General features: G+C 38.6%; 11 protein-coding genes across 13 annotated transcripts in view; 6 read left to right on the top strand and 5 right to left on the bottom strand.

Annotated features, from left to right (window-relative positions):
• The window catches only part of LOC116291052 (uncharacterized), a 10,516-nt gene extending 6,513 nt beyond the window's left edge, over window positions 1-4,003 (top strand). For both annotated transcript variants that reach the window (XM_031698183.2, XM_031698178.2), the window contains exons 7-9: window positions 566-634; window positions 971-1,078; window positions 2,119-4,003. In XM_031698183.2, the coding sequence (XP_031554043.2) occupies window positions 566-634; window positions 971-1,078; window positions 2,119-2,327 (386 nt within the window). In that variant the 3' untranslated portion in view covers window positions 2,328-4,003. The remainder of the gene's footprint in view (window positions 1-565; window positions 635-970; window positions 1,079-2,118) is intronic.
• Window positions 4,004-4,093: 90 nt separating this feature from the next.
• On the bottom strand, window positions 4,094-17,713 carry LOC116291041 (cholesterol 24-hydroxylase). The gene is made up of 15 exons (XM_031698167.2): window positions 17,248-17,713; window positions 16,537-16,614; window positions 16,235-16,316; window positions 16,053-16,126; window positions 15,028-15,114; window positions 14,369-14,507; window positions 13,327-13,440; window positions 12,527-12,683; window positions 11,685-11,747; window positions 10,332-10,404; window positions 9,811-9,895; window positions 9,358-9,468; window positions 8,526-8,620; window positions 7,390-7,456; window positions 4,094-6,041 (listed from the first exon to the last, which is right to left on the bottom strand). Exons 1-15 carry the CDS (start codon window positions 17,370-17,372, stop codon window positions 5,895-5,897), a joined length of 1,497 nt encoding a protein of 498 aa, XP_031554027.1. The 5' UTR covers window positions 17,373-17,713; the 3' UTR covers window positions 4,094-5,894.
• A 22-nt stretch (window positions 17,714-17,735) lies between these two features.
• LOC116291068 (uncharacterized) lies at window positions 17,736-21,677 on the top strand. Its single transcript, XM_031698190.2, has 2 exons — window positions 17,736-18,565; window positions 20,530-21,677. The coding sequence occupies exon 1, from the start codon at window positions 17,756-17,758 to the stop codon at window positions 18,557-18,559; it is 804 nt and encodes a 267-aa protein (XP_031554050.1). The 5' UTR covers window positions 17,736-17,755; the 3' UTR covers window positions 18,560-18,565; window positions 20,530-21,677.
• A 3,292-nt stretch (window positions 21,678-24,969) lies between these two features.
• On the top strand, window positions 24,970-71,294 carry LOC116289948 (eukaryotic translation initiation factor 4 gamma 3). 2 transcript variants are annotated; one of them, XM_089030009.1, is made up of 30 exons: window positions 24,970-25,281; window positions 25,432-25,463; window positions 25,634-25,680; window positions 29,995-30,228; window positions 30,711-30,894; window positions 31,764-32,855; window positions 39,403-39,527; window positions 40,759-40,858; window positions 41,543-41,729; window positions 42,025-42,091; window positions 42,789-42,872; window positions 56,114-56,191; window positions 56,771-56,908; window positions 57,736-57,795; window positions 58,402-58,557; window positions 59,377-59,484; window positions 60,152-60,280; window positions 61,792-62,041; window positions 62,139-62,242; window positions 63,232-63,368; window positions 63,760-63,807; window positions 64,434-64,548; window positions 65,459-65,647; window positions 66,260-66,432; window positions 67,232-67,439; window positions 67,935-68,033; window positions 68,849-68,989; window positions 69,199-69,274; window positions 69,557-69,691; window positions 70,567-71,294. In XM_089030009.1, exons 1-30 carry the CDS (start codon window positions 25,220-25,222, stop codon window positions 70,749-70,751), a joined length of 4,743 nt encoding a protein of 1,580 aa, XP_088886135.1. In that variant the 5' UTR covers window positions 24,970-25,219; the 3' UTR covers window positions 70,752-71,294. The 2 variants fall into 2 exon arrangements, with proteins under 2 accessions (XP_088886135.1, XP_088886133.1); XM_089030007.1 differs by having other exon boundaries at window positions 42,786-42,872.
• On the bottom strand, window positions 44,000-49,642 carry LOC148911277 (uncharacterized). The gene is made up of 3 exons (XM_089029877.1): window positions 48,526-49,642; window positions 44,769-48,473; window positions 44,000-44,698 (listed from the first exon to the last, which is right to left on the bottom strand). The coding sequence occupies exons 1-3, from the start codon at window positions 49,640-49,642 to the stop codon at window positions 44,004-44,006; spliced, it is 5,517 nt and encodes a 1,838-aa protein (XP_088886003.1). The 3' UTR covers window positions 44,000-44,003.
• On the top strand, window positions 50,356-53,300 carry LOC148911276 (uncharacterized). The gene is made up of 4 exons (XM_089029876.1): window positions 50,356-50,840; window positions 51,233-51,320; window positions 51,565-53,218; window positions 53,277-53,300. Exons 1-4 carry the CDS (start codon window positions 50,789-50,791, stop codon window positions 53,298-53,300), a joined length of 1,818 nt encoding a protein of 605 aa, XP_088886002.1. The 5' UTR covers window positions 50,356-50,788.
• Window positions 53,210-54,574, top strand: LOC116287200 (uncharacterized). The gene has a single exon (XM_089030010.1). It carries the CDS (start codon window positions 53,375-53,377, stop codon window positions 54,563-54,565), a length of 1,191 nt encoding a protein of 396 aa, XP_088886136.1. The 5' UTR covers window positions 53,210-53,374; the 3' UTR covers window positions 54,566-54,574.
• A 629-nt stretch (window positions 71,295-71,923) lies between the features above and the next one.
• On the bottom strand, window positions 71,924-93,860 carry LOC116289946 (uncharacterized). The gene is given in 8 exon segments (XM_089029310.1): window positions 71,924-72,673; window positions 72,987-73,149; window positions 73,299-73,429; window positions 73,560-73,724; window positions 74,556-75,197; window positions 75,199-75,866; window positions 76,180-76,402; window positions 93,686-93,860. Coding segments are annotated over 8 exon segments (2,247 nt in total). The 5' UTR covers window positions 93,798-93,860; the 3' UTR covers window positions 71,924-72,530.
• Window positions 93,861-98,820: 4,960 nt separating this feature from the next.
• LOC116298292 (translation initiation factor IF-2, mitochondrial) lies at window positions 98,821-114,185 on the bottom strand. Its single transcript, XM_089030005.1, has 18 exons — window positions 113,981-114,185; window positions 113,123-113,245; window positions 111,859-111,981; window positions 109,993-110,065; window positions 109,500-109,556; window positions 108,619-108,697; window positions 108,102-108,241; window positions 107,245-107,421; window positions 106,587-106,636; window positions 106,259-106,348; window positions 104,750-104,874; window positions 104,592-104,670; window positions 104,063-104,188; window positions 103,147-103,321; window positions 102,691-102,828; window positions 101,406-101,521; window positions 100,581-100,767; window positions 98,821-99,489 (listed from the first exon to the last, which is right to left on the bottom strand). The coding sequence occupies exons 1-18, from the start codon at window positions 114,014-114,016 to the stop codon at window positions 99,320-99,322; spliced, it is 2,064 nt and encodes a 687-aa protein (XP_088886131.1). The 5' UTR covers window positions 114,017-114,185; the 3' UTR covers window positions 98,821-99,319.
• Window positions 114,186-114,481: 296 nt separating this feature from the next.
• Window positions 114,482-123,864, bottom strand: LOC116298280 (uncharacterized). Its single transcript, XM_031706668.2, has 5 exons — window positions 123,520-123,864; window positions 119,355-119,623; window positions 118,660-118,765; window positions 117,902-118,157; window positions 114,482-116,712 (listed from the first exon to the last, which is right to left on the bottom strand). Exons 1-5 carry the CDS (start codon window positions 123,557-123,559, stop codon window positions 116,433-116,435), a joined length of 951 nt encoding a protein of 316 aa, XP_031562528.2. The 5' UTR covers window positions 123,560-123,864; the 3' UTR covers window positions 114,482-116,432.
• A 2,181-nt stretch (window positions 123,865-126,045) lies between these two features.
• Window positions 126,046-142,260, top strand: LOC116298284 (endothelin-converting enzyme 1). Its single transcript, XM_089029311.1, has 19 exons — window positions 126,046-126,907; window positions 130,727-130,917; window positions 131,348-131,605; window positions 131,996-132,064; window positions 132,415-132,528; window positions 133,170-133,259; window positions 133,545-133,678; window positions 133,812-134,034; window positions 134,320-134,418; window positions 135,060-135,137; window positions 135,877-135,980; window positions 136,690-136,748; window positions 137,335-137,386; window positions 137,540-137,607; window positions 137,816-137,940; window positions 138,927-138,992; window positions 139,471-139,566; window positions 140,088-140,164; window positions 140,747-142,260. Exons 1-19 carry the CDS (start codon window positions 126,553-126,555, stop codon window positions 140,844-140,846), a joined length of 2,358 nt encoding a protein of 785 aa, XP_088885437.1. The 5' UTR covers window positions 126,046-126,552; the 3' UTR covers window positions 140,847-142,260.
• Window positions 142,261-143,790: the final 1,530 nt, after the last annotated feature.

The raw sequence follows: 143,790 nt of genomic DNA, 5'->3' as shown, positions 1-143,790 counted from the left end.
TTCTTAAAATAAATGTTTCTAAAATATATAACAGTATTACTATATAGACTACCAATACATGTAGATAATATCAATGTGTAAGTTCAAAAATGTTATTAAAAAAAATCTTGACTGCTATAATAATAACTGTGTCAAAACAGTAGGTTTGGAGTCTGCTACTGGTAACACTGTAATCTAACCGTCCCCTCCTTCGATATCAGCGTATACATGAGTACCGATGAGGAGGCATAAATATTGATCTTATTATTTTTAAGAACACTTTTTAATATTTCAGGCTGATTGTGTCCTTATTTACATGGTACTTAAAACGCCCAAATTCAGGCTGGGTGTTCTTAACCCACTTGTTCTTTTATGCGGGTTTTTACTGTAATGATAAATGATGACGATGGTGATGATCATAATGGATCGATGATGGAGGCGATGATGGGACTGTTACAGTCAAACCAGCTCATGAACGTTTTAAATTACAAATAGTAGTTTTGGTGATAATAATGGTGATAACATTGATTGTGTTGACGATTTTGATGATGCTTGATGATGATGATGATATTTTCTATGATTATAGATGGCAATAAAGAACGACATGTTCCACTCAATGCAGTTTTGAGTACAGGAATAACAGGATCTACTTATGGTAAATAATCCATCATCTCTGTTCTCATCAAACACATATTAGAGTTTAAGATATGTACAAATGGCGCAGTCATTCCATAGAGTATAATTGCTTTCCTTAACAGTTGTGCATAAAAAGATCCATGAACATTGATGCAACTTAAACAAGAATCTTATTCTCAAGAGAATGACACGTGATTTAAGATGGGAATACATTACACCCAAGCTGTTTTGAGCACCCTGTGGGAAGTGTTGCCACTGAACTTTCCTTTGAAGAAAATAATTAAAATTATATTGTTACTCTAAAACAACTTATTAGACAGGACGGGATCTCTTATATAAATATTTATTTTCATAGTTGTGCACGGAAAGAATCCTGAGAATCAAGGAAAAAGCAACAAGCTGCAACTTCCCAAACAGAGGCTAACCAGACCTGCATCAAAGTCCACTGGTTCAATACAAGACTGTAAGTCCAAGACTAGAGCAGTTTCCGTATGACTGTGACAGTGCCGTAAGTGTGACGTGCCATGACCGTGAATTTTAATTGGCTGACTTTTTTCACGCGCAATATGATTGGTCTAAAAGTACCGTGATCTTGGCGTGACCGTGTCCGCGCCGTGTTCCGGGTATTTGATTGGATGGAGAGTAAATTCTCGAGCAATGTGATTGGTCTGGCGTATCCCCTGCTGTGTCACGACCGTGTTCGTGCCGTACACTTTTCACAGTCATACGAAAACTGCACTATTCAAATATAATGTAATACTCTACGATGCGGCGGCGCTCTGGAATTCTTGAATCGCACGGCAAAACAAAACCCGCAAAGATGCTGAAATAACAACCCCACGGTATTCCAGAAGTTTCCTCGATTGTGGAACATTTCATTCATGTTAATTCATCTCGTGTCCAATTGTGGAGGGTAAAAGAGACAGCTTGAAAAGCTTCACAAGAGACCCCTTGCATGTGGCGTCAAAGCAGCTCTATTTGGAGAAAAGAACAAAAGAATTTCAATCTCATGAGAATTGGAAACCTATTGTTATGTCCTCCAAATTGAGCTGTATTAAGAGGTTATAACGATAACATTTCGAATCGGATGACTTTTGTTTTGAGTTACGTTTAAAAAAAACCGGTATAGACTCAATTTGAGCGCGCTTTACTAATATAGATTAGTAGGAATCTAGCCAACATAACCCGTCTGACACAAGTTTATCACTGTAATGGTCAACGCGTTACACTGAGCCATTCTCAATCACACGCACCCTCTAGCGATTGTTTCTGTCGCGACGAAGAAGCTTTTGGTGGACGTCAATGAAGGCGTTTCCATGACATTCTATAAATACGTGCCCTTTTATAGCTTTGTGTTTTTCCGACAATGTTATAGAAACGCCTTGTGATTGACGCCCACCAAAACCTTGTCCGTTGCGACAGAAAGCTTCGCGTGTGATTGAGAATGGCTGTAACGCCTCTTAATGAATTTGCTTTACATTTCTTCTTTTTATTCATAAACAGGTCGATTTAGGACTTACTCTATGACGTTACAGCCTTCTCCGCGAGACGAGCGTCCGAATACATCACCTATTCTCTCTACATCACGTAAGACACCTCTATCATATTCTCCCTCGAGCAGTACAGCGAATTTAAAATTCTCAAGACACATGACAAACTCAGCTCCTGATGTTAAGACATTGGCATATGATAATATTGTACCGCGTGCTTGAATTTTTCCTTCGTTATTTTCGGGATTCTTGCCATCGTATCATCGATGCACCGTTGCCGTGCCGTAAGCTTGTCTTCTTCGTTGTGTTTGTCCTAATGTTAAAACATTGGCTTATGATGATATTGTACCGCCTGCTTGAATTTTTCCTTCGTTATTTTCGGGATTCTTGCCGTCGTATCATCGATGCACCGTTGCCGTGCCGTAAGCTTGTCTTCTTCGTTGTGTTTGTCCTAATGTTAAAACATTGGCTTATGATAATATTGTACCGCCTGCTTGAATTTTTCCTTCGTTATTTTCGGGATTCTTGCCGTCGTATCATCGATGCACCGTTGCCGTGCCGTTAGCTTGTCTTCTTCGTTGTGTTTTTCCTAATGTTAAAACATTGGCTTATGATGATATTGTACCGCGTGCTTGAATTTTTCCTTCGTCATTCTTTAGTTTCTTGCCATCGTATCGTACATGCGTTGCCGTGTCGTAGTATGGTTCTCTTCGTTTGAAGTTTGATTTGGATAAGTTATTTATCAGCTTATTTTGAGGGTTCTTATGAGGAGCCAAGTGCGACTCCACCCTCTAATTTTCTTGCAAATTTTTAATTGAATACTTACAAAATCTAAATGACTTTTGAACCAATGTCAGTGGTCTTAAAATATTAACTTGTTTGAAAAGATATAACTAGCTAAGAACTAGTGTGAGCTGCGTCGGTGTTTCTAATGAAACAGTAATGATGAAAAGGTAAATTATACACCGTGAAAAGATGAAAAAACTTACTGACGTTTCGGACGCTAGTCCTTCGTCGGAGTAAAAGAGAAAGAAGTGGTAGAAAGGAGTGTATATATGATAGAATAAGACAAAAGAAACCAATGAGAGCAAGGTAGGCAAGGAAACAAAAACAAACGATCAAAAGACAAAAGAAAAGGTTAGTAAAGCGTTCATTAATCCCGTTGGGACTAAGATTGCTAATGAACGCTTTACTTTCAACTAACCTTTTCTTTTGTCTTTTGATTGTTTGTTTTTGTTTCTTTGCCTACCTTGCTCTCATTGGTTTCTTTTGTCTTATTCTATCATATATACACTCCTTTCTCTTTTACTCCGACGAAGGACTAGCGTCCGAAACGTCAGTAAGTTTTTTCATCTTTTCACGGTGTATGATTTACCTTTTCATCATTATTGTTTGAAAAGAGTTTGTTTGGTTTATCCTCTGGAATTGCCATTTGGAAGGAAGAGTAGTAATTTTCTTCTTCAAAAAATAATCATAATTTATAAGTTATATGCAATAAAAGTATGTAAATATGTAATTAGGGATAGTGTAAATAAATCGCGTTATTTCAGTTCTCGCAAGTAACCCAAAAATGTTATTTTAAATGTCATGGGAGTATGATTGGAATTTATCTGCGTCAAATCATACATACAATCACATAAGTCCATAAGTTGTTTTTTTTTTCCCATTTTATTATATATTTTTTGTGATTACAAAAAATACCTATGACATCTTTATATCATTACAAACTATTTTAATTGTATTTTGTTTAACAAAGAACTACAATCTATAATTACCTTTAAAGGTCTTCCTACAAATGACATTTTATTATTTATTATTGTTAGAGTGAAGGCATTTAACCCATGAAATAAAAGTTATTAGTCAACGTGTAATAGTCAAATAAACACGAAAGAAAACAATGGAATTAAGGTCTACTAAAGTGTGTTAGTCTAATATCTTCACTCTACTATGCAAAGACATACACCGAGAGATTATAATTTACCATTAGAAAACTCATTAATAATTCATGAGGAAAACACAATAGAAATCATGACCATGAAGGTGATTTTATATCGGATATAGATTCGTCTTCATTTGCATAAACTTTAACTTGGATTTTCTCTATCAAACTTGGTTCATTTCGTAAAGAATTCGGTACAATATGAGAACATACATCATGAGTTTTCTAAGCCGTTCAATAAACTCGCAGATCGTGTTTTATCGGGTCTAAAACCACTCGGCTACGCCTCGTGTTTTATACCCGATAAAACACTCTTGCTCGTTTATTAAACAGTACTTAAAACACTAATTAATAATTCATAAGCTTATGGTCCAATTGGAGCCACCATACACGTCACGTGCATGAACCTTTATACCCGATAAAGTCCTCTTCATTAGTATTCAAGTGATTTTATATAAAGACACATGAAAGACACGTGTCTTTATATAAAGACACGTGATCTTTATATAAAGACCACTCGAATACTATGAGGATGACTTCATCAGGGATGAAGTATGCATCCAAGTTTAGATGAAGATATAGAGCTTCATCAAGGTCATAGTCAACCCTAATGATCTTTGACTAACGTGCCTGTCTTTGCCTTGGCACGCAATACCCAACGTGTGGGAGCTTCTATTGAATCTAGTTGCGCATGCCCGTGACGTCAAATCTCTATCGAAGTATAAAAATCCATGTTCGTGACGTGTATGGTGACTCCAGTTGAACCAAAATCTTATAAATTGTTCATGAGTGTTTTAAGCAGTTCAAAAAACTCGTAGATCGTGTTTTATCAGGTATAAAAGCACTCGGCTACGCCCTGTGCTTTTATACCTGATAAAACACTCCTCGTTTTTTAAACACTACAAAAAATTACCCCGTTTCTGATTGGTTGGCTATATACATCGTCAACCATACACCGAATCAATCGTCAAACATACACCGAAAGATTATAATTTACCAAACAATCGCCCCGTTTCTGATTGGTTGGCTAAATACATGGTCAACCAATCAGAAACAAGCATGCATCCTTGGTTAGTCTGACTGCCTGGTAGTTTTGAGGCAAAAAAAAGAAGAAAAAATCAAAAACCTAAGATCATTATGGTCATTTCCTGGAATGCTAGATCTATAGATATGTTGTACACAGTTGTCTTGAAGTTACTCAAAGAATTAAAAATCAAATGTTATTCGGTATTCCAAAGCTAAGGAAAAAACTGTGTCAAGTAGTGTAGTGTATTGTGGGACTGCGACGAAACAGACGCCATCTTGGAAAGAACCCCAAATTGCACTGCAATGCCATTTCAACCCAGTTTTTTCCTCAGCCTTAGAATGACTAAGTCTTTAAATAGACGTTTCCCAAGATACAGCCAGATGCACATGTACTTTCCAATCATTAGAGGTTATCAGTCGACTAAGCGTCTGATACGGCTGTGAATTTTTACAAGTCACGGAGTATTTTGGCAAACCTTTAGGCGAGCCAAAATACAAGCGATGAGCAAAGCCGTACCAGATGCTTAAGCCTACTGATGAGTTGTTTATCATTTAATTCTGCAAAGAAATGCTCAAACTCTCTCTATAGCAATACTATACTCTATCATACCCAGCGCGAGCAGATGAGAAGTGCTGATGCGGTCTCATATCAGGCATGGTCTTTTGCCATATCGCACACGTTCTTTGCAGAATTAAATGACAACTTGATTTATTAGCACCTTGGAGTCTTTGATTGTTCTCTCTTCCAATAAGGAAGAAAGCTGGCAAGTAAAATCAGTTTACTGTATCTTGGCATGACCACAGGAATCCCATACTGCACTAAGTTACGACTTGTGCCGTGGAACGAGGGTGCAAATGACTCCATCACGTGGTCTAATCGTCATCTTCTCAGTGATCTGCTTGGTTTGTCCTGGGACGAGCCTGAACTTGAAGGTCTGGATGAAGCGTGACAAGATCACTTTGGCTTCGATCTGCAAAAGAATTTTTTAAATAGTTTATACTGAGTAAAATGAAGTACTAGATAGATGAGGCAGTAATCCGTGTGGGATGAGTAAAATGAATGGAAGAATTGATAGGAGCCTGATCGTTTCAGGACAAAGACAAGGGACCGTTCATTATTTAACTGGGGGAGGGGGCTGGGTGAGAAAAGGAGGGGCCTCGAAACTTTTTCACGTACAAAAGGATTGGCCCTGTAATTTTTTCATGGATTTAAGGGAGGGGACTTGAAATTTCAGATGAAGGTCCAAAGATAGTGAAGGGGGGTCTTGAAAAAGATCACTTTCTTTGTTGGGGGGCCTAAAAAAATGGGCGCCTTTTCCAATTTCTCACCCAGCCCCCTCCCCCAGTTAAATAATGAATGGTCCCTAAGGATTGAAGGTTTTTCTTAGATGCATTTTTTGTTGACATGCAAAAGAAACAAAGACCAAATATTTTGTTACAGCCAAAAAAATAAGGTTGCCATGACGACTGTGATGACGACCTTCGTCTGCAAAACCCAACACACTAAAGTGAACTTAGACCAGTCAGTTTAGCATGCCCTGACTTACACCCCGACACCCTGTCCATAGGTATCCGGATATTTTTGAATAAAAAATTATAACATCAAAAATAATTTTCGTCCACGTAGATTTTTCGAATTTTTCGCCCGTCCACACGTATCTGTTTCCGAGAAATTGCGCTTTTAAGGCCATACCGCAAAGAAAAACATCCCATTCCGTTTTCATAAATAACAGAATACGTGTGGAAGGGGCCTTATGTCAACTCATAGGTTGTTTAAGGGTTTAGCAAAATTGGTCTTAGTCTTTTACTTGTGCCAATGGCCATTTCCTTGTGCCATTGTATTCTCTACTTTCACATCCCCATAATACTTTGCGTCTTTGGGGGGTAACCAGAGGGTAAAAACCCACTTATTTTGCTGAAGGCTGATCAGACAATGTTGACAATACCGTGTTTGGTATCCAAAAATATAATGAAGAAGTGAAAAACAGAAAAAGATAGAAGCTTGAAGACGTTTAAGGTAAATTTTAAACATTTTTTGTAAGTCAATACATTTTCTGTAAGACCAAAACTCTTGATGATCTGTACACGCAAAAATAACTTGGAATAAACTGATAATCAGTATTGTACAAATAAAAGCAGTTATAGTATAAATTCAATTAAGAAACCTTTCAATTTGGGACAGTTTTTTGATTGGTTACCTCCCAAAGACGCAAGGCATTATGGGGGTGTGAAAGTAGAGAATGCAGCGTTCTATAAAGCAACCTTGGGCGCACGCATGTAACCTGTCCACCACGTGCTAAGTCTGCTAAGGGGACTTACCTGGGCAAAATGTTGGCCAATGCAGTTACGAGGGCCAACGGAGAATGGAAAATAGGTAAAGTGTGACCTGCGGAAACAATACAGATTATTGTAAAATTTATTTTTATAAAAATTGGGAACTTGGCAACGTTCGAAATGATTTTAAAATTCAAGGCCCTCCAGAATAAGATGTTCAAAATTGCAAGATCAAAGAATTGCGCCTTATTTACCTATTGCGCACTCTTAGTCCCAACGGGATTAATGAACGCTTTGCTTTTAACTAACCCACTCTTTTGTCTTTTGATTGTTTCTTTCGTTTCCTTGCCTACCTTGCTCTCATTGGTTTCTTTTGTCTTATTCTATCATATAAACACTCCTTTCTACCACCTCTTTCTCTCTTACTCCGACGAAGCACTGGCGTCCGAAACGTCATTAAGTTTTTTCATCCTTTCACGGTGTAAAATTTACCCTTTTATCATTACTTAAGGTGGCTGGACCCCCTCACGCTTGACTGCTACCTTCCACGTTTGGAACGCTGGTGCATAAACGTGTTTTATGCGATTGCAAATCTTTTTCGCACATAAGTCACATAAAGATTGAATTAATGTTTGATGCAGTTTTTAATGAGATCGGACGTCATAACACGTGATGAAATATTTGTTTTCGTTTAGAAAATAATTTTAGCCTTGCAGAGCGTTCAACACTAAAATGCTTCGTACCACATAATTATATACTAGATGCCTCCATTTGTAGGGATTTTTGAAAAAATCTATCAAGCTAATTATGAGATATTTGAGATTCTTTAAACATAGTGCATAATCTACTTCAAAACTAAACAATGGATTTCATACGGCCGAAATTAATATTTCTATATAATCTCATTAAAAACTGCATCAAACATTAATTCAATCTTTATGCGACTTATGTGCGAAAAAGATTTGCAATCGGATAAAACACGTTTATGCACCAGCGTTCCAAACGTGGAAGGTAGCGGTCAACCGTGAGGGGGTCCAGCCACCTTAAAAGGATCAGTCATGATGTACAATGCTGCAGATTCGATTTACAACGTTGAGTAGTAAATTCACTTTCTGAATTTCTACTAAGATTTTCCCTCATTATTGCCTAAAGGTAGGAACGAACGCCCAAAGCTCACTGACCTTTTATCTCCATCCATATCTTCAAAGCGCAGTGGATTAAAGTCTTCCGCATTAGGCCAGTATTCAGGATATCTGCCAGTTATGTATGAACTGAACTATAAAACAGATTATAGGAATGAAGTAATCAAAAAGAAGTAAGACCACCTAATATTGAATACTCCAGTTTTGAGTTTTCTGTTGCTCAGAGTTAGCCTCCATTTTGTGTAGAATATTCATGTGTTTCACTTAAGGTCCGTGGAATTTCAGAGTGTTTGTATTGTTGAAGTTGCAGGGGCGGTGGAACGAGGGATGATTCCCCCCCCCCCACAAAGTATTGGTTCATATGAAATATAAATGCATAGATTCGATAGCTTTACGGCGCATTCGTCTGCAATCAAACAAAACAGCGGTTATTATCACAGCGTTAAATATAATATTTCAGTGCCCCCCCCCCCCCCCCAAAAGAATTTCAGCTTCCGCCAGCCCTGAGTTGTACACGTCTTTACTTTACATTTGGTATTTGTGAATATTGAGACACTGATTCGAGGCCAACCCTGAGTGAATGAGTCTGTATTCAAGGAACACGGCAGTAATTTGGGAGCATCTTTAGAATACGCCGTCACCTTTAGAAGCGAATTACAAGTGTACCCACGGTCCGAGGTCCCGAAGTGATTTGAAAACGAAGCAGTTACTAAAGCGCATTACAATTGGGCTTCCTGTGGCCAAGGACCGGGGACCGCGGTGACAGTACCTGAGGTGATATTAATTAGTGACGGGGTATTCTACAGTTTATCCGTAATAATTTGAAACTCAAAAATGGTCTAAACCGGAGAACCTGAAGAAAAGCTCTTACCATCAACGTAGTTCCTGCTGGAACAAGTTTACCACCTATCATCTCGTCTTTCTCTGTAACACGAACTGTTCCTGTTGCAGATGGATACAGACGGAGCGTTTCCTTGAGAACCTATTATTAATGACAAGTGAAATTAAAGAAAATTATATAAGCTAGGATTCGTAGGCTTTGGAGAGAGGAAAGGAGACGAACGAGAGCAGACATGGGCAGAGCAGAGCAGGAAATGGCAGGACAGGGCAGGTCAAGGCAGGGCAGGGCAGAGCAGGGCAGGTCAAGGCAGGGCAGGGCAGAGCAGGGCAGGTCAAGGCAGGGCAGGGCAGGGCCGAACAGGATAGGTCAAGGCAGGGCAGGGCAGAGCAGAGCAGGGCAGGGGAGGGCAGGGCAAGGCAGGGCAGGGCAAGGCAGGGCTAAGCAGGGCAGGGCAGGGCAGGGCAGGGCAACGAGAGGAAGTACCTCTCCCATGTGGTGCATTTTAGCCAAGTCATCAAAATGCACTGTAGTCCTGTCGCCAAGAACTTCAAAGACTTCTTGGACCAGCCTGCAACACAAACAAAATACTAAATCAAAACAAACGAATCGTTTGGATTGTGGGATAGCTACAATCTCATTAAATTTTCTAAACGTCGCTCTTCTTGTTTAAGCCATCACCAATGAATTAGTCAACGCCCCTCTGTTAGTTAGCGCATGCGCTTTGACGCATTTTTTTGGCCTTTCTGAGGTTGCACGTAAAACTTAAAGACGCGCGCTGAATCGTGTCGAGGTTTGAGGGACACCATTTGCATTTTTCATTTCAAAGGTTTTTGTTTCGAAATTCAGTAACACTTTAACTTTATTTTCGGTCTGTTTTTTTTTTGTTCAAGATAGTTTGCTAAGCTTTTCGCCATATCGAAAGCCCAATGATTCTGAGTCCATATTGTTTTATGAATCGGTGGATGTTTATACACATGCTCGTCCCATTGAAACCACTGACTTACTCTTCTAGTATTTCACTGTGGTCAGCAAGCTCCATGACGCAGAAGCTCAACTTGTTAGCAGTTGTCTCGTGACCTAGACGAGATAACCAAGAAAGATATGGAACATCTTCTTTAACTATTGTATACTACAGTAGGACCTCCATTGATGGTTTTCACGGCGGCCATGTTGGAGGAACTTAACAAAAGAATTGTCAATGAATTCTTTTGTTATATCCTCCAACATGGCCGCCGTGTCTTTTTATATTTAATTCTCTTGGGAATGGTTGAAAACCATCAATAAGGGACCAACCTCTATTTATATTAGCGACCAGGTGAATATTTGAAGGAATACATTTTGTCAGAGATCGCCAATGTTTTCCCATTTTAGACAGCATGCATTCTCTTGAGAAAAAGATTCTTTGTTCCATATTTGTGTGTCTTCTCATGCGCAACCGTTAAAGGAAGAATTACATGTAATGCTCTAGGGAGTGAAACGTGGTCTGAAATGGGAAAGCACTACGCCCAATGTAAAGAGTTCCTTTAGCGTAAGTAGCGTCTCTTTGAGGCGGAATGGCTGCATGCTTCAATACAATCTCAGAAGCTTTTTCAATGCCATAGAATGCTGCAAACGTTTGCCGATTGTTATGATAGCATTTAGATAAAAGTGGAAGGTACTGACACACGGTGCAACATTGCAAGCAACAATTTTGAATCGGGGTGACACACCTTGCAACAAAATCACGCAACATCGCTTGTGTCAGCCTGCTATGCCAAGATATTTCGTCAGCAGTTACAAATTTGGTGCAAGCTGATTGGCTGGAAATTTCAAAATGTTGCAGGTAATGTTGCAGCCATGTTCACACGATGAAATTTGTTGCGCGCAATGTTGCAAGAGTAGAGCGCGATTCAACTTCAGATTTGTTGCATGCAACTTTGCATGCCAGAAGTTTCAGGGGTACACACGCTGCAACATTCCTGTTGCATGCAATGTTGCACCGCGTGTCAGACATGTGTGTATATTTCCATTGGGAAGCCATTTCAGTGTCAATATGGTACCGTTAATTTTTTACGGGCATGGGGGAACCGGTAAAAAAACTTTCCATTGGGAAGCCATTTCAGTGTCAATATGGGACCGTTAATTTTTTACGCGCATGGGGAGGGGGGGGGGGGGGGGACTGGTAAAAAAATTTATAAACCCTTCCTAACATGAATTTTTTTTATTGCATGCCACTTAATAAAACAGGATAATTTTAAAAATAATTTTCTATTTAGCTAATCATTTTTAGGGTGGCCCACCCTTAAATGCCATACTTTTTACTTTTTCCTAAATACACCAGCCCCCGGTTCCCAAATGCTGATCAGTAACAATCTTACCAGCAACAAAAAAGGTGACAAATTCATCCAGCATATCCTCGATGTCTGCTGTTGGATCTTCCTCTAAAAGTCAAAGGAAATAACTTGCTTAACATGACATGTTTGATTTGCAAACGGGTGAAAGTGCACAAGCATTAACGACATTAACAAATTGAATACAGTGCACTTCAATTAAGTAAAGTCCATTTTTGAAATAGAAGGAATTCTTTAAATAGGCACTTTTTCAGCTCGGGCACATGATAATGTTTTCCCATTTCAGATGTGTCATTCCCTAGAGTATCATTTCTTTGTTTAACAGCTGCACATGAGAAGACACACATGAATACGGATACAACTCAAAAAAAGAATATATTATTCTCAAGGGAACGACACATGGTCTAAAATGGGAAAACATTAATTACGCCCAACAAAAAGAGAGGCACTCAAAAAGGATCCCAGTATAATAGTAGATAAAGGTATTAGTGTAATGAGTAAACAGAGAAATAGCTTTGTTTTATTATATAGATATCGATGAAATACCAGGTTTTCTCTAGTGTCGAAAACTTGATATCTTTCACCAGTGGAAGATACCATATCTTTCACATGTGAAGATATCGTTGTTGACATAGTAAAGTATTTTAATAAAGAATTTTTGAGCTTTTGTTTTATTTAAGTTTCATCGATATCTATATAATAAACAGAACATTGCATGGCCCCTTGGAGATACGAATTTTATCTTCGAGTGTTCAATTTAGATTTCTCACGAGTGAGCGCAGCGAACGAGTGAGAAATCTAAATTGAACACTCGAAGATAAAATTCGTATCTCCAAGGGGCCATGCAATATCCTCTATATATTCCTTGCCTGCGATAGCCAAGATATGCTGTAGAATATCATTAGGCACTTGTTCTCCATGGTTGATCGCCAGCTGACGGACTTCAATGATCTTTTTACCAGTTTCACGGATGAAATCTATAGCAGACCTCACTTTGCTTTGGTAGGGCCAGTTAAGGGGATTCATCTAAAGAAACAGGTGTTAGGAAAATGATTGTAAAAGGGTGAGGAAAGGGGTGGAGTGGATTAATATTTTAAGAATCTCTGAAGAGTATGCACAAATCCCTCCTTAATAACAAAAATAATGTCAGTCACTACAGCAAGCACAGAAGGGATTCAGCTCAATGTGGTCAATTCTATGTATGACCCCAAAGCTACAGTGTAGTTAGCTAGTTAGTTAGAATTGGTTTGAAAAGAGTTGGTTTGAACCTAAAAGATGAGAAAGCCTTGGAGTAAAAGAGAGAACCAAAACTAACTCAACTCACAGGGGGCAACTGGGATTTGAGCTGAGGATTGCAGAGGTTAAAGACAAGCATTTTAACACCACACCATCCTACTTTATTTATTTGAGGTTTTGCCCACAGGCTGGTGCTGCACAATAGGACTCAGGGTCCCCTTTGAGGTACATTGCAACAATTTTCAACCCCGTAAAATCCCCATATCCATCCTACGATAAACCCATTAAGTAATTATTAGTAAAGGCCAGACACCGAGCTAGTGGTCACTGCCAGGGTTAGATTTTAAGGTGTGAATACTGGAGCCTGTATATTTCACTCCAAAAGGCCATTAGAAACCTTGGAAAGTTGAAGTGTAACTGTTTGGGTACCTACCCATCCAAATGGGTGGAATGAAGCCGTTTCCATTCCATCTAACATAGTAGTGACATTCTTGGTGAACTTGCAGTTTGGGTCATTGATGATGTTCAGGTCAGTGCCAAATGCAACCTAGAATACAAAAAATGACATTGAAAAAATAATAAATGACCATCATATGAAGGAATGTTTTAGAACTCATGGACCTCTGGTCCTCTGTGTTTAACATCTGAATGTTGAGCTATGACAAAACAGAGTGTAATGGTCAAGCCGAGGGACAAACCCTTGACCTCCCAAACAAGTACTGCACTCATCTTATGATCAGAAGTCATCAGCTTCATCGAGACAAAATGAACTAAAAGAAGGAATCCCAATGCCACATCATGAACAGTCTTTGATGCTATTTTTTAGAATTATTCATTCTTGAAATTGTTTGTTTTTCTACTTGCACACACTGTGTGTGCTCTGCACTGTTTGCTCATGCCTTTTTGTGTTTTTTTTCAAAACATGAACAAACGATGAGGAGTTTGAGCAGTATGCAGGTGTAGAAAAACAAAAGATTGCAAATGTGATTCTAAAAATATCATCAAACGGTGCCTATGATGGTTAGAAGCATGAATACCAGAGATTACTTCAGAATCTCTTAATTCATTTTTTCTTCTTTTTTTGCCCGGGGTGTTGGGAGGGGCTCCTGGAAAAAAGTACCGGGGATGCTTGTCGGAAATTTTCAAAAAGACCCCTAAAAGATACCGGAAGTCTTTTAAAAAGGCCGTGGCTGAATGATTTTTAACCCCGTTAAGAGATACCACAACAAATTACACTAGGCATCTGACCTATAAAAAGCGCCTAGGATAAGCCATATCGATGTGCGCTTCTCTTAGCGATACAAGAAAATGCTGATTTTCAAAAATTCGCATTCAACACACTAAAAGATACCCAAAATAGTGAATTTTTACATCTAAGAGATACGACAAGCATTCCCGGTACTTTTTTCCTGGAGTCCCCCCTGGGCTTTATTGCCATGACAATGGCGATACCATAAGCTTTAGTGTACTTATACCTTACAAAGGACATCTAAGGTTGCTCTAGCAAACTCATCAGTCATCACAACCTCTGTCTTCCCATCAGCTTTTTCAAGCAGTTTCTTGATGAACAGGTCTGCACTTGAATTGAAAGCCTTCATCATATCCTTCAGGCACCTGAATGAACACTAATACATTAGTCATATCATCATACCATCGCAAGTACAGCAGTGGCACTGCTCAACTGGGGTTGAACTCCCAGGGGGGGTACTCCCCTATATTCGCTATACGGGTATGTGCCGCCAAACAGGGTATGGTTTTCAGCGATTCTACTCTGGAACAGGGTATATAAAATCGTGCTCGCTCTGGAACAGGGTATATGGAATCACGCTCTCTTCTCTCTGGAACAGGGTTTTCAGTGATCTTGCTCTGGAACAGGGTATGAATTTCAGCGATTTTTACTCTGGAACAGGGTCAGGGTTCAGAGGGCTCAGCGACACATCCCTACCCTAAATGGGCAAGAGTACCCCCTGGGTTAAACTGAAAGTAGTGTGAAGGAGTCTGTAGCAACCACTATACAGTCCATGTATGAGCCCGAAGCACAGCTCTAACCAGTTTGAATTAGCTGCCCTGAATCAGATTATACATTAGATAGTGTTTTAAATAATGAATAGATAATGTTCATTCATATACTTACACACGATGAAAGGCAGGATTAAAGATCTTTCTTCGTTTGCTCCATTTTTGGTGATCTGACTCTGTAGCAAGGCCATGTCCTAAACACCTGTGTTAGTATAGGAAATAAAGGCGAGTGCAATTAAAGAACTTTCAAAACATTACGAGTGTCTATTAATTCCAAATTGTACGAGAAGATCGTGCGATTTTTTGTTTATAGTTCACTCAACAAAATTTCAGTAAAAAATGTGAAATGACGCCGTTCATCTTTGTCTATTTGGCGGCCGATTTTCAGTCCATCACGCAACTGAAATACATAAAAAAGATTAGTTCTTATGGCTTTGAAATTTCATTTATATGTTTTTTAAGTACAAAACAATAGAAAATGATTGTCTTGACATTGTTTTGGCCGTGTTGTTGTTTTGGCCGTGTTGTTGTTTGGCCGACTTAATTCGGTACTCCGTAACGCTACAATTGTACTCCTCTCAACCAATCAGAGTCGAGTAATTTTGTTGAGTGTACTATAAGTAACAAAATAGCAAAATAATTATTTACTATTTACTATACTGTACTAACTATGTTCAACCTTGATTCCCAAAAACAGACCAAGGGAGCTAGGACAGACGGATTGGGTTTTAAATGTGTGTGATTGTTTCAGTTATTTGTAGATTTCTAATTGAATTGATATATATGTTTGTTTCTAAATGGATACTAAATAGTGTTCACGATCATATCATCTTTAAAAATAAACATCCTTTCCATCCAACTGTCTTTCTGGTTTGAATCAGCCGTACGATATGAATATATTTATCTCGTCCACCAATTCAATTCAATTAGAAATCTACGAATAACTGAAACAATCACACACATTTGAAACCCAATCCGTCTGTCCTGGCGCCCTTGTACAGACGCTTTGTTGCTAATATAATAATAATAATAATAATAATAATAATAATAATAATAATGGTTTAATCAATATAATCCACATGGTGGCTCTTCACCTATTGATAATATGTCTTTACCCTCCTTAAAATAACAGCTAGTTACCTTTTTCCGTAGACACTTGTCACTGGATCATAAGCAAACTTGCTTTTTGGTAAGTTTTTAGTAATGAGAAGTTCCTGTGGGATGCAAAAAGGTCATGGATTAATGTAAATTTGAATTTAATTTCACTTAAAGATAAACAGATTCCATCATACTGTATATGTGTATGTGTGTTGGTGTCATACCTTTATTATATCAGGGTCAGCAATGCTTAGAAATGGGGAGTGGTAGAACCAGGTGCAGATCACTTTTCCATACATCTTGTGCCTTGAAAACAACAGCTCATCAATAATGGTGGGTGGGTGGGTGGGTGGGTGGGTGGATGGATGGATGGATGGATGGATGGATGGAATAGATGAATAAAAGTATGAATAGATAGAAAATAGACAGAGAAGTAAGCAACTTGCATGAGTGTCTTTGGCTGAAAGGATGGGGTTTAATTTAAAAAATAAACAAGAAAGAAAGTGAAACAAAAACCTTCACATACCAGTCAAGAAAAATCTGATCACTGGGACGTCCAGTTTTGAGGTTATTTCTAAGGTCAGGCAGGTTCCCACTGAAAAAACTTAAAAACAATCAAAACATCATTAAACATACTATTTCTAACCCTGGAAAATGTCTCATTTGCTGTGAGCAATGTCTCTCCTCTTTACCGGATACACATAATATTCCTATGAGCAAATATAATTTGATACAACTTCTGTCATGTTGAGGATTTTGACAGTGTTGCAGAGAATATTAAAATCTCACAAAAATGATATGCAGTGGTCGGACGGAACTCTTCGTAGAACAAGCCATACAATAACTGAAGTTTATTCTTATTAAATATGTGCATTTTGCAGGGTATTCTGCAGAAAGCATATAAAAATATGCTTGCTAATTCACTTCAAGAAACATAACCAACGTCCTGATGGGGAGAGGGGGAGGGGGGGGGAGGTAGAGAGGGGGTTACAGCCACCCTTTGCACACCCCCTAGCTGACGTAGTAAATATGCAAAAAGTATGCAATTTGCTTCATTGTTTATTCGCCCTGATTTGCTTAAAACAAACGTTACCTCTTTCAATTTTAATCTATAAAACACCAGTTAATAAATATACAGTTATCGATCGCTTTTAACAATAGAATTATACATAGTTAAGCCTCATGTACTTCTACAAAGTGATACAGCCATATGAATTAATTATAAGTTCTAACTAACCTTGCAACTCGAGGTCCGGGGATATGGGAAAACTTCTTTCGACGGTGGACAATGTACAGAGCATAAGAAGCGACCACGAGTAGGATAGCAAGTAAAGTGACGAAAATCGCATATAGGAAACTCATATTTGCTAACCTATTAAAGCCAAAACCTAGAAATATTTTGCTGATCTGACTCACTACTCTCTAGAAGATGTCTCTCTAGAATAGAACCGAGCAAAACCAATCGATTCAAGTCACGATTGCTGAGAAACGTCCAATGTTAGATATATAATTGTTCTACTAGCCTATTCTAGTTCAGTTAGTGAAATATGGCTTGCAACTAGGTAGCATAAAACGCCTCTTTTTGGGAAAATTTTTGGAGCAAAGTTCACTTCGATATGTTTGTATTTACGAAGTCTGTTCCAGGCTCTTTTAATCATGCACAGAAATTGGGTTGCCTGTGGTTTATCAAACCGCAGGCAGCCCAAGATTAGGCTTTTGTTGAAAACTAACTTATTCCTACGCAGATGTTTTCAATACTAGTATATTCAAAATTATTCAAGAAGGTGAAACGCAACATAAACCCAGTTGAAGCTACACGAATCATCAAAATGGGGAAATACTCGAAGTTTACCGATTTGGATCACCAAGTGAAAACGTTTCGTTGGCCGTATTGGCTGCTTCCATTGCTGTTCTTGTCACTTCTTCTCGTTCTTGGATTATTTATCTTCATAACGATTCACTCGGCCGATCGTTTTGGTTGTCTTTTCCACTGCGAACAGAAGATCGATGATGGTGGTGTTGTACCTCCAAATGATGGTCCTTTTGACATTCGTAGAGGCGATCACAACGTTACCGAACACGTTTCAACGAAAAAGCCATCTACAGGCACAGACTCGGATGAAATGATAATGGGTTCGACTCCGACTCCAACTCCAACCGAAGCAACAACTCAGATCACCGTGAAAGGAAAACTGCTATTCCCAAGTGATAGGGTTCCTGATTCAATCCCACCTAACTCTCACTTAATCGTGAAGTTCGAAGACTCAAGTTTACAAGACGCTTCGTCTGTAGTCCTTGGAAAGACCCTGGTCGATGCCAACACGTACAAGAAGGGTACTAATCTAACGTACAAGATCGTGTGCCCCAAACCAAAAAATCATCATGATTTCTACAGTGTCTCGGCTACTCTCAACATGGGATGGACGCCAACGAAAGAAGGCCCTTGGATAAGACATGGAGACCTTTTTACCGATACCATGTACGACGTGAAAATCAAAAACAACGTGACTGTCTATGAAAAAGATATCACCTTCGCTTACTTGGACTAAAACATGGTAAGAGACTTACTCGACGAAGCCAAATAAAAATTTCTATAGCTTATTTATTTTGTTAAACAGTTTAGGCGTTCTCGTATATACTGTAAAAAATTCCAGAAAAAATGATTGCATCTTCGAAAAGTTGGTCATTTTTATTTCGTTTGTTTTATTTGTATTTTCTCGTCTTTAACAAAATATATCACTTATTGATATTCGTATCGTCATTATTTCCCTCCCGCTACGAATAAAGGGAGTATAAAGCGTATGAGAAATATTTTTGACTAAGTTGCATTGAACTGGTTTTCTCAACTACGAATTGGCTTCTTGGAATCTTTCAGTACTCGTGGTACGAACGATTTTTCAAATCGAATATTTTTGCGGCTTTCGATCATTCGGACGTTTTGATCTCTCATTTAATCTTGAGGTCATTCTTAATTGTTGTATTCACCTTGAATTACCGACCTCCAAATTGAAAATTGCAGCAATCACATATGCGGAAATCTATTGATATCTAAAGTTTAAATTTCATTTTCGTCTTCAGATCGTTCATCAATTTGTTCGGGCTCTACATTGAAGTTGTTTCGTATTTTGAATTCTGTTGTTTCGAAGCTGAAGGCATTTTAGTTGCTTAGATTTTTGTTAAGAGCTTTGAAAGCATAAGTTTTGAGATATATTTTTAATTCGTGAATACTCAATTTCTTTTTATACAATTTTGAAGGATTTGTGTTTATTTTATTTATTTATTCCGTAAACTGTTAGTGGATTTCGAAACTCAACCATGATATTTCCATTAATGCGAACATTTCTCAAAGTAGTTTTCTTTGAATGAAATTTCATTCCTTTGCTCTCACACTTTCAATAAATTATATTGCTGTTTTTAGAGGACTTGTTATTTGTAGAATGAGGAAAAGTATGTTTTTTATTTGGGGTAGCCAACCCAATTCACCATTATTTTTCCATACATAGGTTCACTGGTCAAACACAAAGTGCTCAAGTGAGATACCAAGGTACTTTTAAAGGATTATGCAAATTTGAACCTTGCAACCTCGACTGAATGCTTTGTGTTTGATCAGTGAACCGATGTATGAAAAATGGTGAATGCCCTGCTGCACAGGCTAGAATAGGTGGTGTTGAAGCAATACTGAAAGGAGGAAACTCCCAAAGAAATCTGAGTTCTAGATGAGAATTGAACCCATGGCATTCTGCATTCTGTTCAGATGCTCTACCATTGAAATTATGGGACTCAGGGGTGGATCCAGGATTTTGTTCAGGGAGGGGTGCTGCACACAAAGTAACCCAGGGAGGGGACCCTTAGAATCAGGGGGGAACATTATTTTGTATTGGTTAACTTCAAAGTAGTGGCACTAAGTCGAACGAGGGAGGGGTGTGCTACCCCTGCACCTCTCCCCTGGGTCTGCCCCTGGGACTAATGGTGAGCAAGGTCAAATTTGGGTAATGTGACATGTAATTGATACTGCGATAAGCACAGAGAACAGAGTATAGCAGAATTGGGGCTTCTGTCAAGACTTGAACAATTATTTATTAGTGAATATTAGCAAGAGGTAGATATAGCATTCTGGGCCACCAGGGAAATGTCTGCCCAGAATTGCAACTTGTCCAGTCAAATCTTGTCAGTCATTTCGACCAGTAACATTCAGCCAGAAACAAAGTATGAGTGACCTTAAGGCTTTGGCCTGTCATCAATAACCAGCATCTTACCAGCCGTTATTTTAAATTAGCCCTGCAGCCCATAGCTGTCAGGGGCACATCCAGGGGAGGGGTGCGCACCCCATCCCTGTTTCCACTTTGTGTCCCTACTTCGAAGACAACCAATACTGTTTTTTCACTTTGATTCTTTGTGCGCAGCACCCCTCCCTGAACAAAATCCTGGATCTGCCCCTAGCTGTTAGGTCTATTTTGGAACCAAATTCACCTTAACATTATCTTTTTAACCATTACTTTTCTTGACTTGTATTTTATAGGTGAAGAACTGACTTGTACAGATGCAGATATATGGTAAACATAACTAATAAAATACTAGGCCTTGAATGTAGACATTTAGATGCATTTAAGTTTTCTTGTTTTTTGGTGCCCATACATCCATCAAATTTACAAAAGCCTTATCATACTTTTGTAGTCTTTTGATTGATGGAAGCCATCAAAAGCCAAGACTTCTAAAAGTTATGGAGGTCATACAAACATAAGAATTTAAGTGCTCTAAATTATAGTTTAGTATAAATTCTTAGACACAGGGGTTTCATTAAGGGTTGAAGATCAGAGAATGCTCTGGTAAATGAGAAAAAATTCCCTAGCTTAAACTACCCTTTTATAATGCTTAGCTTTAATGCCACTTAATATTCACTTTACTTTCACTCTCTTTAATGAAACCCCTGTAAGATAGAGCTGTTTTCTGACAGCACAACGTGCAAAAGTATGACCACACTGCTAATGCATTTGCATACTTCTATGCACAGGTTCTGTACGTTAAACCAACATATTTCGCTGCGAAGCTTGCTGGTTTTACCAAATAAGGCTCGTAACAGCTCATTTGTTAGCCAAAAGTCCATACATAGAAGTTTGCAGATACAATAAATGTGGTCAATTTTGCACATTGAGCTGTAGTTATAGTGGGAAATGAACAGTAATGACTATCAAACAGCTTATTAACTTTGAAATATGGCTTTCCATTGTTTATTATCCATTATCCAATGAGAATTCCTATTTATAGTTACAGTAAAGTGCATCGTGGTATATGTTACTGCGGCAAATTGTCATTCGTCAATAAATTGTCTTATAGACCAACAATATGCATATTCATAATAAACCTTATGTCTTTAGTAGATTTTAGTTTGTAATGGTTGTAGCCGATAAAAAAAAAAGAATTCATTATGAAGAATTTTAGCTTGAATGTGAAAGAGCAAAACTAAAGTAAGTGTTAAAAGGCAATTTTAAATGCAAGTTTTAAGGCCATTGTTACAATAAAATACACTAATTTATAAAAAATAATTCAATACTATGAATTGGTTATTATAAGAAAATTATCCTTATTGAGTTAATATGTAATCCTCACCAGTTTTAAATAAATGTATACTTTAATGGAACTGTGAATAAAGGTGTTTCGTAGTGTTTAGATGTTAAAAATGTTGTGCTGCGTGCCTAGATAAGCAAACACCAACTTTTGCACTGGTTCACAGGTAGTTTTTAAATCGTGATCATGAAACAATCTCACACCAGATTCAAAATCATGGCACAGCTAACTCACAGTAAAAGTGCTGTAATACGAGCAACAAAATCGCGCAACTTGTCGCGCAAAATTGTTGAGCTGCAAATTGCAGATAAAATATTGCTCGTACTACTACTCCACGCGCAAGAAATTTTCATTGTTGCACAAAGTAGAAACCCTCTCTACTCTTTGCAAAAACGATGAAAATTTGTTGCGCACTGAGTGGTGATAAGAGAAACATTAGTTTTGGAACTTTCAATGCAGCAATTCTGCGAGTCAAAGTTGCGGGGTTTGTTGTCCGTATTACCGTGCCTTAAAGCCCCGTTTACACTGGCGATTTTTGCTGCAATTTTTGTAGCAATTTTCGGAAATCTTTTGTTTGATCCTTCAAAAGAGACATTCGTCTAGGAAAATCTTGGTATCCTGAAAAAAACTTTACAAGTAAATTCTTTACCATTATTTATTATGGACAGGATCGCCGAAAAACTCGCAGCAAAAATCGCTAGTGTAAACGGGGCTTAAAAGAACCACAGAGGGCGCTCCCTTGGAAGCTAGAGGAAGCCGTGGACTTACTGTTGAAAATCTAACACTAGTATAAATGGCATGAAAACTGTGAAGTCTAAAGCCTTTAATCTTCCTGAGCTTTCCTGATAAAAAAATAGTGTATGCAAGCCGATTACTAGTAAGAGCTGAGATGGGAGGAGAACGTGCTCTGCTTGCAGCATCGTCAAGTAACACAAATATTCAAAGACGTCCTCTAATAAACATTCATAGAGAACGTTTCTTTGAGTGCACGGCACTAGGTTGAAGTTGTACAAATTGATCATTGTATCGCCAGGGTTTTTTATACGATGTATATTTTACGGAGCTTTCGGACATGTCGTCCAACGATATAATAAGGGCGGGAAATTACAAAAAAAAAAAAAAAACTGCGCCAGCTTACTTGTTGTAAACTATATAAATTGTTGTTACGTCGCACTAAGACTGACATGCGCAAAGGTATAGAAACGCCCGGAATTCGAAGACAAAGCTGAAATACAGCAGTTTTTTCTTTTACTTTTCTGTCACGAATCGAAGAAAATTTAATGACCATTCAAAAAGTATCAAATTAAAATCTAGAATACATGTAGATAGTGCTAATAAGTCGTATAATTTCGTTTTCCCAGCAAAAACCATATAACTAAAGCTCATTTCCATGGCAGCAGAAAATAAGACTGCGCTTTCACTAAACCATTAACTTAAGGTTTTGTTTGCGCAACTGAAGTCGAAGTAACGTACCAGAATGTTTGATCAGGAGCGTACTACAAAAGCATCACGTTCTTGAATTAAATAATCAAACAACAGCGTTAAATACACATTTTTTTGTGTAGGTTAATGCAATCTAAAAATATTTTTTTGAGAATGGGACTAGATAATGCGCACTGGTCAGAAATTTCTTTTGTCACTTCGTTTTCCTAATAGATTCTTTATTTTCTCCAGATTGAAATGTTCTTATCAGATTTTATTTCATTATATAGTACTCTTAATATTCACAAGCGCATAAATCATTTTTTCATTATTCTTGTATATCAGGATCTTTTTATTCTTTTTGCATTGCGCGCGCGCAAAAGGTCATTTTATGTATTTTGCGCTGTATAAGTTATAATTATTATTATTATCATCATCATCATCATTGGAGGCTAACTGCATGCGCTTTGAAGGCACGGTCACGGTATGAAAGCGTGACAAGTTACGTTGATTCTCCTTGTGTCACGACAGGGTCATTTACTGAATCAGTTAAAATCACATGTGCATGATATGGTATTCTTAGAATATATCAAATTGAGAATATAATTGTCTTGTTTTGTTTATTCATATTTTCTATGCTTGAAAGAGATGAGCCATGGCGAGTACAAAATGATGAGTCATGCTATAGTTGCCATGGCAATATATGATGACGTCGTTGTTCCGGTCAAAAATAGTATATTATCCATTTATCAGGATGATATTACGTAATTACTACGTAAGACGATGTTCTTGGCTTGACTTGTAAAATTCCCGTCTGAACACATTAATAGATTAATTTATCACTATATGGGACAGGAATTGTGGTTCATTATTCATGATAATTCAGTGCGTGTAAAGTCCACTGGCCCAGAATAAAACGTGCTTGCTTTAGCCTGACAAAGACAAAGTATGGGACACTCAAAACCCGGGGGGGGGGGGGGGGGGGTACTCCGCCAGAATTTGGGTAGGGGTGTTCCGCTGGGATTCTGAAAGGGGTACCCTGTTTATGACCAAAAACTCAAATTTATAGACCCTGTTTATGACAAAAGATATAATTTATTGCACTGAGTTCCTCTTTCAATTATCATGTTATCTCGCGTATCGTTTTTTTACAACCATAATAACCAGTTTCGGTCAATACGAAAGTAGAAACCCTGAATATGACAGGAAGCTCAGGAAGAACTTGGAACTTGAGTGAAATTGCATACCCTGTTTATGACAAGAAGCTCGAAAAACCATACCCTGTTCAGCGGATAATCCCCGTATAGTCCATATATGAGAGTACCCCCCTCCCCGGGATTCAAAACAAGATATCTTAATTATAGATCTATATGGACGGTTCTGATTCATTTACGAAGCTGGATATTAATCGCTAGGGAAAGGTCGGAAGGGACAGGGGATACGAGACAGGAGTAGGATAGAGTTTTAGACTCGGAAATACTTTTTTTCAAATTGCATTCATTTCTTTAATTCCAGTCTCGCCCCTTCGGCCCCCTCCCTTCAGATTGATCGTTCTATCCTGCCCTTGACTGGGTTCAGCAGCTGGTAGCCTCCGTGTGCCATCCAAAATTACAAGGCCGATTTTACATGAATCTCGTAATATCCTTAAAATAATGCTGAATACGTAGAAAGCACTGACGTCATTATTGTTTTTATTTCAAATGTACTAAAAATAAATTTCTTACTTTACAAATTTTCTAAACTTTTGTTGTATCTTGTATTCCTCTCTCTTGAACTTTCAAACCCTTTTCTATTGGTTATATTTTTACTTTATATATTTTTTGATAACTTTATAGATTTTAAGATCTTGAAGGTCATCTTGAAGGTCTTCAAGGTCACCTTCCAAATTTTCCCGCGAAAATTTCATTTTCTCAGTCTTTAGTCACGTGGCACCAGTCGACTTGAGCAATGACGTCACTACTCGTACTTTTGTCGAATTTCTGCGGCTTCACGCCGAAGAGGTCAGCCATGTTGGATATCTATTTTTTCATCCTTCCTAATCTGTAATTACTAAGGACCATCAGAAGAACATAAACGAACTAACGAACCTCAGAATATTGGTCCGCACTTTACAGGATATATTTTTCCAATTGAGGATCGTATAGCTACACAAGAAGAGGATAACGGAAGACCTTCGCAAGGAGCTTCTCTATACTTCAGCGTCTTAGAACGCTCGTACTAACATGCAGAAGGGGAAAGGTTCTACTGCATCCCCTCCTGCAGGGGCAGGTAGAGGCCAGCCACCGTATCCTTATGATCTAAAGTAATTATTTCTGTTATCGCCAGAGAAGACATGTTTATGTGTTGGTTGATGGTGTAAAGTTTACGTGGCCTATGGCTGCCAGATTTTGGTTGCCGGTGTTTCTGTTCTCTCCTTAACTATTTCCTCTATTAGATCCCAAAGAGGCCCAACGCCACCTAATCGAGGTATGTTAGAATCCCCGACTACTATTTTACTTGAAAATAACCCCGTTACTTTGATATAACCTCTGTTTTTGCCAAACCTATACGACTGCTCCCTCGAAGGTGTTTCTCTCCTTTCCCCCGTCTATCGGCGTTTTTACTGATCTCTGGTCTTTCGTCTACTCTTCCTTTAGGCCAGGACGACTACTCTTCGAGAAATTCCCAGGGTTATCAACAACAGGTAAATTATATTTCCATTGCTAATCACAAATAAATCGAACTCTCATGAAAATAAACTGTTTTTCCAACGATCGACGTACCACTGCCCCATTCGTCTGAATACAAATAATTGTACAATAAATTACACTATAGGAAAGCAAAATTCTTTTATCTTCTAAATGCCTTTTCAAATTTATAATTGTTTACTGGTTACCAAGAAATAAGCAAAAGTAGGCTTAGATATTTATATATCGTAGACTCGACCAATAGTTCTAACAAAGAAGAGGCATAATTAATGTAGGAACCAAAATTCTAAACCTACTTCCGTTTTAAGATAGACATGCAAGTTTGAATAAATTTTAAGCCTGGCTTATTTAGTCTTCTATTTTCTGGGGGGATATTTTATATATTTTATATTAGATTCTTGGTAGTTTATTTGATCTGGGCTAGAGAAAAAATGTGGATTAAAGTAAATATCCATCGATTGAAAAACGTGAACTTTTTTCAATCTTTGATGCTTCAATATTTCCCTCTAACGACTGTCTGGAAATCATCTCATTCATTAAAAGGTCTACAAATAACTCTTTTGCTTATTTTTACAATCATGGAAAGATTGTCATCCTAGCTAGAAAGAACTGGACGAAATATCAAACAAATTCCATTTTTTTGACAGCTGTCTTACACTTTCATTTTCTTTTCCTTTGATGTTTTTCATTCAGATTTATTTTTTTATCACTAGATCAAAATTGTCTGTTTTACATCCTTAGTTGTTCAGTATTGTTGAAACATTCCCCATTCTCTCCCTCCTGTGTTAATTTTCTGTCCTCTGGAGTATAATTTCTTAAAGTTGGGTGTACATTAAGTATTACTCGTGGTTGAGGTGCCTTTTGTTTCCTATTGTGTTAAATAATGTCAAACTAGTACCAAAACGCACTAAGGAGTTAGCGAATGACCTATCTGTGGTTAGATAATATTACCTTAATGGTTTGTCTGTAGAGCTTGGTAAAAATATATGCACACAATCCAAAATTATGCCAAATAAATTCAACTATAAGTGCATACAATTAAATTTATGCTATTTTTGTTTGAATTCAACTATAAGCGTATACAATTAAATTTATGCTAGATTTGTTTTATGTTTAATCAATATGAACATTTAATCCTGGATTGATTGGTATTCATAAGCTGTTAAACTTGAATGAAAAATGTTGTGTACATGTATTCACATATTTATATTTATTTTGTAAATATTTGTCTAGCAATAATATAAAGCCATTGATTCTCTTGTGTTTTACGACAACAATTTATTCGTATTTAATTACAATCATATATATATATGTATATATAATTAATCTATTTACAGTACAGGCTTTTTAGGTATAGCAAAGCTAATCGAGCTAGAAAGCCATCTAGAGGAAATTGACAAACATTATATATGCAAATAAGCAGAATATTTGAATTATATGATATAAAACATTTCATGGATAGATGAAAAAGGTATTACATAACTCAATTCAAAATACATATTAGCTATATAATATTACCATGACAATACTAATTATATAACGCTATGGCAATACTAATTATACAATGCTAATGTTTATTGTAGAATTGTGTTTCTAGGAGTCCTCTAAGCATTCTTTGATTGCAAGTTACATCATCGCAGCCATGTTGACAAACAATTTGACAAACAATTTATCAGCATTATTAGCATCCATTGTTAACGACACCACAATGGCTGCCATGTTCTTGTCTTTTGACTTTCTTGGGAATGCTTGCAACCCATCATCGCACATTGAAATTCTAATAGTATATTTTTTGTAGTCGTAATTAATAGCAAGTTTGATTTATAGTTTTGATTTTTTTCCAAAATGAAGAAAATAATGTATACAATCATTGTTGAGTGCCAAGCTCTGAGGCTTATAGCTTATTTTACTTGACATTTGACCTATTTTTTATGTGAACAACATCTAAACCATGTATTGTCTAGTCAAGGGGCAGAATAGTATTCTTTACAGTTTCTCTGCGACTTGAATAAATTCACCTTGAGCACTAGCCATCAAATGCTATAAAAGGTGTGGGATTGTGTTACGGTCACCTATAATTTTGGACATTGTTACCCGATTTTTGTACAAACATACTTACTTTTAAACAAACTATTTACTCTTTTTTTATATAAATTTGATCTTCCTATGTTGGGAACTAATATCTTGCTAATTTATGTTCCTTTCATAAGATTTTTCAAAATATTGTGAAGATGATTTCATTTTGTATTTTTACACCAATTGTACATGTAATATCCTCTGTGTAGTTGTCGTTAAGGTATGTGATTTAATGACCAAAAATTATCCAAAAACACAAAATTCAAAACTTTACTTCAGTAATGCATTTAGGATACCACGTTGCTTGGGTTTCCTCAGATGTGTTCAAAAATGTCTTATTCATGATTGATAAGGAATATTTCTACTTGGGCCTATTTGTGAATGGACTTTTGGATTTATCTCTCTCTCTTCATTGAGGGCTTACCTTAAAGTGCTTATAAGCCTTTACACAATATTTTCAGAATTGATCCTTTAAATAGTGAATAGTTGGTTGTGAAAATAATTCGTCATTTGAATGTTGGGTCTTTGAGATACAAAGGATTATATTTCCAATATGTTAATGACCATGACTTAACAAAAGGGATGTGAGTTATTTTGTAGCAACTTTTAATATTGAACGCTGGACAAATTTGTAAGAGCCTTTACATGGTTCACGAGTAAAAGGGTGCTGCTTTTAAAATACTGTATTCCAGAACAAGTGCAGTGTTGTATATTAAATGATCCCTTATGTTACGTCATAGTTATTAAAATATTGGGCATATAAACCTTCGTATCTTAAAGACTCAACATTCAAATGATGAAACATTTTCACATTCAACTATCCACTATCTAAAGAATCAATTCTGAAAATATTGTGTAAAGGCTTATAAGCACTTTAAGTTTCGAAACAATAGGTGAAGATCATGGTAATTTAAGCTGTTTTTTTGCTCTTTGTTGCTGAAGTATTCTTCGATCTCAGACCCATAATGAAAACCCTGTCATTAAAAATACAGCCAATCAAAATGCAGGAAAGCAGTTTTATATTAGGCAGTATTCCATAGTTCCTTATTGCGACCTAGAAGTATTTTCAATGGTTATAAAACTATGTCAGCTTTGCCTCGTGTATCTCTTTTCTCTCCAATAAGCATCCATAACTCAATGGACACATTCCAAGCACATAAAACCATTTCTTGAAATACCTCTTAACTTTGGGGTAAGCTTTTCCATTTCAGACCATGTGTCATTCTCTTGAGAATAAGATTCTTTGTTTAGTTGTATCCACATTGTGACATTGGCTCACTGTTAAGAGCAACCTCGTTCCCAGGGCCATCTCACGCAGAGGAGAGAAGACCCTGGTGTTGCTGGTCACGTGATAAATCCGACACCCACCAAATTCAAATGTTTTGAAAATACCACTGAAAAAATAACTGGAGGAATGTGGGCTCATTGAGTAAGCATAAATTAAATATGGCTGTCAACATGAATAAACCAGTTGAGCTTTTAACAATGCTTTTGCTGTGCACCTGCTGTGGTTTGAGCCTGTAGTCAAAAGTTGATCATTTTGTCAACAAACGCTTCGCATTTTTGGCATATAACGGAATCGGCTTCTTCGATTCTTACACCACATGTAGTTAACACTTTGGTTGCTATTTCTTTTGTAAGTCCAGATTTACCAAAAACTCGTAGTAAGTGGCAAGTTTCGACTTCATTCCCACATGCACTACAAACAGATATGGATGATGATCTTTTTTCTTCCTGTCAGTAGTGAACTTTCTTTGGCGTTTCTCCTCCCCCACCACTCTTGGACATATGAGATTACATTTAGATAACAAATTTACATTGGAATAACAAGCTTTTCTGAGATTTTCTTGTCTTGCCTACATTATGTTTAAATCTATTATTATATTTCTCGCTCAGGCGTGCCATGGCACATCAAAAAGTCATAACAAAGCAACAACCAATCAAAATTCAGGATCAAGAAAATCAATCAAAAAATTTATTTGACCAGCCAATGTCAGGGTCTTCTCTCCTCTGTGTGAGAGGGCCCTGGGAACGAGGTTGTGTTAAGAGAATAAAATCATTAATTTATTCATTCTGTATTCATGTGTCTTCTCATGCACAACCGTTAAACAAAGAAATGATACTCTAGGGAATGACACATGGTCTGATATGGAAAACTTTACACCCAAGTCATAGAGGTAACTCTTTAATGCAAGTGACACTGTTAATACCATTACTTTATTTATATTTATTAGGGTGGAATACCAATGATGTTCCAAGGCATGATGCAGCAGAACCCACAACATGGACAACCCCCCCGAGGAATGCCGCCATATTTACCAACACGTTCAGTGAGGATATCACACCAACAAACACCTAATCATCAAATTTACCCCTCTCCTTCACCTCCAGTAGGGGTACGGTCAATTTATCCAATGTCTGGGAGTGGCACCCCATCACCATTTGGAATGTCCCCTCAGTATGCACAGGTAGGGGTCCTAGTGTAATCTTTGTTTAGTGAATCAAGGGTGGTGTAGCAGTAGTACACCTTCTCACCTCTTGGGTTTGATCTCTGTATCATATCATGTGGATCATGGGAGATTACACCAGCAAAGGGGTGAATTTTGTTTCTGCCAATCACAGCATGTTTTGCTGTCAGCCCTCATTCCCAGGCTACTGCAATCCAATTTTTGCTTTTTTTTTTTTTTTTTGTCCTGTTTTATTTTGACTAAAATATGATATATGTGCCTACAAGAAGCAGAAAGAATGAAAGGAAGAACAAAAACAAGTTCACTTTAACACCATGTTTGCTTCGTTCTTTCAAGCTCCAAAAATGCTTAGGGCCGGTCATTTTGTCCACTCATGTTTTACGTTCACTGCTCAGCTGGTATGCTTCATTGGTGCTTTCATCTTCAATCTCTCCAGATTCAATCATAATTATGCTGATTTCCATTGTTAAATGTTCAATTAGGTTGACTTTCAAACAGTACCAGTTGCAAACCAGCAAGTGCAATTCAGAGGTCCAGGACAGCAAGTACCTGGACCATATAATCAAGTTTACCCTGGTTATTCAACTTCTGCATCAATGGCGCCATCTATATGTGGACCGCCTGTTATGTTTATGAGGAACGCTCCAATACCTCAAAATATGCCAGGTAATAAAAAAGACTACAAGACATTTGAATCATTGTAAAATTGTCTTTGATTGAACTTTGAACTTGAACTTTTGTTTATTTACACACATATAAATGTTTACAAGTATATATATATGTATATATTATGATATATTTTGAAATAAAATACGAGATTTTTTGAGGAAAAAAATTATCAGCGTTGTTCATAGTTCAGTGTGTGTGGTTGTCGAAATAGTGTAAACTTTTAAGTCGACAGCCACAATATAATGCATATGATGCATGTGTGTGAAGAAAATAGGAGATTTTTTGGGGGGTGAGGGGTGGGGAAACACAATGAATCAACTCTAGTTTTGATCACATCATTGTATGGTATGGAATGATATTGTATTTTCAAATAGCGATGAATACTTATTGTTATAACAAGCACTATTTTAAAAGGCTAATAGGTTGGAAGTATTTATTGTTAAAATCTAGGGTTGAAGTAGCTTTTATTCAAATAGCAAATGTGGTGGATTTTGTTTCCAATTCTGTTATCTGGTAATTTTTCTCCATACAAATCGGCTTCAGAACTGTACTCCCCGGGGCGGCGGAACTGGGGGGACCGAGGGGGCATGTGCCCCCCCCCCCCCCCCAATATTTTTTGGTGGTCCTGGCCCCCCACAAAATATTGGTTCACATGAAATATAATTGCATAGATTCGATTTTTAATACTGTTATTAAGTTATTGTTGTGATTTTTTGCAGTGCCCCCCCCCCAAAGATTTTCAGCTTCCGCCGCCCCTGACTCTGCTGACTCTGTTCCCCAATATGTCCTATTTCTCAACCTGTTAGATTGTGTATAAATTATCTAATTATATTATAACTATTACATTTTCAATTCGAAATCTTTAGGTCCTCAACCATCATTCCAACCTTCCCGTCAAGAACAGCAACCGGCACCACCTCGTAAAAGAAATATCATCCAAATTAAAGATCCAGCCCAAGACAATAAAGACGTAACCGAAGAAATACTTTCACAACCTGCTTCTACAATTACATCTGATTCAGGATCTCCCAGCCTTGCATCAGAAACTAGGATTTCTGGAAATTCTAGTGCTTTAAGTATGCCTCCACAAGATGTGTCTAAAAATAACGAATCAGGGCCAGTTACTACAGCGCGGGGAGCTGTTACTATAACTGACCCAAACGACTCCGTAAAGAAGACAAAACCAACCATCACACAGGTAGCCACACCCACTCAAACAGCCAAGAGCACTTCACCAAAGACAATGCATCCAGATGTAAAAATTATCGCCATTAAAAATACTAGAACTGTAGATAAGGATGCCAAGAAGGAGGAAAACAAGGTTGATGTTGCAAAACCACTGGTTAAGACAGCCGGTGAAGATGTTAATCAGGCGAAGAAAGCTTCTGATACTGCAGCTAGTGCCACGACAGTAGTAGATGGTGCAAAAGTTAGTACTGAAGCTAAAGAAAAAGACTCTGCAGAAGTGAAAACGGAAAATCAAATCAATTCAAATACTGCCAAACCTAGTATATCAAATGAAATTGTACCTCCTTCAGCTCCTGTTGATTCTAAGGTAACAACGCAAGAAAAGGAAGACGTAACGACAGATATTGCACCTAGTAAAAAACTAGAATCAAAACCAAAAGAAAAACTGGGCTTAGAATCACAAGAACAAACAAAAGCACACAATGAAAACTTACCTAATGGGTCCATAAGTCCACTAACAGTAAGCAAAGAAATTATTAAAGAAAATACACAAGAACCAGAAATGGTTCCATCTGTAAAGGATGTTCCTAATTCAGATATTAAAGTGTTGAAACAAGAAGAAATTTCTAAAGTAGAAGCAGAGACTGTTGATGTTGCTGCAGTGCCAAGCAGGGAGCCTACCCAAGAAGACGAAGCTGTCAATGGAGTGGAGTCAGAATCAAAAGCCAAACAAACTGCTGTTCCTACGAGTGCAACTTCTGAACTAGCTAGTAAGGGTTTTGTCATTCAATGGACACTTCTTAAAAGTACATGCATTGTGGGTGGAAGTCTAACATGGAAATGCAAAAGAAATCACGCTTTTTCTTGATGGAATTTGTGGCATTTCTTTTCTATCTTTCATGTTACAGTAATGCCATGTTCAAGTCAATTTTAAGGAGGGTCCATTCTGTTTTGTGTTTCTATTCTTTTGTTCTTTTTTTCTTCCGAGAAGGGATTATTAGATGGTTATATTTGAGCTTCAGTCATTACTGCCAGATTACAGTACCGCCTGAAATCATTGAGGCATAAGACGCGTTCAGTGCACGCGGTAAAAACGCAAATAAGCCGCGTCCTGACCTAGAATTGACCGCGATTTAACCGCGGTTGCCGAAAAAACGCATCCCATACAGTATCATACTGTACAAAGCGCTGTTTGGTTATACAGTATTCCTACTGGTTTGGCATTCAACGAAATATTTTTTATGGCCCGAGTTCGAGTTTTTTAAAAGTTCCATTTAGGAATCGAGTTCGAGTTTGTACCAACCAGTACAGGAGTCGATTTTTTTTGTGTGTAGAATTTCTTTGGAATTAATTGTTTCATCAATCGAAAATGAGCTACATGTAACTGTGTTTAAATGTGGTCATATGCGATTCTCTTGCCCTTTCGTACTGTTTCTTGTGGGGAGCGTTTCTACCTCGATTTTGATCCAGTTGGAATGGTTAATCTATCCAAAAGTTCCAACTATTTTATAAAATAATAGTATTTTATGCTTTCGTGCTTTATTTCAAGGTAATAGAGTAACATTGGACGAAAAAAACGAAATTACAGTTAGATATTTTAGAGCACGACATAGATAATTGATTACAGTGTAACGCTACATGTATGACGTTTATCTTGTCGCATACTCTTATGCACGTGCGTTTGTACGTTTTAGATCTCTCAAACATTCTTCGTCCTGCAATTTCCTAAGGCAACTTTTATTTATACTTCTACATTCACAACAGAATTCGTTACTTTGATTCACTCTTGGGCTACTCGAAAGCATAAAATTCACAATCGTGGTGAATGTAGTATTATTTTTAGACTCTTCAGGTCACGAACGGTCTGGGGCTTCGTATTCTGTGTATAAAATCGGAGAATTATTAGGGTCCGCCGCTTTGCATTTTAAATATTATGAGGACTCGTTAGTTGCGAGTAACCGATTTGAATTTGGTTTTTCACTGCCGCCAGTCAAAAAAAGGAACCGGCAGCGACTAATAGAGAGACAAAAAAAAAAGAATTCCAGCTTGCAGGGCTCGATGCAGCTCGCAACAACCGAGTCCGCGTGTAAATTGCATGTTCGCCGGCCATGGATTCATTTGCTGGAAAAAGATGCGTTCTAAAAGCTTCGACTTTGTATTTTGAAATAAAAACAAGAATTAAGAATAGGTTTGATCTTGATAGTTTGCTTCAAACTCTGATAAATTATTTGGAGACTGAACTTTCCTCTAGCAAAATACATATATTGTGTAGCATATTGAACTTTGAAGGTTTAAATTGATGCGGTTAGGCCTCCTCACAGCGATAATAATTTGAGGTCAGTTTATTCATAACTACAGTACATGTAGTTATAGAAGTTTATGGACGAACTTCCAAGTATTTCCGACATTTCAATTTCGAAAATATTCGAAAGTTTCAAACTTCCATATTAATTAGACTATCTGACTAAATGTACGTACATTCAGTCGATGATTATGCTACGTTTTTCAGAAAATGCTGCTCATGATTAAAAAGTGATGTCTAGTTTTTGGGGCACTTTCACTGCAAATGTACTCGGCACATGTACTGTAAATGCTACGTTCTATAAACCGCAGTAAGAACGAAAGAGCGTATTGACCGCGTCCATTCGCGTCCATTCGCGTCCATTCCGCGTACAGTTTGCGTTCACCGCACGCGGTAAAGACGCGAAACAAACGCGTTCGCATGCTGCAATGATTTCAGGCGGTACTGTATCTAACATGAAATTATAGCAAAATGCTCATTTTGACTTTCTATCAAGGGTGGAGTAGTGATATTGAACTTGCCTCTCATCTCTGGGGTCTTTGCTGGTACTACAGAGAGTTTGTTAGGTCTCTCTTTTGATTGTAATACAAAAATAATCGATAATAGTGTTCAAGTGTGTTAATAGTGAAGGATGGATGTGGAAATGTCTATCACTATTATCACTTTTTTATTTTATTTTAAGCTGTTTTCTTTAATTATTATGTACTGTATTCACACTTGATTCTAGGGGTTTTCTCACAGTTCTCTAGTTTTTTTTCTTTAATTATTATGTATTCTCACTTGATTCTAGGGTTTTTCTCACAGTTCTCTAGTTTTTTTTCTTTAATTATTATGTATTCTCACTTGATTCTAGGGTTTTTCTCACAGTTCTCTAGTTTTTTTTCTTTAATTATTATGTATTCTCACTTGATTCTAGGGTTTTTCTCACAGTTCTCTAGTTTTTTCCTTTAAAATTATTATGTATTCTCACTTGATTCTAGGGTTTTTCTCACAGTTTTCTAGTTTTTTCCTTTAAAATTATTATGTATTCTCACTTGATTCTAGGGTTTTTCTCACAGTTCTCTAGTTTAACTTCTCTATAAAGAGTGGCTAACATTTCATTGATGTCTATCAGGCTAATAACAATTTTCCAAACTAAATATCATCATTCTATTAGCTCTTATTTTATATAGTCTACTTTAATCATAGAATGAGGACCATTTATTTGTTAGCTACTGGCCATGTTCCCTTATTCAGTCAGTCAGTCAGTCAGTCGGCCAGTCAGTCAGTCGGCCAGTCAGTCAGTCAGGCAGTCAGTCAGTCGGCCAGTCAGTCAGTCGGCCAGTCAGTCAGTCGGCCAGTCAGTCAGTCGGCCAGTCAGTCAGTCGGCCAGTCAGTCAGTCGGCCAGTCAGTCAGTCGGCCAGTCAGTCAGTCGGCCAGTCAGTCAGTCGGCCAGTCAATCAGCCAGTCAGTCAGTCAGCCAGTCAGTCAGTCAGTCGGCCAGTCAGTCAGTCGGCCAGTCAGTCCGCCAGTCAGTCAGTCAGTCAGTCCACCAGTCAGTCAGTCCGCCAGTCAGTCAGTCCGCCAGTCAGTCAGTCAGTCAGCCAGTCAGTCCGCCAGTCAGTCAGTCAGTCAGTTAGTCAATTTGTTTATTTATTTAGTTAGTTTTTAATTCATGTATTATCAGGGTTCGTGCTACTCCTTAAACTCCTTGAATTTAATTCACGTTTTCAAGGGCACTTTACAATTTTAGCAAAACTCCTTAAAAACTTGAATTTTTGCTTTGATCATTACTGCCGTGGGCCGTGGTTCTGAAATACAGTAGATCTAATCAAAAAGATTGGGAAATCTGAAAGTCGGCCATGTGCAACCACCGTGTAAAACCTTGGCATAGTTAACTGAACATACTCTTTCAAAATTCATTTTTTGGGTCCTTGTCTATACTCCTTGAATAGTCCTTGAATAGTCCTTGAATTTTAAGTGGTTACCTCATCACGAACGATGTTTTATTAATCTATTTTATATATTTATATATTATCCATTTAACATGGTAATCAATCAACCCAAATTAAACTGTACCAAACTTAATCTTGCCAAAACATGATGGTAATTCTATACAAACAAATGTTCAATAATCAAACAATTCTTAATTGAACCAAATTAAGCTAAATCAAACCATGTGGAACTTAATCAAATTCACCAAATGTCCCAGTTTGATTTTGTTCAATTATTTGCCGAACCAATTATAAAACAAAAAAAACTAAAGTTCAATTTAGTTTAACCCTTTAATTGAATTTTGTTCGTTTTTTTTCTCCATTAATTACACCAGAATAAATTTCTATTCTGTCAAAATAGAGGCTGCCAGTTTCTTGACTTTTAGGATGCTCAAGGCTTTGGCTAACCTGAAAGTGTGCCCTGACATTACAAAATTCCTAATATTATAATGTTTGAATTACAAGAAAGTCTAAAAAGTTACTAAGATATATGTATATTGTGCTATTTTGGCATCAGTTTTAAAGTATTACATCACTACATGCCTGTGTACTTAACCTTTGACCTTAAGATAGCCTCACATGAGCTCTAGTTAATGACAAATCAAAGCTGTATTTCCTTAATTGGGCAATAGAACATTGTGAGGTATTTTGCTCTTCTTTCTCACTTAGTTTATGTTGATTTTAAAGAAAAGCCTCCTTCAAATGCTCATACAGACTTAAAAGTAAGTGATATTTCCTTTATCATTTAGAAATGTAATCAATATGTCTAAGACCGTTCTTTAAGTTGAAACATTCCTATGAATTCCTGTCTTGAAATATTGCCAATTCATTACTTGATGCGGTGTTCCACGCTGCCTATGTTCTGTGTCATCTTTCACTCTAAGTAATAATATTTATTTATTCATTTGCTTCAAAATTTGCATGAATATTTAGACAAGAGTTGGAGCGTAACTTAACTTCTCAGCATATGCAAACTTGTTCTTGGTTTCTCTTACAGATAGCATTATTATCTAAACATTTTTGCTGGTGTTGAAACCATTGTAAAATTGACCTTTCCTTTTCGATTTCTTTGTCTGTTTAATCCTATAACAACACCAGATATTTATCTAGTTAAACATTTTTGATTATTCTGCAAGTTTGTAGTAATTTGAAATTAGTTTTCATAGTGTTAAGGTCTGGTTAACATCATCTTGTAAAGTTTTCCATTTCTTTTTTTAATTTTGTATGACATCTTAAAGCGTTGTATTTTGTTTTATATTGAGATTTATTATAAGATTTATATGTAGTTAACTAATAATTGTAATATAAGATTTATAAGTACTTATTGACTAATAATTGTTTATTTTATAAAAAAGTAGAGTATTAACACTATAAGTGTGCCACATAAATACCACTAAATACTGCTAAATTATGCTAATCCTATTTTGTATTGTTTAATATATATATATTTTATATTTACTACTAAATAGTGTAAAGTGTTGCACACTTTTAGTGTTTGTGCTCTACTTATTTTAAGGGTAATTTAATTTTTTATGCTGGTTAGTTCGACATTCTGTTTATCAGACAATGAAATGTTTTGCTTGGAATTAAGGCTTCCAGGAATGCATCTATCTATTCCTGGAGGAAATAAGTACGCATTAGTGCTGTAGATTTTATTATTATGTTGCTACATGTAAGTAATTTGAATTTTCATGCTGGTTAGTTTGACATTCTGCTTATCAGACAATGAAATGTTTTGCTTGGAATTAAGGCTTCCAGGAATGCATCTGTGTATTCCTGGAGGAAATGAACCTTATTTGTGCTGTAGATTTTATTATTATGTTGCTACATGTAAGTAATTTGAATTTTTATGCTGGTTAGTTTGACATTCTGTTTACCAGACATTAAACCAATGGAATGTTTTTCTTTGAATTAAGGCTTCAAGGAATACATTTATATCTATTCCTGGAGGAAACAAGTACACATTAGTGCTGTAGATATTATTATTATGTTCCTAAGTGGTTAACTGATTAGCTTTATTTTACCGAAATCATAAAATATGGTATTGCAAATGAGTAGGAAAAATGTGTATGATAAAGCAAAGAAGTAGATGATTTGTGTATGTTTTATGAAGGCATTCAAATGTCATTGATTCTCTAAAACAACTTATGTGCAGATCTAAGTCAGGTCACTGCTGACTAACAGATTGAATCCTAAAACAACCTCTGGGCGGATCTAAGTCAGGTCACTTCTGACTAACAGATTGAATCCTAAAACAACTTCTGGGCAGATCTAAGTCAGGTCACTGCTGGCTAACAGATTGAATTCTAAAACAACCTCTGGGATCTAAGTTTGGTCACTGCAAACGAAAAGATCGACTTGGAATTTAGGGAGAAAAGAGAATTTAGAGGAAACCTGTAGCTTAATGAAGAATTTTGAGAATTGTTTTACTTGTTTACTCTGAATTCTTAAATGTTAACTCATAGCATTTCAACTCCTGATCAGGGATTGAATAAACATTTAAAAACTTGGAGAAACTGAGTAAAAAAAAGGGGGAAATATGACTCCTGACTGCAATTTCAATATAAATGGAGAAGCGTAACCCTTTCACTACTAGAGAGGCCAAAAGCGGCCAACCGGAAATGTGACATTTTTCCCAGAGCTGTGAAAAAGTGGCCAGTGGAAACACATTTTGGCTTTTCAATTAGCTGTGCCCTAGGACATTTCTCTGTATTGAAACACATGGGCTATTGTTTTTTGGATCATTGACTAGTCCAATTCTATCAACCTCTTTGATGTGTGTTATAAGTACTCAATATCTACTAAGCATATATTGAGAAATAAAGTAAAAAACAAATTAGATTTCAGGAAGAGCCTGGACCCTTTTAGCCTCTAGTAGTGAAAGGTTTAATAAACTTTATACATAAGAGATTGAGACCCAGAAGTGAAGGGCAAGTGCACTAATGCTTTGCCACTCTTGATCCCCCAAAACTAAAAAATCTACGGAAAGTTCTTGAATCAATGAAGAGATTACTAAATGTCTTTCTTATTTCTTTTTTCAGTGAAAGAACAACCCAAACGGAAAAAAATGAACAAAAGACTGAAAGAAATGGACAAAAAGCCTGACAAGGCCGATCTTATGGATGCTTTCACAGAAGCTCCACCGAAAGAAGAAGTTAAAGAAGAGGTATGTCGTAACCGACTGTGTGGATTACCTGTGTAATTAGCTTGTGACATAGCTAGATTTAATTGATTGTGACGCAATAATTTTCTTACGCACGCACGCTACAACATCAAGCGTTTGCAGCTTTGGAATATCAATAAATCGTCTAAACCCAACCAACGCTCTCCCACATCACTCGATCAGGCTTAGACAAGGTGCAAAAAATTGTTGTGGAAATATTTGGAATTTGATTGGTTGACCAATATTTTTGAATTCCTTCGTTTGTTATGAAATTTTGCTGTAAATAGTTAGCATTCCATCGTTCATTTCCTGATAATGGGTTAGAAATGCCTTATAATGTGACACCCTTAACTTTGGCCACCCAATGTATTTTATTGGCCTTGAATCCTCTCCAGCCAAGTGTATTCATCAATTTAAGAGACTTTTTACAAAAGAGTCCAGTATAAGCCATCACCTATGCAAATTCCTATCCATTTATTTAGTTTTTGTTGCAAAGAGTACAACTTTTTAAAAAATATTTGCAGTCACGCTGAGTAAGTTCACATGCAAATGCACACATTCTCGCTGTCTGATTGGCTAACTACAGAAGTAAAAAAATTAGTCGGATAGCCACAGTTAGGCATGTCACGCTGTAAATCTTGTAGAATAATATGTATAAATAAACCTGAATTTCTTACTGTGCAGACACTCAATTTATGAACATTTCAAGGTTTTTAACATTTCTCGAATCATCCAATCAGAAACCAGATTTTTACCGAGGTGCCAACATTTTTTCTTGCAATTTCAGATCTCTCATGTTGTTGCCATTAAATTTTACTTTACTTCATCAATAAATGATATTTTTGTTTTGTTTGAAAAAATGAATTATTGAAAGTTTGCACTTTGTGTCAGAGTTTTGCATACTACCATGTTTTGATGAGATCTAGCAGTTCATAAGTTTACATGGAGTGAGCTAAAAATAAAACATCTAAAGATTTTCCATCTGCTGTGTTTGGATGTGGCCTACAAATGTTTGATTTCTTTGTTAATACAGATAGCTTTGATTGGATAGTTATCAATCAATCAATAAACTTTTTTTAAAAGGGTGACATATTAACCCAGTAGTATCTAACTTACGGCTTTCACAAAAAATGTGAAAAAAACCTTGAAGTGTTCATGGTTCAAGTGTCTACACTGTAACTAACATGCAAAGTGTACAAAAAAATTTTAAGAGATGAACAATTATTTTTACTAGCCTAAAGAAGCCATTAAAGAAACCACAAAAGAGGAACAAGAAGAGAAAGCAGGATCAGAGGAAGAAACCTGGGAAGACAAGGATGAGAAATCCGAAGAAGGTGAGTATCATTAATTATCAAACAAACCATGAAATATTGCAATAAGTAATATACAGACTCGTGCAAGAATGTTCAAAAACAAAATTCAGTTCAAAGTATAAGTTAATGATAATGATAATGATTTATGAATTTATAAAGCACCTTTTCTATGTGAATATAATCAAAGGCGCTCAATTACATTGAGTTAATGACAGATTGCTTTTATGCAATTTACAAGCATGAGAGATGGTTAGTATGAAGTGGAGGCACTGAGGGTGGCCACTGCCAGGGTTTCTTTACGTCCTCAGTGGTTCTTTTACGTCCCTACTATGTTGGTTAGTAATGATGAGTGTGGAGAGACGGTACCGCCATTTAAAGTGGTCATCCGAGCCACTTGAAAGTTTAACCATTTGCAGATGTAATTACAAAGGCAGCACTTTCTCCTCAGTTGTTTTAAGATCCTGAGTGTTGGTCTGGCCAGGACTTGAACCACGACCTCCCGTACGAAAGCCCGATGCTCAACCAACTACCCACTAGTGATTTTCTTTGTTGTGTTCTGACATCTCTGCCCTCATGAATTATTAATGCATTATTAATCCAAGAATAATTTTTGAAATTAACTTATGAGTATTACGCAATGTACTTTCTGTATGTTAACGACAATAAAAACTTTAAAAATTTATTCTTTTCATTTCTTTACCAAAGGGTTGTGGTCACCAGAAGAAGAGGCTGAGGAAAGCAAAAATGGGCCAAGATTCTATGACAGAGATTTCTTACTCCAATTCCAGTTCAATCCTATTTGTACCGAAAAACCTGACGATCTTCCAGACATTGAGGTTGTTCTTCAGAATCCTGTCATTCACAGACCTCAACTTAAACAGCCTTACCCCAGGTACGATTTCCAGACTCTGCACCACATTTGAAAAGAATTTGTTAGGTCTCTACCTTGATTTAAAGGTTTTTCTCTGGTTTTCCTACTTTTGCAATGCCTAACATCCTAAAAAAATTCATCCATCCATCCATCCACCCATCCATCCATCCACCCATCCATCCACCCATCCATCCACCCATCCATCCACCCAACCATCCATCCATTCATTCATTCATATTCATTCATTCATTCATATTCATTCATTCATTCATATTCATTCATTCATTGATTTGTTTGTTTGTTTGTATTTTGACAGACTGGGAGGCGGTGGAGGTGTAGACTTCATGATGCCCAGCTACATGCGACCGCAAAGAGGACAAGGAGTGAGTATCCTTAAACAGACAGCCATAATGCTATGCTTTATAAAGTACTAAATTGTTATGGAAGTGATATTCTAGAGGCAACCATCACTAATCTACTGCACCTATCAATATTAAGTTCCAAGGGGTATTGTCTGTTCACATCCATTTTACAATCGGCTGTTTCAAAAAGGTTGGTGAAGGTTTTGGAATAGCAAGCCAGAAATGTATTGCGGAACATCTCTAATGATATCAGCGCAGAAGAAAATATGCCGGAAAAACATACAGGCAAAGTTTGGTAAAATTCCATATTGTTGTGACCTTTTGCTGATTGCATTCACATTGCCCATGCCGCAGTTAAAGCTTGGTATGTATTTCACCAACCTTTTATTGGAGCAGCTGTATATAGCCTTGTTTACACTGGCGATTTTTGTGGCAATTTTTGGAAATATGAAATCTTTTGTCTCATCCTTCAAAAGAGACATTCGTCTAGCAAAACCTTGGTATCCTGAAAAAAACTTTACAAGTAAATTTGTTACCATTATTTATTATGGAAAATATCGCAAAAAAAAAACAGAAAAAAACGCAGCAAACATCGCCGCAAAAATCAGTAGTGTAAATGGGGCTTATTGGAGACTGACCTCTGGTCTCTGAAATACAAAAATTTAACTCTCAAAAAGTCATGACATAAATTATCATTATGTTAATGTCATCATAGCAGTCCAACCAATCAATGACTCGCAGCAATAAAGGACGGATGCCTGCCAAGAAAGTCATTCATACATCAATTGAACAGAAAGTTGAGGTAATGAATACAAACTTATTCATTATTGCAGGAAATAAACCCAATATCTAGAGTCTTATTACAGGGTTCATGCTACTCCTTAAGAGGCTGTCCGCGTAAGAACGGATAAGGCAAAATTTGACCCATCGCCGATTTTCCTGATTTTCTTAGTAAAAGTCCACTATTATATGCAATGAACAATTATCACATTTATTTGGATCAATTCGGATTTTTAGGTACTTTACGAGACGGTTTTCGATGACACCTCAAAACTTGCAAATTCACCGTCGGGAAAGCTGCGATTAAGCTGTACATATCGGGCGCCGCCAAAATTTTTTTACTAACTTAAATCAACTGAAAACTTTTACACATGAATTTTATAACTTTTGGTTATAATTAAAAGTTTTAACGATTAAATTTGATAAAATTTTCACTGAGATACGATTATTTAAATATATATACTAAAATTCTTAAACGCGTTAGGCGCTAAAATACCTGCAGTTGAAGGCGATTTTCTCGAAAGTGGGACCTAACCTAGAGTTTAGTCTATTATAGCTCAAATGCACTAACACCAGTCTACAAACTTATGAAATAAAATTTGTGGGTACTCTTGTTTACGCGCCGTACAAGAAGTCGGCAATTCATTAAATTTCGCCAGGTTAAGCAAAACCGATAATTGCCGGTGCGATGAAAAAAGAATGTTTCGTTTATTGACGAAATGTTACAAGCTACGGTTTCAGAACTAATTCTCTTCGCGAGTTATATACGAGTTGGTTCGAAATCTAAAAAATGCGAAGCAAAATAAAGCGTTACTTGTGTAGAAAAATATATATAAAGTTTAAGCGATCTGACTTACCCGGTAGCTTGCTCTGAAACTCGACGAACTGAATTTAAATTAGCGTCACTTACTTATATACAAATGCGACTTAATCCGAGGCAAGCTACTCGTGCGTGCGTGCAGAAAGGAATCTATTATTAAATTCATGCTTTTCGCGCATAACGAAACACTCCCCCCCGGCCTAAATAAAGAATCTTATCTTAACCTTAATTCTTGGAAAAACACTTAATTCTAACTAAACAAGATGCATATTCAATAAATAATTCTTATCTAAAGTTCAAACTAGGTCTTTCTAGTGTCCATTCTTTTCTTCATTATTCAGTTTCTTCTACAGGAATCAGAACTACCAATTTTTGGACTGCTCTCTCTACAGTGGTGTAGTTTCTTCCTTGGTAGGTTTTCCGCGGCTCCCCTTGCTTGGGTACTTTGTACTGTACTTGCACTCGTCGAACTTTTCCATCTTGATCTGATTCAGCCTTGGATACCTTTCCAAGCTTCCAGTTTCCTCTCACCAAGTTTGAGTCTTGTATCATCACTATATCTCCAACCTTGACATCTCGTCTGGCGGTATGCCACTTCTGTCTAACGAGCAGACTTGGGAAGAAATTCTGAGTCCATTTTTTCCAAAATGCATGCACGATACTTTGAACAAATTCGAAGCGGTATCTTGGATTGGCTGTCTCTTTAAATGGTCCACTTGGAATTCTTGAGGTCGATCTTCCTAAAAGAAGGTCATTTGGACACAAGTACTTGCCATCATCTGGTTGTGTTGGGAGTCTTCCGATCGGTCTTTCATTTACCAAATTCGCAGCTTCATAACAAACTGTCTGCAACTCTGAAAATGTCATAATGTTGTTTCCAATGGCAACTGTCAATGCTTTCTTGACCGACTTTATTAGAGCTTCTGATATACCGTTATACCATGGTGCATCAGCTGGAGTAAATTTCCATTGCATTCCTTCGGTGGCTCCAAATTCTGCTAGCTTGTCCCAGTCCCAGGATTGAGTCACTGCTCTTTAGTTCTTCATTTGCAGCTACGAGCTGTGTTCCATTATCTGAGATAATTTGCTTGGGATAACCTCTCAGGGCAACAAAACGTCTTAGTACCATCAAGAACTTCTGGGCACTATAATCTGGCGAGACATCCACGTGTACCGCTCTTGACCCGAGACAATTGAAGATTACTCCATAAGCTTTTCCAGTGGATCTTTTCTTTACTTCATCGCGGATGCTAAAGGGTCCAAATAGATCGATGCCAATGGAACTCCAGGCTGGTGCAGGCTTTAACCTTTCTACTGGAAGTTTGCTCATCACTTGCTCCTCAGTCTTCTTTTCCAATTTCTTGCAGGTAACGCAGTGAAACTTTATTGACTTGGCCATCTTGTGAGCACTAATAATCCAAAATCGTGCTCTGACTTTGGCAACAGTAGTCGCGACGCCATAATGTCCTTGATTATGTACGTACGTTACATAAAGACGAGAAAAACGATGATCATAGGGTAGGAGAATGACTTCATTTTGATTGTAGCTCATTTGCATCCATTTATCTACTCGTCCGCCAACTGTTATCATACCATGATCCTTGTTGGTTGTAGGACAAAGGCGTTTTGAGCTCTTGTTGTTCATGTTCTGTTTCAGTTGTACTTGTGCGTTTCTTATCCAAAACAGTTCAGCTTTCTCGATCTCTTCAGAAGATAGAGGTTTTGTGGCATTCTTGAAACTAGGTTTGCTTTTTGGACTTGCGTCCTTTTGATACATAGCCAGTACTCTTGCTGTCACTCTCAGCAATCTGATGTAGGATGAGAATCGCTCGATGTTGATTCTTACTTCTAACGTATCTGATTGGATGTTTTGTGCCATCATAACAGGTTGAACTGTCTCTGGGAGAATTATGCTTGTGGGTTTCTGGGTTATTGGCCATTCACTTACTGGTAACTCCAAGAATTCTGGTCCCTTTTGCCAGGCACTGTCAACATCTAGTTCATCAGGTTTCTTGCCACGTGTTAACCAGTCTGCGATGTTCAGTTCTCCGTCAATCCAATACCAATCAGAGGGATTTGTCTTTTCTTGAATTTCACCTATGCGCGTGCCAGCGAACGTATTGAATCCGTATGATTCTTTCTGGACCATAGCTTGCACAATTTGCGAATCCACAAGATGGTAGAATTTCACAAAGTTGTATCTTGATTCTTTCTCTATGAAGACCTTTAGACGCTTGTTTAGAACTGCTCCACACAATTCAATTCTATCAATTGACATCTTCTTTACTGGGGTCAGGCGATTCTTCGACATGATTAGATTACTCTCAAACGTATTTTCTGGCATTTCCCATCTGGCGTAGGCACATGCACCATAAGCTTCTTGAGATCCATCGCTGAAAATGACTAGGGAAGGATCACCAACAGCATTACTTGGCTTGATACATCTGTTGAACGATATTTTCTCCATACCAAAAAGGTGCTTGAAGATTTGCAACCATTCACTTTGGAACATATCTGGAATAGGATCATCCCAATCAAGTTTTGGATCATTCAGCCATAGCCTTCTCATCTGCATCTTTGCTTTCACAGTAAACGGACCAGCAAGTCCCAGGGGATCATAGATCCCGTTAACTTGTGACAAAATCATTCTCTTTGTCAACGGCTCTGGAACTCTTTCAGGAATCTGCTTGACACTCAAATCGGGTTCTGTTCTTAACTTCTTCTTCTTCGGGGAGAAATTTAGACGCACTTTAAAGTAGAACTGGTCTTTGACGGGACTCCATACCACACCAAGAACTTTCTCTGAACTTGAATTTCTTTCGTCTTGTAAAAGCGGTTTATCGTCACCTTGATTAGATTCACGTGAGAACGTCCAATACTTGACTTGAAATCCTCCTTTCCTCAAGAGAGTCTCTATGTCTGTTGTTAGAGATTTAGCCTCTTCCTTGCTTTTGACGCTGTCAATGATGTCATCCATATAGGTATTGCTTGTGATGGTCTTTGCTGCTTGAGGATACTCTGTTGATGACATCTCTGCGGTTTTTCTCAAGGCTACAGTAGCTATTGTACCAGCGGGTTTGTCTCCAAACGATACTCTCTGAATAACGTAGGTGTCGGGTTCTCTATCCTTCTCCATATTTCTCCACAAGAATCGATGAGTGTTCTGATCTTTGATGCCAATCTTGACTGTGTGGTACATTTTCTTGATGTCTCCAGTAATTGCTGTTTCATTTTCTCTAAATCTGACGAGAACTCCAAGCAAATTATTAAGCAGGTCAGGTCCCTTGGCCCAATACTCATTCAAAACATGACCCATGTAGTTAGCGCTACTGTTAAATACTATTCGTACAGGGGTGGACTTGGAATCTGGACGAAGAACCTCGTGATGCGAAATGTAGTGGACTGGTCCTTTGTAATGTCTCATCTCTTCTGCAGTGAGCTTTCTGGCGACATTTCTGTTTATCATATCATCTATTTGCTCTTGATAGACTTTAGCATGTTCTGGATTCTTGACTAATCTTTTCTCTGTAGACATCAACAATCCCATTGCTGCTTTCCTGTTATCTGGTAATTCAGCTGGATTTCTTATCCAAGGGTAATCTGCGGTCCATGTGTTTTCTTCATTGTTGAATTTCAAGTTTTGTTCAATTAACTTCAGTTCTCGTTCTTCTTTTAGCGTATAGTCCTTCGATCCAGGAGGGCACTTTCCACATTTACAGCCGCCACAACGAGGAGTACACTCGATCCCAAGATTCTCGATCTTGTAGAAATCTTCTAAGTCTACTTTGGGCTTTACCTGACTAACATGATGAACTCCTCCAAGTACGTGTTGGCTACGCGTCTCTTTGACTTCCTTGAGAAGTGGGTGTCTACCTCCAAGACATCGTCCAAATCTGTTTTTCAGTAACATCAAATGTTCCACCTTTTGCTCTGGTTCTGGATGAAATGCAGCATACTCGTAACCAATTAGAACATCTACAGATCCTTCCGGCCTTGCTATGTCATCTCTCTTGATATCTTTGAATAAATGTACTGCTCCTTCGACGTCGATGCTATGGATGTCCGATGTGATTCTGTCTATCCCGAATGCATCTATCTCTACCACACATATTTGCTTGTCTATCAGATGAAGTTTGTACCTTTTAGAGTCGATCGTCTCCGTCTTACCCCCAACTTTGATGATAGTCAATTGCGCGTTCTTGCTTGGCAATCTTTGTTCTTCAGCTTTGGCGTTGGTAATGAAACATAATGATGCTCCACTGTCCCACATGACATTTACGTCTCCTTTAGGTGTTGGAATTTTTTGAAAAAGTAGGAGGCAAGTTTCTTCTGCTAAGCTGTCACAGGACGTGGCACGTTTACCTTTTGGTGTCTCTTCATCTTGTGTTTTGCTGTGTTGGTTACTTACAGGTTCCTCAGTACTGTTCTGACTTTCTTCAGGATTGTGAAGTGTCTTGTGATGTCGTCTGGTACAACCACTTTCTCCACAGTTCTTTTTTCTCTTGCAGTCTCGGAACAAGTGTCCTGGCTTAAGACATGACCAGCATGCTTTTTTCGTCTTTATTAGATCTTTCTTCTCGCTGTACGGCTTAGATAAGTAAATACGACATTCATCTGTCCAGTGATCCGCGTTGTCATGTAACAAGCACTTCTGGGAAATCTTTCCATCAGAATAACGCTGTTGTCTCTCTCCTGGTTGGCGAGTATCTTGTTCTTTAGCTACTACATGATGGGCTGCTGATTTGTATGAAGTGTTGCTTGTACGTAATTCAGCTGCGTCGTATTCGTATCGCTCTCTTCTGGCTTAGTAAAAACTGCAACAAACTAGGGAACTTGTTAACTCTTTCAACTTTACTGTCATCATCCGTCACCATCTTAGCCCATTCTTTTCTCACACTGGCAGGCAGTTTTTTCTCGATTATACTAACAGAACTAGTAGTTGTCATTTCGACTTCAAGGTCAAGTCTCTTAAGGTCTCTGAAGCCATCTTCCACGACATCAATAAATTCGATCAATCGCTTACTCTCTCCATCTCTTATCGGTCTTACCTTGCGTATGGTATCTATGATAGCATCAGCGATTTTCGATGGGTCACCATATTTCTCGTCTAGGCGTTTCCATATTTGGTGGATGTCATCATCCACGCTTTTAACCACGCCCAAAGGTTCTTTGCCAAGACAGGATCTTAGCGTATATGGAGCGGTTTCTGTTGATAAACTTGTCATAACTTGTTTCTGGAAATCTGCTTTAAATCTCGGATATTCTCTTAATTCTCCTTCGAATCTCGGCATCTTTATTTTTTCCAACCGTAGATTATTCATCTTTGCTGTCTCCTGAATACTTAGTTCTTCTGTCAACTTTGTTTCAACTTCCTCAGCAGCTTGACTGTACATATTCTGTATAGCGACTATCCACGTGATTTCTAGAGTGGCACTTTCTCTGGGTAGCAGGCTGAGATACTCGTTGTTTGCTTTCTTGCAGTCGGCAAAGGCTTCATCTAATTCTTTCTTGGCTACCTTGAGGGCTGCAAGCGACGAATATTTCACAATATTTATAGCTTGTCCAAAGACTGCTTTGGCACTACTCCTTCTCACATACGCTTGATCTAACATTCGTTGAAATTTCTCTTCTTCTCTAAGAACCGCTTGCTTCTTTTCTTCTTGTTCCTTGGCTTCATTATCGGTAGACGTTTTCTTCTTCTCGTATTGATTCTGGCGTTTCATAGCGTCGCTGAACAAATCTTGCAATTCCAGAATCCATGTGTCACCGGCTTCTACCTCTTCATCAGTCAGGAATGTGGTATAAACATCGTGCTTTAACTCAACGGTCTTCCAGGTTTCAACCAATTCGTCGTAATTTCTCTTGACTATTTCTACTCCACAATCTTCGTCGATAGCCTTCTTTACTTCGTTTAATTTTCTGGTAAACTTGCCTTTAGCTGCTCGTCTTTGGTTCTTAACGTCATCGGCCATGTTCCAGTCGTCTTGGTGAGCTCGGATTTCGAATGTTTCGTTTATTGACGAAATGTTACAAGCTACGGTTTCAGAACTAATTCTCTTCGCGAGTTATATACGAGTTGGTTCGAAATCTAAAAAATGCGAAGCAAAATAAAGTGTTACTTGTGTAGAAAAATATATATAAAGTTTAAGCGATCTGACTTACCCGGTAGCTTGCTCTGAAACTCGACGAACTGAATTTAAATTAGCGTCACTTACTTATATACAAATGCGACTTAATCCGAGGCAAGCTACTCGTGCGTGCGTGCAGCAGAAAGGAATCTATTATTAAATTCATGCTTTTCGCGCATAACGAAACACCAAGTTTGGAACCAAAACTAACTGAGTATATCAAACAAGTCATTAAATACCAGTTTTGCCTTTAAGTAAGCATGTTGAGCCTTTTTAAACATTTTAAAAACGTTTTTTAAAACGATATTTATTTTTTATTGGTACGATATGCAAATTAGGTTCACAAATTTGCATCAAACAACATGAAAGCGTGAAGTTTTTTCCACTTGTGAACCTATATTATATACTCCAATCAAATATTTCCAATCAAAACAGAAATAGTTTTTTTTACCAGGATATGTCTTTGCGACTTTTCTCTAAGTTTTCTTCGATGATTTGCTAGCATTGTTTATTTGTACTAAAACTTGTAGATTTCTTTTAATTAAAACCAGACTGAATGGTATTACGTAGCAAGCTAAGCCTTGTGAAGCCTTGTCATATTTGTTCGAGCTACTTTTAACCAATGATGTATTATGTTGAGAAATGTCTTCTTTGCCGACCCGTTGTTCTTTTTACGAAATCTTACAGACGGAATGTGGATCCAGTAGGGGCACTGACGCACATGTGGTGCTATCAGAGTGCAATGCTAGTATTTCTGCTCATTTAGTGAGCTGTCACTTGTCCCAATGCTTAGATATTACAGAAAGCGAATTGATTTTAGCGAGAGCTGGAATCAGAGGCTTATCATCAACTCATGTCGCATCCATGACCATATGTCCAAAGCACAGGCATCTTTTAGGAAGATTCTGGTGACCACCGAAGTCTTGTCAATACCCGAATCATTCTGGTAAAACTACGAGCGTGGCGGGAAGACACGTTATAAATTGGCAAATGGCCGAAGAAATACACCTTTTATTTGGTATATCTACAGCTGTCGGATCACGTAAGTATTATCTAAAATGTACATGCACTTATCTCTCCCTTTTTTTAGTTTAAAGTTAAGCAAATGTATATCAAGGGCGTAGGATGAGACCCCCCAAACTAAAACGTAAAACTAAAAACTAAACTGAACGTAAAACGCAATGCGGGCTATTTTTTGGTTTGTTTTGGTTTTGGTTTGGCGTTTCGGGGCCCAAACTTGAATTTCGTCCCCCCCCCCCCCCCCCCCCCACTTCCCCCTTTTTTAACGCATTCAAAAGATTAAATAAATTGCAGTTCTTTAATCGGACAACCAGTGATCAACATAATTGCTAGTATAATATACTTAAGTTGAATATAGGCGGATCTTTGCTATAAATGATCTTTTGATTCAGAATTTGTTTTATATATACATAGCTGTGTGTACTTGTTGCCGTAAGAAACATGCTGAGCGTATTCAAGCTAAGAAAAACATAAAGACAGCCCATCTCGATGATCATCAAAGGTTAGTTTACAAGTTGAAATATATCCATTATTTTACAACCGGTTGCTTCCTTTTCCCTTTTTGCCTGACTAAGTAGGAAAGGAACAAATAATACGCGGATTTGCAATCCGCGAGTTAAACGGGGTGTTTCAGTAGTCTTACTAGTCTTGCAAAGATGGGTTACAATGTTGCGTTTTCATTCCCATAAAATTTACATTTGATTCTTTTTGCTAACACTTTAATGTTACTTTTCATTCACTTTTAGAGCCGCAAAATGTTACGCGAATTCGGTGATAAGCACACATACCGCAGATACGAAAACAACTTCTTTCCGTGAAATATCGACGCCTGATTCACCCATGCTCAGTCCATGTTGGACTCCAGGAATTGGCCATACTATGGCATACGGGAACACCAAAAGCAAAGATGTCCTAAATGTTTATAATACAGCGATGGATGACATCGCAAGAAAGATATCTCGTTCCCGAGAACCTTTGGATTTACAGATTAATTCTTGGAATGATGTTAATGTAAATCACCAACAACATTTTATCCAGAAAGCAACTGAAGACTGTATGCTTGTATGCGATGTAATAGCTCCAAACCATGGCCAACAGCTGTTTGAGGCAATGGCGTCTTCTAATCTAGGAAAGCTGCATGACGAAACTAGAGTTGATGACCTAGTGAAAACTCTTATGAACGCATATAAAAATGCTAATAACAGAAACACCAAAACCCAAATCCTCAGTCTGTATGCATACAAGTATTCAATCAGCACTTTAAAGAAAATACACTTGCCGTACGGAAAATTGTCAACGCGTCAAATACACAGAGCAAGATGCCACGCAAAAACCTTAGGACCAGGCACTGTACCTGAAAAGAAGAAGTATCATCGTGAGAGGGTTGACATGAGCAAAATGGACCATTTCATCGAATTCATAAACCGTCCATACTTTTACCAGAACGTGGCATATGGAAGCAGAATCTTGAAACTCGACAATGGGGAAACCATGGAGATGCCGAACGTTGTGCGTACCGTAACGCGGTCGACGATGATAAGCCAGTATACACAGTTCTGCCGAGAGGAAAACTGTGAGCCACTAAGCCGTTCCACGCTATTTAAAGTTTTAGACGTCAGGGAAGCATCTCAGAGAAAATCATTACAAGGCCTAGACAACACTGCTGCAGATGGATCCGCTGGTTTTCACACAGTTGAATTGATAGTTGATAATCTTGAAAAAGGAGGGTTGACAAGAGAATGGTGCATTGACGTAAAGGGAAAGCTAAGAAGTGCAAAACGCTACTTAAAGACTGGTTATCGTGTGCATTGCAAACCAGAGGAGTCCACATGCCCTGACCATTGTCGTAAATTTGCATTAAGTGACGAGAATGACTTCGATTATCAGGAAAAATGTTCACACCAACACTCTGAAGTTTGCAAAGACTGTCGCAATCTTATAGATGTTCTTGATAACATAGAGTGCAAAATACAAAGCTCATTATGGAGCCCTTACAGCAAGGAGCAGCGAGAAGATCTACAGTACGATTTCAAGCAGGCTCGCTCACACATCTTGCAATGGAAGGCTCACATCCTTCGATCTGTTAACCAGGAAGCAGCAAAGCAGGATTGCTTGAAGATAATTACCAACAAACCGAACGCAGCACTTATTGTAATGGACTGGGCAATGAAGTTCCAGCAGCTTAGATACCGTGAAAAGCAGTCCGACTGGTACGGTAAAAGAGGGTTAAGCTGGCACATATCTACAGTTATCTCCAGCGATACGAAGAAGAAAGGTTCTTTAGAACTACAGTCATATGCCCACCTCTTTGATACGTGCCAGCAAGACTGGTTTGCAGTATCTTCAGTTATGGAAAACACACTGAAGGTCATCAAGATCCAGAAACCGCATGTTACCCAGGTTTATCTGCGGTCGGATGAAGCCGGCTGTTATCATAATAACGCTCTAATTGCTGCAGCAAAAGATATCGGCGAGCGAGTAGGTATAGCTGTTTGTCGATACGATTATTCAGAACCACAGTATGGCAAGGATGTTTGCGATCGAATTTTATGCCCGATGAAGACATGCATCCGACGGTACTGCAACGAAGGACATGACATTCTATGTGCAGAGAATATGAGAACAGCACTTTCAGAAAGGCCAGTAAAAGGTACGTCTGCATGTGTCTGCGTAGTAGATGAGGAGAAGGAAACCTTGCAGGTTAAGAAAATAGATGGCTTCAGCAAGTTACATAATATTCAATTTGAGGAGAAAGGCATTCGTGTTTGGAAATCTTACGCAATAGGTCGTGGTAAAGAAATTCCTTTTACGCAGCTAGTCTCACAAAGCCAGGGAAGCACCGATCTCAAGGTCATTAATGACTTTTTCGCTCCTAAAGATACACGAGTATACAAATGCCAGGAGCCTTTACCAGAAAGATCAGATGATGACACGGATTTGGAGCTAGAAATTTTTGAGTGTTCGGAGCCGGGGTGCGTGAAGAGTTTTCAAACCTTTTCAGAGCTCGAATCACATTTGGACATCGGGGACCATTCTTTAAAGGAAAAAAGAAAGGAAACACTATATGATAAACTAAGGAGGGACTGGGTTGAAAGGTTCACCACAGCAGTCAACATCACTGAAGACGAAGCATGCGCTACTATTAACGTTACAAATGACAATAAGTCATCGTCACCAAACTATGCTGTTCAGATGGGCTGGGCCCTATCCAAACCACGAAGTGGATCTTCGAGATTTTCGGATAATGTCAGAAGCTACTTAACTGCAAGGTTTGATATTGGTGAGCAGACAGGACATAAAGCAGACCCTCAAAAGGTTTCTACTGATATGCGGAATGCGAGAGATGAACAAAATAATCGTTTGTTTACAAGAGAGGAATGGTTAACAAAAACACAAATACAAGGTTTCTTTAGTCGCCTCGCAGCTAACAGGAGAAGAAAACAAGGATCTTCTACAACAGAAATTGACCTTGAGTGTAAAGAACTCCTGCAAGAAGACGAAGAATGTGAACGACAAGCACTAATAGCAGAGATTGCTAATGAAATCAAACCACAGCATCCAATATCATACGACGCCTTTAATCTTTGCGAGTGCGTACGAGAAAACAAGTTGTGTAAATTCAACGTGGCAATACTAAAACAAATCTGCCATCATTTTGCCATACCTTTCAAATCGAAAGACAGAAAGAAAGACCTTATTGCAGAGCTTATGTCCTTTATAGAGGAGTGTTCGTGTTTTGTACAGTAAAATATTTTCTGTATAATTACTGTACAAATGTTAATGATATATTTAAAGAAGTGCCACCGAGGAAGGAGCTGAGGAGCAGTACTCCTTGTTACCCCTGCACGTTTCTGTTTGTGTGTATATCATGCTAGCAGGCATTTGGCCAACCTGACATTAGCAGTCTGAAAGCTCATATCGTACGAAGTATTGGCAATAGTTAAAGTTAGTTGTTGTTGATGAAGCTAAAATGTATTTGACAGATTATTATACCTCCAATTTAACATGGTAAACCGTACAAGAAAATGTTTTTATGAGGTGTACAAAAACAGTTATGTGCATAGTCCGGATGTTTTACTCAGCTAGTCTAGTTCCCTTTCTTTAAGATTGATAATGACATATTGTTTATATGAGCTGAACATATGCTTGTGACAGATTCAGTACTGAAATTAGAAGAGTAATTTTGATTAGAAATGGCTCACAGGGAAAAAATAAAACTTCACGCTTTCATGTTGTTTGATGCAAATTTGTGAACCTAATTTGCATATCGTACCAATAAAAAATAAATATCGTTTTAAAAAACGTTTTTAAAATGTTTAAAAAGGCTCAACATGCTTACTTAAAGGCAAAACTGGTATTTAATGACTTGTTTGATATACTCAGTTAGTTTTGGTTCCAAACTTGGTCTTTTTTCATCGCACCGGCAATTATCGGTTTTGCTTAACCTGGCGAAATTTAATGAATTGCCGACTTCTTGTACGGAGCGTAAACAAGAGTACCCACAAATTTTATTTCATAAGTTTGTAGACTGGTGTTAGTGCATTTGAGCTATAATAGACTAAACTCTAGGTTAGGTCCCACTTTCGAGAAAATCGCCTTCAACTGCAGGTATTTTAGCGCCTAACGCGTTTAAGAATTTTAGTATATATATTTAAATAATCATATCTCAGTGAAAATTTTATCAAATTTAATCGTTAAAACTTTTAATTATAACCAAAAGTTATAAAATTCATGTGTAAAAGTTTTCAGTTGATTTAAGTTAGTAAAAAAATTTTGGCGGCGCCCGATATGTACAGCTTAATCGCAGCTTTCCCGACGGTGAATTTGCAAGTTTTGAGGTGTCATCGAAAACCGTCTCATAAAGTACCTAAAAATCCGAATTGATCCAAATAAATGTGATAATTGTTCATTGCATATAATAGTGGACTTTTACTAAGAAAATCAGGAAAATCGGTGATGGGTCAAATTTTGCCTTATCCGTTCTTACGCGGACAGCCTCTTAAACTCCTTGAAGACTCCTTGAAATCCAGGTTTCTTGTTACTTGCATAAAATGAAAATGGTAATGACTTGGAAAGTCAGCCATGTGCAAACACTGTGTAAAACCATGGCATAGTTGGCTGAACAACTCCTTGAAATTGTTTCTTTTTGTTCCTTGAATACTCCTTGAATAGTCCTTGAATTTAAAGTGGTTACCTCGGCACAAACCCTGTTATTATTATTACTGGCCGGGGTGTGTCCAAGTGGACCTCGAGTAGACTCATATGCTTATGTATGGATACTTTCTTTACTTTTAGCTTAATAAGAGTGAAAATAGATGGTTGCGTCCAGCAGAAGTTTTAAAAACATTGAGCGAAGAAGAGAAAAAGCACCACGTAAGTTTATATTTGAGAATTCCCCCATCCCCCCCCTCCCCCCAAGAAAAAAAAACTAAAAAGGGATTAGGTTGTGCTATATGAAAAAAATAAGATAAAATTTGTCATTCCAAACATCATTAAAAAGGAGTCAAAAACAAGAAAAATGAAAGAAAAAAGGAACAAAATAGCTGGTTACAAAACAGACAAACTTCAATTTTACCAAACTTTGAAACAACACCTGGGCTGTTCTTAATTAGGGCACATATAGACCTCTGGGATGATCTAAGTCAGGGCATGGCTAACTCACAGATTGACCCCTTACACAACCTCTGGGATGATCTAAGTCTGGGCATGACTAACCTACAGATAGAGCCCTCTGTGCTGATCAAAGTTAGGTAATGACTAACTCACAGAAAGAGCCCTGAAACAACCTTTGGGCTTAACTAAGTTAGGGTGTTGCTCCAGTGCTGAAAAATAAGGATAGTAACACTACACTTTTGCACATTTTGATCATATGCACATGTAAAATAGAGCTTTAGAAATGTTAAACATTACACAAGATTCTAATCAATATGAATATTTGGTATTCTTTTCTAGGAAATCATTCGTAAATTCCGTGGAATCCTCAATAAACTCACTCCACAGAAGTTCAGTACTCTGATTCAACAAGTCCTAGATCTGGAAATTGATACTCCTGAAAGACTAGAAGAGGTTATTAATATAATTTTTGAAAAGGTATGACTGATGTTTAGATCAATTTTTTCAAACTTGAGACTTGATAATGATGGATAATTAATGATAATGGTCAGGGTTGGTGTTGGTGTTGCTAATCATGATAGGCTGACCATCTTATTGATGATGATGATGATTATGATGATGAAGATGGTGATGGTGACATTGGAGATGGTGATGATGATGGTGACATTGGAGATGGTGATGATGGTGACGTTGGATATGGCGATGATGATGAAGATGATGATGGTGATGTTGGAGATGATGATGATGATGGTGACATTGGTGATGTTGCAGATGATTATGATGATGATGATGGTTATGGTGACGTTGGACATTTTGATGATGATTATGAAAATGATGGTGACGTTGGATATGGTGATGATGATGATGGTGATGTTGGAGAGGATGATGATGATGATGGTGATGTTGGAGATGATGATGATGATGGTGACATTGGTGATGTTGGAGATGATGATGATGATGAAGATGGTGACATTGGTGATGATGATGATGAAGATGGTGATGTTGGAGTTGGAGATGGTGCTGATGATGATAAGCATGATGCTGATGCTAATGAAGAAAATGGTGGAGCTGATGATGATGATGGTGTTACAGTCAAACCACCTCAAGCGTGAACACTTAGAGGTCATTAGTGACTTTATTTTTGGATTCTTGCTTTCATCATTCGAGATGAATCTAACGGTAAAGATGCTAATAGTATTGATAAGGATGATGGTGATGATAATGGTGATAAAATAATTAAATGCATAAACTAGTTAAAAAGTATATGAAAATGTGTGGATGATAAAATTTCTTGTCTTTCACAGGCTATAAGTGAACCCAGTTTTAGCGTAGCATACGCTAACATGTGTAGATGTCTTGTGCCTGTGAGTATATTTCTATTTATAAATACCTACAATGCTCCCATTTTGAGAGAAGTGTTAGGAGAGGCACGGCGCGTAGCAGAGTGCTTCTTGACACTTCCCGAGAGTTCTGTCAATCCCCAAGTGCTTTATGACTCCACACAGCACAACAAGTTTTTTATTTCTTAAAGTGCAAATTACATGAATGACAAGACTGAAAGTGTGCACGTTTGCTGTGTGCACTCATAAAGCATACCCTCCCAACCAATCAGTACGTGAGATTTAGAGCAGTTATTTATAATGATTTATAAGTAATATATACAGTATGAGTGGCCGTGTTTTATCCGATATACGAGCTTGAGGCGTAGCCGAGAGTTTGTATATCGGATACGACACGGACACAAATACTGTAGATTGCTTATCAAACATCTAGGTTAGTTCCTTTGTGTTTCACTAACATTTCCAAAATTAAATTGAATCTGCCCAAGAAAATCCAAGTTAAAGTTTATGCAAATGAACACAATTCTGTATCTGATTTACAGAACTCTTCACTTTCGTGATTTCTGTTGTGTTTTCCTCATGAATTATTAATGAGTTTGATAACTGTTATTTATTGTTTTAATGTTTCAGACCAATGTAAAAGTAGAAACCAAGGATGGCAAAGACACAACTATAACATTCCGTAAAATCCTGTTGAACAAATGTCAGAAAGAATTTGAGAAAGAAAAATCTGACGAAATGGATATTCACAAAAAAATGGAGGAGCTTTTAAAGGAAGGGTTATCAGTAAGTATCTATTTCCTAATTCTCTGTTACTATGGTTTCAGCTGTGATTTTGATGCTTCCTTAGGGAACTTATCATTTCGTTTTGTGGCATTTCAAGATAAAATTGAAGAGGGCATTGCGTCTCACTACAACAATTTTTTCCTGCAAAATTGTCAAAAATAGAACTTATTCGTGATAATGAAATGTTTCCCCTTGACAGACCCTGTGTTATTTCCTATAATCATTTCTTAAGAATATGAGCACATGAATATGGATACAACTCAAAATACAACCTTTTTAGTATTTTGTGGAAGTTCAGAAGAGTGTGACAATCTGGAATCACAACGTTTGAGTATAAATGGTTCTAAACTTGTGTTTGCTAAAGTCAGTAAAATGTGGGATTTGTTCAGGAAAAAGTATGGGAATTTTGTTTTACTAAGTGAGTTGGAACCATGATATACACATACACCTATTTCAATAAACGTTGTCATCGCCAAAGGTGATAGGTGATAGGTCTTTCTGACATGGAAATGGTTTCGTTGAATACAAAGAACATCAAATCAGGCTCAGCACTAAGGTCCATGTCCTTGACGAGAATAAGAAGCATAAATACAAGTCATTCCAGCTATTTTTGGATTTTGCAATGACATCTCTTATTGCCTTGCACCTATTGCCTATCGCCTTTGGCGATGACAACATTTATTGAAATGGATATAGATGCTGTAATTTCCCTCTGCACTACTTAGAACATTTGCAGTTCAAATTTTATGAATTCCACCATTATGATATTACTTTATATCTTGCATGTATATCAATCCTTGGACATTTTTTTCAATTCAGGAAGAAGAGTTGAAACTAAAAAAAGATGAATTAGCACTAGAGGAACAGAAAGGAAGAAGAAGAACTCTTGGAAACATTAGATTTATTGGAGAGTTATTTAAACTCAAGGTATGGAGTTCAATCAAATAAGACAAACCTTTTATTAAGTCCTGAAACAACCTCTGGGATGATCTAAGTCAGGGCATGGCTAACTCAAAGATTGAACCCTGAAACAACCTCTGGGTGATCAAAGTCAGGGCACAGCTAAGTCACAGATTGAACCCTGAAACAACCTCTGGGCTAACCTAAGTCAGGACACTGCTAACTCACAGATTGAACCCTGAAACAACCTCTGGGCTAACCTACGTCAGGACACTGCTAACTCACAGATTGAACCCTGAAACAACCTCTGGGCTGATGTACGTCAGGGCATGGCTAACTCTTAGATTGAACCCTGAAAAAACCTCTGGGCTGATCTAAGTCAGGGCATGGCTAACTCACAGATCAAACCCTAAAACAACCTCTGCGCTGATGTACGTCAGGGCACGGCTAACTCACAGATAAAACCCTGAAACAACCTCTGGGCTGATCTAAGTCAGGGCATGGCTAACTCACAGATCAAACCCTGAAACAACCTCTGGGCTGATCTAAGTTAGGGCATGGCTAACTCACAGATCAAACCCTGAAAAGGCCTCTCAGCTGATCTAAGTCAGGACACTGCTAACTCACAGAGTATGTCATTAAGGGGAATATTTACATTGAACTGATTAAACATACAATTTCATTTTGTTTTTAGATGCTTACAGAAAGTATCATGCATGACTGTATCATTAAGCTGCTCAAAAGTAATGATGAAGAATCATACGAGTGTCTTTGCAAGCTCCTGTCAACTATTGGGAAGGATCTTGATCATCAAAAGGCTAAGGTATTATTAAATATTTGTCATCTTGAATTGGCAGAATGTCTGACTATTTAGCTCAATAATAGAGTTTTTAGAGTTTTTTAGAATTATTATCTTGGAGAAATGTTTTAATCAGTTTTCAGCTAGTACTGAACTGAAAAGAGAAAATTAACATTCTGTGCAAATGAGCTTGGTGTTCGAGGGGTTGGATTTTTCAGAGTCTGGCTGTCTGGCTGGTTGACTGACTGGATGTTTGACTGTGATAAATGACTGACTGCCTTACTGACTGGATTACTCAGTGACTGACTGAACGACTGACTGATTGACAGACTGAGTGGCTGATTGACAGATGAACATGACCGACTATGTGAAAGAATTACTTAAGAATCGCCAAATGAATGAATGACCAATCTGAAAACCAATCCTCTAAGCACTATTTATAATCACAAAAAAAAGGTTTTAAGGTATTAGGATACGAAAAATGACGAATTGCCCGGAAAAAATTTTTCTTTTTAATTTCGTAATTTTAAACTTTTATCTTTCATATGTTTGTGAAATTTCTTGCAATTTTTGATTGGAAAAGCCAAAATTTTGAGAAAAATCGAAATCATGACTTTATCAAGACCGGAAATGTACCGTCGCTCAATATATGCACATCTGTCATGCTCCTTTGTCATTGTAAAAAGATCCTACATTGCGATCATCCAGAACACCAGATAATTTGACAAGTGATGACAAAATGGAAGGCACAAGGTGTTTTGGCCAACACCATCGTGGCTCCCTGCAGCTTCCGGCTCCAAACAAAGAAATGCGTTTTTCTCGAATCTTTTTTTCCGCTTAAACCTCAACTTCAAAAAGCTAAAAGGCCCTTGGATTTCATTCAATTTTTCTAAAATTTGGAGAGTTTATAAAGTAACTCATGATCCAAAAAAGGGTGTCTCCGAATTTTGAAATTTAATTTCTTTCCAAAGTTATGACGCTTTTTACTCTAAACAACACTCCAAAAGCGATCGCTGAACTTTGATCAAAAAGAGCGAGAGATAGAAAACAGATATCAAAAATCTGGGACACCCTTTTGGAGCTTATTATCTCCTGAGTATGTTAAGACATTTTTCGCAAACATAGCTTAAAATGTACGTGTCTGTTAACGTTTTCACTGAGGTATGGTCAAATTTTGCTTCGAGGACAATAATGTTAACAACAACAAAAAAAAATCGTATTTTGAAAATTTCTTCATAAACTATATTTACTCAGCTTTCAGAAAATGTATACTTTGTTCGTGTTATACTATAAAGCCAGCACGTTATTTAAGTTTGCGCGCATAGTGGTCGTAAACGTATCCTAATGCCTTAAATGTACAAACAGATGGTGATGATGGTTATGATGATGATTATGATGATGATTATGATGATGATTATTATAAAAGAGAAATTTACAACTGTATTCAAGAAAAGAATAAAGTTTCCATTATTATTATTATTACTACTATTATTATTATTATTATTAATTTATTAATTTGTTTATATTTTTTGCAGCCAAGAATGGACCAATACTTTGAACAAATGAAAAAAATAATCGAAATGAAAAAGACGTCTTCAAGATGTCGATTCATGCTACAGGATGTGATTGAGCTGCGAGCCAGTAACTGGGTACCTCGACGAGATGACAACAATCCAAAGACTATTGATCAAATTCACAAAGAAGCAGCTGAAGAGGAAAGAAAAGTGATGCTATTAATCCAAAACACAAAAATGCCGCCTAACAAACGGGACAATCCAGGAAAAGGTTGGATTTTAATGTTTTGAGTAATATCCTTTTTTATTCTTCAACTATTCAGATTAGTATAGGAAATCACTCAATCCAATGCTTTGTCTTTTGGTAGGTCGTGATAGTCCCCGATCTGTTAATGAAGAAACATGGACAACTGTACCAGGAAGACAGAGGAATGTAAGTGTGGATCCAAAGAAGTTCCAGGATGTGAAGAAGGTGAGTAAAAAATAAAATGAAAATAAATCGCTGCAAGTCTCATGCAGTTCTGCACTATAGAGCGTTTTCACTCACGTGAAAAGGCAGCCATAAACAATAGAAACTTTCTGCACAGTATTTGCATAAAGATAGAGTTCAATTCATGGAGGATAGAAAATGTATTGTTTTGGTACCCCATAATGGCCGCTGTGACGTCACGTGAAAACGCTCTATTTGGGGGCATGTTTCCCTCACACTACCACTACATTTGATATCCTCTGCACACAACGCTCAACTCACACATTGATTTTTACTTGTTAGCATGATACACTCAATTGAAGAATCGTTGTCGGGTTCAGAAACATAGAACATAAGAGCTGAGACCGAAATGGCACATGGGAAATGACATAATCATATTATAATTTATTCATTTGCACCATCCATGCAGTCGGTTTAGAATGTCAAACGCGTATTAAAAACAGTGGATGATGCCACGGGTCGCCGGTCACAACATGCATCTAATTAACGTACTTCCCATGTGCCATTTCGGTCTCAGCTTTTATGTTCTATGTTTCTGAACCCGACAACGATTCTTCAATTGAGTGTATACATGCAGTATAAAGATACTTAACATTGAAATAACGACTCGTTTTAATTTACATTGTTAATGGTGTGGAACAAAATAGTAATACAATGCTTTCTCATGACACAGCATGGAGTATCCTACTTGCCACTTAAGTTAAAGAATAATTACATCATTCTAGTTAAAGTTTCAGTTATATTATATTTCAGGCAATTTTTGTACTAGTCCCCCTTTAAACTAGAAAGTACAAGTGACTGATAAGATATTCCATGGTGTTTCACTCAAAACCAGTTTACAACTAGTGCCTTATTGCAGGAATATCGATATTCTATCATGTAACAATGGGTAGCCATAACGACGCTCAACTCTGACTAGTTTCCTTGCCGATTTTCTTCATTATACTAATATTAAATATGTTATCTAATAGCGCACAAATGTAGACACAGAGAACATCTCACTTGGCCCAGGAGGGCGTGGCTATGGAGCATGGTCACGTGGCAGTAGTGGTGGATCAGGACCTGCTTCAGGACCAAGTACACCAACTGAGGAACCAAGAGGGAATCGGTATGTCCCAGCATGCAAGAAAACTGATTTTTTAAGAAATGGATCTGGGGGAGGGGAGGGGGGTTAGACTTGTGTAGGAGGGGGGGGGGGGGGGGAGGCAGTAAAAAGTAGTCTTTTTAAAGTCTTTTATGGATATCTAGTCTGCAGGCAGTAACTGTTTTTCTGGTCACTGTCCAGCAGAATGTGCATTCACTGATGTGCTTTAGCTATTATGTCCTTAGTTTTGAGTCTGTACCCCCAGGGGAGGGGGCTGGGAAGTGTATTTGCCGTACACAATCCTTACATTTCAAACTTGCTCTTGGATCTTGACCTCTCAAAAAGATGATTTCTGACATCAAACTGCATATCAAATATATTTTGTTTCATATGTTAATGGCTTTTATTTTTGTAGATTTTCTGCTTTGGGAGGAGAAGGCAGAAGAGGTCCTGTTGCATCAAGGTTTGTGAATACAATGTTTCATTTACTATGATTATTCTTTGATTTGCTATTTTGAAAAGAAGATATAAAACAGTTTTCCGTTTCAGATACTCTGATCTAAACATTGATTGGGATGCCGAAAGAACACTTGGGAAGCAGGAAAGGACTCTGCTAAGAGTTATGATTTCCTATGCTTTTCTTGTGTTCTATCAGCATCCCACCTGTTTAGATCAGAGTATCTAAAACGGAAAGCTGTTTAATATTTCTTAATTATAAGATGGTAAAGACAAAGAATATGGTCTATTATGATAAACTCCTACTCTTGTCATTGTTGTAAATAATGACAAGATAAAATATAATTGAACAATGAAGATATAGAAATATAGATAAGTTATAGTGCTTGGAAACGAGGTTATTCCGGGCGATTAATTTCCGACCTCGCTGGGAATCGAACCCACGATAGTACAATTCTGAAGGTCATGGGTTCGATTCCCAGCGAGGTCAGAAATTAATTTAATTCCAAGGGCTTTCACCCGGAATAACCTCATTTCCAAGCACTATAACTTATCTATATTTCTATATCTTCATGTATTTCATAAGTGCTATGTGGTCCACATATTCTCATAATTGAACAATGCTATTTTTAGACAAGGCACTGGTGCTGGCCGCCAAGAGCCTCGTAGCCAAGGATCAACTGGAAGACGCCCAACAACTGAACGTGAAAAGGCAATGGAAGCTGTGAGAAACATTGTACAAACAAAGGTACAGTAGTGGAAGCCTGAAATTTGGAACATGATGTAAAAATGGATGGTGTGGCAACGGGGCAAAAAGAGAAGCCTTATACTGCTGGTTGCTCAAATTTAGTAGTTCAAGGCTTGAAATAGCGGCCTGCCAATGGTCAAATGACAGGCCAATTTCCGGTTTGGCAGGCAAAAATAATGATGTGCTGCCAAATGAATGATAAAATGGCATGCAAAATTTACTGGAATGGCCTCCTTTTACCATGCTCTTTTACCATGTCAGGCTAATGAAAATTCCTATTTCAATCCCTGTGGTTCTAATTACCTTGGGGGTGTCCTGGCTGTAATTTTAACTAGGTATTTTGCAATGTCTCAATGACCCGGTTGTCCTCTTAAGGTTTTTTTTCAGTTATGAATATTCATGTTATTAGTTTCTTGAAATGGCAGTATCATTACTGTTTTTGTGACCCTGCTAGCAGAGCCTATTTTCCTTTTGTTTTGGTTGAGAGAGAAAAATTGACTCTGCCAATGTAGGTCGTTATTTCTGTCGCGCATGTGTGGGGTAACTTGGCAACGCTCTCATGATTTTGACAGCCGCTCTCGTCAAACAATGTTTGGCGCCACGGTGTGTTACATTTGCTCATGCGCACTACATGTAATCGGTTAAAAACCGGTTTTAAAACTGTGTATAGTAGTAATAAATTATGCGTTCGGTGTATATATGTTTTAAAACTGGTTTTGTTCGTCCACAATCGTGGACGGCAGTGCATCAAAGGAAACGCTCTGCATGGCCAGAGTCTCCTTCCTCCCCGCCAGAAAGAAGGGAGAGAAAGAGAAGAGAGACTCTGCTAGCAGGGAATGTATTTGTTTACTTGACACTTGAAAAGCCACCCCCTCTGAAAATATGTTCAATAAATATCTTATTGATGCAGCAACCAGCCAAACCAGATGAACAACAAACTGCTGAACCAGAAGAGGAAGAAGAGGAGATAGAGGTAGAGCAAGAAACACGTCCACCTGCTGCGCCATCACCTCCTACAAGTAAAGAACTAACAGCAGAGGAAGTAGAGGCTAAAGCAACTGGTCTTATTGATGAGTACCATAACATCAAAGACCTAGAGGTTAGTCATTCCTGTGCAAAGGATTTCATACACTAAGGCTCAGGTTAAACGTAAGCTTCATATAAGTCAACCTAATAAGCCTTTTCATAGTTTAAGGATCGATTCCACTGCGCATGCGATTTTATCCTGAATTTCTCACCTTCTTTTGTATAAACCTTCTTTTGTTCTTAATTAAACAAAAGAAGGTGAGAAATTCGGGATAAAATCGCATGCGCAGTGGAATCAATTCTTAAACTATGAAAAGGCTAATTGCCATATTTCACTATGACGCTATATCAAAACAATCTATCGTTTAGATGCAAAGGATCATGGTCGTTGGATGGGGTCAAATCAACGCAAATTCACCGAAAATTGTTCTAAAACCCGTATCAATCCAAATTTTGTTGAATTTTCTATTGGATTAGGCGATTCTATCCCCCACATAAAAAAAAGCAGTGACGTCATAGTGAAATAGGGCAGTTTAAACAGTGAATAACTAGGGGGTCTTCTTTGATGTTATTCGTTTCTGCTCTTGTGAAGTTCCACTTTTGACCTTAGTCTAATGGTGGTATTGTCGCACCTATTCATTATTATTATTATTATCATTATTAATATTATTATAATTAATTGCAGGAAGCAATAAATTGCGTTAAAGACATTAACACTCCTGACATGCTCTACAAGCTTGTGTACATTGCTTTGAATCATTCTATGGAGAAACATTCATCAGAAAGAGTACTTACAGCCAAGCTGATGCATGCGTTACTCAAGAATAAAATTATTACAGAAGAAAGCTATATTAAAGGGTAAGTAAAGCCTTCACATTTTATTGATACCGTGAAACAACCTCTAATCTGTTCAAAGTCAGGGCATGGCTAACTCACAGATCAATCCCTGAAACAACCTCTAGGCTGATCTAAGTCAGGGCATGGCTAACTCACAGATCAATCCCTGAAACAACCTCTGGGCTGATCTAAGTCAGGGCATGGCTAACTCGCAGATCAATCCCTGAAGCAATCTCTGGGCCAATCAAAGTCATGGCTCGGCTAACTCTCAATTCAAGCCCTGGACATAGCTAACTCATAGATTGAATTGAACTTTAGCCTATTAGATTTTGAGGAGGGGAAAAAAGCAGATAACCCAGAGAAAAATCACTAATTCAAGGGACAGACCTAACAAGCTCTACGAACTGTGATGCGGAGTCCAGGAATTGAACTCAAGACCCTAAAGATCACACCAATCAAGACATGGAGAAATCTTTTGGGAGTTGAACTACAATAGGCTCAAAAGATGATGAGGATTAATAAGATCTCAAGTGCCTATTGGAACATTATTCAATGTTTGCACACCTCAAGACCAATCATGTGTCACAGGGGTAAAAAATGGTGATTGGGATTTTAGGGCTTAAAATAACATGCAGTCAGACCAGCCAAATTTGTTTTATATGGTCATATCTCATTTCTGGCTCAACGTTACTGGTCAAAATGACCAGCAAAGCAATATCTGACTGGAAAAGTTCTAATTCCAGGCAGACATTGTACGATGTCCAGCTGTTATTTTTTAGTCCCGGGATTTTAATGTCCACTCTTCTCCATCTATTTATAGGTTAGAAGAAGTACTAGAATTTGCTGAGGACATGGAAATTGACATTCCTCACATCTGGAAATATCTTGGAGAAATTACAGGAACTACCATTATAGATAATGTATTATCCTTGACCAGTCTGAACAAGTCAATAGAAAAACATGTCAGAGACAAAGAAAAAGCTGCTAAATTGATGGCAGAAGTTTTAATATCTGCTCGCAGTAGAACGGTAAGCTATCATCTGATATAATCTCAATTGAAGAATCATTGTCGGGTTCAGAAACGTAGAACATAAAGCTGAGACTGAGATGGCACATGAGAAATGACATAATTATATTATAATTTATTCATTTGCGTCATTCATGCAGTCGGTTTAGAATGGCAAACGCGTATTAAAAACAGTGGATGATGCCACGGGTCGCCGGACACAGCATGTATCTAATTAACGTACTTCCCATGTGTGCCATTTCGGTCTCAGCTTCTATGTTCTATGTTTCTGAACCCGACAACGATTCAATTGAGTGCATATAGCAATACCAAAAGAATTGATGTACTATATTAAGAGAATGACACGTGGTCTGAAATGGGAAAACACGGTCAAGCTGAAAAGGTCTATTAAATTTAGACTGATTTAGCAAAAATGTGTCATATTAAGCAGAGTCCTGCTTTTAAAAATCCCTTTTACTGGTTTCCAGCAAATCATTATTATCATTGTTTGTTTCAGGATCCTGCAGAAATCGACCAGCTATGGTCCCAATCTGGACTTTCCTTCAGCAACTTCTTTCCTTCTAAAGAAGAGGAGTTGCAGTTCCTTAAGAGTAATGTAAGTTGATAGAACCTGTTTTATTGCTTGGTGTTGATCAGGTGAATACATCCCTTAACCATTGCCTATAGACCCTTGCAGTACTTCGGAATGCAGATCAATGGAGGCTTTGCATCATCACATGATGGCAGCCATGACAGGAGGCACAACAATAGAGTCTTTTCCCACTGAGAAACTGATTTCTTTCTTATGTAAATCAGATTAGACCAGATTCAATTGTTCCTGCCTCCTGTCATGGCTGCCATCACGTGATGGTGCAAAGCCTCTACAGACTTCTTTAGCTTCGTTGTTTGTTGTGCACATTTCAGACCATGTGATGCCGGTCTTGGGAGTTGATTCTTTCATGTGTGAATATTTTAGCATGTTCGTCTTTAAAAAAAACAATTCTCAAGGGAATGTCATGATCTGAAATGGGCAATTGGCATACGAAACAAAGAGGCCTATTTGGAGGACATAACAATAGGTTTCCAATTCTCAGAAAATTAAATTTCTTTCGTTTTTGTCCTCCAAATTGAGCTGCTCACATGCAAGGGGTCTGTAGACACTTTTCAGCCTGATTGTTTTAGAACATGTATCATTCCCTTGAGTGTCATTTCATTCTTACCGTTAGCACTAACACAACAACATGGATTCGACTTAAATAAAGAACCTTGTTCCCAAGAGAATAGAAAGAAACCCAAACAGCAGTCATGTTGGTGTACCCTGAAATTGAACTTTATTCTTATGCAGAAAACCGTGCAGAATGTTTCTTTTGTGTGATACACCAACATGGCTGACAATACTCAATACAACATTTCCCGTATTTTTTCTTTTAGAAATTAGAATCATTAGCTAGTGACTGCAATAGCACAAGCTCACAAAGCTCAAAGCCACACGCATCCAAGGTCCAAGAAGAACTTCGGAATTTAATTTTGGTTGAAAAATGCAATAATGAAGACGTCTTCAAATGGATCGACGTAAGTACTCGAGACTTGCCTTGTATTTCACTGCTGTGATCAATTCGCTTTGGTTAGATTACTCATAGTCTACTCTGCAGTCGTTATTAGTTCCGGCCCCAGACCCTCACGTGCCGTGGGGATCTGGGACTAAATGTAATGGCAGTTGCGGAGCAGTCTAGATTACTTAAAGTTAATTCTGTTGGTTGACTTTGAATCTCTTAACACAGGACAATGTGAGTGACCCTAAGGATCCAAAGTTTATTCGTACCCTCGTGACTGTCGTTTGCGAAGGCTGCAAAAAAGGTAACGTAACGTGATAGTCAACCAGTTGTGAAAGCTAAGCGCGCAAGGACACGTTTAATGGGTCTTCCTCTGTGGAAAGGGGGATACGGGGCGATATAGCCTTCTCTCCTTTTGCAAATACCCACAAAAGTTTTATTTATTCTTGTATATATTTTTCTACCATAATTTCAATTTTTTATAGCACGCCCTATTTGGGGGGTTGTTCTGCGATCCTTTGGTTATAGAAGAAGTGGTACATAATATTTTGAGATATCTAACAGTCGTCCCTTTTATTTTCTGTAGATGACGATTCCTGTGATATAATCTTTAAACAAAGAAGTCCTCTTTTACAGAAGTACATTGACAATAACAGGTCGTTGGAGCTACAAGCTCTATTCTCTTTACAGGCATTATCAGTAAGCCTTGATCATCCACCGGGTAAGAGAAAACACTATCGTCCTCGAGTTTCGTACCGCAAACCAGCTGAAGATGCATATTCTATTTTTTTAAAGTCCCGCTAGAAATCAATCCATTAAGGGTATTCGCAATTTTATTTCCGCTGTAACGAAATTGCTCCATTCCACTTTTTTTCCATTACAGACCACATTTCATTCCTTAGAGTATCATTTCTTTGTTTAATGGTTGTGCACGAGAAGACACGTGATGCAACTTAAACAAAGAATCTTATTCTCCAGAAAATGACGTGTGGTCTTAAATGGGAAAACGTTAGGCCCAAGGTAAAGAGGTCTGTTCCATCTATCCATCCATGAATGCAATGCAACTCAAAACAAATATGAATTGTATTCTCAAGAGTGACACGTGGTCTGAAAAGGGAAAATATTCTGCCTAGGTCAGGTGGATAAAGTCCATTCCATCCTACTAGGGACCCATTTCTATTCGGCGTAGGGTACCAAGCTATTTATGTGTGGATTGGAAAAAAAAGAAAGGATATTCTATAAGGTTTGTCAGCCCATATCAACATGGTTAGAGTTAAGTCCTTGAACGCAGTAATATTTTCAAAAGCAAATTTTACGACCCCTGTTCGTAAAAATGCATGGTCGCGATCCTTGACTTCTCTGTTGTAATCTACCCCGCCCCGACCTCGCAAAAGGAAGGAAGGAAGGAAGGAAGGAAGGAAGGAAGGAAGGAAGGAAGGAAGGAAGGAAGAAAGAAAGAAAGAAAGAAAGAAAGAAAGAGAGAGAGAGAGAGAGAGAAAGAAAAAAGGAAATTACTATTTTAAGTTAAAGGTTGTCATTTTTGGTGCCCAATTTCCCCCTTTTGTCTAACATATTTTTCTCATCTCTGTCTAAAAGGATTTCTCAAGTCATTCTTCAACGCACTCTACGATGAGGAAATAATCTCAGAAGATGCGTTTTTTGACTGGGAGAAGGACGACAGTCCAAGCGAAAGCCAAGGCAAGGGCACAGCAAAGTCTTCGACGGTACATTTTTTCGAATGGTTGAGATCTGCCGAAGAAGAAAAACCAGGGGAAAGTTGAATGGGATGAATAAATGCATGACATACGTGCTTTTCCTCCCAGCAAAATCCAAATCAATTCACAATAGCTTGGCTTTGAGTCGAGTAACTGGAAAAAAGATGTTGCCCTAATCATTGTCCAGGAAAAAAAGTGCCTCATGCCAAGCTTTGATATTAGAAGACTTCGAATATCGGAGTTCACAAGACTTTGTTCCCAAGAGGACACAATGCAACATTCACAGAGAATTAAAGAAATAATGTGAATGAAAAAATGAACATGAATTAGAAGAGCTTACAGAATTTCCTGCGAATCAAATGTCTCGTCATGTGAATAAGATATTGATGGTAGTATTTTGCGTACGAACTTGTGAGCTGATATTGCAAAAAGTTGTTAAAGTGCAGTGATTTAACAGATCCCAGAGATCGCAATGATATAGTAATATGAATCTGCACCTTTAGATGGTTAGGAAGATTCCCTAAAAATGTGTCCCCTTCTAGTTAAAATAAAACGTACATGTAAATGAAGGGGCCAATCGATTGAAATTAAAGATTCTACAAAGACAAAGATGTTGTTACTGTTTTGTGTAAATACTTCGTTGCTCTTGAGATGATAAATCTCATAAATCTGTTATCTATAGTGCCAGAAAATGTCTCATTGTTCAGTCCGTTGAAGACAAATGGAAAGGAAATTAAGGTAGCTTTAGAGCGAATATTTAGGAGTTCTTTGATAAGCCTTTTCATAGTTTAAGAATCGATTCCACTGCGCATGCGATTTTATCCCAAATTTCTCACCTTCTTTTGCTTGAGTAAGAACAAAAGAAGGTTTAGACAAAAGGTGAGAAGTTCGGGATAAAATCGCATGCGCAGTGGAATCGATTCTTAAACTATGAAAAGGCCTATTGCCCTAATTCACTATGACATCACATCAAAACGCAAAGGACCATTGTCGTCGGACGGGGTCAAATCAACGCAAATTCACCGAAAATTGTTATAAACACCGTATCAATCCACGAAGGGAAGTAGAATAGACAGCAAATTCTCAGAATATTTTTAAGTACATATTAACACATATCTGAAAAAAAGGCCATTTTAGATTATCTAAATTTTCTTAAATTTAACTTCGATGTCGATGATTATGTTTTTTATTCGTTATAGCAACTTTACGAGACGATGCTATTCGGTACATCTATCGTTTTATTTATATTTTATAGTTTTATGAACATGTTTAGAGAAATTCAACTCATCGTCAGCAATACTGATTACAAGCAGCAAACGCAGGAGCAAGAATGAATCTGTCATCAAATGTTGATGACAGGATGTCATCGAAATGTCTTATTTTCTTAATCAAATCATTACATTACTGCCAAATCTTAAAATCATTCTGTTATGTTTTGTTGCAAATTATAGTAACTTACTGTTATATACTTATTTCAATAAAGTTAGTCGCCAAAAGGCTAGAAAGCGGTGATCGCCGAGAATCATGAGGAAATGTTTTATATCCAACAAGTAAAGCTTTTGACTCAAACTGCAGAGGATGAGGATACTCAGAGGAGGTTAACTTGTAACTCGTAGAAGATCTCAAGTTCATCAACAGTTATCAAGCGGTTAAAACATGTAATATGTATCTACCCATAATCCTTGCCAGTCTCAGCTTTTCAGGTGACTAACTTTATTGAAATTAGTGTATACAATGTCTTAACATAAATGCGATGTGCGTAAAGACACTGTCCATTATTTGTAGGGGTGGGTCGGGAGGGAGGACGAATTTTTTTAACTCGTGTTCTCCCTCGCACTCATCTTACTACAGTCTTGTTGAAGTGGAGTCGGTATTTGACCTTTTGGATGACGCCTGAGAATGTGTCGGTTTGGGCACAATACCAAGCTTTGCCTTGTAGAAAGAGAGGACGCGTTCATTGAAGCAGAATCCCAGGCACATGAATATACCTTTGCAAAAAGAGTAATGCATTAAAAATCTTTATTAAAAAAGTCGACAATGTTCTGTGTACAAAAAAAGGCTAGCAAATTTTTATCAAGAAAAAAAAGATTTCTTTTAATACGCTTTTTATTAGGGATGGTGAGCTGGGAGATTTGAAGTAAACTTATTAAGAATGGCCTTTAGGAGGGTCGTGAATTTGAGTAAGAAATTCATGACCCTCCCATTAAGTCAACAAGGAAACAGTTTCCTCAAAATAAAAAGGTTTGACCCTCTGAAGGATAACCCTGAGAAACAGAGAGAGAGCTCGAAACTGGAGTTTACCTTGGCAAGAGTTGAGAATCACCGCCAAGTATGCCACGAAAATGTTTTGAGTAAATGCGAAGATGATGTTCAGTATCCATGACAACCCAAAGAGACAAGTTAGTTTCAGGTAAAGAATACCCGAGGAAGACTGAGACGAGCTTTGGGATGCTATTGAAGTATCCTTGGAGAGAACAAATGAGCAGAATGAGCAAATAAAATAGAAGTCTATTGGGATTCTATTGAAGTATTCTTGGAGATAACGGATGAGCAGACTGCATGAACGTGCAAACAAAATAAAAAATATAATATAAGACATCACCATTCAGTTACCTTCTTGAGTTTGTTGATTCCATAAACGGTCCTGACTAGAGCTGTGAAGTTAAAGAGAAGTATGGCAGTCACGGGAGCGACAACAGCAGCCATGATGCCATGTGAGGATATGTAGCAGTATAGCCCTTGACCTGAAAAATAGCAAACATAAGCGGTGACAATAAATTAGTTGCCTGCTTGCCTGCTTGCCTGCTTGCCTGCTTGCCTGCTTGCCTGCCTGAATTATGTTTATATTTACATATCCATAATTTAAGACCATACCATATCCAAAGCTGAAGGTGTCTGTGACGTCAAGCACGATGCAGGCAGAAATTATGGCCAGCGGCATTCCCCAGGAGTATGCGCAGTACTTGAAGAACAAGGAATCGCATCTCTTCCTTGCTGTACTTTGGGAACGGTCTGCTCGAGCTGCCACTCTCTCAATGGCTAGAAGTGAAATATTTGACAAATATGTTAGATCAGAAACTGCTAGGAAACAGACAGAGGAACAAACAAACGTGCGAACGAATTGAAGCAAGTAAAATTAAAAGGCGACCGAAAATTCTAAAATATCAGCCGACCAACTAAACCAACAACTAACCGAAAAACGAAAAACAAAAAAATACAGACCCATCGCCACCGAACAAGCGACCAACCAGCAAGCAAGCGACCAACCAGCAAGCGACCAACCAGCAAGCAAGCGACCAACCAGCAAGCAAGCGACCAACCAGCAAGCAAGCGACCAACCAGCAAGCAAGCGACCAACCAGCAAGCAAGCGACCAACCAGCAAGCAAGCGACCAACCAGCAAGCAAGCGACCAACCAGCAAGCAAGCGACCAACCAGCAAGCAAGCGACCAACCAGCAAGCAAGCGACCAACCAGCAAGCAAGCGACCAACCAGCAAGCAAGCGACCAACCAGCAAGCAAGCGACCAACCAGCAAGCAAGCGACCAACCAGCAAGCAAGCGACCAACCAGCAAGCAAGCGACCAACCAGCAAGCAAGCGACCAACCAGCAAGCAAGCGACCAACCAGCAAGCAAGCGACCAACCAGCAAGCAAGCGACCAACCACCAAGCAAGCGACCAACCAGCAAGCAAGCGACCAGCCAGCAAGCGACCAGCCAGCAAGCGACCAGCCAGCAAGCGACCAGCCAGCAAGCGACCAACCAGCAAGCGACCAACCGACTGACCACGATCACTGCCAGCTGATCGACCACCACGGCCGACCATTGTATTTTGCCCAGAATAATACATCCATGTAAACATTATATTCTAACCTTTGCCTCCGAAGCGCTTGGAAATATCGAAAGCGAGGACACTCAGCCACGCAAAAACAGAAAGCACTGCATAGTGAAGGACGATTGCGTTACCAACGCAGAGAACTGGGTACGAGGTTGACGTCAGGGGCAAGTGACAAGCCATATATAGCATTAGCGCACATGACAGACTCATGACGGTTTTTCCTGGAGTTGTTCTGAGCTCTGGAAAGATGGTGTAAGTGACAAGAAGGTAGAGAAGGCAAGTTGTAGAGAGGGCAAAACAAACAGCCGTGATTATTCCTAACACGGTTTTGTGTGGCCCTTTTTCGGGATGCCCTCGGGATGTATACGACTCAGTGTAATTATTCCAACAAATGTACGAACTGTTATCGATTACCTCAAGTTTTATATCTTCGCGTATTTTTCCATTGATGAGGAGAGAACCATTTGAGAGAACAGAAATATTCTGAGAACTGTTTCCAGACACTTCCATGCACGTGGAATTGAGGAGAGTCGTTTGTACTTTCTTAATTACTTGTCCTGAAACGTTTGTTCTGTTATTCATCGTGCTCTCTCCGTTTAAACTATGGCATTTGTTTGTAAACGGATTGTAAGCAGACATGGCATCGCAGCGATAGCGTATGGTTCGGGTGGTTTCTTTATCTTGAGGGTTTCCTGCGCTGTCGTGAGCTACGAAGTCGAACGCAATAGTCTGGGAAATGAGCCCCCCCCTCCGTATCATGGCAGCTCATAGTGTCATTGTAGCGAATTCGAATCCCATCACACAACATGCAATGCAAATTTCTGTGAATTTTTCCATTAGAAATACTTCGATGACAAACCTCCAGTGGAAAGGAATAGGAGTTACAAATAGTTTCTAACTCGCTCTTATTCATGCGCAACAAATGAGCCAATGAGGTTCCATTCTTACATCCTGGATGTTGCGGTTTACAGTAACTAAGGTATTTACTGTAATTGTCGGGGTTGATAAACTTCCACTTTTTTGTCTGCGCCAAAATTTCTTCCAACGTTTGATTTCCCCCATTTTTAACAAAGTTTTTTGGAATCTCGACTTTCCAGTACTTGAGATTTCTAGCTTCGTTACAGAAGGCGCAAAACACATTTTTGTAAAGAGTGGTTTTCACGGCCGCGTCTGTAACGGGAAGAATTGTCAGCAATTCGTCACTCTCTTCTTCGCATTTCTGCTTCAAGATCTTACTTTTAAATGTTGATGGACAGGTGTCAATCATTAGAAATCCAGTTCGCTTCTCTCCGTGAACAAAGCGGCAGGTGAAATTTGTATGAACTGCTTCTGAACTACTTTTGCACCTTTGGGATAAATACATGCTCAATATTAACTCAAAAAAGCTTCGTGGGCGCATTATCAATGAGTTTAAGTACGGTATTTAAGACGCGTTTTTTCCTACGACGTCGCTGGTAAATATTAAGATGAACCGTGTGTCTACCTCTGCAGCGGTTGCGCACAATGATAGACGCGTCTTTTTCGTACGACGTCGCGAGATTCCGTTAAGATGAACCGTGTCTACCTGCATCTGCAACGATCGCATGCGCGCAATATTGGAATCAATTCTAAAGAGGTTTGGAATGGGAAAGTAAAGCAGTCCATAGTTTACTGACTTACCATAGATGATAATCAACACAGCAATCTTGATAATGTCCACAGAGCTCGTCACAGAAGCAGTTGTAATGGAAGGCCGAATCTCCTTGCCTCGAAAACCCACTGCACATTCTAAAACAAGATCTGGATTTTTCTTTGTCTTTCAATATCCTTGATAAATTCAAAGTAGTGCGTACTTCTAAGTAGCGTTCACATAGTGTTGAGTTTGTACGGCGAGCACAAAAATCTGTGATTATTAAAGAGGACATTTTTCTATTCAATATGAGTCTTTTGTTTTTAAGCCGACAAACAGGAGGCACTTTCAGGTGTTTTGGCCTTCATGCACCAAGCCGGAGTATCCACAAAAACAATCCCCGTGGCAAGGGAGAGAACAACTTATTTAAAAACCAACTCAACTTAAATGTGAGTTTTAGTGGAAAACCTATCTTCTATGATTAGGATTGTATGGGGAACGCCGTAAAACAGTCTCGTTATCTTCACATGCCTACTCTCATGATTTCTATATTTTACGTGTGGTCTTTCTTTCATCAAGTGAGAAATGTAATAGTGAACATTTTGCATAAGGTAAAGCACGGGCGTATATAAACCAAAGCGACCCGGTATTCGATTCCCGGACTCGGCTTCGAGAAGAGGACGTTGCTTTTTGGTTCTCTTCTGGGCTTCGAGTGGTTTTCTCCGGTTTTCCTCACTCCGCAAATTAAACGACAGTTTATAAATTGCAATAGGATTCTGTGGATGAAGAGCCGCTATGTGGAATCACTCATCTAACTCCAATCCTTTTTCAAATAAGAAAGAGAGCGAGAAAGAAAGAAAGAAAGAAATGACGGAAGAAAGAAAGGAAGGAAGGAAGGAAGGAAGAAAGAAAGAAAGGAAGAAAGGAAGAAAGGAAGAAAGGAAGAAAGGAAGAAAGGAAGAAAGGAAGAAAGGAAGAAAGGAAGAAAGGAAGAAAGGAAGAAAGGAAGAAAGGAAGAAAGGAAGAAAGGAAGAAAGGAAGAAAGGAAGAAAGGAAGAAAGGAAGAAAGGAAGAAAGGAAGAAAGAAAGAAAGAAAGAAATGAAGGTAGAAAGAAAGGAAGAAAGAAAAGTAGTATAGGGGATGGGGGTTCCAGCGCAACGACCACCGGAGGATTACCCGTCTAAAGTGAATTCCTTGATTCGTACCGCGATTACCCGCATCCCGTGTTTATGTAGTTAAATATGTTAGTCTATATATGGAGTGCGAAGATTGTAAGAGAACTTTTAAGAAAGAAGTGGACTTAAAGAAGCATTTGAAGATGAAGTCGAAATGTATGAGCAGCTATGATTGTGGATGTGGTAAGAAGTTTGAGACTAAGGTTAAATTGTTTTGGCATTGTCAGGATTGTGAGTATGACTTCGACGATCTGAAAAGGGTCTGGAATTAGGTATAAGATATTTCCTATTATATAGATGGAATCCCAAAGCAATTTCGAAACGGTGTCAATACCCGGTAACGGTGAGATTGACGTTAGACAGTTTTGGCGCCAGTCAGAAAGGAAGGTTAAAAGGACTCTTCGAAAAGGCATAGAAGAATTAGGAGCCCTGAAAGCGAGTATAATGGTAGAAGTAAGTTTGTCAAAAGACGAGGTAATGACGGCAGCAATGTTGCGATCGAAGTCGTTAGTGATATTAGAGTCCACGAATCTGGGTAGGTCACTCAGCGAAGCCTTAGAAGCAATAATGGAGTCGCTGTCTAACTACACGAAAGAAGGATCAGGTTGGACAGTGGAGGAGGTAGAAGGTATGGAGGTTAGCATGGCAAGGTACGTGCCAATACGAGGAGGAAGTTACGTGCCCCTGCCGGTGTGGGTAGAAAGGAAGAAAGCCATAGTGAACGTAAAGAATGACGACAACCGCTGCTTTATGTGGGCAATACGATCCGCACTGTATCCAGTAGATAAGGATCCATGTAGACCAAGCAAGTACCCAACAGACGATTTGGAGTGGGACGGTGTGGAGTTCCCAATGCAGCTGACAGACATACCGATATTCAAGCAGGAAAATGACCTAGCCATTAACGTTTACGGAGTCAGAGACCAAACGATAGTGCCACTAGTGCTGTCAAAGAGTAAAGGAGAACGAATACACCTCTTCTACCACGGCGGACATTATTCGTGGGTCAAACATGTTAGCAGACTATTTTACAGACACACCAAACACAAAGGCAAGAAATACTTCTGCGACTGTTGTTTGTTATCCTTTACCAGCGTTAAAACTCTAAAGGATCACGACGAAATATGTCGCGGAGTCGAAGAAGTGGCGCAACGGATCCAGATGCCCACAGATAAGAACCTATCCTACTCAGACCATCAAAAGCAGATGCAGGTGCCTTACGTGATATATGCAGACTTTGAAGCGTTGATAACTAAGGAAGAGCAGAAAAGTGGTGCCACGAATAAGGTGGGATTACACGAGATCTGCTCCTTTGGTTACATAGTAGTCAGATCAGATGGTAAGGCCGACCCTCCTGTGATTTACCGAGGTAAGAACGCAGCTAATGAGTTTCTAGAAGCATTGCGAGAAGAGGAGGAAGAGATAAGAGAACAATTAAGACGCCCAAAGAAGATGGTATTTACCAAAGAGAACCAGGAGGCTTTTACCAAGGCAAAGAAATGCCACATTTGCCAACATACGCTTCTCCAGTTTGGAAGACGAGCCAAGAAAGCGTGGGACGAAGATGGAAAGTATCTAGGAGAAGCTCATTTCAAATGTGGCAGGTATGCAAGGAAGGGGGAAAAGCCCAACAAGCCTTCCACCCACTGCATTCATTGTCATAAAGCATTCGTTGAGGATTTCTATGTGGATAAGGTTAGAGATCACTGCCACATCACGGGTAAATACAGAGGTGCGGCTCATTGGAAATGTAATATAAACCTCAAAGTAGATCCAGAAATGGAAATACCCGTATTCTTTCACAATTTAAGGGGTTACGACAGTCACTTACTCTTACAAGGAACAGACGGCTCCGAAGTAAAGTGCATACCCAACAACAAAGAAAGGTACATGTCCGTAACCGTAGGCAAGCTAAAGTTCTTAGATTCGCAGCAGTTCATGGCGGACTCCTTAGCAAACTTAGTAAGGTATAACACGGAGTTCCCCATTTCCAGTCAATACGGCGCGGAAAGGAAAGGAGTCTACCCATACGAATACATGGACTCCTGGGATCGATTCAAAGAACCCCTACCACCCAAAGAGAGATTCTACAGCACCCTAAACGAGTCTGGTATAAAGGACGAGGAGTACCAGCATGCGTTAGATGTGTGGGAAAAGTACTCCTGTGAGAATATGGGAGAATACCACGACATCTACCTACGTTCAGACGTAGTGCTGCTCGCAGATGTTTTCCAAAGCTTTCGAAAGATGGCAATGGAATACTACGGGTTGGATCCAGCGAACTTCTACACGGCTCCTGGGTTTAGTTGGAGTGCGCTGCTAAAGAAGACAAACGCGCAACTGGATCTCCTAACGGAATACGACATGTACCGCTTTATGGAAGACGGTATCCGCGGCGGTGTTTGCGGACCCAGCAGACGTTACGCCCGCGCAAACAATCCCCTGGTAGAGCCCGACCCGGAGAAGCCAACCACATACATCTTCTACTTAGACGCAAACAACCTCTACGGTTGGGCAATGTCGCAGTACTTACCTGTACGCGACTTCGAATGGGACAACATAAAGCCCATAGAGTTTTACCTAAACGTAGGTAAAGAAGACGACAAAGGTTACGTGCTGGAGGTGGACCTGGAATACCCAGAGCACTTGCACGACGCGCACAATGAGTTCCCATTAGCACCAGAAGCAATAGAAATACCATTTAAGCAGCTGAGTCCGCTGCAGAGGGAAATGTGCCCTGGCTACAAGCCATACAGGAAGCTAACGATGAACCTGATGGACAAGAAGAAGTACGTGGTGCATTACCGCAACCTGCAGTTCTATGTGCGCCACGGCTTACGCGTGAAGAAGATCCACCGCGTTTTGAAGTTCACGCAGGAACCATGGATGCGCTCCTACATTGACTTTAACACACAAAAGCGTACGCAGGCAAAGAATGACTTCGAAAAGAACCTGTTTAAACTAATGAACAATAGCGTATTTGGTAAGACGATGGAGAACATCCGCAAGCGCGTAAGCATAAAGATAGCCAGCACCAGAGAGGAAGCAGAAGCATACGTGTCACAGCCTGGATTCGTTAGATACGTAGAAATGTTAAACTTCTACGTGATTCACATGAAGAAAGCGAATCTATTCCTGAATAAACCCGTATACACGGGGTTTACAGTGTTAGACCTATCAAAGCTGCTCATGTATGAGTTTTACTACGACAAGCTAAAACCGAAATACGGTGATAAGTGCCGCCTTTTATACACCGACACCGATTCCTTGATACTAGAGGTGCAGACGGAAGACATTTACGAAGACTGTGTTCCCGACATCGATGAATACGACACCAGCGATTACCCACGCGACCACTTTCTTTACTCCCCTAAAAACAAGAAAGTAATCGGGAAAATGAAGGATGAGATGAAAGGAAAACCCATCGTGGAATACGTGGGCCTGAAACCCAAGATGTACAGCGTGCTAAAGCTGGACGGTGTAGAAAAGAAAGCTAAAGGCGTAAAAAAATACGTGGTTAAGAAGGACATAATCCACGATTCCTACTTAAAGGTCCTGCGTACGCGTAAGGAACAGCGACATAAAATGAACAGCCTGCGCAGCTACGGACATCAAATACACAACGTTACACAGGAGAAGGTGTCACTGTCTGCATTTGACGGTAAGAGGTGGATGTGTGATGATGGTATCCATACGATAGCATTCGGACATCACACGATAAGCAGTTCTTCTTTGACGAACCCACGAGTGGGACCATCATGAAGATAATACAAGATGGGCTGACCCTTCTTAGCTATCGCACTTCGGATCTGGTAAGTTTCCAAAGACCAATTGGGATCCGTAGCTCTTTTGGATCCTCCTTCTAATTCACCCGGCTCATAGAGATATCGAACCGTGACATCACCTAATCTCTTTTCCTGGGGGAAGACCGCCCTCGAACTTCTGACGAAGGACTTATGTTCCACGTGTTTCTTTTTTATAGCATCCTTGGGTTTCATTCTCGTAGCCCTGGCCGCCTCGTTGTTCAAAGCCGCGACGACCTGGGGGAGCCTCTGAGTCCATTCCCTGTTGCGTTTAGAGGGATCTTCCAGCTCTTTCCAATACTGGTACCCAAAGAGACGCTCAGCCAGGGTCTTATTGAATCTTTCGACGATGCTCTGACCCCTGTGGTACTCAGCTTCAGCTCTCCTAATCTTAGTGCTGTGGTCTTTCAGGGTCTTAGTAACCACGCCCATGAACTCTGTCCCCGCATCCACTTGCAGCAGCTTAGGCCATTTCAAGACGCGCTTATAAATCCTACCTAGGGCTTCTGCGACTTCCCCAGAATCCTTGCTGGTTATGGGTTCGGCGTCCTTGTATCTGCTTGCGATATCGACTACGGTCAAAGCGTATCTATAGGTCTTTTTTCTCACCTTATCGTGCGGTAAGAAAAGCAAATCCGCCTGATGAACTTCATTGGGGACATTTACGGTAAAGCTGGGCCTGGGAATGTACTTAGGCACGGGAAGATAAACCTCCAGAGGGTTTGCTTTTTTAACCAATTCTTAGCCGTTTCTTCTGATACCCTGGCCGCGGTCGCGAGTTTCTTGATGGCCGACGCTCCTTTCCAATAGCCTTCAGGCCCATAGTAAATCCTTTTGAGTTTGTCCTCTACGCGGCCCATTATATGAATTCCAGGACGAGATTGATCTTACGTCCGTTAAAATCCACCGTCTTTCCGTCCACTTTGATGGTGATGTTTATGCTTTCTACCAAATTAGACAAGTCATAGCTTAAAGAAATGGGAGTGTATTCTACTGGGTCAAATGGATTACCTTTGGGCAGAAACTTGGACATAAGAGAAGACTTTTCTCCATTGTTGTAACTATGGACTAAATCGCAATAGACTTCGTAAGAGGATGCGACTTTCCATTTCACAGGTATGGCTGTGTCGGTAATTGTCTTGCCCGAGGCACATAATAAAGATCCCAATGGGTCAAGCTTTCCAAAAGTTACTGAATAGTTTGGCATATTATGTTTGAGGGTCATTTCGTGCGGCAGCCCTGTGGTAAGAGTATAACCGCGCTTGGCGAGCTCCTTAGCAAGGGTGATTGGTGTGTAATGTCCATCGGGCAGCATTACGCCTTGATAATTGCCGCCGCCTTTATGCTCAGTGACCAAGGCATTGACTAAATTATACCAAGAATTGTACAAAGAGCAACTAACCAGCCTAACCTTATGGGCTTTAATGGGGGGATTCAAATAAGTGGTAAAGTTATTTTTATCGCTTTCCAAAAAGACGATCATTATATTAGATACGCCAAAGCTACGCCTCCTGCCAGCCCTGCGACTCCTACAAAGACCAATTCATTGTCTTTTTGTTTCTTAAAAGGCTGGTAGTAATTCTTGAACTGAGGCTTTCTTAACCCCGTTAATGCCGCGGGGTGCGCTTGCGCATAAAGTTTGAAGGCGTAGTCTGTGTTTTCGAAGTTCTTATCCGCCTGCATCTTGTCTTGGTAGTTCTTATCCAACCAATCCCTGTAAGCTTGTCTTTTTTCATTCCAAGCCGCCACGTCTCGCTGATATTTCTCCAGCGCCAAGTCGTGTCTCTTCCTTTCGGCGGCTAAGTCTCCGCTTTTATCGCCTCTGACTAATCTATCCAAATATTGACCACCATAATTAGCTCCAGTGAATGCTAAAGCTGCAATAACTCCACCTGCGACCACGCTAGCCATTATATATTAGAAAATCACGCCGTTGGCAGGTACTTTTCCTTCCGTAGGTAATCCTTTACCATGATAGCCCCGCCAACGGCAGCGGTCATCTTAGCAAAATTAGCGAAGCTCTTGCTTGGGTCTTCAGTAAAGTCTTCTTTGAGCACTTTCTTACCTACCCAACCAATACCCGCAACGATGGAAGTAATGATAGCTGCTTCTTCAACAGTTTTTAATAACGCGGTTGACATTATATTACAAAGCGAGAAGGTTATTACTCCATTTCAGGGATCTTACTTTTTCTAACAGCCGGTTCCACGGGTGCGTGCACGGGCGCGTGATATGTTGGCGGTTCTACCTTTTTCGTTGCCCGCCATTGTAAGTAAAGGCTGCCTGCTGCTATGATGACTCCCAACGCGCCAATGACGTACCCAGGATTGATAAAGGATTCCTCTTCTCTTTCCTCCACCTTTTCTCCTTTTTTGGCTTTGTTCTTTTTATTCATCTCCGCGAGCTTCTTCCCCGCCGCGACTCTGCCTGGAGATTTAGCCTTGGTAATCTTTTGCTCCTCTTGGGGCTGCTCTACCTTCGACTCTGGTTCACTCATTTATATCTAAGGACTTGAAGGACTTGATAAGTAACTTAATAGGACTTGACTAAGTACTTAAGGACGACTTAAGTAAGTACTTAAGGACGACTTGACTAAGTACTTGAGGCGACCTGGGTAATTCCTGAGGACGACTTAACTAAGTACTTGAGGCGACTTGATCAGGTACCTCAGCAAGTGCCGCCTGGAAGACCTTTTCAATGTCCCTGTCCTTCTTAAAGTCCTTCCAAGTTGTTCCAAAGGAACCTAGTACCTCCTTCAAGTCGACGTGCTGAGCTACGTGAAGTGCCGCAGAGGCGACTGCCATGAACTTACCGCACTTCAAAGACAACCAGCCGCAGGTTATTTTAAGTTCTTGGGCGATGACATAGTCATCTCTTATGTCCTTCTGGAGTTGCTCCACGTCGTCTATGGGCAGCGCAAGTCCAAGCAATTTAGTCGCAAGCCGGATAGCGGAGTCTGCTACGGCGTCCGTGGTCTTACTTGCAAGGGCAGCCTCGTATCTCTTATGGAACTTCTTAACTTCCTCTTCCGACAGCTTATTAACCTGCTCATGGGTAAGTTCCTTACCTATCATTTCTTTGCACTTCCCAGATGACACCAGGATGTTAAGTTGTTCTTTGAGGTTACTTTCGTCTAACTGTGTGGGGACTTCATCTAAGAGCTGCTCGATATCCATATACATTAGGAATCAAAGATCGGAGATCTTTATGGAATACGGAAACCTCAAAGAGAAGATCATCTTGGAATGTTGGTGCGTCTTTAAATGCCGCATGTATTCGTGTAACTGTTCCTTACTTATCTCCCCGCCGTAGTCGCTCAAAATGGTTTCCAGATCAGACTTACTTGGAGTATAAAATACGACCAGGTAGCCTATGTTTTCCCTAAAAGGCTTGGAGACACTGGTAAGCTGCTGCGAGAGCAACCAAACGCTAATGTTGTCGTGTCTGCCGCTAAAGGCGAGTTTAACGAGCTCCGACGTGCGTCTTTTCACGTCATCCCCGCAGGCGATGTCGTCCAGTATAAGGAGGGTTTGCGTATCTTTAGGGAATTGTTTGTGCCAAAACTTAAGATGGCTGGATAACTCGTTAGGGTCTAAGATATCTACGAAGAAGTCGTCGTCTTTCACTCCTATGCCCGTCCAGGTGCGGTTATTCACGTAGGTGGGGCATAATAGCACTATGTAGTCGAAGCGGTATCTAAAGGGTCCTAATAGCTGCTCTACCACGAATTGGGTCTTTCCGCAGCCGGTGGGTCCTACTATCAGAGCGTTACAAGGCATGTGATCTGGGTTCATTTATATCCCTTCTTTCGAAGGGAACTTGTTCCCTGATATATATGGAGCCAGTGGAAGCAGTGCAAAGAATTGTCGCCGACGCAAAAGATAAAAGAGACACCATAGAAATGCAAAGGGAGGAGATAGACCGGTTAAAAGAGCGCGTGCAGGAGTTGTACGATGAAATGTGCGGTCTGAAGCGCGCGGAAAGGTTTGGCGCGCTGATAACGATGGCGGGCTGGGCAAAAGAGTCCGTTAAGGACTTCGTGCGGTATCCCATATAAGGCTTAAATAACACTTAGTTATAATGGAGTGTAAGAATTGTGGTAGGGGCTTTAGCTCCAAACAGCGATTAGAATATCACGTAGAAAGAAGGGTATGCGATAAAAAGAGGGTTAACATTACGATTTGCGAGGACTGTGATAAGCAGTTTAGCAGCGTGCAGGCGCTGGAGTATCACCGCAATAAGAGGGTGTGCTTAAAAGATATATGCGTGCGCTGCGACGAGGACCTTACCGACGCATGGCATCGTCATAGATGTCGCAGCTACGACTTAATTAGCGTAGCATGTTTGAAACACGGCGATGTTGCCGCCCGATGTTGTCCAGTCGACACCGCAAAGGAGTTAACGCGTCGTAAGAAGGAAATTGATGAGCGCTTTGCTGAGTTTGATCATGTTGAAGGCGTTCGCTGGGAAAACAGGGATTACTGGGAGGCTAACTGCGATCGCTGTGGGTGTCAAAGAAGCGACCAACATATTTGGCATTGCTTGTATGAGGGTCAAGGCGGTTTTAAGGAGTACTTAGATCGCTTTGATGCTTGGCATGCCAGTAATGAGGTGGTAAGGAAAGTCCGTAAGGGATAAAAAAAAGAAATAACGAAGGTCTTGGTTTGCGCAAAGAGTCTCAAACCTCGATCTTATTTTTATTGTTGTTTGTTAACAATCAACAATAATTATGAAGACCCCTTTTAAAGGGCCCTTAAATATAATGGACTGCATTACGTGTGAAGCATCAGCAGACTGCTTACTACCGAAAGTCGTTGAGGTAATCGAGGAGGTCGTAAAGGAGCGGGCCGACCAACCAAAGAAGATTTAAAAAAAGAAACCCTCCTTGCAGAGGAAAGCTACGAGTGTCTCTACTGCCGCCGCACCTACTTAGGATGCGACTTTACAGACCATTGGTGCCGCGCGGATCCCAAAGCGCGCAGGACGATTGCCGACGCGCTGTTTCCTAAGCGCATAAAGGTGAGGGGGTAACCCGGCGTTCGATGTCGAACTTCCAACACCCGTCATGCTTACCATGCGACCGCAAGTGGGTGAATTCCTCGCCTTGAATTACGTACCGCACGCAGTCAGGCGCCCATAAGGAGTACTCTACGCCTTCATGGTCCTTGAGGACCAACCGTAAGCGGTTAATGTCTTCGAAGACGATGTAATTTTTTATTTCGTATGCAATGCCGTGCGTAAGGTCGCGCCAGTGAATTTGCTTAATTACCGTCATTATACCTATGGAATATCTTTAAGTGCGTTGCCAAAGTCTGCGCGCTTTTAAAGCGCTTGCAACACCCGCGGCAGGGTAGGCGAATTCCTTGTGCATACTCCGTGATCTCCCTGCAAATGACATCGTAGTCGCTGCTAATCATTACCTTATAACCGTTTTCTTCATACCTTCGTAACAAGCGGCGTTGGTCCTCAGATAATACCCCGTTGCCTTTAGGGGTCTTCAGCTCCACGCAGAATCCACGGTAACGTAGGTGTGCATTCAGGATGAGCAGGTCGGGTTGACCGCGTTGATATCCTTTCTGCCAGCGCTTTATACGTTTGCCGTCCGAATCCTGCAGTTCGCCTAGACCAGGGGTCACGAGCATTTGGGGGTAAAACCTGCGGATGTAGTCCACCACCTTTTTATGTAGGTCGAATTCATTTTCTATTTTGAATACCAACTTGTTTGGACCGTCAAACCGCCTTTCTATTTCATACTTACCCGTCTTTCTTAAAGTCGGAAGAACTTCCTCAAAGACCCAATCCCGAAACTCCACGGCTTTTGGCAGCCTGGAGCTAAATATTAGCTGATACAAACCAGGTTCGGAAATGAACACGGAATGTGGCTGTGCGTTAGCAAGGGAGCGGTGATTTGGAGCCCCCCTTAGCTCATCCAACCTATTCTTGTATTTATCAGAGACGTGATCCTTAATTGCATCTCTGGGGCGCTCATAGCCCAACGCTAAAGCCACTTCCTTTGCTTTGAAGTACAGTTTGTCGCCTTGCACTATGCATTGCAGTTTGGTGTCGTTGTTTTGAAATACGCGAAGCATATTATACGTAAGGGATATTTTTCATCCTTTCTCGGATGAGGGAGCGCAGCGAGTGGATCAATAGGCAACGCTCTTTAGCTGATTCATTTCCACGCTTAACTGCGCGTCAGACACCACGAAGACGTAGCAGTTTATCTTATCACCGTCGCCCGCGGAGGCATTCTTGGTGCGCTTGATCTCCAATGTTATACCATCCTGCGTATTTACTAGACGTAAACCCTGACCATGTAGGTCTTCGTCGTTCGTCGTGCGCATGTCGATCCACAGCGCGTACTTATCATTAAAGAATTCCTCAGGACTTACCTGGTCGCCAAACTTGCGCTTTGCCTCCCTGTAGACGTCTTCAGGTTTTATTCCCTGGGAGTAAACCTTGTTTGGAACGCCGTTAACGCTTACCCCCACGTTAGTAATGTTGGGGTTGTGAAAGGCCTCGGAGTCGCGCTTACCGGCCTCGTAGGGCTTAGCAAACACCAGCATTAACCCCGTGAGACTTCTTCGGGGGAGGTTAATGCTTTGGTTGATAACCTCATCCGTCTTATCCAAGAAGCTAAATGTCTTGTACATTACTACGTGGTCGTATAAGAATGCCTTCCCGGAGCTGTATTCCATGCCAGCGCTACGGGCCAGCTCTTCGCTGTATACCGTTTCGTACTGTAGCTCTAAGTTGGTAATAGAGTATGGGGTTGTTGTGGTAAGTGCAGTGGTTAGCCCACCAATGATGTTATTAGCATCTGCTAAAGTTACTTCAAACTGTAGCTCGGATAACTGTCTTGGGTAATACACACCATGATTCGTAATCACTTCAAAGTCTAATGGTATGACATACTTGCTACCATAGGCGGTCTTTATTCGCTTTGCGTCTGCCACTGCGGTTTCTCCGCTGCCGTCAGTAGGTTGCGTTTTCGTAGGTGTGCGAACCTTACGTAGAATGACACTACCAATTCCTTGTTCTATCCTTTGCGCGCGGTCAAAGGCTGTCAACCATAAGTCTTTGTACGTGGTATACAGATCGTACCTATTTAAGTCCAGCAAGGATTCCCCGGCGAACTTTACGCGCATCTTAGAAACAATGTTGCGACCCACGTTGTTAACGATAATCCTTTCATCTGTGGGGCTTGACTGTACCGCTAGGTCGAACCTTAAAGCCAAGGTGCCGGGTACTAAGACTAGGTTATCCGTTAGGCGGGGCACGCCCACGTACAAGGTTTCTCCCGGCTTTGCGCTAGAAGGTGTGAATGTAACCCGGTGAAAGGTGCGTTCTGCTTTCAGCCCGCCAACCTGCTTAGGTAATGCGTTGGGATTTAACTTTGAGCTTATCATATATAATGGAAGTAGAAGGAACGGATTTTGACCCCCTTACCGAAGAAGGCCAAATCGATATTAACGACGAAGAATATGAGTCTTTACTTCCTAATGACAACGTAGACGGACGAAGTCTCTTTGAGAAATTAAGTAGTAAGTATGGCAGCAGGGCCCGCGAGGCCTGGCGTTCCTTAAAGGAGAAGTGGCAATCGAGGAACCCAGGGAGATCTATTCCGGAGTACTTGGAATTGCAAAACTTGGATTCCACGGACCTAAGAACTGAAATGCTAAGGGGGCTTTTAGACGACGTAAGGGAGAAATTTCCAAATGTGGACTTGGCCCGCCTTAATTTCCAAACCGGAGATAAGGGGCAAATTCAAATCCAGTACCAAGGAAGGGATAAGTGGTATAATCTCTACCAAAGGAAAGACTCCGACAGGCTCACCAGTAATCTCCCAAAAGAAATCAAAGACGCATTAGGAAGACCTAATTTGGTGGAGAGACTAAGAGAAAACGATGAAAACACCAGCGAAGCCTTTGAAAAGTTCAAGACCCTAATGCAGCGGCAACAAAAAGGCGTCGAGGCGATAAGGGAAGTCGAAGAACTAAAGGAAACAATGGAGGAAAGGGAAGCAGATTACATGAGGCAAAACCGACTACTCCTCGATGCTCAAAAAAGAGAACTTAACGATAAAAACCAAAGAATAATAGAAATGAGAGAACAAACAGACAAAGCCCTACGCGATAGGGACCAAGCCCAAAAGGCCTTCGAACTTGCCCTGCAAGACCTAGACATAAGCAAGGAAGAAGCTAAGAACTTACGTACCACCATAGCTGGCTCTTTAGAGGAACGGCGGCAGTTGGTTGCCGAAATTAACACTAAGGAAGAACAAATCCGGCAAAGAGATCAGGCTATTGAAGACCTGGAGGGGCAAATAGAGCGGCAGCAGGAAATAATCAATGACCAAACTCGTCCCGAAGAAGAAAGGGAGGCAGCCCAAAGGGAAGTAGAAACCCTTCAGGAGAGAGTTGCGGAATTACAGGCACAAAAGGAAAACCTGGAAAAGGAGCTGGGGCTTACCACCAAGGAAAAAGTATTAAAAGGTCTTTTAAAGTATGGCGTTCCACTGGCATTTGCGGTCGCTATTTCAAGCGTAGTAGGAGTAATCCTTAACGCGCTTAAGGCTACGGGCGCGGGCGTAAAGAAATTAGGCAATGGGCTGACGGACTTGGGAAAAAAGATGGCAGCCGGCTTGCCTGGGCTGCTGGGTTCGGTCGTTTCCTTGGCACTTAGGGCCGGCGGTGAACTGTTGAAGTTCGTGGGGAATAACATTTGGATATTAGTCGTAGCTATTGGAGTGGTACTCCTGAAGAAGATGAAGGGTTGATCTTATCCTTGTGTATTACTGGTGGCTTATCGTCGTCGGGCATCCGAGGCGTCCTCGACTGGGGATAAGTAAAGATAGTATTCACACCGCCCTGATAATGCGGAACTAGCGGCAGCACACTCATGGTGCTAATGGGCTTATGATTCCAAACAGCATTCGTTGGAGGATCTTTTGACGGGGCGGCATTTATCCGAAGGTAGGCAACGTCGTTGGGAAGAACCTGAAGCTTCGCATATTGACAATTGGCTATCATGTGAAAAGTTACCGGCGTTAAGTCTTCTGTGCTTAACGGTGGGAGCTCCGACGAGAAATGAGCTGGGTTCCTATTATTATCTTTTTTTCTGTAGGGTAGTAATGGGTGGTTATCCTCATCGACAATCCTAAACCCGACATTACACGAATACCCCGTCGAAATGCTAATGGTACACATGATCAATCCCAGGCCCCCAACCTTCACCCACAGCCCGGTGTCATGCCAATGCTGTTCTAAGTAGTCCTTCTCCTCCAAAAAATGTAGAAACCAATCTTCCTTCGCGTGTGGGTTCATATATTTAAAGACTAATCACCGTAAGAGTGCTAATGGTCTTATGATTATAAATAGTATCCCTTTGATTTTCTATGCTATTTACCGTAACCTTTCCCGTATCGTCTACTCTTATCTGCAGCTTTACCTTCCCATGGCAATCGGCCACCATGTGGAAAGTCCAAACCGATAGATTTTCGGCGCTGGCTGGGTTGGGCTCTACGGAGAAATGCGCAGGCTCCCTGTTGTTTGTCTTATTTCTCATAGGCTGCAGTACGCCATTCTCATCCAGGAACCTAAAGCCGACGTTGGCATGGCTGCTCGTGCCAATGCAAATACTACAAAGGATTAACTTCTTTCCTGAGTAGTTCAAATTCACGGACATGCCCGTGACATCAACCCAAGACGCCTGGGTGTATTTTTTCTCGCCTGTGTAAGTCGTATGGACACAATCTACTCCAGCTACGTAGGGGTTGTTCATCGCCATATATAATAACTCAGACCAATGCTTGCAGCGGTTAAGCCGACCTTTAGTAAGTTATGGTCATATTCCTCGGGTATCGTAGGCAGGGCCTTCTTTGATGGTTTCTTAACTACGGGTAGCTTCGTTTCGTGTACCTTTTTTGGCTTCTCCACGAAGTGAGGAATGCTCTTAAGAGTGTCAGAGTTCACGTCATTCGCCCCAAACTTCATGTCTTTGGTTGCTCGCTGCAGTTTATTGTTGTATCCTACTACAGAGCCAGTATTTATAGATAAACTACTAGGGATTAACCAACAACCCGGGGCTACTGCATAGTCCAACCTCGCCTTAGAATTTTGTATAGCTAGTTGGTAACGCTGTACGCCCTTGCTAATGTCGCCCTCCAAGATCGAACTTTCGAATAAGACCAAGGCTTCGGCTCGCGTCTCTTCTGCGGCGCCCGTATTTCCAATTATACTTGATCGGGTATTTACTTGGGCTCCAAGGATAGAATACACGTAAGCTTCTATGCTGCGGTTCAAACGGGCAAGGCCGGCTTTGGTTAGTCCTTTATCTTCTGGGGGTATAAAATTAAAATATTGCTTCGTTTGCTCGTCGTTGGTAATCTTGATAATCAGCGGGTTAGCCCCGGCATACTTACCACCCTCGTCTTTGAACAAAGGTCCATCGCGGACTTGCTTGGTATCCTTAACTGGACCCTCCAACCACCACCACTCATTCTTCAAATGATAATGGGTTTCTGGGTGGGAAGCCATGGTCCATTGTAAATTCAACGCGCGGACTTCCTTATCACTTAGCACATGCCCGCCAATCCCCCAATAAGCCCAAATATGCCCCAAGCCATTGTTAGCACCCGCGGTACACCTGAAATCCTTCCCTACAACACCAAACTCCTTACAAAGTCGGTCGTAAGCAGGAACGTTGTATTTATTATCTCTTGGATAAAACGTGGCATCTCCCGGCAGCGCAATAACACCCATTTCATGTAGTATTCGCCTCACCGTAAAGTGAAAGTGAAACATAAATATTGAATTCTTCATCAAGTTTGCACTTACACCACAGCCGCTAGTGGCACACCAAACCGCAAAGTTTAGTTGCTGCGGCCAATAACGCATGTTAGGACCACTTAACCATTCATGAGATTCCTTAGCGGTGGTATGAACAATGGGAACTTCTTTGAAGATATCTCGCACCTTTAACGGAAAGGAATGGTTGTTAGAGATCCGCATATTCAGCGTTAGGCCCAAGCTTGGATGTTCATCAAATGGAACCGCGGGTATCGGATAAGTACTGGTACCCAGCAATAATTCCTTTGACCAACCTTGCACGGGCTTATGTTCGATATAACCAGAATTCTTCAGTTGATTGTCTATCTGATTAACCAGCGTAGGTTTCAAATCCTCATTGCCGTACATCCTAGAGCCGTTATAGTAAATACCATCGGGCCTTCTTTCGAACTTACTAGGGTCTGCATGCGGAAACATCTTCCTAAATGCTCTCCAATTCCAGTAATCTCGATTATCGTGATGTGGCTGCTCCTCAATATCATTCCCAAAAGCGTCGTACATTAGTATATATAATGGATGTTATACCATCAGCACCTCCACTTTATCCTGAACTTCCTAAGGATGCTGAAAACTTTCGTCTGAATAAAGCAAATTTAATCCTGGCTTACTTGGAAGGGCAAACAAAACACTACGAAAAAGTTAGGAAGAAATACGTTAGAGCCCGGAGTACGCTACATAAGATTGCGATAACTTCAGGATCCATATCTGTTGTGTTAACGGGCTCTGGCGTTGCTACTTCGCTTACCGGACCGGGAATAATCGTTGGAGTTCCTTTGGCCGGCGTTGGGGCAGCCTGTGGTATTATTTCTGCTGTTGCTACGGGTATTATGAAGCAATTGTCAAGCAAAATATCAAAACACGACACGACAATAGCTCTGTCAAGGGCTAAAGTAAATACAATTACCGATCTTGTCTCAAAGGCTTTGCGTGACAGAAAGATAGACGACGTAGAATTCTCGCTTATTCTGGCCAAAGAAGACAAATACGAGAAATTAAAGTCGGACATAAGGAATAAAAAAACAGTCGTAAAAGATCTTTCCGAGGAATCTCGCAAAAAGATCTACCAGGAGGCAAAAGAAGAGCTTCAAAGAAAGCTTGCTCAGTAAATATTTACTTTGAAAAAAGCAAAACAGGATTCTATTTACATATTGAACGCCGGCTGTCTGGTTCATATGCAAATTAAATATAATAATTTGGGGGGATTTTCGCGATTGGAAAAGTCAGGGGGTGTTTCGGGACGCTTGGATATGACTCATCCAGTCCCTAAAGTATTTTATTCTCTTATAAGGTGTTTTCTTACGACCTCCATTGGCGTAATACTGCTCTCTGGTAGCATTTGGTACGGCATTACGAATATTCTTACCACACTCGTAACACTGTGCTGACGTGTCGTCTTCTATTTGCATTTTCTTACCACAACAAATATACTTATTTGGCTTAGTAGGTACAAACTTGGGTTTCAAGCACTTTACACAAAAGTCATAAACAAACTCTTTACAATCTTCGCACTCCATATATAGACTAACATATTTAACTACATAAACACGTGATGCGGGTAATCGCGGTACGAATCGAGGAATTCACTTTAGACGGGTAATCCTCCGGTGGTCGTTGCGCTGGAACCCCCATCCCCTATACTACTAAGAAAGGAAGGAAGGAAGAAAGGAAGAAAGAAAGAATAAAATAAATTAAAAATTAAAAATTAAAAAGGGAAAAAAGAGACTTACCATAGGATTCGCCGCTGCAGAAGAAACATAAAAATGTTATCAGAAAAACCAATTGACAATGAGTTCTGTAAGTCATCGCTTCGCCCAAAGATTCAAGCAGTTGTGATCTCATCTAGTGGCTTCCTTTTGCTTCATAACCAAGTAATTCTATTAAAAAAACAAATGAAGATTTAATCTTATGTCGACCTATGAAAGCACCTGTCATGATTAACGCTCTCTGTTAGCATAATGAATGACCTATTTTTCGGTTAATGCTACCCTGGGTCTCTCGCCCCCAAGCCCCACACGGCCTCTGGCACCCAGGGTAGGTTAATGCAAGCGCGGCGAGGGAAAAAAAAGTCGACAGCTTTTTTCTAAATTTGTTTTTGTAGTGCTTTTTTCAGGGCACGGCTAACTCACTGATGAATTGGAATTTATAGCGTTTATTGGGATTTGTGTATCAGGAAGGAAAACACGAAAAATCTGTTTTTTGATGAGTTTGAAATAATCAATACGAAAACAATTAATCTTCCCAATCCTTAATTATTTTATTTAATTCACCTCGTATGGCGTATACAACAATTAATTTTGTGCAAACACGCGACACTCTGAGAATTACAACTGACATATCTTCGAGATTTTAATCAAACCAAAGATGAAAATCGCGATTTCTAGCTATTGTTTCCAGCTTTTATTAGGACATTTTTTAAAAATCTTTCCATTAATTCTAGTAGGCTACTGTTTTATCAGAGCGCTTTTAAGCGGATAAATGCGATCGAAACTTGATTTTTATTTTCTAGTTCTTTATGGGGGCAATCCATCTTTGTCCCAATGCAAGCCTTGAGTTCCTTGTTCTAAACAATCTTTGCTATTTGATTATTATTTACCTTGAATATCGTAATTAATTGCACCCCCCCCCCCCTTCAAAATCAGGCCGTTAAATTTAAACTAGACAATCAGATTGAAAAAGTAAAATAGAATAATTTTCTCTTCAAAATTGCTACCAAAAAAAGCCGATGCAATATCGATATCCCTTTGCGGGCTCCAAATTTAGGAGCAGATGTGCACGCGTAATTATTTCGAGAACTGCAAGGTTATTTTTTAATTAAAAGGGTACTATTTTGTCGGCGTTTTCAAGTGAATAGACAGTGATGAAACCTGTTTTTTTTAATTACATTCAAATCTTTTAAAAATATTATCAAAAGTAACTGTCTAAATATTCGTTTTGAGAACGCTAAAGTCAAGTCAAAGGCAACCAAATTTTAGAACTTCATAGCCTTGAAATTTTGATCTTTTCACTGCCTAGGTAAATACTGTCATATCACTCCACTTCTCTTTGAATTGCACTGGCTGCCAGTGAGCCAACGAATTGTTTTTAAGATCTTATTGTTGGTTTTTAGGTACTCCATCAATAGTGCAGCGCGCTGATTCTAAAAATATCTTAAAGATTCGGACAAACATTGCATTCTGTTTAACCGCTACGAGGATTATACGAACCGATTTTATTATTTTTACTTAAAGGTACGATAATAACCCATGTATACTAAGATCAACTGCGATCGGCTGTGAAAATTATCTGCTGAAAGTAAACTTGTAAGTTTGTTTGTCCGAATTTCGCCTTTGTCTTCGTTTTTATGACGTCACGGCTGCGCCGCGCTATTGAAACCGAGTTACTTAGTTGATCTTATATGCCCTCTTCAACTTATAATCTTATGTCACGAAGGGAAAGTGGGGGAGTGATACTTTCCCAACGGACACAAAGCTTCGGGTCGTTTTTTAGTTGCTTTCTTCTTCTTTATTTTCTGTTGCTTGTAGTACTTTACAATAAACTCATCTGAACTCTGGTTATGGCTCCCGGAAGAAGGGGGGGGGGGGGGGGTTCTCCCATATATGGACTATACGGGGATGATCGGCTGAACAGGGTAAGGGTATGGTTATGCAATTTCACTCATGTTCCAAGTTCTTCCTGAGCTTCCTGTCATATTCAGGGTTTCTACTTTCGTATTGACCGAAACTGGTTATTATGGTCGTAAAAAAACGATACGCGAGATGACATGATAATTGAAACGGGAACTCAGTGCAATAAATTATATCCTTTGTCATAAACAGGGTCTACAAATGTTAGGTTTTTGTCATAAACAGGGTACCCCTTTCAGAATCCCAGCGGAACACCCCTACCCAAATCCTGGCGGAGAACCCTACACCCCCCCCACCCTTCCCCCCCCTTCCCCCCCCCCTTTCCCCCCCCCCCCCCCCTCCCTCTCCCCCACCCGTGTTATGGCTCTTGGCTAGGTGCTACTTCACTGTGCACTGTACTGTCAACTGAACTGAACTCTGAGTGAGCTCGTATTTAAGGGCTAAGCTCACGCAATAAGTCACATTACTGGTTTATACTAGGTCAAACTAGATTAGACCAGTTAGGTCAAGTATGACGTAAGAGCTTTGAGACCTGTGTTGACTTTAGGAAAAAATGCGAGCACTCAGTTCTAAGAGCTGACCCTGAAAATCGGTCGACGGTGCTCGCTAGCTCAAATAAAGTAGAACAGATTGTCCTAAAGATATCTTAAAGTTTCACGTGAAATAGTTTCAAACAAGAGAACAGAAAAAGGCTTAGGAAGCAGTTGTTTGTACAGTAAACAACCCTGCTCTTTTCCAGTACGCATGTACGAAGTTGTACATGATCAAAACCCGTTTTAACTGGAAAAGTACAGTAATTTTGCAGCTGTTGTTTACTACAAAAAGTACTTCCCAATTAGAAGTGAAAGGCTATGTCAATGAACATTCATCCTTGACCCTGGAGTTATTAGACAAGTCATTATGAATGACTCGCCGTTCTTCGATGACAGGTTGTCCATTGACATGTCATTAAGATAAAGAGATTTCCTTACATTTGTTATTTACAGAAGGTTTAACAAATAAGTTTCTTTTTCTAGATTATTTTTCCCTAATATTTTCCCCTTAATAATATTTTCCCCTTAATAATATTTTCCCCTTAATAATATTTTCCCCTTAATAATATTTTTCCCCTTTACACTTAGGAGGCTAACAATGACATTCTCCTTAGTCATCCTCCATCCTATTCTAAGAAAACTTTGGGTGATCGTGCTTTCTCGCGAGCCGCGCCTAAATTATGGAACAATCTTCCTCTTGTTTGTGATGCGCATTTGAGGGTAGGCCTGTGTTCAACAACATGGCTATTCAATGGTCTTCAGACTATATCGAAATTTGCCGTCATCCTCTTTCATCCTGTACGACAGAAGAAAACTATTTATATGCGCATTTAGAGCTCCAAAGTCTTGGAAACATTTGGAGCTCAAAGCTTCTGTACAGTCGGAGAAATTAATGTTGTTTTCCCATGACTGCGCGCTTATTCAGCGAATGGCTCTTATAAGAGAACTTACTGTGTGTGTGGTACAACAGGGATTTTGCTAATTATTTTCGCGACTTAATTTTAACTTTAAATGCCTCATTCGATAGGTGATTGATTTTCAGCAATAACTTTTGAGCTGGAATAGGGAAATCTAGTATCTTTTTATATGTTGGGTCTGTGTTTAACAACATGGCCAATAAGCCACATCAAAATCTATCATCCTCTTTCGTCATATACAAATTTATAATTAGTTTACTTTTTGATTTCAGTCAAAGCACCTGAAGTGTTAGCCTGCGTGCAGCCGAACTGACTGTTAATCCGGACTATACGAGAAAAAAGTCCGGCTGCACGCAGGCTACTCATGTGTGAAGACGTAGAAGTCATTATTACTTTATTTTTGGATTTTGGATTTTATTTTTGGTTTCGAACATTCATTTCTGAAAACAAATTTTCAATATCTAAAGAAATATATATTTTGAAATTTCAATTAACTTGGCTTTTAGGCTCTTGTTTATAGTGGAAAGGGGGTAAGTAAATACATTGTGCCTTGCAATAAGCAATTTATGCTAGACCCGTATTCTAACTTCATGCACTGATAAGAATCCAAGGATATGATTGGCTAAACTCAATCAGATAAATTTATTTTTTATTTTTATTTTTTCGTGGGCTTTATTGCGTTCCTTGAAGATTTATTACAATTCTTTAAGGATATGACATTGAATCATAAATTCTGTACAGTTAATCTATCTTTTCTTCATTTACATTGAATAACATTTAGAAATTATTTAAATCAAAGCAAAGACGCAAAAAACCTGTCGCGAAGATGAAGAATATTGGTGATTTTTAACCTAGCTTAACTTAATCATAGTTATTATACTTTAACAAAGCTACACATCAAAACCCTGCATAGCTACGAACGCTGAGGATAATGAGAAATATTTAAGGTGCAGGCACACGGTGCAACATTGCATGCAACATTACATGCAACAGGACTATTGCAGCGTGTGTCTAACCCAAACTTGTTGCACGCAACGTTCCATGCAACAAATCTGAAGTTGAATCGCGCTCTACTCTTGCAACATTGCGCGCAACAAATTTCATCGTGTGAACATTACCTGCAACATTTTGAAATTTTCAGCCAATCAGCTTGCACCAAATTTAAAACTGCTGACCAAATTTCTTAATATAGCAGGCTGACACAAGTGATGTTGCGTGATTTTGCTGCAATGTGTGTCACCCCGATTCAAACTTGTTGCTTGCAACGTTGCGTCCAATGTTGCAACGTGTGTCAGACCTTTACTATTCAGCTTGAGGATACTTACAGGGCTTCAGTGAAACTCTAACTAGTAAAATATCTAAATCCAAATTCAATATTCATCAAGCCGTTGGATCATGTAAAATATATCTACCCATAATCCTTGCCGGTCTCTGCTTTGTAGTTATTCAGCTGAGTAACTTTCTTGAAATAAATAAATATTTGCCCAGAATAGCTTTTGGTCTAAGCATCTGTATTTTCAGTCACATCAAACAGTCCTTCTCAGGACTACATCCACCCGGATGATCATAATACTTCGATTAACATTCATTCACCTGGGTTCAGACCGTTCTATACAATACATCTGTATTTTATCACTTTGAACACAAGGATCAAATAAACAACTATTCCATAAAAGGTTGGTGGAGGTTTTTCTGCATTTTGAATTGCTTTATGTTGAATAGACCCCTTCACAGTCCCCTGCACCATCTTGAAAGGTAGCCGTGCCTTTGCATCTAAGCGAAACGAACGGTGAGCTTGCAATGATAGAGACATGCGAATAATTGTCCAAGGTGTTAAAAAAAGGTCTCTATCATTACAAGCTCACCATTCGTTTCGCTTCGATGCAAAGGCACGGCTACCTTTCAAGATGGTGCAGGGAACTGTGAAAGGGACTATTGCTGCATGTTGCATTGCTGCATGTTGCATTGCTGCATGTTGCATTGCTGCATGTTGCATTGCTGCATGTTGCATTGCTGCATGTTGCATTGCTGAATGTTGCATTGCTGCGTGTTGCTTACTAAGCTTGAAATGTATTATATTCAAAAGTATATAATGTTAGCACATAAGAAATTATGCTCGACAAACGTGCAGAGCAAGTTTACAAAAAAATCATATTGTTGGTACCTTTCGCTCATTGTATTCACATGGCCCATAGTGCATTTGGGCTTTATATGCAACATGTAACAAAACCTTTCCCAACCTTTTTTGAAATAGCTGTAAATTTCATTACCATGATGTTTAAACATATCTAAAACCCCCAATCCCAGTCGATCTCATCTTGGACCATGTTGATTTGGAAGCATTCTACTCGGTCACCTTCTTTGAATTCTGAGAATTTCTCGAAGCTTAGACCACACTCTTGCTCTTTCTTGACGACATCTACGTTGTCCTGGCCACGTTTTAAGGATGTCACCTTGCCTGTTGGGAAATCAAAAACTATATTTAAAATCCTGCTTCATCCTTAAGGTTATAACATGACATCCACCATCTCGTGAACCTTTACATAACCAAGACATAGAACACACCAACAAACTAACCACATAACAAGATATCATATTACACTTGAAGAAACAACCAAGAAACACAGCACACCACATCCAACAAGATATTAATATACATTCTCATACTCATTAATAATTCATGAGTAAACCAGCCAATCAATGGGCTATTTTTGGGTCACATGATGTTACTTGAAACCTGATAAAGTGCTGTGAAAGGAATGCATTCAGTCTGGAGTAACTGGAACAAAATTAATTCAGTCCTAGGACTGAATTAATTTTGTTCCAGTTAATCCAAGTCGAATAATTAATGAGATGAGAAGTCATTTCAAAGCCTCCAATATCGGACTGGACGGGATTTCAAGTCAAAGCAATTAGTTCCAGAACTAATTGCTTTGACTTGAAATCCAGTCCAGTCCTCATTGTCGGCTTTAAAATATTACTTACACCACACCACAACACACAATACACCATATCAAATCCAATTTAACAACTACATATGACTTCACCCGCACGCATTAAACAAACAAACAACTATATATCACAACGACCATAAAACATCCCAGACCATAAAAAGACCAACCAAATTACTACACCACATACAAGACTTTCAAAAATGGCCACTAAACTCGGTTGGGACTAGGGACAATTGAATGGAAGCGAGGTGTGTAAGACCTCATTAGTTAACAAAGTCTTCTCAGTACGATATTTTGTGTCAAAGTCATACATCCTTATTTCAATAGACTCGTAAAAGAACTCGAATTGGTGAAATGAATGACTTTGACACAAAATATCGTACTGAGTAGACTTTGTTTAATGAGGCTTTACTTACTACAACAACCACTACACGAGATGACTTTACTCCACATGCAGAGCACAAAAACATGCATTATTGACGATCACCCATACCACAACAAACCCCAGACCATTACACCAGAAAACTTAACGCACGTCATAATCATCAACAGCAACATTGTATAGCTATCAGTATTAGCAAGGTAAGTTTAATACCTTCATATATGCTGTTATCTTCTCTTACTATTCTGGAGCGGCTATCTTTATTAAGAACACCTTGTTTAACGCGACACCCTGCGACACATGCCTTTCTTGATCCTGTCAGTTTAAACACCTGGAGAACCTCTGCTTCGCCGACAATCTTTTCTTCTTTGATGAGAGGAAGGCGACTATTGATTTCATCCTGATAAACAATCATAATATGTTATGAAAACTAGCCTATAAACAGGGTGATGCAAAGGCTCATTGTAGGGACCTTTAACAGACAAAAAATTGAAACAAGGCGTATAACCATGGTGCCCCAGGGCTTAAACCTGGGACCTTTTATCATATGATTAAATAGAAACCAAGCTTATAAACCAGGTTGCCCCAAGGCTCAATCCTAGGACCTTTTATCATATAAATAATCGAATCTAGGCTGATAAGCAGGCTTATAACCAGGTTGCCCCAAGGCTCAATCCTAGAACATTTTGTCATATAAATAATCGAAACTAGGCTGATAACTGGGTTGCCGCAAGGCTCAATCCTAGGACCTTTTATCCCATAAACAATCTAAACTAGGCTGACAACTGGGTTGCCGCAAGGCTCAATCCTAGGACCTTTTAACATATAAACAATCGAAACTAGGCTAATAACCGGGTTGCCGTAAGGCTCAATCCTAGGACTTTTTAACATATAAACAATCGAGACTAGGCTGATAACCGGGTTGCCGCAAGGCTCAATCCTAGGACCTTTTAACATATAAACAATCGAAGCTAGGCTTATAACCAGGGTGTCCAAGACTCAATCCTGGAACCTTTTATTACATGACGGTAAGCTTACCTTGAGATCTGTTAATAATTTGTAAATAACTCTATGGTTCTTGATTGGAACGTTCACTTGTTTTGCAAACTGCTGTATTTCCTTTGAGATCTTGACATTGAATCCAAGCACCACACCTAGAAGATAAATAAAATAATAATAATAATTTATTTGGCCTTGATTTTAACTTCAATAAACAAATTGCATTCTGTTCAAGTTAGGTCTATTGGTCTATTCTCTAGATTTTCTTCACCACTAATGCTCTTAAATGATTCCCTCCAAAGGGCACAAACCTAGACAGCCTAGCATAAGCAATCATAACACTGGCCGAAATAAATGACCCTAAATCCTTCGACCAAGTGTTGAAGGCGTGGCCCATGAGTCTAGGATAGGTAAGAGACTGGGGTAAAAAAAAAACAATGCCAAGACACTTTTTTAAGAAAGCGAACGTGGTGCATTACGTTCTGGCTTGGGTACAAATATCTTATGCTCAGCATGCCTGATACAGGGTCCGTGCTACAATCTCGTGAATCGAAAATCCAGATTGGTATTTCAGCATTTGTTTTATGCCAGAACCTTCGAGGAAACACGTGATATTTCTTTTAGTCTAAATGTGTAAATGTCTAAATGTGTAAATGTCTTTTTTCGGTGGACAACGTTAATGACATTGACGGTATACTGTATATACGGTATACAGTATATACATATATATGTTATTATTATTGGTAATCAAGATACTTGTTATTCTTTTCGTAGGACAGTAAACTATTATACAACAATATATAATCAATTTTCCACGATCAGAGTTTTAATTCTGATGTATTCGAGATTATTTGTTAATCTTGTGGGACATAGCAACGGTAACTAAGGGTTTCGCCCAAAAGATGATCTCCCACATCAAACTTTTAAATCTGAATATTTTAGCTTTTAACCCTTCCTGAATAAGACGATTTTATATCTCACATTTGCTCTAAGTTTTCGAACATACCACATATTATTTTTTTCCGGTCCGGTATCCTGAAAAATTGTGCGTTCTGATTGGCTGTTTGAGCGGGCGGTATTTTGTCAGTATCTGCCCGCGCGCGCGGTCCGGTATCCTTTGCCGCTAAACGACAACACAAAACGATTACAGAAACAAGTAAAAAAAAAAATACGGGAAAAAAATAAATAAGATATTTACCGTCCTATAGTCGGTCCGGATAAGGAAAAATTGTGCACTCGGTCTTGAAAACCTCGGGCACAGTTTTTCCCTGTCCGGACCTCCTGGCCGTGAAATAATATATACTTATTTAACCCATACATGTACCTTTAAAGGACTGAGCCATTTTTACATCATGTTCCGACACAGGTCCAACACCAGACTCAATAATGCTCAGTTTGATTTTATCTGATTTGTAGGTTTTTAGAGCGTCCAAGACCGCTTCTACAGACCCATCAACATCGCCTAAGGTAAGAAAAATGTACCAGTTAGTCGGTTAGGCGTGTGAGTAGTATTCACACGTTTTATGAAGTATTTTATACATTTTCTTATTTTGGAGGCATTTTGTGGAAGTTTAATTCTCTCTCTCTCTTTCCTTTTGTCTTTTTCTTTCTCATATTCTCTCTCTCCCTCTCTCTCAAATTCTTTCTCACTTTTTTTCTCTCTTTATCTCTCTTTCTTTTTTCCTTTTGTTTTTTTCTTTCTCATACTCTCTCTCTCTCAAATTCTTTCTCCCTTTTCATCCATCCCCTTCATTCATCCCAATTCCCATTTTCCGCCTACCTTTAATAATAACATCCAGTTTATCTGTCGCGTCGTACTCTCTTTGCGACACTTTCGTCCTTTTCCCCTGCTCTTCTTTTAGCACGTCACTCATGCTAAAACCTCTGGACAAGTTCTCTCTCTTCTTCTGATCTTCGTACGCCTTCCTTGCTGATGCCATCTCGTTTGCCTCTTGCTTCAAAGGTAAAAATTCAACCATCAAAAATCGTTAAATCACTGCTCACGTCAGACACAAAATGTGAGTTGAGTGTGTTTGATATGTTGTTTTCTTCCTTGCCATGTAACATGAAATTGGCCCATGTAACATAAACTTTATTAATGTGTTAGTCTTCAAGCGTACTTGGTCCGGTTTCTCTGGTTTTCCTTTTTTGTAAAAGACAACAAACAGATTATGTGTATTTTCATATTATGGGCGTCTTCAGCTTCGGCGTAATATTTCTCATTCCTACTACGTATAATTCTCGTAGCTGAGGTTAGTACAAAAGGTTACACTTTCAAGTGGCTCGGATGATCACCGTAAATGACGATCCCTTCTCTCCACACCCTATCTTTACTAACTTATAGCGAAGGTTCGTAAACACCTATTTCAATAATCGTTGTCATCGCCATCGGCAATAGGCGATAGGCGAAAAGCGATAGGGGATAGGTCATTCCAAGATCCAAGAATAGCTGGAATGACTTGTATTTATGCTTCTTATTGTCGTTAAGAAACATGGAAATTAGTGTTGAGAATGATTCAATGTCGGAATAAATTGTCACATATCGCCTTTGGCGACGACAACGTTAATAGGTGAATATATATATCAAGGGCGCTTAAATCATAAGTGTTTATCATCCTTATCATTAGTGAATGAAATGGTGATCTGAAATGGGTAATCATTATGTCCAAGCTAAGAGGATATATTTCCCGACGTACCTCTGTCTCAACATGTATAATCTTTTCTCCGGCTGATGGTAGGTCTTTCCATCCAGTCACCTGCACTGGGGTTGAGGCTGGTGCTTCGTCTAGCACTTTACCTCGGTCATCATACATCTGGCGCACCTTGGAATCACAAAAAATATTTTCAGCATTGGCCCCTTTGTTCGAATTCGCCAAATACCGCTGTGTTCCTTGACTACAGACTCTACATACCGGGTTTGCCTCGTATCAGTGTCTAAATATTTACAAATACCAACGGTAAAAGAAATAATGCACAACTTAAACAGTAAAAACACTTTGAAGTTACACGAACCTTCACTCGAACACATGAATATTCTGCTTTTAAAACTAGCCGGATACGATTTAACGAGACCTCGTGCTATTAAGCTACGGGTTCAATAAGCCACTAATGGGGCGAATTTCATTTGTATTCTAAGTTGGAAGCACGAGATTAATTTCAGAATCAAATGTCAATATGACATTCCCAGAAATGCTATTTTCAAGATTTTGATAAAATGAAAGTTACCTTCGCAAAAGTAGTTCCAGCGACAAGGACTTTGCCTTTAGTCATGACCCCGTGTTGTACAAGAGCGGTAACCACAGGCCTGAAGTTGAAACAATAAATTTATTTATATTCCTCTCCCTACATGTGACGACGGGTCAGGATCGTCCATCGTTTCTTACCCTAATCCCTTATCTTTCCTGGACTCAATGACCACGCCTTCGACGTTGGCATCTTTTTTGGACTTAAGGTCATTGATTTCAGCCAGTGTTATGATTGCTTCCGTTAGGCTGTCCAGGTTCGTACCCTGTGGAGAGAATAATACGAGATGATTGGTGAGAAAGAAAATCTGGAGAATTGCGTTAAAGTGTGTAAAAAGATCGAGCGAGCACACTTCTTCAGGACGTCATGTCTATCTTTTGAAGTCCTAATGGACGTATTGGGAACCCTGGGGTTTCGGTCTAGTTACCAGTCAAGGTAGCGAACACACACGTTAACTGGATACAGGTAAAACATGGCTAACTGTAAAGACTTTAGCAGACCTCTTTTGATAAAATGGTGAGTCCTAATTGTGCAATAGAGCGGCTTTCACATGAGTGGGAAACGTAGGGTACTGACTTACAGAATTTATACGATACGATATGCCGTAACATTGAAATGGCTTCCCATAAGAATAGTTTTCGCATGAGTGTGAAATGGAGAGTACAGACTTACAGTAAAGTCCACTATATGACATGCCGTAACGGACCAGCCATGCACTTCGTTTTAGAATGAAGCTAGTATTTTGAAAACGACCCAATGACAATATAAGAATATCGAATAAATGTGTGCTTATCATTTGGCCTGGCATTTTGAAGTTGTAACAAACATTAGTTATCGCCTTTGAGACATTTACTGTAAGCTTGATAATGGCGTCATGACGACCCCGACACGTCGCTGTTCAATAAAATGCGTCCTTGCCTTAAGTTTTGTAACAACACTAAACATAATTTCCCTAGAAATAAGAGAACGAAATTCCCAAAATAGTATTATCTAATTGTTTTTATATACCAACAAATAGTAAATATCACTCAACCAGAACATTACCAATTTTATGTCGTGCACCTGATACTTTCATCACTTTATTTTCACGTGAAACTAATTAAGGTTTAATATTCTGGCGTGATTAATAAAGTTGAGTGGTAAGAATAATAATAAAGAATGTTTTTATACGCATATAAAAAATTCTATGCGTTTACAATAAATAAATGTATAAATTCATATTGATGGCTGCTAGCATTCCCAAGAGAGTTAAAAGTTAAAAAAACATGGAGGCCATTGTGGTACCGTTAACAATGGATGCTAATGAGAAATCTTTTGTTAAATGTTACCAACATGGCCGCGATGACGTAACGTGCCAACGAAGAATAGAAATTTAGATTATAAAAAAAAGAAAATAAAATGTTCATGTGATGCAATTTTTTTAGTACATGGAGTTGATCACAAGTCCGTTTGAAAAGCTTCTTTAAAAGGAAATGTTTTTAGTTGGTAAACAATATTATTTTGTGTAAATTGTAAATCCGCCTAATGTTATTTTTCTTTTATTTTGGTGGTGTTAAGTTCTAACTATATTGATTTTGTTTCACGGATATCAATGCTGCGCGCTACTTCGTACATGTAGGAATGAAATTTTTTGACTAGTAGGAACTCACTTTTAAAGCTGAAATCTCAACCACTTGTACATCACCTCCATATTCTTCAAGTTGTATACCATGTGAAAGAAGTTGTCGTTTCAAAAGATCCTAAAATGATGAAAACAATGTGGTTAATAGACAGACCCCTTGCAACACGTTGGAATGCAGCTCAAGAGGACATAACAATAAGTAATTCCCAATTTCCAATTTGATACAAATCAAATACAAATAACCAGTTGGTACCTTTTTTATTTACATGTATGACGCAGTAAAAAATATTTTCACAACAAGCCGTTGAAACGCCTGAGCTTGCAGAAGAGTGAAAACCGCAGTAATCTCGACTTACCACATTCTTCTTTGGTTTATCTGTTTTGTTTATGGCAACAATTATCGGCACTGAAATATCAAAAATAGATCAAAGTTGTACCAAGTTTTAAGAAGAAATTTGTGTCTTATCATCGGTGCCACCTTTCTCACCATTCCAGTTATCATAATGCCATCCTTATCACCACCAACACGATGACCAGTGTCATTGTCATCATCACCAGTACGATCTTACTAATATCAATCATCATCACCATCATCATTATCACCATCACAACCACCACCACCACCATCATCATCATCACCACCATCATCATCACCACCATCACCATTATCATCATCATCACCATTATCATCACCACCACCACCATCATCACCACCATCATCATCACCACCATCATCACCATTATCATCATCACCACCACCATCATCACCACCATCATCACCATTATCATCATCACCACCATTATCATCATCACCACCATCATAATCATCACCATCCTCATCACCCGCATCAATTACCATTATCAGTTATCATCCTCAATCATTGTCACTATCAATGTCATTATCACCATGACTACTACCATTATTTCCAAGAACCCCATTACCGTCATTAATCCTATTAATATTCTATTATTTATAGGCAAACAACAAACATAGCCTAATTCCCCTTTTCTTACCTTTAGCATGCACAGCATGTCTGATAGACTCGACAGTTTGTGTTTTCACCCCATCATCTGCCGCTACCACAAGTACAACAATATCTGTTACATTAGCACCCCTTGCTCTCATGGAGTTGAAGGCTGCATGACCTGGGGTGTCGATAAAAGTGATCTGTTCTCCAGAAGGTAGCTTAACTAAAATTAAAATGAGTTAAAGTTAAAGCATGAATTTGAGTAAATTTTGATTGGGTACAATGTATGAGTATTAGCAATTTGGAGATCAAGTAAAAGAATGGATCGAGTTGTTTTGCAGTGCATTTTGCGGCTGTTTTTGGCAACGAAATAGACACCATTATGAAAATATATCCCCTAAAGCAGTTTAACAATGCACTGCAATGCCAACTTACTTGATCTATTCACCATTTTCCATACATTGGTTCATTGGTCAAACACAAAGCGTTCAAGCAAGGCGCCAAGGTACTTTCAAAGGATTATTCAAATTTGAACCTTGCAACCTTGACCGAATGCTTTGTGTTTGACAAGTGAGGTGATGTATAGAAAATGGTGGATCTTTTGCTCTACCTAGGAAAAGCTAATATAGTCAATACATGGATGATAGAGCAGTTTTTGTATGACTGTGAAAAGCTCAGGACATGAACACGGAAATGACAAGGGATATGATGAATTCACTCTTTCACCAATCAAATATCCATAACATGGCATAAACATTTCGCAGATGAGGTCATGCCAAGGTCACAGCACTGTCAAACCAATAACAATGAGCTAGGAAAAAAGACATGGTCACAGCAAGGCACGCTTTACAGTACTGAGCTTTTCACAGACGTGCGAAACTGTTCTACCAAATTGTTCTTTACCTAAGAAAGCTCCAATATGTTGTGTAATTCCACCTGCTTCTCCAGCGGCAATAGAGCTATTGCGCAGAGCATCGAGAAGAGTGGTCTTGCCATGGTCAACATGGCCCATTATTGTTACCACAGGAGGTCGCGATACATATCTGAGATAAAAAATAGTATTCCTTTATTCACAGGTATTTTTTGGCACACACATGTAGCAACCAGCATCTGACAAATGCCTAACAATGACAACAGCATCAGCAGCAGAAAACATTATTTTATAACCACTGTGTGTACAGCTCACTCAAAATCTATAGGAATTTACAGTAGCATGTTGGATTTTAAAGAAGGTTGAATGGCGGAAAACTTGGAGAAAATAAGAGTACAATACTGCTACACTACCTTTGTACATGTATCCAGGCTCAAAGGGAATCAATGTACCTATTTCGTCTTATTCACTAAATACTTCAAACTATTTAGTAAATATTCTTTCATATATTTTTTAAAGAAAATCATGGAAACAAAAATGCATACATACGTTGATGAAGACATGTCATCAAACTTGGGCATTACATCAAACTCCATGCAGACCAATTCAACTACCTCTGGGCTAATAACTGAATTGGAAAGAAGGTTCTTAAAGGTGAATAGACTCTTTTTGAGTTCCAAATTGCCGCTGTGTTCCTTGATTACAGACTCATTTGCTCAGGCTAAGCCTTGAATCAGTGTCTAATTACTCGCAAATACCAACGGTAAAGTAAAGAATGCACAAGTTCAACAATACGAACACTTTGAAACTTGACGGACCTTGACTGGAAAACGTGAATGTTCTTCACAAAATCGAGGCTTAGCCTGAGTAAAAGAGTCTGTAATCAAGAAACACAGCGGTAATTTGGAACTCGAAAAGGGTCTAATAATTAATAATAATTATTATATATTATTTATTAATAATGCTTGTTTTCATTGTTATCATGATAGAGTGATTTTCATAAACCTGTGAAACAGATATCAACAGAAATTAACAATAATTATTATTACGTTTTATTTATTTACAATTGCTTGCTTTCATTGTTATCATGTTAGAGTGATTTTCATAAACCCATGAAACAGATATCATTAGTTACAGGAGTGTGTAATAGTGAAATAACAACAAAAGAATACGATGGAATTAGGCTTAACTGATTTGTATTAGACTGGTTTGTATAAACCAGTTCTTAGTTTAAGAATGGTTTTTAGTGCGCATGCGATTTTATCCCGAATTTCTCACCTTCTTTTGTTTAATTAAAAACAAAAGAAGGTTAAAAAAGGAAGGATGAGAAATTCGGGATAAAATCGCATGCGCACTGGAATCGATTCTTATTGCTATGAACTGGCTTATTTCATGGGTTTATGAAAACCACTCTAATGCTGTCACCTTACCTTCATTTACACTATGTACTTCTTCACCTATGTCATTAAGAACTTTGAAAACATCATCTAAATGTACAAAAAAGAAAAATTAATAGTTAACTTTGTATTATCTTTTATAAAAGAAAAGGGCAGTGTGACAAAAAATTATATTTAAGTAGTGGAAGGCTGAGCTGGCACTTGATCCTTATACCTTGGAATCAATCAATCAATCAACAGGCTTATTTATCCATGGCCAGCCATCTTCCAACACAACTGGTTTCAGGCAAGCTGTACAATACCTAGAATTATCACGCCAATAGTCCATTTTATCCACTTGACAGTTCCGTTCAGTGACCATGAATGATAGTTCCAAGCCAAGGTTGGAATTGCCGCTCATGATAAACTATAGTTTTGCTATGCACAGAAACTTACAATATTGTTACAATATTGATAGGCCTGCGTACAGAGTTTTAGACATCTCAAAAATCTAAGATCTAGGAGAACTCTTAAGCCTTACTTGTACCTTTACTGATTCCAAGCTGATGAGCAAGATTTTTGACTGTTGTTCTTGATGTGATTATAGCATGATCAGCTTTCTAGAAAAATAGTAATAACCATGTACGTTATTTGAAACTACAGTGTAATCAGTGCTTTGCTTATACAAGCAAAGGGACAACTGTTTCAGAGTTAAAATTGATGTCTATTCATTGAACAATACCCTGAAGAAAGCCTCTTAGCTAATAAAAGTTAGGGTATGGTTATAACTCACTTACAGTAACAAACCGTTAACTTACAGATTAAACCCTGAAAAAACCTCTGGGCCCTGATCTAAGTCAGGGCATGGCTAACTCACAGATCAAACCCTGTAACAACCTCTGGGTTGATCTAAGTCAGGGCATGGCTAACTCACAGATCAAACCCTGAAACAACCTCTGGGCTGATCTAAGTCAGGGCATGGCTAACTCACAGATCAAACCCTGTAACAACCTCTGGGTTGATCTAAGTCAGGGCATGGCTAACTCACAGATCAAACCCTGAAACAACCTCTGGGCTGATCTAAGTCAGGGTATGGCTAACTCACAGATTGAACCCTGTAACAACCTCTGGGCTGATCAAAGTCAGGGCATGGCTAACTCACAGATCAAACCCTGAAACAATCTCTGGGCCCTGATTTAAGTCAGGGCATGGCTAACTCACAGATCGAACCCTGAAACAACCTCTGGGCTGATTTAAGTCCAGGCATGGCTAATTCAGAGATAGCCCTGAACAAACTCACAGATTGAATTGGAATTTAGCTGAAGTCCATAAATTGAACCCAACACCCCTGAGGTAAAAGAATATGAGTAATATGAGTGTAATACCGCTTGGCCACTATTGATTCCCTTCAGTCATTTATTTATTTCTTATTTTTATGTAGGCAGTGTACAACCATTTGCCATCCCCTGGACACAGATCACACACAAGTAAGTACTGATTCTGATTTCTATCAAAGGATATTTATACAGTCAACACTCATTACAGCGAACATTCTTGGGGCCGTCACTTGGTGTCCGCAATAATGAGCATCGGCAATAGCAGGGTTTTTTAAATTACAGTCATTTTTATAAGCATTTTTTTGTCAGGGATTTTGCTTTTGTCAGCAATTCTGATTCTGATTTCTATCAAAGTATATTACATTATACAGTCAACACTGATTACAGTAAACATTCTCGGGACCGTCACTTGGTGTCTGCATTATGAGCATCGGCAATAGCAGGGGTTTTTAAATTGCAGTCATTTATATAAGCATTTTTCTTCAGGGATTTTGCTTTTGTCAGCAATAGCGAGTTGTTTGCAATATCAGGGTGTCTGCAAGGTGAGAGTTGACTGTAAACAGGATTGCATGTTTCAGAATTTAAGAATTTGAGATGCGTTTTTAGTATTCTTCTATGTACAGTATACCTTATCTTTATTAGAATTAGAATTCATTCCAAGTATTGGGATTTAACAGACTCCTATAGAAGATATCTGAGAAAATGAAACTACAGCAGAACATATTGCAAACAAAAGCAAATACCAGAGCTTTCAATAAAAGGCGGCTACCAGCGGTTCATCGCCGGATACTTCACCTTAAACTACAGGCTATTTTGACAAAAAATTAATTCATAACCAAATAAAGTTTATATACAAACACCAGTGGCTTCAGCCCCCTACTTTTTAGGACTAACCGCCTACTATATACAAACATTATTGAAAGCTCTGAAATACCTCTACAATTCTTTGCTTTGTTCTTAGCTTATTTGAAAATTAAATAGTTCATAACTACAGCTGTACATACTTTTAAGCACTACATAGCAATTGTCAATAGTAATTGTTTCACAGATATATGGCATGCACTCTATATTTTTACCTCTTTTTGTCCAAAACGTGTCTTCAACCTTGGAGATACAGTATGTTGTTGTCTTTTAAATGGTGGCTGTACTGGGGGTGAGTTACCAGAAGATGCAAGACATCGTAAATTGATATTCGCAAACTATAATTATAAAGCAAAACACAAGTTTTTTTTTTTTAATTTTTTATTTATTTTTATATTATTTTATTTATTAACAAACATAAATCATGAGTACACATAACAAATAATACAAATAATTACAAATAGTGGTTACAGATGGTGCTACGGGCTTACTTGTCTTAATTCAGATAATAGTTCTTGAAGATTTTGATATTTATTTACATGAGAGTGCAACTTGCCTTTTTTTCTGGCAATTCTTCTTTCTATTTTTTCATATTCTAAAAGTTTCATTTGAAATACAATAATATTGGACCTAGAGCCTCTAATTCTAGCATTATATAATACATATTTATATAATAGAAAGAGAAATTCCTCCATTACATTTTTACTTCCTCCTAATATTATGTTTTTTAAATTCAATTCAGGTAATGTTATATACGCTTTTTTAAACCAATCTTTTATCTTAGAAAACAGTGTGTTTGAATATTTGCATTCCACAAAGAAATGCTCTAATGTCTCTATAGGCAAAACACAAGTATATCAAGCTTATATACTGTAAAGTCTTTAACTGTGGTTGTATTATTCTATGTTTCTCTCTATGTCAATTTCTTTAGAATTCTCTATAAAGTACAGTGACTGTCATAAATCTGAAGTCCTTATTGGCTGGAAGCATGTGCTTTATGAGAGCACAGAGCATGTGCAAAGTTAACACTTTCTATTTTGTCATACCTATTTAAAAATGGTTATTGTAATTCGGATTTCATAAATAGAGGATATTACATGGGAGCGAACGAGTAAGAGATTTTCAACATGAGAAGATAAATTTCGTATCTCCAAGCGCCCATGTACATATTCTGTTTATTATATAAATATCCATAAAATCAACTTAATAAGCTTTTTATTATTATTTATTTATAAACTAATTAGCTTAAATACACTCATGGTAACGATATTTTCACATGTGAAAATATCAGTTTTTCGAAAAGAAGAAATATAGGTATTTTATGGATAATTATATGATAAAAGGATATTACCCCCGATCAATAAAAAAATGCCTGTCGTGCTGTGCATTTTATTACGTGTATGTTTAGCAAGATTTTTACTTTCTAAACATGCACTACATATTTTAAAGACTGAGCAATACCTTAACACAAGAGCTTACCCCATGATGAGGAAACAGCCATCTTCTATAGGACGAAAACTGGAAAGCTTTCCAAGGCGATGTTCTACTATGTTGAACAGAAGATGATAATGATCTGCACCAACAAGCCTGACATGTGACAACCTGTTAATTAATGTAACATATGCATTTTTTAAATCATCAACAAGACTTGGCCGTTGTTGTTGCTGCTGTTGCTATTTATGCTGCTGCTGTTGTTGCTGCTACTGTAGTTGATGCTGCTGTTGTTGCTGCTGTTGTTGTTGCTGCTGCTGTTGTTGCTGCTGCTGTTGTTGTTGCTGTTGTCATTGCTGCTGTTGCTGCTGCTGTTGCTGCTGCTGTTGTTGCTGCTGCTGTTGTTGCTGCTGCTGTTGTTGCTGCTGCTGTTGTTGCTGCTGTTATTGTTGCTGTTGTTGTTGGTGCTGCAGCTGTTGTTGCCATCTTGTTGTGATGATGGTTTTGTTGTTGTTGCTGCTGTTGTTTTTGCTGCTGCTGTTGCTGTCGTTATTTTTTAGTACCAAAGCGTCTAACCATCTTTTATATGAAGTAATATATATATTTTTCTAATTATCGTAGTATTAAACAAACGAGTGACCTGGAAAACGAATCTAAATCCTCAATTTGTCAAAAGAAACCAGGTAATAGGGAAGTTATCAATCAATGTGTAAAATACACCAATTATTTAGTTAACAACAACACAGATCGCTTTAATTATTCTTCATTTAATAACCTGTCGTAGAAATCTTTCTACATTTGTGTTGCATAACTCGTGCAGCACCGAGAACCACCAAATATAACTCCATCAAATACTAAGAGGCTTACAAAACTCTATAGAGAAACCAATAGGACATAAATACTCACATGAAGGCCTAATCTTGTCCGATTAATCCACCTCATTGTATCAACAATTTTTTTAAATGAAGCATGCTTTTCTTCACGTCAAGTTCGAGTGAGTCGCCATCTTGAATTGTGCCGACGCGCCTGCGATGTTTACGGACAGCGGGGTTATGAAAAAAGTATTACGGATCACTAAAAACACAGGGTTCCCAAATTAGGGATCATGACTCAGCATGTATCTTCCTTTTTTTCTTTTCTTTCTTTCTTTTTTTTTTTTTTTTTTTTTTTCTCTTTTCTTTTTTTCTTTTTTTTCTTTTTTTCTTTTTTCTTTTTTTTTTCTTTTTTTTACTTTTTTCTTTTTTCTTTCTTTTTTTTTCTTTTTTCTTTTTTTTTTCTTTTTTCTTTTTTTTTCTTTTTTCTTTTTTTTTTCTTTTTTTTTTTTTTTTCTTTTTTCTTTTTTTTTTTTTTTTTTTCTTTTTTCTTTTTTTTTCTTTTTTCTAAAGTGAATTTCGTTAATTCTGCACATATTATGTTTTTACTTTATTTATTCATTTACACATTCATTTATTGTCACAGTCATTAACATATTGGAAGTATAAACTTAAGTAATTAGTTAGAGACGTATCGCTCAAATGGAGATATATTTTACCATTATTCCACTTCATGTATAATCAGTAGTAGGTTAATCTTTTGTGGTTAGAAGTGAACCTATTCCTATATTCAATTTATTCCTACATTTAGTTTCATTTTTTTAATGTTAAACCCTTTGCACAGGGCTTGTAAGGGTATTCGCGGGGGCCGGGAAATGGATAAAATATAGCGCGGGTCCGCGGGAAGTAGAAATAAATCTTACGTGATTCGGGATCGATATTGGCTCGGCCGTGACTCGGGAATTGCCGAATTCAATGTCTGGGATGTAGGATTTTGCTTACTGATTTTCGGGGAAAACGCAAGATATATAATCCAGTTATAAAAATAGCCCTTGATTTGGGATCAGGACTCCCTCTTCTAGACCCTGTTTAAACTCTATAAACTACTGTCTCCCTGTTCGAAAACTTTCAGTTATTTTTTAGCTTTGTCAGCGTACAAATAAGCTATCGAGCTGAAACAAAATTATCCATATGCATATTTCTGAGCATGTTTTATCGAGTTAACATGCAGCAGCTTACGAGATAATAGGCGATTCAGCAAAACTTGTACGCTGCTGTCTGCCCATCTGAGCTCTATTCTAATTCTCAGTTAATTCCAATAACGATGAGCGCGTGACAGTAGCATCACACAGTACAGATCGGTTCTTACGTACAACAGTACACAAGAAGGTATTTGCTTTACTTTAGTGCGGATGATTTGCGTAAAAATAATAGAGTCCACAGTCATAGAGGTCGACAAGGTACATTTGCGTCGTTGTGGACAATGGTAGGTGAGTAGATATTGGTTCTACTTCTACCAATAGAACAGCTGCATGTTACGTCATTACCGCCATCTTGGTTGACGATAACCTAACAAAGCATTCTTCAGTAGCTTCTATTGCTACTAGATCAACCATGTTTCATATTGTTATTCATAACTAAAGGAAATTTGAGTCACATGGTTGCACACACTCTATATCGATGTATGTAATAATAGAGTCAACAGTCATAGATCGACAAAATACATTTGCGTCGTTGTGCGCAACTGTACTCTGGTAGAGTTAGAGGTAGATATTGGTTCTAATTCTACAAATAACTGTGCGTAATAATGATAATAATAGAGTGAACAGTCATAGGGGTGGCACACGGTACATATTTGCCTTGTTGTGCGGGCAAGTAAATAAAAGCATTAGTTCTACTTCCAGCTATAACGATGTGAGCGACAGTTGTAGAGGTCACCACAGGTGCATTTATGTCTACATAAATTGCAGTTTTGTGCAACTACAGCTGTTCTAGATTTCCGTGCAGTTGTTTAAGGAACAAACGTGCCTAATTTTCTTAGTAAATTACGTAACTTGAGAAAGACTGATTATCCAGTATTTCTGCTCTCCTCCTCCCATCCAGGAACGTCTGTAATTAAATCAGTCTTGAGTATGAATTTCTCTACTTTCACATCCCCATAATGCCTTGCGTCTTTGTGGGGTAACCAATCAAAAAACTGTCCCAAATTGAAAGGTTTCTTAATTGAATTTATACTATACCTGCTTTTATCTGTATACTACTGATTATCAGTTTATTCCAAGTTATTTTTGCGTGTACAGATTATCAAGACTTTTGGTCTTACAGAAAATGTATAATTGACTTACGAAATAATGTTTAAAATTTACCTTAAACGTCTTCAAGCTTCTATCTTTTTCTGTTTTTCACTTCTTCATTTTATTTTTGGATACCAAACAAGGTATTGTCAACATTGTCTGATCAGCCTTCAGCAAAATAAGTGGGTTTTTACCCTCTGGTTACCCCCCAAAGACGCAAAGTATTATGGGGATGTGAAAGTAGAGAATAAATTAATTTAACTGAGTAATTTTGAAGTTTCTGAATAGGACAAAATTTTTATATCCATTGACAGTTGCCACTGCTCCACGTTGTCTCAAGGAAAAGGTTGGAGTGAATTCCGCCGCAAAATTGCCATCAACGAGGACCTTAGCGGATTTCTTTCGGACCTCAACGGCAACATGAAACCACGCATAGGCGGGGGGAGGATCGATGATACAAGATTGAGGTAAATTTTTCCCTTTGTTGTTTGTTATTTTGCCAGGAATAACACAGGTAGTATTGGTATGAGTTCTGAAAATAGATTTAATTTAAATGAGTACCCTAAACTAAAATGAGGACACTCGATCCGTGAACACTTTTTTGTCTTTTTTTTTAATTCATTCTGCAAAGCATCCCTTTCATCCCCAATGGTTCGAGTGTTTTCGCTTTAAAAAATAGTCTGTTTATTGCTTCCGTGTATCGCGTAAGGTTTTTAATGTTTGGGCATCACTAGCTGACCTGAGGTGCTTACCATACCCCGGGAGAAAACGGAAATACCGGTTGGAAAAGAAAGGTATGTATCATTCCGATTGGCAAGTTCCGGAAAACTCGGTCTTGCGATTGAGGTAATCCACTTTTCCCGCTCTTTTTGTTTTTTTTCGGTAGACGCGTGTACCACTTTTCGAAAGTCAAAGTTTGCCGCTCTTTTCTTACCATTAGCGAATTAATTACCAATCGGAGAGATTGGTTTGTATAGGAAATCGCACGATCTCGAGTACAATTGGAAATTTGGAAATTAATAGACACGAGTAATGTTTTGAAAGTTTTTGTAAGTGCACGAGCCTTTAGGCGAGTGCAATTAAAGAACTTTCAAAACATTACGAGTGTCTATTAATTCCAAATTGTACGAGAAGATCGTGCGATTTTTTGTTTATAGTTCACTCAACAACATTTCAGTAAAAAATGCGAAGCGACGCCATTCATCTTTGTCTATTTGGCGGCCGATTTTCAGTCCATCGCGCAACTGAAATGCATGAAAAAGATTAGTTCTTATTAGTTTTTACGGCTTTTTTTTGTTTTTTTGTTTTTTTGTTTTTTTGTTTTTTGTTGACATTGTTTTGGCCGTGTTTCCATAACGACTTAATTCGGTATTCGGTATAAAATAAACGCTATAATTGTACTCCTCTCGACCAATCAGAGTCGAGTAATTTTGTTGAGTGTAATATAAAAATGGTAAGTACCCCTGTATGATCCCCCTGTATGCTATCATTAGAATGTACTTTGTTGGTCGCATAGTTATTAGCTACTCTGAGGTTGAGTAAAAGACTGGGACGAGTTGGATTAGCAGTGCATTGTGGGAATGTTTCATTTCCAAAATGGAGTCTATTTCGTTTTCCTGATACAATCCAACAATGCACTGCAAATCTAACTCGACCTCGAGGGTGTAGTGTCTGACTCCACCTAAATAACAATGGCGATTATAAAATGGCTGTCAGCTTACCTGAATAAAATGTAATCAAAATTATCTTGGTCCACGACGTTAAATCCAATTCCAGGATGCGTGACGTTTGAGTTATCAGGCCTTCTAGAATATAGGTCGACTGTCAAACGATACGGTTGAGTCGGCAACGTGTCAGCGTTTGCGTTCAAGATTACTCTACAGATGCTGTACTTGACTTGTGATGCGTTTGACCCGTCGAGTTCGAAAACGTTAATACGCTGGTCTGTATAGCCATTGCAGTTTGTCACTTGAAAACCTGTTTATAAACGTTTTAGTTAGTGTCGTTTAAAGCGCCTTTTAAATACTCTTGAATAATTAATGAACCTTTGGACCAAATTAGAGCGACTATACACGTCACGTGCATAGACCTTTAAGCCCCAAGCTTCATTAGTTTCTTTATATAAAGAATACCAATGAGAATGTTGAGAGCTTCAATATGAAGTCTTGAAGAACGTTTCATTTTGAGACTGTGTTTCGATTGGTTACCCCTAAGGCGCAAAGCATTATCGGGCATGTAAAAGTAGAGAATATTCTCTTGAACAGAGCTAAAGAATTAATAATAATAATAATAATAATAATAATAATAATGACGTATAGATTATCTCTTCACATATCCTACAATAAAAAATATATCTATTTATAATAAACAAAAACAAAAAACAAAAAAAGAGAGAAAAATAATAATAACAATAATAATAATGATAATAACGATTTATTGAAGCATATCTACAGAGTGGCTCTACATCTTCAACACTTACTTGTGCTGCAATTTTCTAACGTGTAACCATGGTTGCATATACATCGATGAGTTTGTGACTCAAAATCAGGACGACATATCTCATTCTTGCTACAATTACATGTGGTCTGCCATAAGATAAGACACTTGATTATTAAAAACATGTATTGAAATATTCTAAAACAAGAAGGGTAGGATCTTCAATTTTAAAGAACCCCGAAACAACCTCTTGGCTGATCTAAATCAGAGCACAGCAAACTCATATACATTACATGAACGGAGTGTGTGTAACGCTTTATCATCCAAAGAGTGGGTGCTCTCATAGAGACTTTGCGCTACCTGATCACCGCCATGACAGGAGCCATGATGTAGTAACAATAGTCCCCTTCACAGTTCCCTGCGACATCTTGAAAGGTAGCCGTGCCTTTGCATCGTAGCGAGACGAACGGTGAGCTTACAATGATAGAGACATGTTGATAATTGTCCAAGTAGTTACAAAAAGTTCTCTCTCACCGCTCATCTCGCTTCGATGCAAAGGCACGGCTACCTTTCAAGATGGCGCAGGGTACTGTGAAGGGGACTATTGAATCTGGTCTAATCTGATTTACATGAGAAAATTCAGTTTCCCAGGGGAAAAATATTGTTATGCCTCTTGTATTGGCTGCCATAATGTAATAGTACAATGCGTCTATAGCATCTAAATTTTTCAAATCTCACCTCAGCCATTCTGTATATGGTGTCAGATCTTGGAAGCAAATCATCGGGGAACATTTTGTGATCAGCTTCATTGAGTTCGCAGATATTGAGTTCCCCAGAAGCGCCTCTCCCAGAGTTGAATGAAATACAACGATCATCCAAAAAACATAAGGCTTCGCAATGGCCATCGTCCGTGGCTTGAGTGGCTAGAAAAGTATGGTTGACCAAGGCTTGACCACCGAGATTAATCTTGAAGGTCATTTCTTTACATGCAATTGAAAGCTGGAAAACTGTGGAATCAAAAAGTTACCACCTGTGTCAAATGCATCTCTGAATTTTTTTTTTTTTTTGACGTGAACAGTAAGTATGTGCGCAAGGGATTATGGTAGTGGTAGTATACGAGGTTGCTAAGTCACTTTGTACCTGAATCTTGTAACTGAATCAAGTTTTATTGATACCCTGAAACAACCTCGATCTAGATGTATGGTGCATTATCAAATTCAGGACACGGCTATCTCACAGATCGAACCCTAAAACAACATTTTGGCTGATCTACGTCAGGGCACCGTTAACTCATCGAATCCTGAAACAACATCTGAGTAGATCGTACGGCGAACTCTATTGAAAAATTGCAGGCACTCAGTACGCATGCTTGCGGATTCGCCTGCTATTCTTCGATTGCACGTTACGTCATCGCGGCCTCTCAGGGGAGCGTTGGTGCCATTTAACAAAAGATTTCTTATTAGCATCCATCGTTAGCGGCACCACGGTGGCCGCCATGCTTTTGTCCTTTGATGTGCGGATACTCCAACCCAAACCACTTTGGTAAACTATTATTTTAACCAATTACTACCATTAAGCAATCATACATCTGCATCTTGCGACATTTAGTATAGTTCAATATTTTTTTATCAGCCAATCAGATAGCTCATTGATATAATATAGTGCAAAGAACGTGTTAATCTGATTGGCTAACACTTTTATCATGCAGTTCAATCTCTGTCTAGTTTATTGTTATCTGTTTGGTCAGTTTTAATCATTGAAGTTGTCTGCGTTCATAATGTATGGCGGCGGGAGGGGGGGGGGGGGGCAGGTGAAAATTTGAAATGTCCAGAATAATTCTTAACACCCTCTCCCTTAAAGTTATGCAAAAAATACGACCCCCCCCCTAAACAAGGCTTGTAGCTTCTTCCAAAAATTGTGCACCCCCCCCCCCCATTTTTCTGATGGAAATTTGGCCATCCCCCCTTTTTCCTATCTTTTTCCTACCTTTTTCCTACCAAAAATTTCCCTATCCCCCTAAATTTCACCTGCCTCCCCTCCCCCCCTCCTCCGCCATACATTACACTCATTAGCACACTGGAAGTGCCGCCATGCTTTTGTCCTTTGATGTGCGGATACTCCAACCCAAACCACTTTGGTAAACTATTATCATTAAGCAATCATACATCTGCATCTTGCGACATTTAGTATAGTTCAATATTTTTTTATCAGCCAATCAGATAGCTCATTGATATAATATAGTGCAAAGAACGTGTTAATCTGATTGGCTAACACTTTTATCATGCAGTTCAATCTCTGTCTAGTTTATTGTTATCTGTTTGGTCAGTTTTAATCATTGAAGTTGTCTGCGTTCATAATGTATGGCGGCGGGAGGGGGGGGGGGGGGGGGGCAGGTGAAAATTTGAAATGTCCAGAATAATTCTTAACACCCTCTCCCTTAAAGTTATGCAAAAAATACGACCCCCCCCCCTAAACAAGGCTTGTAGCTTCTTCCAAAAATTGTGCACACCCCCCCCCCCCCATTTTTCTGATGGAAATTTGGCCATCCCCCCTTTTTCCTATCTTTTTCCTACCTTTTTCCTACCAAAAATTTCCCTATCCCCCTAAATTTCACCTGCCTCCCCTCCCCCCCTCCTCCGCCATACATTACACTCATTAGCACACTGGAAGTATAAACCTTGATATCTTCAAGGTGTATCACTCAAATCATGTTAAAATATTTCACCATTCGACTATTCACTTTATGTAGAATCAATGCTGAAAATATTGAGTTAGAGGTCATAGGGCACTTGAACCAAGCAATAGAAACTTTCTGCGCAGTTTTTACATAAAAAGAAAGTTCATTTCCCCGAGGATAGAAAATGTATTGTTTTGGTACATCAAAATGGCCAATGTGACGTCACGTGAAAACGCTCTATAAGAAAATGAATTTGCCTTAATATATAGTTAACCCGGACTCTCAAAAACCCTCAAAATACAGGAAGACCTCTTAAAAACGCTTAGAGGTAACACTCGTGAGTCAATAAGCAAACACTCATCAATAAGCAAATCAATTTTCGATCATTCGAAAAAACTTTCTCACTCCAAACATTAATTCGAGATATTTGACATGAAAGTTCACCTGAAGTAAAATACGTTTGTCCGCGGTATATGACGGAAATAATAACAATTTCGTGCATTTTTGAGCTCATGTTATACATACAGTCAATGTCATTAACGTTGTCCACCAAAAAAAGACATTTACACATTAACACATTTAGACATTTACACATTTAGACTAAAAGAAATATCACGTGTCTCCTCGAAGGTTCTGGCATAAAACAAACGCTGAAATACCATTCTCCATCTTAAGTCCTCACTAAATGGTCAGGGCATTCTGGATTTTCGATTCACGAATTGAATTTCACATTTAAAGTTCAGGCTGACGCACACGAGGCAAAGAATACATAATGAAAACGTGATATATCTTTTAGTCTAAATGTGTAAATGTCTAAATGTCTAAATGCAGTGTAAATGTCTTTTTTCGGTGGACAACGTTAATTATATAATTTTGAATTAGTACGATTAGCTTGGTAGACTGCAAGACGCCACTGTTTTTCTATATTTTTCTTTATTAACTGAGAATATTACTTATCAATTATATTTAAGAGCGGCTCCCTGAAAAAAAAACGAGAATCTCATATCAGTTGCAAAAAATCGAATTTGGTTTAAGTCGACAAAACAAAGGAACCCCTTTTTTTAATTATGCCCAAAGACAAAAAAAAAAGAAATTCCCCGAAATTATTATAATAAAGAAAGAAGAAAAAAAGGACATTGATTGAGGGATTATGAATACAGAGGGTAGATACTGTTTTTTCTTTTAGTTATTAATTGCGCCAAAACTAATTAGGCATCTTAGTCATTTCAGTTTTATTTTGAATAATGTTAAAAAAAGAAAGGACTCAGTAAACTTAAAAAAGTCCTTTTTGTCCATATATATTTTTTTTTATTAGAAAAACGTTACAAATTATGGATATATCCTGTTTTGTATCGTTCTATAGTTTCAATAAACCTGTGTTTTCTTTTAGTGATTATAGTCATGGAAGCCGACAAAAATAAACATTATGAAATATGAGTGTTGAATTCTAGAAGCTGACGAAAATTAGGCGGATTTCATCCGTCTTGTGCAGCCAATATTCTTTAAATATTAATATTTACACAGCATTAGAAAGTAATGCGTTAATTTTTTTCACTTATTTCATTTCTATTTATGTCGAGAGTTTTTGATGAAATCGTAGCGGGCTGCAGAGCATACATTAATTTTTAATTAAACGTCAAATTAGGACTCTTAACCGGAGGTTCGCTCTAGGTACTCGGCACTCTCTGAGTATTTATGTATAATTATTTATTTATTTATTCAAAGTCATGTTTCTATTTATGTAGAGAGTTTTTGAATTATAAAATTGTAGCGGGTTGCAGAACTTGCATACATTAATTTTTATTTAAACGTCAAATTATAAACTACCACTCTTAACCAGAGTTTCGCTCTAGGTACTCAGCACTCTCCGAGTATATATATATATATTTTTATTTAAGTAATATTTGAGACGCAGCGCCTTAAAAACTATGGCTGGATAGATTTGTTTTGAAAATTAAAACTAAATCATACCTACCTCTAAAAGACTGCCATCTTCTTGAAATATCCGTCTACGTTTATAACGTCTATCTTACTCAGTTTGGAATGATTTTCATTTAAATAGTTAACTTTTCCTGGCAAAATCTGAGCGAATTTTTTTCGTGATGTTGCGATTTGAAAATTTAAGGTTTTTAAGAATTGTTTTATCGAATAAAAATCTGTTTCAAGTGCACACATAAGCGGCTAATATCCTCAATTGTTCAAACAAGCATGAATCTAGGTACTTACCGTTGAAAAACCACAACGAAAAACGAGAAAGCCAAGACATGGTTAATTTAGATGAGGACTGCGAATTTAAGCGTTAAAGTCCTTGACTGATCTTAGCGTTTTCACTGAAGAGTTTGTTTTGAATAGCTGCTCAGTGCTACGTGTGACTACAAAACGTTTTTTGCGTTTGAATACCAAGTACTAATTAAAGGTATCATTAGAGACGCAGATCGTCAGGTGTGAGTTACCCTGAGACAATGTACGTATAGTTGAGTGGGAAGATGCAAAATGACTGGGTTTCGTTATCAATTATAGATTCATGATCGTGAAAAGAACCGAGGGTACGTGTTGGCGGTCATGTTGTTTTATATAACACAATACAAACAGCAAAAATAAAATAACAACAACAACAACAAAAAGAAAAAAACAAAAACTGATAAACAAACATAAAGACAAACAAACAGATTATTTTGAAAATTCAACCTGTATCGAGAGATTACGCCTGGAATGGAAAGGTGGCAGTACCGCTACAGTTTTAAGTTTTGAGTTGTTCAGTGTCAATAGCCTCGAATTTTGTATAATATTCATATGTTCCAGTGAAGTTTCCATGGAATTTCAAAGTGTTAATATCGACAGGGCAGAAAAACGGTTTTTGGCCAAATGTGACTAAAATTTATTGAATGCGTATTTGAGATATAAAGCCGTGTACTTTGGGAGAGGTGATATTTTGATCAGCAGAAAAACTGCATGACATTTTTGTGATTACTAATAAGTAGATTTACTCTAATAATTCGACAAAATTTCGTCACAACTTTTGAGCAGCTGTGACACAAATGAATCTCTTAAAAATTTGAAGTATTAAACTCAGTTAAGTAAAATAGTCGTGAAAGTAGCGGACTTGTCGTTTTTCTACCCTGTCGTTAATATCGTTTAATTAGTATACGAAAAGAAGGATTAGGAGTTTTTTTGAGTAAGATATTTCAGGCGATATTAGTTTAATTAGTTCTATAATCCTTATTTTTACCGTCGGTATCATTGAACATTTAGGCATTGAAATAACTGAGGTGATTAGTCTATACACCGAATTGAAATATGCCGACGTCTATTTCGAATAATTAGAGAGTTTAAGAGCTTAAGATTCTCGTTTACGGCAAACGTGAAACGTCATGCTCAGTTGACCATTAAAAAATTCTTTAAAATTAGTGAAAAGGAATCGCAAAAATCTCCAAGTAGTAGATAAACGAAAGAATACTTGTTTTTGTCGAGAAGGTTGCAAAAGGTAAAGTGAAATGTAGGGAAACGATGAAAACGTGGTCACGTTTGCTGTTTGCGGGAAGGAAAGACGGGAATCTTAACCTGCCTATTAACACTTGTAGACTGGGACCGAAGGAAACAGTGTGTTTTGTGGTCCCGAGACGGTGTGTTTCTCGAGGCGAAGCCGAGGGACCACAAAAAACACTGCTTTCCCGAGGTTCCCGTTTTTAGTTATATACCAAATGTCAAAGAAAACGAGAAATTATTTGATTATTTGATTTCGTAAAACCTGGAACAACTTACATGATTTCCGTGAAATCACTTTGGGTAGAGTTATTACAAGTCAACGGCATATTGTTGCCCGCTGGAAACATCAAATTTTGTTTACGTTCAACGTGATATCCTCTCGCCCAACAGAGTACGAGATAAATAAATACACAGGGTACCAATTTCCAGCCCCGTAAAATCCCAATATCCATCCCACAATAAAGAAGTTTGTCACTGCCAGGGTTTCTTTATGTCCTCGCTCAGTGGTTGTTTACGTACTTCGTTGCAGGTGAGGTTGCTAGTGTGGAGAGACGGGACCATTACTTAGGTAGAGAAGATAAAAAAGATAAAAAAATGAACGGCCCCAAATCGTGCCGAAACCTTGCCAGAAGACTGAACAAGGTTCAAGCAACGACTGCAGCAAGTTTGGAAGCAAGTTTTGAAGTCGAGTGAATCATTTTATTGTCACATCTACATCATAACTTCCATACATTCCCTTGTATTATAAACTATACACAGGAACCTTGTTTGGGCTGCCTGTGAGCAGAGTTTCTATAAATATTCAATCTCGCCAGAGCTTTGCCTTAGGCCAGAAGAAACGCAGGCTCTGGGTACGAGATTAATGAATATTAAAACAGTCGGTTTCAAATGGAACATGCGCGATAGCGTCAACCAGAACTACCACTAAAACTTTACAAATTGTCTATTATTTAATCATTCTGTCTTTAAATTTGAAAAAAGCAATAACAACATGATGTTGTTGGCAATAATTAACCAAAAAAATGATAAAAAATAAAAAAATGAATCAAACACCAAACCCGGTGGTACCTTTTTGGCAAATAGGCTGAAAATATTGCTTATCTTTCCAAACTGATGATTTTAATTTCATCAGTAAAAAGATAATTTCGGAGTTCGCGTGCGATGTTCTTCTTACGCGTAAACTAAAGTAACTGCAATAGGACTCCACCATTTGCGTGGCATGTTAAAGGTCATCCCCAAAAAATATTGTCGTGTACTATCGTGCATTATTACTAAACTCATAGACGTCGTTTCCGCATATATAATTTACCTCTCTATATACCTTTTCGTCTTTAGAGTGTGCAAACAGTTTAATGTGTATTTTGGTCGATGTATCCTGACAAGCTGTTTACATTAGTGACTTATTTACACACTTATTTTAAATAATTATCGATACCAACTGAATTGCCTGTACTTTGTTGGAGGCATTTGACACAGCATACTTTTGACTCTTGGAGTGGATTACAACCCTTAACACCGAGTTGATCAATTGTTATTCGAGAGAGAAAGAGCTTTTCCCAGGAGAATTACAGAGTTCTTTACAAAAGGACTCCTTGGAGGTGCACTTTGTATCGTTGATGCTTTGCTAATATGTCAAACACGCTGCTGTTCGCAAAGGAACAAGGCTGAGAATCATACGACTGGCACAGTAATGGACGTCTAAAGTTATTGAATTGTTTGCTTTCATTTCCATTGTAACTTTTCTTAACTGTTTGGAAGAAGAAATCGTAAAAAATGCAGACTCCGGAATCGCACAATCTAAGTCTTTTAACATCCAGCGATTCTACGTCGAACACGAGTTCGTACAAGCCTCGAAAGCGACCGAGGTCACTTATTATAAACATCGAAAATGCAGATAAAAGAAAATCAGGATGTAACCGCTTAGAAAAATCCCTCATCATGATGGTCTCTCTGATGCTTATATTCTGTGTGGTTTTGCTGTGCTTGTATCTCGAGGAACGAGAAAACAACGCGCAACTATGTTCGGGAGCAAAGAAGACCTCGAACAACAACACAACAGAAGACCCAACGAAGGAGTTTTCCCGAGAAAGGATATGTTGGACAAAAGAGTGCGTTCAAACTGCTACAGGTTAGAAAAAGTACATAATTTGTACAATTTATTGTCTCTTTAGTATACCTCCTACGTGGACATTGCTTAATATTCGTTTAGCATGTCTGATCATTACGTTTTGTTTTGATTTCTTTTGTGTCGGAACGGGACTGCCCCGTATGCTATTGCTCGCTTGACTGCGTTTGTATATTGTCCAACGTCTTGCAACATACACCACTATTCTTAGACCAGATAGCAAGGCCTGGAAAAACGTTTCAGCTTTTGGTGGTAAAATAAATCTTGAGAGACTATAAAAACAATATTGATCGACAACTTAAACGAGCTGATCTAGTAAATAATTTAATTAAGTACTTTAATTGATTTGACAACTTTCAACAAGTTCATTAACTCATTAACCAAAGTGTTTACAATTCTGTTTTCCTAAATGTCAAATATGTTCTAAATTCGATGGAAAATAGATTAAATATTAGGATTTCAAAAACAAATTCATAGAAAAACTAACAAGGGAAAATGCCAGCTGTACACGAATATGTACTCGTTTTTACGAATAATTGAACTGTATATTCCTATTCTAATTGTTTTTGAGCTTAAAATTGCTACCATTTATCAATACAAAAACCAGAAGAATTATAAATTTATGAATGACGAGAAATGAAGAGAAAGAACTTAGAAAAAACTTCCAGATGGGATTTGATTTGATTTGATTCTCAGTAGAATGATGAAATACTACAAGTGACTCGTGATTTTTTTTGGCCAACATTTGATCCTACGTCGTTCGGATTTCCGTTACTTTATGTGGTAACATCTGTTATGGACATCAATAAGATTATCTTCACTGAGCTGGACTTTATTGTCTAAATGGCTGGACTCCTTCCTATTCGGTTTGAAGCACAGGACGAAACATTACTGTGGTTTTCGATACTCTGTGAACTCAGACATTCCAACGGCTTGTCGTGAATTTGTTTTTCACTGCCATCAGTCAAGAATATAAAGAGTACCGACTGATTATCCTTGACTGACGGCAGCGAAAAAACAAAGTTTAGCATGCGAATAGCGGCGCTTTCCTTCCTCCTCCCCTCCCTCATCCCCAAAACGCCGCTACGCAGGCTACCAAATTTCAGCGTGCAGCTTGTATAAACTACCGAGTTCTCAGGATATTCGCGAAAACCGCAGTAAATTTCATGGACTTTTGTAACTTGTTGTATAAGCTACCGAGTTCTCAGGATATTCGCGAAAACCGCAGTAAATTTCATGGACTTTTGTAACAGATTAAAAATCCTGAGAGATTTTGCCAGCGACATTCTAGAAGAGAGAATGTAATCTGTGATGATATTTTGTGCATTAGAGAACTAAGAAAGGTCAGAAAGCATTATATTAATAATAAGAAGTAAGAGTTAATTACCGAGAACGGATGCAATAAGCCATATACATCCCGAGGGCCGCAGGCCCGAGGGATGTATAGGCTTATTGCCGACGTTCGAGGTAATTAAGTATTTTATTTCTCAATTGAGAAGGTTTTCTATCAAATGTTGCTCATTATAAATGCGAACGGTCTATATATAGTTATTAATCGGGTTAATAAAGAGTTTTAGAGTTACGTTTACGGCAAACGTGAAACGTCAGTTGACCAGTGAAAAATTATTCTAAATAGCGGAGAAAGAATCGCAAAAAAGTTTAAGTAGTAGAAAAACAGAAGAATATTTGTGTGTAGTGAGAAAGTTTGTAAAAGGTAAAGTAAAATACAGGAAAAAGATGAAAATGTGGTCACGTTTGCCGTTTGCGGGAAGAAAAACAAGTCAATCTAAAACTCTCTATTAGAGAGTTTTAGATTGACTTTTTTTCTTCCCGCAAACGGCAAACGTGACCACGTTTTCATAGTTTTCCTGTATTTTACTTTACCTTTTACAAACCTTCTCACCAAGCGAAAATACTCTTTTGTTTTTCTACTACTTGGACTTTTTTGCGATTCTTTTTCAGTAATTTAAAAGAATTTTTTACTGGTCAACTGACGTTTCACGTTTGCCGTGAACGTAAATCTAAAACTCTCTAATAACTATATATTGACCTCGCATTTATAATGAGGGTAATAACAAAGATAAAGCCTTGTGAACAACAAAGAAAACCGTATCAATTGAGAAATAACATTTGTTATAGCGCTATTATCAATATATGTTCATAGCGCTTGTTAGTGTTTATAGTGTTTATTAAAAGAAACATGAAAAGTAGGCATTATGGAGTCGCTCGAAATTGAATTGAAAGGAAAATAATAAGATGGTAGAATTGGTAGAAAGAAAAAGGGAAGGAAAGAAAGACTGAAAGAAAGAAGAAGAAAGAAAGGGAAAGGAGGAAAGGAAGAAACAGGAATGAGGAAGGTTAATATAGAAAGTAAGAAAAAAGAAGAAAGTAAAGAAGTCATAAGGACAGAAAGAAAAAGAAAGAGGAAAAGAAAGAAAAAGAGAGAAACGGGGGAATGTAAATATAGAAAGTAAAAGGAAAGAAGAAAGTAATGAAGTAAGGACACTAAAGAAAAAGAAAGAGGAAAAGAAAAAATAAATAAAGGAAGAGGGGAACAAAAGAGAAAGAGAGCGAGAGTAATTAAACTATAATGAGGAAGGAATAAGGAAGTAAGGACATCAACACCTTTTCTTGAGGCTACTAGATAATTAAAATTACATTACGGTCGTTCATCTTAAAAAGCCGTTTTCGTAATGACTGTTAAAAGCTCACGGCACGAATACGGTCTTGACACGGCAAGACATTCGCCAGTCCAATCACATTGCACGAGAATTTACTGTCCATCCAATCAAATAAGCGGAAAAACCGCATCAACACGGCGCTGACACTGGAACACAAAGGTCACGCCACTGCCAGACCAATCACATTCCCCAAGAAAGAAATCACCCAATTAAAATCCTAGAAAACATCACGGCCGCGGCAAGTCACGCGTACGATAACGAGCTCTCAACAGTCTTACCATAACCACGCGCTTGAATGTCACGCACGATATGCGAGTGTGTGTGAGGTAGCTTTTCATTCCGTGACCTCTTGCAATCATCGAACGTGCTTTAATCTGAACATCTAGTAAAACACTCAGGCAGCTTAACTTACGCGCAATAAAAATGTTAAGTTCTCGAGATTTTATGACTACTTCATAGCGTCACTTTGGCATGACTTAAGGATTTATCAGACTTTCTTAGTTTGCCACGGCAGTAAAAAGATCAATTGTGGCAATAGTATCAATAAAACATATATATATTATTACTAATTATTAAGAATAGAAAAGTTGATAAGGAGCTCAAGTAGTTACGACAGAAATTTACGAATATTACGGTTTTAGAAATGGATTTTTACAATAACTTACAAATTTCTCGCGCGCTGATTGGTTATTTTTTATCATCAATAAGAGGACAGACAGATAAAGCTGACGTCAACGAGCGCTAAAAATGAGAAGTTTTTATCGTTTTTGTTATTTAAAAAAAAAAAAAAATTGACATCAGAATTTTATGTCTGTCCTCTTATTGACGATAAATTTCGCCATCACATTGTCAAAGTACTATGCGGATCCACACTACTTTGACAATGTGATGACGCAATTTATTGTCAATAAGAGGACAGACACATAAAAATCTGATGGCAATTTGTTAATCTGATTACTTTGCAGGAAGATACTGTTTGTCAATTTTTTCCCCATTTTTAGAAACCAAAATCGTAAACTTATGAGTGGAGATTAGTCTCCTATATAATCATATTTGGATTACCACCTAAGTACTTGTTATAGTATGAAATGCCAAATAAAAGTATTGTATTGTTGCATTAAACGTATTAATTTACTTGTAGAACTCTTCAGTTCTATCGACCCCAAGGTAAACCCATGCGATGATTTCTACCAGTATGCCTGCGGTGGATGGGTGAAAAAGAATCCTTCTGAGAAACCACAATGGAATCAGTTTACGAAGCTTACCAAAGAAAACAACGATCTGATGAAAACCCTTATCAACAGCAAAGAAATACGAGCTTTCTACTCAAACGTAAGTGAAAATAAATGACGAATGTAAGTTTGAGGAAACAAGGGGGCCGTCGCGGTTAGTGTGCTTGCCTCTCATATCGGGTTCGGCTCATAGGTTGTTTCAGGGTTCTATCTGTGAGTTAGCCGTGCACTGGCTTAGATCAGCCCAGAGGTTGTTTCAGGGTTCGATCTTTGAGTTATCCATGCCCTGACTTAGATCAGCCCAGAGGTTGTTTCAGGGTTTGATCAGGGAGTTAGCCATGCCCTGACTTAGATCAACCCAGAGGTTATTTCAGTGTTTGATCTGTGAGCTAGCCCTGTCCTGGCTTAGATCATCCAAGAGGTTCAGTTTCAGGGTTCGATCTGTGAGCTAGCCTTGCCCTGGCTTAGATCAACTCAGAGGATGTATAGATGAATGATTCAAAGGCGTATATTGTGTTATTTATTCACAGGACGATGCCATAACCAAGGCTCTTCTTTACTACGACTCCTGCATGAACAAAGCAGAAATCGAGCGACTTGGAGGCGAGCCGTTGAAAGAACTGTTGAGGAAATATGGTGGATGGGCTGTCATCGACAAATCATGGAATGTCTCCAAGTGGGATTTTATGAGCAATTTTGTCTTGGCACACAGAGAATTGGACGCCTCTCCCTTTGTGCAAGTGTTTGTGGATTTGGACTTGAAGAATAGTTCTTTTAACGTCATTAATGTGAGTAGGAATCATCGTCATCATGTCGAGTCACCTCGGTAGCCATGGTGGCTGATGGTGTGTCACGTTGGTCCCTGTCTCATACACGCCAAGATCTCATAATTGACTGCAGATCAGTGACCAGCTAGCTGATCTATAAAAGTTAGCTTTTGACCTCCAGGAGAAGAGGAGTAGACCTCTTTAGCTTGGGCGTAATGTTTTCCCATCTCAGACCAGGTGTCACTGAGAATAAATTTTTTATTTGAGTTGTATCCATATTCATGTGTCTCTCATGCGCAGCCGTTACAAACAAAGTGATACTATGGGAATGACACGTAAACACCTAAATGGTAAGATATTCCATGGGTGTACGCAAATTTCTAATGTTCTAGATTTGTTTTTGTTATCCAGATTGAGCAGGCATATGTAGGGACGTTATCCCCGAGAGCATTTCTCGTAAACTCGTCCATGTACGAAAGAGTAAGTCAAATATAAACTAGTCTATTAAAATTGTTTCTTCAAATGCCCACTCCCCTCCCCCTCCCCTCACCCTATGATTATGATTATGATTTATGATTTATATAGCGCCCTTTAATATGTGGATATTATCAAAGGCGCTTTACACCCTACCGAAACAAAAAAACCCTGCCCTACCAAAAAAAGGAAATTTAGATAAAAGTTCTGGACGAAAATAATAAGCCCACAAATTTGAAGAATGTTTTGTTTAACAGTCAGAGCAAGCGCGCGAAAATAAATGATGACAGAAGTATTTTGACCAATCAAAGGGCGCTTTATAACTAAGTTATTTTATCAATGCTTTTTGCTTGCAGATGCGCCAGGCGTACAAAGAACTCATGATGAACCTATCCAGAGTACTAGGGGGTGATAAACAGTCCGAGAAGGATATGATCGAACTGTTTGAGTTTGAACGAGAAATTTCCAAGGTTGGTTATGTTTACTTCAAAAAACCTTTCTCGAATTTGCTCGAGTGACCAGAAGCAATGGTTCCCAAGATGAGTTTGGATTTGATAAGTAAAGTTGAAGGATGAATTACGCACTAGGACCCCATTGAATAACTCCCTTGAAGACATGGGCTTCCTGTTTAAATATGATATTACTGATAAACAAATCAATCCATCAATTAATAAATCTTTTTAATAAGTTCATTGGTTTGTAGTCTTGAGATCTCTCAAGCGAATTTGGGAGAGGCCTAAGTAAAGCTAGCCAGTAGCAGTTTATTGAAATTATTCCTAATAGTGAATGAATGCTTATGCTGTATAGAGCGTATGCAATAAGTTGTGCCCTAATTATCATAAACAAAGAGTTACTTAGTTGGAGTAAAGAAACAAAGAAGCTGAGGAAAAAAAGAAAACGAGAAAAGAAAACAAGAAAAAGAACAAAGAAATAAAGAAAAAAAAAACAAACAAACAAAAAAAAAAAAGAAAAAAAAAAAGAAAAAAAAAAGAAAAAGAAAAAAAAGAAAAAGAAAGAAAGAAAGCAAGCAGGAAAGAAGAAAAAGAATTTGGGTTGATAAGGATATGCCATTTCACATGTTAGTAATGTCTATGTGTTTTTTTCCCTTTAGATTATTACTCCTCATAATATGCTATCGAATATGAACCAAAGATACAAGAAAATGACAATACGACAGCTGCAAAACATCACAGGAAACGAGGTAGGTAAGGTTTTCTTCATCTTTGAAGTTTATATATATTTTGAATAAATGTCTATCGAATTTGACCATATTGGATTCCCCTTAATTAACTATGATCAGACAATCTGTTAGTCTGTTGGGTCACTCTGTCGTCACTCTGTCCCGTGCGCTCTGTCTTTCACTCTGTCGGTCGGTCGTTCCGTCGGTCGGTCGTTTGGTCGATCGGTCATTCAGTCCCAACGTGTCAGCTTTGCTCCCTTATAGCACTTAAAACCAAAATACTTATCATTCAATTCTTGTTAATAGATCCAATGGCTGGAATTCTTACAAGGAGTGTTCAACAAATCCCATGACGAGATCAACGAAGACAAAGAGGTCGTGGTATATGCCCTGGAATACCTGATAAAAGTGAACAAAATCATCGCTAAAACTTCAAAAAGGTAGAACGAAATCTTTCTACGTAATTTTCCGCCATGTTGAAAAGAAACCAGGCCTTTTAGCCGCCATCTTTATTTTGAATTATTTAACAAAAAAAACTATTTAGTAATCATAATTTTTTTTTCTCTCGTTCAGGTTAATGTCAAATTACTTTCTTTGGCGGGTTGTCAAGACACACTATGTTCAGCTCAGTAAGGACTACACTAATATCTACAAGAATTATTTTATTCGATCGTTCAAGTTCTTCCCTAAGGTCACTAGACAGGAGAAGTGTATTGAACGTTTGTACGATAATTTTGGCATGCCGATATCAAGGCTTTACCTGGATAGACGATTTAGTGGGAAAAGTAAGGTTTTGGTAGGTATATGATGTGTATATATTTTCTTCCATTCTTTCCATATCACCCTATCCATCCATCCATCCACTTTCAATCCATCCATCCATCCATCCACTTTCAATCCATCCATCCATCCATCCATCCATCCATCCATCCATCCATTCATCCATCCATCCATCCATCCATCCATCCATCCATCCACTTTCAATCCATCCATCCATCCATCCATCCATCCATCCATCCATCCATCCATCCATCCATTTCCAATCCATGCATCTTACCTAAACTTCTTTTCTTTTGAAAAGGCACGGGAGATTATCGATAATATCAGAAGGGCCTTCATCGAAAATGTACATGAAAATAACTGGATGGAAAACTCGACCAAGCAGGCAGCTATTGACAAGGTAAACCAGTTATTCAGTAAATAAAGCCAGCAATAATATTTCTAAGTACCAATAAACACTTAGTTAGCATTTGACCTGCAGCTCAAACTGGCAAAGACCTGTAATTATAAAAAAGCTTATATTCTACAACCACCACTCCCCATGCGGGGCTCTTCCGTGAGGTTCCCTCCACATGCACTACCACTACATTCTATATTTACAACATACAACACTCAACTCACATGTTGCTTTTTACGGAGGAAGGAAACCGGAGATCCCGGAGAAAACCCTCTTGGCAATGGAGAGAACAACACAACAAACAAACTAAACTCACATATGATCCAGTCTGAGCCAGGGCTCGAACCCGGACCACAGCGGTGAGAGGCGAGCGATAAACCAATACGCCACCCATGCCACCCACTTACTTAACTTGTACTTAATCAACGAGGACGAGAGGTCTAGGAATATTATTTATATAGACAAACTTTAGTGAAATATTGAAATAACTAGGACATTCCTGAGGAAATTATAATATTGAAATAACTCGGACATTCCTGATGAAACTCATTTTGTAGGTTTAGGAAGTGAGTATTGAGAAGTAACTCTGTATCTTCGAGCAGAAACAAGTTACGAAGGTAGTTTTTGTAATTTTGTAATTCCAGGCCAAGGCTTTGTTAGAAAATATCGGCTACCCCGACAACATCATGGATCGAAACTTTCTCTCTTCACTTTACAGAATGGTAAGTCTCCAACCATTGGACCCTTTTCTAATTCAGTAATTATCGCTGTGTTTAATGACTAAGGACTTATCTGCACAGGCTCAGCCTCGTTCAATATAGCAAAATTCAACTGTAATGTAAAAAGTGCACATGTAATGTGTGAATGGCTCACTTATAAACGTGGCTAACCCTGAGTGATCTTCGAAACCAGTGGCATGCATCGAATGTCTAGCATATTGACATCGTTTAAATTTACCTTAGGCATACGAACTGTATATATATCGTTTTACTGGTTCCAGACCACGTGTCATTCCCTTGAGAATAAGATTCTATGCTGGTGTTGTATCCATATTCATGTGTCTTCTGGTCTGCAACCGTTAAACAAAGAAATGATACTCAAAGGAATTATACGTGAAATGGAAAAATCATCACACCTGAACTAAATGAATTTGTCTATTAGCCATTCTGAGGTCGAGTGAAAAACTGGGTCGAGTTGTCATTGCAGTGCAGTGTAGGACTGTTTCTGGCGACTTATTTCCAAGATGGCGTCTATTTCATCGCCTATGACTGCTCCAAAATGAACTGCAATGCAACTCGACCCAGTTTTCCCTCAACTTCGGAACGGCTCCAGAGGCGCATCAAAGATTTTTCCCAGGGGGCAGTACCATCCCAACCCTCCTCTCCAAACTGCCAAATGGTAAGAGGATCCTGCTGAACGAACCAAAATAATTAACCTTGTTTAGCTTGCTTTAATCTTTAGGTGGATGTGAATAGCAAAAAATACTTTATAAATGAAGTCCAAATCAAAATGAGCGCAAACATAAGGAATCTCGACAAACTGGACAAACCGGTTGATAAAACAGAGTAAGTAGCATTCTTTACTTTCACATCCCCAAAATACTTTGCGTCTTTGGGGGGTAACCAGAGGGTAAAAACCCACTTATTTTGCTGAAGGCTGATCAGACAATGTTGAAAATACCTTGTTTGGTATCCAAAAATAAAATGAAGAAGTAAAAAACAGAAAAAGATAGAAGCTTGAAGACGTTCAAGGTAAATTTTAAACATTTTTTCTTAAGTCAATACATTTTCTGTAATTAGACCAAAACTCTTCATGATCTGTACACGCAAAAATAACTTGGAATAAACTGATAATCAGTATTGTACAGATAAAAGCAGGTATATTATAAATTCAATTAAGAAACCTTTCAATTTGGGACAGTTTTTTGATTGGTTACCCCCCAAAGACGCAAGGCATTATGGGGATGTGAAAGTAGAGAATACATTTGATTAAACTTTTTTAATTACAAAATAGCAGACCACGTGTCATTCCCTGGAGTGTCATTGCTTTGTCTAATAGTTCTGCATGAGAAGATATATGGAAATGGTACAGCTCAAACAAAGAATTTTATTCTAAAGAGAATGACACGCGGTCTGATAAGGTTAAACATTGCACCAAGACGAATCAGTCAATGGCTATGCTGAGAACACGGGTGGCGTAGCGGTGACGTACCGTAGGAATGCCCCTGATGAATCTCATTTACTATTTATTTTTTCTATGGTTTGCGTTTTTTAGATGGCCTTTCCCGCCAACCATGCTAAATGCATATTATTCATACAGTGAAAACAAAATGGGTAAGTTAGTTTGACAATATATTACTAATTCATCGTATTGTTCCGATTGATCTTCCATTCAAAAGTCTTGTCGCATGAAGGAAACCTGTGTACAACCCAGTCAAACACCTAGGGCAACTGACTTTACATGGTTAAAAGAGAACAAGAGAAAGAGAGATTGGGGGGGGAGGGGAGGGGAGGGGAGGATTTGTATAAAGATTAGAATAGATAGAAGTATACAAACTCAGGTCCACCTCAAGCTTCCTCTATCATCGTCCCTCAAATCCCACGCATATCATTGGCCACGATTGGTTACAGCGCACGCGCAATAGTATCACCACATTTAATGCATTCGCATACTTCTATGCAAGGGTTTTGTAAGTTAAACCAGCATATTTCTAAGCGAAACTGGCTGGTTTTACCAAATAAGGCGATTAAATCTCATTTGGTAGCCAAAAGCCAGTCCATAGAACTATACGACTACGTTAAATGTGGTCATACTTTTGCGCGTTGCGCTGTAATTCCAAATTGAGGAATTGTCGTATACTTTTTGATTATTTAGGTATCTTAAGCCTTTTTTACCCCCTTTTTATTTTTTTCTTTGCAGTATTTCCAGCAGGGGTGCTGCAATCTCCATTTTACGATTCTAAATATATCAGGTACAGTGTTTATTTTTTTCTAAACTGCCTGAGACTATGAGAAGCACTTCCGTTAGATTCACTCTGCACCACTGTTACAAATCATGAAGCATTTTCCATTGCAAACTACTGTTGTCTAATATTATTCTAATATCTAATATTTTTCTTTGTTAGAGCTATCAATTATGGTGCTATTGGAAGTATTATGGCCCATGAACTCACACATGGCTTCGATGACAGAGGTAGAGATGTTTTTGAAGACATAGTTCTTTTATGGCGTCTATTTTGTCCCCTAAAAATCTATTTAAGCTACCTTTGCTAAACTAGATGTGCCTATATAAATATTGAAAAAACAGCCCCACAATCCATTGCAATGCCACCTCGACCCAGTCTTTTCCTTAACCTCGGAATGACTCATAACGACGTGACATTGTTTAAATTCATTCACAGGCAAGATGTACGACAAAGATGGTAATTTCGTACAATGGTGGACCAAGAAAACCCTGGATAGCTTCCACAACAAATCACGCTGTCTCGTTGAACAGTATGGAAACTTCACGTTTTATGACTTACCGGTAAAACATTTTATCGATTAATTTTTTTAAAAATAGACCTCTTTAGCTTGGGCGTAACATTTTCACCACGTGTCATTAGCTTAGAAATAAGATTATTTGTTTTAGTTGCCAGTAATGTCGCACCCGCTAAGAAGAGCTGTCGAGATTGGCCCAAACAAACAAATAGTTTCATTGTCGACTCGTTCTATTGGTTTGTTTGCTAATGTTTTTCGCTCTATATTTATGCAATTGGGTTAGATCTTCTTAGAGCTGCGACTTTGCCCGTATTTATATTCATGTGTTTCCTCACAACCTTTAACAAGGAAATGATACCCTCAAGGAATGGCACGTGGTCTGAGATAGAGAAACTTTGCGCCAGAGCTAAAGAGGTCTGTTAAAGAACTTCAAAACGCGTACTCGTGCTGTGTACAGTTATAAAGCACGCTGGAATTGGCAGAACACTAGAGAAGTCTTAAGAGAGGCACAACTTGTAGTAGTGTTGTTCTCAACGATTCTCAAGTATTCTGCCAATCCCTGACTGACATATAACTGCGTACAGCACAGCACAGCACAGCACAGCACAGCACAGCACAGCACAGCACAGCACAGCACAGCACAGCACAGCACAGCACAGCACAGCACAGCACAGCACAGCACAGCACAGCACAGCACAGCACAGCACAGCACAGCACAGCACAGCACAGCACAGCACAGCACAGCACAGCACAGCACAGCACAGCACAGCACAGCACAGCACAGCACAGCACAGCACAGCACAGCACAGCACAGCACAGCACAGCACAGCACAGCACAGCACAGCACAGCAAGCGATTTTTCATTTCATTTAGGAAATAACTAAAAATCACTAAATAGTGTTATTTTATGTTAATTATATTGTTTTCTTTTGTTTAATTAGTGCAATTTACTGCTAAATAGTGATAACTATTGCGCACATTTAGTATTTGTACTCTACTATATATTATTAACTAAGTATTTGATTGTCACAGGTTGATGGATTGAATACTTTATCAGAAAACATAGCTGATAATGGGGGAATAAAACAAGCATACAAGGTAAACATATACGTATTGAGATTACTCAGACTGGAATTTAGGGGTCTTTTATATGTCCAATTTTACACTTGCTATTTCTAGCATTCTTCAAAGTTCTACTTTTGTATCACTACTAGCTTTTCCTTGTTTTTATTAGTGACAGGCGCGCAATAATACAAAGTATAAAAATCTACCTTGTTCGACCAAATCTTAGGGCTGTTCTTTAGATTCTGCTTTTGCACTTGGTGTTTCTGGCGTGCCTCAGAGGTTTACCTTGGGACCACCACTAAGAATAAATACCCTGGATGCATCGTTAAGAGTACCTATAAATATTTTTTCTCGATTTCTTGGGCAGATAGCCTTGCTTTTAATAAACTAAACGTTTTTACTTCCTCCACAAAAATCAACTTTTAAATTCCAATTCTATCTTGGAACGAAGGTCAAAGCCAGGTCAAAGTTATTAATACAAGTGATTTATCAATTAAAATTCTTAATCCAGGCTTACAGAAACTGGGTACGCGAGCATGGAGAAGAGCCAAGACTTCCTGGAATGATGCTGTCAAATGATCAAGTGTTATTTCTTGGTTTTGCTAGGGTGAGTTTTAGGTACAATGTACGTATAGAGGCGGTTTTGGCTATTAGTCAAATTATTCTTGAAGGATGAACAAAATTCGTCGTGCCTTGATCTTATTAAAATGACCCCATGGCCATTTTGCAAAAAATAATAACGACGTTTTGGGAATTAAAAATAAATAAATAAATAAATAAAAATGGATAGATGAAAAAATATACTACTTATATTACATATATGCAACGTTTTTTCATGGCATACCATTCAATAAGCCTCAAGTCAGTAGTCTCTTTTACAGTTTCCTACGCCATCTTGAAAAGGTAGCCGTACCTTTGCATCGAAGTGAGGCATACGGTTAGTAACTTGCAATGGTAGAGAACTTTTTAACAACTTGAACGATTATTCACATGTCTCTATCATTGCAAGCTCACAGTTAATCTCGCTTCGATGCAAAGGCACGGCTTTTAAGACGGCGCAGGGAACTGTGAGGGGACTATTGTATCTTCAACTATTCTGTCTTAATACCGTTATACGATTTTTTTTAGAACTGGTGTCAACGACAAGATGAAACAACCGCAAGGCTGACATTGAGGTTTGACTCACACGCTCCAGGCGCATGGAGGTAAGAAACTAAGTTAACTACGTGTTGCGATTGTATAGATTATTGGAAGACAATGGAAAGCCATTTGAATGTTAAAGTCATAGTATACCATTAAATTAGAGAGTCAGAGAAGGACCGGATGGATAGAGAAAGGAAGAGAGATTTTATTTTATTTCATTTCATTTCATTTCATTTCATTTCATTTCATTTCATTTCATTTCATTTCATTTCATTTCATTTCATTTCATTTCATTTCATTCATTTCATTTCACTTCCTTCACTTCACTCATTCATTCATTTCATTTCATTTCATTTCATTTCATTTCATTTCATTTCATTTCATTTCAATTCCATTTCATTTCATTTCATTTCATTTCATTCTATTCTATTCTATTCTATTCTATTCTATTCTATTCTATTCTATTCTATTCTATTCTATTCTATTCTATTCTATTCTATTCTATTCTATTCTATTCTATTCTATTCTATTCTATTCTATTCTATTCTATTCTATTCTATTCTTTTGCACCAGCTTCTTCTAAATCAATCACATCTGAAGGCCAGGGCCGTTAAACTATAGATTAATGTATATTTGTGTTTTAGGGTCAACGGATCCCTTATGAATTCCCATGATTTTACGCGAGCCTTCAACTGTCCTCTTGGATCACCGATGAATCCGGCAAAGAAATGCAGTGTGTGGTAAAAATAAATGCATTAGATCTTCAGTAGAACAAGGTACCAAACACTTGGAGGTATTTATTATTTCTGGACTACTGTCGAGTCATGTTTAGCGGCAAGGCAGTAGCGTGGTTTTCGACTGAGGCAAGATTTATTGCAAGAAATTATATACGATTCTTGTATCCATGTTGTGTAGCTGCCAATAATATATAGGTCTACTTCAACACGGAAAGAAAAACTCCATAACAATGTTACCGTTCTAGGTATCATGCAAGGCGTTTATCTGGAACACGATTGCATAGTTTTTAGTAGTCAGTCGTTTTTCAGCGACTTGTGGGCAGTAAGTGTGAGAGAGACAGAGAAATATCCGACGATGCGTGTACTGCCTGACACCATACAAAGCAAGGGCAATCAAAAAGGAATCAGGATCGAAAACTACAAAGAAGAATGCATGAAGCATGGATTTTGCTCAGCTCGTACAGCATTCATAATTAGCATAGGTCCATCAGGTTCTAAGGATCAAACACTACAATGTGCATGAATCATGGATCTTTAAAAAACAAAGTAGTCAGAAAAACATGCGTACCGCGCTGATCTTGCACCATGCAAAGTAACAGGACTTCGGATCAATCTCTGGAATATGCACGAAGCATGGAATTTGAACTTGAATGCGGTTTGTGCATTCATAATTAGCATATCAGCAATCTTTGTTTTACATTGAAAAGGTCGTCACAAAAAGATGCGATATGGAACGATCTGACATGATGCAAAACACGAGGAATCAAGATCGGAAACTACAAAAAATATCTATGAAGCATGGAGCTTGCACGCGGTTAGCATTTCAAAACGACATGCAATTTGGGTAACAAAAAAGGTAGTAAAATGGATGGTTTTGGTTGTGGCGCAATGCGTCGTGAAGTCGATACATATTCTCTCAACCTCGTATTTTCTGAGATAAAATATATCCACTTAAGTAAGTACCATCCGATGGCAAGGGCGGAAAATTGTTTTAGTAATAGTTTCAAAGACAGATAGTGAAGGAAAATTACAAAATTGGTCGTATTACGAAAAGTAAGTCGAGAATTTTTTGCTTGCCATTTTTGGTGTTTGTGGTCGAATTTGGGCGCCATCTTAAATGAGAGAATTTATAGAATCGTGCATGTATACTTGTATATAAAGATATATGGATACAGTTATATACCCTTTGTTTATAGAATCAATATGACATTCCAATAACAGTGGAATTATATTGTTTGACGCACTCACTAAAAGTATAATTTGGGTAAGTTTTTAAGCTACTTTTAAAAGATAAAATCAGTTTACTTGTAAATACTTTGTAATTGCTTTTTAATTAATTGTGTATGAAAAGAAAAAGTTAAGAGAGTGGAATAAGAATGCACTTCAATAAAATGTTGAGAATAAAATTGCTATTAAGCACTTGCACCGAGTATAGTCTGCTGCAGCGTGACTATAACTCTTTAGGGTCTGCCTGCAGGTCTATTGTCTTTTACTCTCCCAAAACGGCTGCTTTTGATTGGACAGTAGATTGGAGAATGGCGTTCAACGAAGAATAGCTTTTGACTCGGCGGCTATTCAAGACCATGATGCACCAGGGCGAAGAAAAACTGGGTCAATCAAGTTCTAACTTACCTGAGAATCTCCATATCGTCACCTACTCTTTTATAAAGCGATAACAAAAGTATATTCCTTATCTTTTAACACAATAATCTGTCGATTTTGTATCGCGCTTTGTTGACCAGGAAACATCGAAGACGTCCGAACGGATTTTGACAATGATTCTTGTAATACTGTGGGATTGGCAGGGCGTGACGTGGCGTGACATGACATGACGTGCGTGCGTGACCGCAGACAAATTGTTGAATCTGAAAAAATATTTTAAAATATTTTTTTATAAGACTCTTTCTGTTTTGCTACTTGCGAGTTAAGTCTTAATATATTTTGTTTTGTCATGTTTTTGATCCGCATAATTTTTGAATAATGATATTTTAAAATAAAGCAGTGTTCATTTGTATATTACGTTGCAGCGATCCTACGAGAGCACCGACTTTTGAGTTATATATTTATTTAGCTTTTCCATTTGAACACCCACGCACATACAGACACACACATATCACGTTATATATAATATTTACACACATAATGGCTGGGAATCCACTACAGCATGTGCCAATTACCGTGGTCCCTCACTTATATATTTACATTTAAAGAAAATGAGCTATTAAGAAAAGTTTCCTCTCTTTCTTTCTTTCTTTCTTTCTTTCTTTTTTTGTTTTGTTTTTTGTTTTTGTTTTGTTTTGTTTTTGTTTTCTTTTGTCTTGATTTGTTTTGTTGTTTATTTTTGTTTTTGTTTTCTCTTGTCTTGATTTGTTTTGTTTTGTTGTTGTTTTTTGCATGTTTTTTTGTCCTTATTTCGGTATATGTCTCTTTATGGAGAAGAAAGTCAGTAGCATCAGGATGGAATGCTTTGCAAGCCACGGGAGGTGTTGCATTTTGGACAGATATAAGGTGGACTTTTTCAAACGCCATCTTCAATAAGTACGGCTACTCAGCAACCGAATTTTATTTTGTTGGAGCGATAGCTCAAATTCCAACCGATTTTTTGAGAGCCACAAATTGCAGAAACGTAGAGCTTTTTTGGTGTCAAGCCGAAGCCAAGGCCGGTGAACGCTTCGCCATCTGGTTAAACAATTGTATGCCTACAGCGATATCTAATTCCACATATATGTGAACATAATGACGTAGAGACAGGCTAAAAATAAAGCCTAATTCTTACAAGTAGAGACCTGGATTAGCTGAAAATCAGACCGTAAAAAAAAAAAAGAAAAAAAAAAAGAGAGTAAGAATGCGATTATCCAACAGCGGCCCTCAGGGATTGCCATAGAAAGCCGGAGGAGATGTCGTCGTCCAAGAAAAAGAATTAATTTGGGATCAAAGTATTCCGATTATTT

The sequence above is a fragment of the Actinia tenebrosa genome, unplaced genomic scaffold, assembly GCF_029948245.1.
Source record: "Actinia tenebrosa isolate PJP-AT-01 unplaced genomic scaffold, QUT_ActTen_1.0 PGA_scaffold14__42_contigs__length_11649687, whole genome shotgun sequence".
Classification (NCBI taxonomy): domain Eukaryota; kingdom Metazoa; phylum Cnidaria; class Anthozoa; order Actiniaria; family Actiniidae; genus Actinia; species Actinia tenebrosa.
This window is presented reverse-complemented; position numbering and strand designations above follow the sequence as displayed.

Coding starts and splice junctions, on each gene's coding strand:
- LOC116291041 (XM_031698167.2), bottom strand. CDS start 17,372: ATGAGTTTCCTATATGCGATTTTCGTCACTTTACTTGCTATCCTACTC. Junction 13,441..14,368: donor CCTTAGATGTCCTTTGTAAG/GTATAAGTACAC, acceptor TTTGTATTCTAG/GTTGCATTTGGCACTGACCT. Junction 10,405..11,684: donor TGTCACCTTTTTTGTTGCTG/GTAAGATTGTTA, acceptor TATCTCGTCTAG/GTCACGAGACAACTGCTAAC.
- LOC116291068 (XM_031698190.2), top strand. CDS start 17,756: ATGTTTTCAATACTAGTATATTCAAAATTATTCAAGAAGGTGAAACGC.
- LOC116289948 (XM_089030007.1), top strand. CDS start 25,220: ATGCAGAAGGGGAAAGGTTCTACTGCATCCCCTCCTGCAGGGGCAGGT. Junction 40,859..41,542: donor GGATGAGAAATCCGAAGAAG/GTGAGTATCATT, acceptor TCTTTACCAAAG/GGTTGTGGTCACCAGAAGAA. Junction 58,558..59,376: donor TTTTAAAGGAAGGGTTATCA/GTAAGTATCTAT, acceptor TTTTCAATTCAG/GAAGAAGAGTTGAAACTAAA.
- LOC148911277 (XM_089029877.1), bottom strand. CDS start 49,642: ATGGCCGATGACGTTAAGAACCAAAGACGAGCAGCTAAAGGCAAGTTT. Junction 48,474..48,525: donor GATGGTGACGGATGATGACA/GTAAAGTTGAAA, acceptor GTTTTTACTAAG/CCAGAAGAGAGCGATACGAA. Junction 44,699..44,768: donor ACGTTTTGTTGCCCTGAGAG/GTTATCCCAAGC, acceptor ACTAAAGAGCAG/TGACTCAATCCTGGGACTGG.
- LOC148911276 (XM_089029876.1), top strand. CDS start 50,789: ATGGCCGAAGAAATACACCTTTTATTTGGTATATCTACAGCTGTCGGA. Junction 50,841..51,232: donor ATCTACAGCTGTCGGATCAC/GTAAGTATTATC, acceptor ATATATACATAG/CTGTGTGTACTTGTTGCCGT. Junction 51,321..51,564: donor CATCTCGATGATCATCAAAG/GTTAGTTTACAA, acceptor ATTCACTTTTAG/AGCCGCAAAATGTTACGCGA.
- LOC116287200 (XM_089030010.1), top strand. CDS start 53,375: ATGAAGACATGCATCCGACGGTACTGCAACGAAGGACATGACATTCTA.
- LOC116298292 (XM_089030005.1), bottom strand. CDS start 114,016: ATGAGGTGGATTAATCGGACAAGATTAGGCCTTCAT. Junction 108,242..108,618: donor GATGACATGTCTTCATCAAC/GTATGTATGCAT, acceptor TTTTTATCTCAG/ATATGTATCGCGACCTCCTG. Junction 104,875..106,258: donor TTGAGATTTCAGCTTTAAAA/GTGAGTTCCTAC, acceptor TTCTCTCCACAG/GGTACGAACCTGGACAGCCT.
- LOC116298280 (XM_031706668.2), bottom strand. CDS start 123,559: ATGTCTTGGCTTTCTCGTTTTTCGTTGTGGTTTTTCAACG. Junction 118,766..119,354: donor CCATATACAGAATGGCTGAG/GTGAGATTTGAA, acceptor ATCTTATGGCAG/ACCACATGTAATTGTAGCAA. Junction 118,158..118,659: donor GTTAGAAAATTGCAGCACAA/GTAAGTGTTGAA, acceptor GTTTATAAACAG/GTTTTCAAGTGACAAACTGC.
- LOC116298284 (XM_089029311.1), top strand. CDS start 126,553: ATGCAGACTCCGGAATCGCACAATCTAAGTCTTTTAACATCCAGCGAT. Junction 130,918..131,347: donor TACGAGCTTTCTACTCAAAC/GTAAGTGAAAAT, acceptor ATTTATTCACAG/GACGATGCCATAACCAAGGC. Junction 135,981..136,689: donor AAACCGGTTGATAAAACAGA/GTAAGTAGCATT, acceptor TGCGTTTTTTAG/ATGGCCTTTCCCGCCAACCA.